Source organism: Mangifera indica, chromosome 14, assembly GCF_011075055.1.
Source record: "Mangifera indica cultivar Alphonso chromosome 14, CATAS_Mindica_2.1, whole genome shotgun sequence".
Classification (NCBI taxonomy): domain Eukaryota; kingdom Viridiplantae; phylum Streptophyta; class Magnoliopsida; order Sapindales; family Anacardiaceae; genus Mangifera; species Mangifera indica.
Window position 1 is genome coordinate 8,189,750 of NC_058150.1, and position 143,169 is coordinate 8,332,918.

At 31.8% G+C, this 143,169-nt stretch overlaps 15 protein-coding genes, 1 long non-coding RNA gene and 1 pseudogene across 23 annotated transcripts; 8 read left to right on the plus strand and 9 right to left on the minus strand.

Moving 5' to 3' along the window:
- Window positions 1-6,017: 6,017 nt before the first annotated feature.
- LOC123196227 (formin-like protein 1) lies at window positions 6,018-11,163 on the plus strand. Its single transcript, XM_044610163.1, has 4 exons — window positions 6,018-8,123; window positions 8,249-8,448; window positions 9,355-9,599; window positions 10,132-11,163. Exons 1-4 carry the CDS (start codon window positions 6,229-6,231, stop codon window positions 10,939-10,941), a joined length of 3,150 nt encoding a protein of 1,049 aa, XP_044466098.1. The 5' UTR covers window positions 6,018-6,228; the 3' UTR covers window positions 10,942-11,163.
- A 181-nt stretch (window positions 11,164-11,344) lies between these two features.
- Window positions 11,345-14,307, minus strand: LOC123196228 (acyl-coenzyme A thioesterase 2, chloroplastic). The gene is made up of 5 exons (XM_044610164.1): window positions 13,778-14,307; window positions 13,246-13,423; window positions 12,442-12,905; window positions 11,902-12,030; window positions 11,345-11,766 (listed from the first exon to the last, which is right to left on the minus strand). The coding sequence occupies exons 1-5, from the start codon at window positions 14,156-14,158 to the stop codon at window positions 11,587-11,589; spliced, it is 1,332 nt and encodes a 443-aa protein (XP_044466099.1). The 5' UTR covers window positions 14,159-14,307; the 3' UTR covers window positions 11,345-11,586.
- Window positions 14,308-20,286: 5,979 nt separating this feature from the next.
- On the minus strand, window positions 20,287-23,152 carry LOC123196467 (probably inactive leucine-rich repeat receptor-like protein kinase At5g48380). The gene is made up of 3 exons (XM_044610512.1): window positions 22,811-23,152; window positions 21,720-22,666; window positions 20,287-21,572 (listed from the first exon to the last, which is right to left on the minus strand). The coding sequence occupies exons 2-3, from the start codon at window positions 22,554-22,556 to the stop codon at window positions 20,559-20,561; spliced, it is 1,851 nt and encodes a 616-aa protein (XP_044466447.1). The 5' UTR covers window positions 22,557-22,666; window positions 22,811-23,152; the 3' UTR covers window positions 20,287-20,558.
- Window positions 23,153-42,063: 18,911 nt separating this feature from the next.
- LOC123196886 (probably inactive leucine-rich repeat receptor-like protein kinase At5g48380) lies at window positions 42,064-44,589 on the minus strand. Its single transcript, XM_044611036.1, has 2 exons — window positions 43,443-44,589; window positions 42,064-43,292 (listed from the first exon to the last, which is right to left on the minus strand). The coding sequence occupies exons 1-2, from the start codon at window positions 44,277-44,279 to the stop codon at window positions 42,285-42,287; spliced, it is 1,845 nt and encodes a 614-aa protein (XP_044466971.1). The 5' UTR covers window positions 44,280-44,589; the 3' UTR covers window positions 42,064-42,284.
- Window positions 44,590-45,265: 676 nt separating this feature from the next.
- On the plus strand, window positions 45,266-56,409 carry LOC123196612 (annotated as a pseudogene).
- LOC123196887 (probably inactive leucine-rich repeat receptor-like protein kinase At5g48380) lies at window positions 48,901-50,368 on the minus strand. Its single transcript, XM_044611037.1, has 2 exons — window positions 50,152-50,368; window positions 48,901-50,003 (listed from the first exon to the last, which is right to left on the minus strand). Exon 2 carries the CDS (start codon window positions 49,895-49,897, stop codon window positions 49,241-49,243), a length of 657 nt encoding a protein of 218 aa, XP_044466972.1. The 5' UTR covers window positions 49,898-50,003; window positions 50,152-50,368; the 3' UTR covers window positions 48,901-49,240.
- A 5,455-nt stretch (window positions 56,410-61,864) lies between the features above and the next one.
- Window positions 61,865-68,487, plus strand: LOC123196318 (FRIGIDA-like protein 3). Of its 2 annotated transcripts, XM_044610294.1 has the most exons (5): window positions 61,987-62,171; window positions 62,462-62,522; window positions 65,586-66,639; window positions 67,334-67,506; window positions 67,856-68,487. In XM_044610294.1, the coding sequence occupies exons 3-5, from the start codon at window positions 65,595-65,597 to the stop codon at window positions 68,273-68,275; spliced, it is 1,638 nt and encodes a 545-aa protein (XP_044466229.1). In that variant the 5' UTR covers window positions 61,987-62,171; window positions 62,462-62,522; window positions 65,586-65,594; the 3' UTR covers window positions 68,276-68,487. The 2 variants fall into 2 exon arrangements, with proteins under 2 accessions (XP_044466228.1, XP_044466229.1); XM_044610293.1 differs by lacking the exon at window positions 62,462-62,522 and having other exon boundaries at window positions 61,865-62,171.
- A 1,472-nt stretch (window positions 68,488-69,959) lies between these two features.
- LOC123195710 (rhodanese-like domain-containing protein 4A, chloroplastic) lies at window positions 69,960-72,716 on the plus strand. Its single transcript, XM_044609518.1, has 4 exons — window positions 69,960-70,683; window positions 70,814-70,916; window positions 71,784-71,918; window positions 72,371-72,716. The coding sequence occupies exons 1-4, from the start codon at window positions 70,043-70,045 to the stop codon at window positions 72,416-72,418; spliced, it is 927 nt and encodes a 308-aa protein (XP_044465453.1). The 5' UTR covers window positions 69,960-70,042; the 3' UTR covers window positions 72,419-72,716.
- Window positions 72,717-73,387: 671 nt separating this feature from the next.
- On the minus strand, window positions 73,388-77,655 carry LOC123195599 (hemolysin A). Of its 4 annotated transcripts, none has more exons than XM_044609398.1 (9): window positions 77,440-77,650; window positions 77,261-77,342; window positions 77,081-77,160; window positions 76,393-76,495; window positions 76,124-76,280; window positions 75,070-75,198; window positions 74,711-74,800; window positions 74,174-74,218; window positions 73,388-73,984 (listed from the first exon to the last, which is right to left on the minus strand). In XM_044609398.1, the coding sequence occupies exons 1-9, from the start codon at window positions 77,534-77,536 to the stop codon at window positions 73,841-73,843; spliced, it is 927 nt and encodes a 308-aa protein (XP_044465333.1). In that variant the 5' UTR covers window positions 77,537-77,650; the 3' UTR covers window positions 73,388-73,840. The 4 variants fall into 4 exon arrangements, with proteins under 4 accessions (XP_044465333.1, XP_044465334.1, XP_044465336.1 ...); XM_044609399.1 differs by having other exon boundaries at window positions 74,711-74,797; window positions 77,440-77,645; XM_044609401.1 differs by having other exon boundaries at window positions 77,261-77,338; window positions 77,440-77,577.
- Window positions 77,656-80,087: 2,432 nt separating this feature from the next.
- Window positions 80,088-81,056, plus strand: LOC123195612 (photosystem I reaction center subunit XI, chloroplastic). The gene is made up of 2 exons (XM_044609424.1): window positions 80,088-80,354; window positions 80,454-81,056. Exons 1-2 carry the CDS (start codon window positions 80,190-80,192, stop codon window positions 80,943-80,945), a joined length of 657 nt encoding a protein of 218 aa, XP_044465359.1. The 5' UTR covers window positions 80,088-80,189; the 3' UTR covers window positions 80,946-81,056.
- Window positions 81,057-88,338: 7,282 nt separating this feature from the next.
- LOC123196870 lies at window positions 88,339-90,383 on the plus strand. Of its 4 annotated transcripts, none has more exons than XR_006497753.1 (4): window positions 88,339-88,747; window positions 89,111-89,212; window positions 89,309-89,758; window positions 89,846-90,383. It is a non-coding gene; the product is annotated as an uncharacterized LOC123196870 (long non-coding RNA). The 4 variants fall into 4 exon arrangements; XR_006497751.1 differs by having other exon boundaries at window positions 88,359-88,747; window positions 89,309-89,432; window positions 89,531-90,383; XR_006497752.1 differs by having other exon boundaries at window positions 88,361-88,747; window positions 89,309-89,432.
- Window positions 90,384-95,000: 4,617 nt separating this feature from the next.
- Window positions 95,001-95,986, plus strand: LOC123196671. Its single transcript, XM_044610738.1, has 2 exons — window positions 95,001-95,200; window positions 95,301-95,986. The coding sequence occupies exons 1-2, from the start codon at window positions 95,193-95,195 to the stop codon at window positions 95,869-95,871; spliced, it is 579 nt and encodes a 192-aa protein (XP_044466673.1). The 5' UTR covers window positions 95,001-95,192; the 3' UTR covers window positions 95,872-95,986.
- Window positions 95,987-98,539: 2,553 nt separating this feature from the next.
- Window positions 98,540-101,450, minus strand: LOC123196670 (protein FAR1-RELATED SEQUENCE 5-like). Its single transcript, XM_044610737.1, has 3 exons — window positions 101,230-101,450; window positions 100,363-100,814; window positions 98,540-98,947 (listed from the first exon to the last, which is right to left on the minus strand). Coding segments are annotated over exons 1-3 (654 nt in total). The 5' UTR covers window positions 101,231-101,450; the 3' UTR covers window positions 98,540-98,746.
- A 1,390-nt stretch (window positions 101,451-102,840) lies between these two features.
- LOC123196613 (bidirectional sugar transporter SWEET5-like) lies at window positions 102,841-104,043 on the minus strand. The gene is made up of 6 exons (XM_044610665.1): window positions 103,998-104,043; window positions 103,859-103,895; window positions 103,550-103,766; window positions 103,289-103,450; window positions 103,069-103,188; window positions 102,841-102,972 (listed from the first exon to the last, which is right to left on the minus strand). The coding sequence occupies exons 1-6, from the start codon at window positions 104,041-104,043 to the stop codon at window positions 102,841-102,843; spliced, it is 714 nt and encodes a 237-aa protein (XP_044466600.1).
- Window positions 104,044-120,184: 16,141 nt separating this feature from the next.
- Window positions 120,185-121,440, minus strand: LOC123195408 (bidirectional sugar transporter SWEET5-like). The gene is made up of 6 exons (XM_044609088.1): window positions 121,395-121,440; window positions 121,255-121,291; window positions 120,948-121,164; window positions 120,688-120,849; window positions 120,469-120,588; window positions 120,185-120,373 (listed from the first exon to the last, which is right to left on the minus strand). The coding sequence occupies exons 1-6, from the start codon at window positions 121,438-121,440 to the stop codon at window positions 120,242-120,244; spliced, it is 714 nt and encodes a 237-aa protein (XP_044465023.1). The 3' UTR covers window positions 120,185-120,241.
- Window positions 121,441-129,002: 7,562 nt separating this feature from the next.
- On the minus strand, window positions 129,003-130,262 carry LOC123195740 (bidirectional sugar transporter SWEET5-like). Its single transcript, XM_044609561.1, has 6 exons — window positions 130,217-130,262; window positions 130,077-130,113; window positions 129,768-129,984; window positions 129,507-129,668; window positions 129,287-129,406; window positions 129,003-129,191 (listed from the first exon to the last, which is right to left on the minus strand). The coding sequence occupies exons 1-6, from the start codon at window positions 130,260-130,262 to the stop codon at window positions 129,060-129,062; spliced, it is 714 nt and encodes a 237-aa protein (XP_044465496.1). The 3' UTR covers window positions 129,003-129,059.
- Window positions 130,263-133,134: 2,872 nt separating this feature from the next.
- On the plus strand, window positions 133,135-136,410 carry LOC123195742 (protein FAR1-RELATED SEQUENCE 5). Its single transcript, XM_044609562.1, has 3 exons — window positions 133,135-133,302; window positions 134,818-135,239; window positions 135,991-136,410. Coding segments are annotated over exons 1-3 (627 nt in total). The 5' UTR covers window positions 133,135-133,301; the 3' UTR covers window positions 136,195-136,410.
- Window positions 136,411-143,169: the final 6,759 nt, after the last annotated feature.

Consider the following 143,169-nt stretch of genomic DNA (forward strand, 5'->3'; position numbering starts at 1 on the left):
GGATCCCCCTTATTCCCTTTTTACACAAATTTCATGATTAAATTTCAAGTTTTACTAGATTAATTAAATATAATATAGAAAAAAATAGATTGTATTTACTTGATTGGACTTTTTTCCCCTTTTTCTTTTTATGAGGGTCATGATGTAATGGTAAAAGGGGGTTGATTCATATCCTTTTCTTTTGCTTTCAATCTCTTTTTATTTGGTATCCTATAAAGCTTATTCCCAATCTAAGATGCTATTTTAGAGGGTTAAAAAAACACATCTAAAAAAGCCAAAGCAAACCCAAGAACAGATTCCAAGTGGGCATCTCAAATATTTGCATAAATTAATCCTTGCAATGTGGGATTTAATTTGGTTGAATATTTGACATCAATTTTTTTACTTAACAATAAGAGGGTATTTCAGAAGTCTAATAAAAGTACAAATAATGAAGGAAATATGTTGGCACATGTATTAGGCCTTCTGCTCAGTTTTCAAACTTTGTGACTACCAATTTAAAGAGGATTAATATTTCATAATAAAATTTTGACATTACTAAAAGTATCCCATTTAAAAATCTCTAAATTAACTCATAAGTCAAAACCCTTTTACAGATAACATATGAAGTTCTACTATTATAAGGAAAAAAAAATGTATTTAAATAAAGAGCAATATTATGTGTACTCACTTTGGGTACATAAATGTATACACATTCATATGTGTCATCACATGATTGATTATTATTTTATTCTTAATTCAAAATCATTTAATCACATGATGACACATATAAATGTATATACATTTGTGTACCCAAAGTGGGTACACATAGTTTTATTGTTAAATAAATTGTTAATCATCATTAGATTAATTTAAAATCTTGAATCTTGAACAGTATTAGCAATATGATAAAATATTAGGTAATTAGCATGTTTAAACCCATTTATTCCCTAATTTTTGGCTAGATAATCTGATTTGATCTAAGTATCTTTTTGCATTATCATTTAGAAAAAAATTGGTATAAAGTAGCACTAAAGATGAACAAGAAATATGTCTTTTTGCCCCATTTTTTTTGACATTTGTTTTGGGCATTGAAAATTTGCTTTTGGTGTTTTTCTAAAAAGCCTAAAGAATGAGCAAACAAAGTCATAAAGATTTGACAAGCTATGCATGAAAATCTGAAGTGGGACCCAAAGATTAATTTATATATATATATATATATATATATATATATATATATATATATATATATGAGGTTGATTTATATTTACATACTTATATTGGTTGATTTTATTTTGGCAATCTACATAATTTATAAAATAAAAATTAATTAATCTCAATTATTGGTGGTTGGTCGATGCCAAGTAGTGTAGGCACACAAAACTCAATTTTTATGTGGACCTATTATTAAAGAAGTTAATTACATAGTTTACAAATATTAATTTTACTTAGGACCTCTAATTTTACATAAATTAGGTGAATTAATTTTTAACTTATGATTTAGGCCAAATGACCATTTCCCACTTAAGATTTCAACTATAAAATCTCAACTCTAATTTATATTGAAAATAAAAGATTATTATAACATAAACCAAAAAATTACAATTAAAAAAAATTTTAAATGCATAATTTTCTTCTATTCATAGTATATAAACTATTGTCATTAGCCCTTTTTCTTTTCCATTAATGTCTCTACCTCTTTTCTCTCACTCATTTCTTTATAGTAATTTCTATTACCCTTTTTTTCCTCTCATTTTTCTACTCATTTTTTTATAATAATGTCAATATATTTATTCTCTTCTTTTTCTCACTCAATATAAATTTAAGGTTGGTGGAAGATTTTCCAAGGAAATTAAAAAATGGGGAAGTGGTGATGAAGATTATAATAGGAGAATAATGATCGGTGGTGAAGATAATTGGAAAAGAATAATAGCTAGTGATGTTGATAAGGAAGATGATAAAAAGAAAAAGATAATCGACCATATAGTTTTTGGTAGAAATGATAGAGGAGAAAGAGGACAATTGAGAGTGATATTATCGGTGAAGATGAAGAGACTAAAAAGAGAATGATTGACAATTGATGATAAAAATAATAAAATAATAGAAGAAGAATAAATAGAAAAGAAAAATAAGAAATTTTTTAGATTAAGAAAAATAATAAATTATAATTATAATTAATGAAGGATATATTATTCAATTAAAATTTTATTTTTAACATGGATATTATTGTAAATTTAATAAAATTAAAGAAATATTAATAATTGAAATTTGGATTTAATGACAAGGGCATTTTTGTCATTTTATTGACAAAGAAGGATAAAACACACTGAAACCAAATGAATTTTACTCACGGAAAGAGATAAAAAGTGAAAAATTGGACTCTGGGTGGGAAACACTTATGGCAAATTAGAATTCAACCAGCCTAGCTAGTAGTAGCTACATGTATCATGTAATTACAAACTTACCCTCAAAAAAGAGACGAGGTTGCTATGATCAATTACTTTTTTTTTTTTTCTTAAATTCAAGTGGGTCGGGTCAACAGAACCCACAAAATGATGCCTTATTTTAGGTTAATTTTAATCTAACTTCAATTATTTTTATAATTAATTATGTGATTGACAACTGTTCATTTAGGTGGATCTAAGAATATAAATAAGTAAAAATTGTGCCATGCACTTAGGCACACCTTCTATTTCTTATATTTGTTTTTCAATTTTTAAAAGTCTTTATTAATAGAATAATTAGGTTTGGTAAAATGGGTGAGCACCTAAAGATGAAAAATAACATTTGGATGTGTGTAAGTTAGAAAAATTAATTTATTAATTGGATTGGGTTCATGGTTAATAATTTTTAATTGTAATTTAATAATAAAAATAATTAATTATTAATAATCTATCATTTTTTGGTTGGGACCTTGGATATAAATAATTGGCCAAAAGACTTGTTCCCACTCAAGGTTAGGTTAAGTGTAATATCAAACTCACATTCTCAAACTTTAAAAAATTCAAAGTCTCAACTATAAATAAAATTATATTAAAAATCTTAGTTAAAAGTTAAGGGTAAACCCATCATTTAATAAAAAAATTTTAAAAACTAAAATTTTATTATATTTTTTCTCCTCAGTTTAAAAATCTAACAATTTTTCTTCACCTAAAATCTAAAAAGTGGTCATTTTCCCACTAGGGTTTTGAAATCCTCACATGAGAAGGCGAAATTCGTTGTCTCCAATCATGTTAACTCTCTTTCCTGGTTTATCTCTCCTTATTAATCAAATCCTATCATTTGACAAAGCCTATTTTTTCTGACGAAAACAAAATTGTCTTCATTAAAGTGTCCATCTTTGGTAGCAATTTTAAAACCCTATTAGAGAAATTGTTACTTTTTAAACTTTGAGTAAGGAGAAATTATTAGATTTTCAAACTAAAAAAAAAAATTATAAAAATTTTAGTTTTTAAAATTTTGTTCTTAAATAATGATTTTATCTTTAATTTTAACTGAAACTTTTAACAGAATTGTATTTATGATTAAAACTTTAAACTTTTAAAAATTAAAAAATATGAGTTTACGATTACATCTAACCTTGAGTGGGTACAAGTCTTTTGACCTAAATATGATTAAAAGAATCGGCTTAGAAGTTGAGACTTATTTAATAATAAATTGGTGATTCAAATACATACTAAATTGATTAATAAAAAGTCCAATGAAAGCAAATTTAAGAAAAAGGGAATCTTCCCAAGAAAAATTTATTGGAAGAAACGTTTAAACTTTGTTTATAGTCTTTACACAGGGAAGAATATATGAACATTGCATAAAAATATGATCCGCTAGTTTTACCATTTTGAATATTTTACTAAGCGTGGATCCCAAATTCCAAAGGAACAACAAAATGAATACATACATGCATGCATGCATGGTACACTTGTTCACGAAGTACAATTTTGGAAGTTGCATCGTCACTGCATACATGAATTAATCATTTTAAATTGTTTTCGTGTGTCGGTGCTACATCCTTGCTCAGTGGTCGACAGTCATTTACATATTATTATTTTATGTCAAAAGACTTACTCCCACCTAAGGTTGACTAAAAACCTAAATTTTTATTTGATAATTTTTAAAAATTTAAAATTTTATTTATTATTTAATTTATTTTAGATTTTTTTTTTAAGATTAAGGATGAAATTATTATTTTTTTAAAGATTTTAAAAAGTAATATTTTATTCTAACTTAAAATTTTTTTAGTTTTATAAGTTAGTTTTTCTCTCCCTAAATATTTAGTATTTATATCTTTCATCTTCGACCACCATATCTGATGATGGGGAACTGTCGAACAAGAGAGGAAGAGACGGCGACCATCTCTCGGTAGAGGAGTTTTACCATCGACAAAGATGTCTTTGTCTCTTTGTCTTTGTCGATAACAAATCTCCTCTATTAGGAGATGGTTGTGTTTTCTTTCTCTCTTGTTCGATAGTTCTCGTTGCCAGATATAGTTGTCAGAGATAAAAGATAGAAATCTTAGGGATTTAAAGGGGGAAAAACTATTTTTTAAAATCGAAAAAGTTTTAGGTTGGAGTGAAATATTATTTTTTAAAATTTAGGAGGGAAAATGAGATAAAGATATAATATTTTAAATATTTTTGATAAAACAATAGTTTTATCTTTGACTTTAACAGGAAATTGTAATAAAAATTAGGTAATGGATAAAACTTTGAATTTTTAAAAGTTGGCAGTAGAACTTAGGGTTTTCACTAAACCCTGGGTGGGACTAAGTTTATTGGCCTTATTTTATTAGTTTTGAAGGGCATTTATAAAATTGTAGTGTATAATCTAAGGTTGATTTATTTATTTATGTGAGGAAAGCAAGAAGAGCAGATTCACACTTTACATTGACTGCCCGTTCAAATTTTAGGGAGAAAAAGGAACCGTTTTTCTTGACTTGACTCCATATTCGGCGCAATTGTCGGTCGGTCACCCTTGTGTTTTTCTATTTGGTATTTGCTCTTGGCTATTGGCTATTGGCTATTGGCCATTGGCTATTGCTGCCCACATCACAACCCACCCATTTTTGCATTTATTTATTTTTAGCTATCTCATCTCATATCATCAGGTTGCTGCTGTTATTGTTGTTGTTGTTGTTTAGAGGTCAAATCAGCTGAAAGAAATCAATCATTAGAAGATGCTTGGCTTCAAATGTTTCTCTCTTATTACTATGCCAACTTTCCTATTATTATTATTATTCACATTCAACTTTGTAATTTTGAGAGAGAATCTCTCCCTATGAATTCTGAGTACCTATGATATATATATATATATATATATATATATATATATGAATTATAATTTAATAATTATATATCAATTTAATAATGTATCATAATAATATTATTATTATTATTATTATTATATTTGAATTATTATTTATTATAATTTTATTGATGGGCATTATTCCATTATTAAAATGGTCCATTGGCAATGATTACATTACAATAGTGCTGTTGATCTCCTATCAATTTGCCATCATTTGGTCTTTTCTCAAATGGGGTTTCTGCTTTTTCACCAGCTTTCAAACTACATGATAAATCACCTTGAGATGAGGAGATTGTTGGTGCAAATAATGAAGACAAGTGCTCTTTCTCAAGCTAATGCCATGATCTATTTGTGGGTAGTCATAAATAGGAGTATGCATACTTTGTTTCAAATTATAAAATCAAATCGAATCGTTTAAAAATAACAGTTTAATTTAATTTGTAAATTAGTTTAGTTTGGTTTGATTTGAGTTTATTTTATTATTTTCTTAATATATATATATATATATATATATATATATATATATATTTTGTATCTTTTATATTTATTTTATATATTTATATTTATTGTAAAAAATCACTAGTGAATCGTGGCGGTTCAACTTGAGTCAATCCGTTTCAAGTAGTTTAAACATGGGAACCGGCTGGTCGAACCTGTACATACACCAACGGAAAAAATGAACAGAAGTCAAGCCCAGCAGAATCTTAGCTGGATGCAGCACTCACTGTCACTTTCACTCACACATGCTTCCTCCCTCTTCTTTCGACCTTTTCCCTCTGATCCCAAAATCTTATTCATCTCTTTCTCTCTACCACCATTAACTAATTAACCACTCAGTCCCCACAAATCACCCACCATTGCCATTACTCTCTCACTGCAACGCCTCTTTCTTCCTTTCTTCTCTCTCTCTCTTTCTGCATACTCTTCTTCTTGTTCTTCAGCACAATGCTCAACTCTTTCTGCTTCTTCTTCTTGATCTCAATCTTGATTCCTATTTCCTGCTCCTCCATTTCCAACCGTAGGATTCTCCATCAACCATTCTTCCCTCTTGATTCACTCCCTCCTTCTGAACCTCCTTCTTCATCTCCTCCTCCTCCCCATTCACCTTCTCCTCCTACTCCCAAGTTCCCTTTTTCTACTTCCACTTCAACCCCCGATTCCCCTTTCTTCCCTTCTTACCCCTCCTCTCCTCCTCCTCCTGCTCCCGCCTCTTTTGCTTCTTTCCCTGCTAACATTTCTTCACTTATCCTCCCTCATTCCCCTAACCAATCCAAACCCGCTTCCCAAAAACTCCTTATTCTCGCCGTCGTTTCCGTCCTCTGCGCTTGTCTTGTCGCCGGCATTTTACTCTTCTTGTACTTCCGTCGCCGTCGTCTGAAGAATAACCGCCCAGAAAACGAAGTCAAAAGCAGTGGACACAGTAACAGTAACAGCAACAGTAACCGTTCCTTACCGCCAAATGTCGAACCCAACAACACCGCACGGAAGCACAGAACTACGCGGACTTCTAGTTCCGAGTTCCTTTATCTGGGCACTTTGGTAAATTCACGCGGCGGCATCGACGATACTGCAAGTGCTACTGGTTCACGCGTTAATAGTTGTCTTTCCCCTGAGCTTCGCCCGCTACCGCCGCTCCCTCAGCAGGCTAGTTTCAGAGAGAATCACAATGAAAATGCAGACGTTGCGTCGAGTATGGCAGAGGAAGAGGAGTTTTACTCGCCAAGGATTTCGTTGAGCAACCCCGGTACGGGATCCGGTTCGAGACGAGATTTTGCGACCATAGCTAGTGGAGAGAGTATCGGAGGAAGAAACAGTGAGTCCAGCAGCTGTTCGTGTTCGTCCTCTAGTTCTCGATCTTTGTCGGCGAGTATTTCTCCGCCGATAAGTTTAAGTCCGAAAAGATCCGAGTCGGAGCCCAAATCTGCCGAGATAACCCTTCCGATGCAATCTGTTTTTGCTATGGCATCTCCTTTGCAATCATCCCCGGATCGAAATGTACAGTCTCCTTTACTTTCTATTGCTTCTACTTCACCGGACACGAGATTATCACCATCAAGATACAATCTTTTGGATCGAAATGTAATGTCTTCTGCTTCTACTTCACCCGATAGAGAATATTTATCATCCGATATATCGTTGCAGAAGAACCAAGAATTATCTCTAAGGTTGAACAATGCTAGTCGACTCTCTGCAGCTTCTACTTCTCCACATAGAGTGTCAGAGAAGAACCCAGATGGAAGTGTGCGGTCTTCGTTTTCTTTCTCACCAGAAAAAATTTCTAAGAAAACCGGAAATAATTCACCGAGAATATCCGATATTTCGGGTCAAAGTAATCAGTCTTCTTTATCTTCTTCCCCCGAAAGAGTCTCAGATCAGTCACCGCACAGAAGTTCAAAGAAAACTGGTTCTCCTAGAAATTCCGATATTTCGGGTCAAAGTAGCCCAGGTGAGTCATCGAGAAGTTCAAGTGTCTCGGATCAGATTTCGTCCCCGGTAAAAATAAACATTATTGTTCCAATGCCCCCGCCACCTCCACCTCCGCCACCTCCACCACCGCCTTTGCAAAGACAATGGGGAAGTAAAGTGGCTTCAAGTTCAACGCCAATTCGTCTAGGTCAATCAATGTCTAAGCCACCTGTTTTGATACCGCCCTCAAGGCCTTTTGTGATCCAAAATCCAACAAAAGTTTCTCCGGCTGAGTTGCTGTCAAGTTCTAATTCGTTGGAGAATAATGTTGATGAGAGTTTGAAACCGAAGTTGAAACCTTTACATTGGGATAAAGTGAGAGCTAGCTCTGATCGTGAAATGGTTTGGGATCACCTTAGATCAAGTTCTTTTAAGTAAGTTAGTGAAATTTTTATGATTTTATCTTCACTTTTAATGGTTCAAAGTTGTGTTTTTAATATGATGGTTTAGTTGTTTTTATGTTCATTTTGATTAAGTTGTACAATTGGGTTGAATGCAGATTGAATGAGGAGATGATTGAAACATTGTTTGTAGTAAACACACCAAGTGCAAAACCAAATCAAACAACACCGCGTTCGGTTCTTCCTTCACCAAACCAAGAGAATAGAGTGCTTGATCCCAAAAAGTCACAAAACATTGCAATTCTTCTGAGGGCTTTGAATGTCACCGTTGATGAAGTTTGTGAAGCCCTATTAGAAGGTAGAGTGAAGTTGTTCTAATTCCTAAAATATGAATTTGGTGTGACTACTGTTAAAATTTTATTGATTTGATGGAAATTGACAAAGCATTAGATTGATACAACGTTAACAGAACAGGATTTTAATAACATTGAAAGACACATTTGTATGTTCCTTGTCAACATGATACAGTTGCATTTGGTTATCATCTGAGGGTAAATGCTGCTAGTGTGACTTTCACACATCACAGGTTTCATGTTCTGTGTTACCATCAAGGCATGGAAGCAGAAAAGTAGTTATATCTTGAAACAAATTGCTGTTGTTTTCAAAGGTGTCTCTCTTTAATTTCATGTGCTCAGAAATTGCCTTAACCAAGTTGTTCTCATAAATTGGAGAGAGGACATTTGACTGGATCGTTTGAATTTTGGCTTTAATAAATTTTCTATCAAATTATTTTTTCTCTGTTTAATACATGAATGACTCATATTTATACTTGGTTCTTTTTTCCCTTAACATATTTGGTTGTTTAATAGTTACTTCCTAATTTTATTATATTAAGGTTCATTCCTCACTCACTGTATAATTCAGTGTTCATTTTTGATTTAAAACTGTCCAGCATGCTAATTGTTCTTGTTCTGCATCCATATTGACTTTCCTTCATTTCTTGAAACATATGGTCATAAAATATTTCTTGAAAACTATCTTATTGCGTTTTTTCTAATACTGTTGCACTAGAAGGTAACTGAGTCAAACTGCTGCATGATTCCACATTCAAGAACTAATACATTCTTTTATCAAGTTCCGTCTTTTACTGAAACCAGATAGTGCCTTAAATTGTTTTCTCTTTAAAGGTTTCCTTTATCAGTGGGGTCAGTCCTAATTTTAACCTATTTAAAATGCAACTGAAGCAATATCTATTTTTGTACAGGTAATGCAGAGACACTTGGAACTGAACTTCTTGAAAGCTTATTGAGGATGGCTCCAACCAAAGAAGAAGAACGAAAGTTGAAAGAGTACAAAGATGATTCACCCAGCAAGTTTGGTTCTGCGGAGAAGTTTTTGAAGGCAGTGCTTGACATACCTTTGGCATTTAAAAGGGTTGATGCAATGCTTTATATAACCAACTTTGAGTCTGAGGTTGAATACCTCAAAATGTCATTTGAAACTCTGGAGGTGAGTCATGTTATTTCATCTCTCTCTGACCCTTATCTCCCTATTGAAATCCTGTGTCTCAGTCATTTCTGAGCATAATGCAGATACTATCCTAAGATGGCCTGGGTTCTCATGTTAGTTCTTAGATTACTGCCAGTTTCATTAGTTGGCATTCCAATATCACCATATAGGACCTTGTTTCTCTCTCTCTCTCTCTCTCTCTCTCTCTCTCTCTTCCTATCGATACGTATAGGTGCATGTGACATGTGCTGAGTGCTTAGGGAATTTTGTCATCCTCATGTAATTTGACAGTGCATATTGTTTGTATCAGTATTATCATTATTATTATTATTCTGTTGGGCCACTTTGTGACCTGGAAATCCTGAAAGGCATACATGGTGGCATTTAGAGAACTATCTGGCTTATGTCCTATGGTATTCGTGAAGGCTAGAGAGATGTGCTTCATATTTCTAGTGATTCTGGGGTGAGATGTATTATATTGTCGCTATTATAGTCGGTTAAGTCTCATGGCTTTCTTTTTTCTTCTGTTCAGGCTGCCTGTGACGAATTAAGAAATAGTAGAATGTTTCTGAAGCTTCTAGAAGCTGTGCTTAAGACTGGGAACCGCATGAACGTTGGGACAAACCGTGGTGATGCCCACGCCTTTAAACTCGATACACTTCTCAAGCTTGTAGATGTCAAGGGTGCAGATGGAAAAACTACACTGCTGCATTTTGTTGTGCAAGAAATTATAAGAACAGAAGGTGCTCGTCTTTCAGGTTCTAGCCAAAATCCTGATGATGCTAAGTGCAGGAAGCTAGGCTTGCAAGTTGTTTCTGGTCTAAGTTCAGAGCTTATCAGTGTGAAGAAATCTGCGGCCATGGATTCTGATGTGCTCAGCAGTGATGTGTCTAAGCTTTCTAGAGGCCTTGCGAACATCAGTGAGGTTGTGCAATTAATTGAAACACAGGGGTTGGATGAAAGCACCAAGAAATTTTCAGAGTCAATGAACAGGTTTGTTAGAATGGCCGAGGAGGAGATTATCAGGATTCAAGCCCAAGAGAGTGTTGCTATGTCTTTGGTGAAGGAGATTACAGAATACTTTCATGGAAACTCAGCAAAGGAAGAAGCTCATCCCTTCAGAATCTTCATGGTGGTGAGAGACTTTTTTACGATTCTTGATCGGGTTTGCAAAGAAGTTGGTATGATAAATGAGCGAACGATGGTTAGTTCTGCCCATAAATTTCCAGTTCCAATAAATCCAATGCTACCAGTTCCAGTAAATCCAATGGTAGCACGAAGTTTTACTGGATTTCCAGGGAGACAGCAGTATAGTTCCTCTGATGATGAGAGTACTTCTTAGTATTTTTGGCTTGTGTTAGGATATAACCTCTCTTCACTTCTCCAGAAACCCGCCAAGAATTAGGTGGTTGTACCAGTTGGTTGGAGCTTGTCCAGGCTTGCCACGTTTATGTAATTTATTTTCTATACCTTCTTTTTTTTTTTTTGTATTGTATAAATCCATGTAGAAGATTTTGGGAAAATTGTGTCCTATAGATATATATACAGATTTCTTTGGGAAGAATTCGATAGTCTCTTCAGTTAGTTGAATGTTTTATGAAATAGGTACAGATTTCAGGAAGCTACTAAATTTTCCTGTTATATAAACTTTAGAAGAGCCTACATCATATTTACGTATGGACATTTATCTAATGCTGGTTGACAGATAATACTCATCTTAAGACAAATAAGTAAACGCCAGAGTATTACAGCTAATATCTTTTTATAGCTGCTGATGCAATACTTGCTCATAATGCAAACCTTTGTCAGGAACTTGATAGACATTGAAGTGGCATCAAATCAGTACAAAGTTGGATTATCTAGTGTTTAACTTTTCCAGGTTTTCAAGTATACAAGAATTACTATCGCTTTAAGTACGAACTTTATTTTGATCAAACTTGCTTATGGATTAGAAGCCTCACTGCCCAGAATCTTGTCCAAGGAAATATCATGTCTCCTTGTTCATGCATTGAACTTTGCCAGATAGCAAGGCTTCAGCATCCATGCGCTCGAGTATATGACGTGCTTCTTCCTCAGTACCTGGAACCACGTTCCGAATCCTAAATCCATTTGTTCTGGCCTTTGCCTTTGGACAGACAGTGAATGTGAAATAGAATGTATTTGAAACCTATTTTAAGGAAAAAAAAATGTATAAATCATTAGAAATACAATACATATCAAAAGGATTAAAAACCAATTGCCCTCTGTAGAGTAAAAACAAATAGCCCTTTGTCTTTTCAAATGCAGTCAAACAGGAGCTTACCTCACTTGACCTGACCTCAGGCCTTGTAACATGAGCTACGACTTCAACGTTGATCAGAGGCTGATCAGCATTCTCAAGTTCTGTGTACAGAATGCAAGATTTGAAACGCAGAAAGTCTCCAACATCCACCTACTCATTGAAAATACAATCTTTATTATAAAATGTAACACAAATTGCACTACAAGAGATCAAGTAAACCTAAATTTTAGAAAGTTGATGCTTGCCAAACAGCTAAATTAATGTAAAATAATTTGAGGAAGGTAAACTTAATATCAACATGAAATAACAAACATTGGAGAAAGCAAAATCAAAGTGCTTGATTGTGACATGTTTGCAGCAAAGAAATTGCAGCATTATCCACTAACATTGAATCAGAATAATTGAAGAGTCAAAGATAAAGTCATGTTTTCAACATGCATATGTATAGTACCACAATCAGTACAAATATAAAGTAGGGGTTCCAAGTTCCAGGACTTCTTTTGAAGACTGTCATGGTCAAGTTAATACAGGAAGCTGAATCAAAGGAGTGCAGGTACTCACAGGTCTTAAAAAATCAACATGATCAACTTCCAGAAAGCGAGGCACCATTCCGGCAAAGGCATAAGCTGTTGAGAATGCTAATTCAAATGCTCGATGCATCAAAAACCCTCCAAAGATACGGCCATGGATGTTCCTTTGTTGTGGCTGGCAAACTAAAGAGTTCTCAAGTCGGGTATCTCTTAGAAGAATGCTGTTTCTGTCTGCCAAGGCTGGCATGTCACAAAAAATCCTTCCTTCAGCCAACAATGCTTCAAGTCTATTTGTCTCCCCATTCTCAAAATCTTTTCTATCTCTCTTTCTTTTCCTCAATTTGTTTCTAGCTTCAGCTTCTTCATACAGAAACTTCTCATGCTCAGTTTGTGGTGATAGACGGTTAACTGGAGCAGCTTTTCCAGTTTTTGAGTCACATGCAACAAATATGAAGTTGGCTGTCAGAACTACTGAGTCAGCAGCACCAGAGTCCTCTGCAAGAAAACAATCATATCAAGCCACTCATGGTCATCTTAAAGCGAATAAGTCATAACGAGAATAAAGGCCTAGAAAAAATGTAAACTATTAGCATCATAAAACTGCTCAATTTATCATCTTTACTGGCTTACAAAACTTTATAAAGGTGTCATCTCTTCATATAATAAGTAAAAGTTTACGCATGCCACTGCCGAGTTTTAGTTGGAAATGCCAGTATATCTCTACAGACTCAAAGGAGGCAAAGCCTGCTTCTGCATACCTATCTTATCTAAAGCTTAGAAAAGAATATCAAAGGATCCTTCATGTAGTTTGTTAAAATATTTCTGATTAAACTACCTTTTACAGGCTGAATGACATCAAGCTGAATTTCAATCGATGACCGACCAACCCATATGACAGAACCAACTATTCTCAGATCATAGTCAATGCTAATCGGCTTCTTCAGTACAATCTTGTCAACCGAAGCAGTTACCACCAAAAGCGGCCTTGTCATGCTATCCTCATCGGAGCAATGCTAATTCACCAGCAAAGAGCAAATCATTACAGGAAAACTTGAGTAATCATGTTCAGTTTGGAAAAAAGCAAGCACATGAGATGTCCACTTTGAATTAACTTTGTTCAAATTACATAAATCGGCAACTTATTGCCGAATTCACATGAAAAATCCTAACTTTAATTACTGTATAAACCATGTGACATCCAATTTCTCTATTGGAAGCGTACATATTCAAAATCATCTTAACATAAAACCATATAAAAATTACAAATTATTAACAGTAACCAAACAAAAGCAGAATCAATCACAAACCAGAGATAAAAAGTTGGAAAAAAAACAAGCCCACATATCAATCTTCCTAAATAATTATACCTTTACCGAAATGGTACCGGCCAAAGCATCAAGATCCTCTAGCAACATCCCAATCCTGACCTCATTCCAAGGATCTCTATATTGTTCTCTTAAAGTATAGTCAGTAGAGAAGTTATACAAAATACTGGTCCTGCTTTGTGAAGGAGTTTTGGTGAGCAATTCACTTTGTGGGGGAGCATCCTTTGGGGGGTCAAGGAGTGATTCAAAAATGTGAGACCTAGCTTCCCACAAAGCATTTGTGACAGGAGAATGGTACATTCCAGGCCATAAACTTATAGGCTTTTTGTTGGCTTTGGGGTCAGGCGAGGACTTGTCAAATGGTGAAGCAAATGTTGAGAAAACAGGGATGGTTTTTGGAGACGAGGAATTGTTGAACTCCATTATGGTGGGTTTGTAGAAATGGATTTGCCAGGCGTTGACTTCGAATGATGACCAAAGTTGCGTTCTTTCACGAAAATAGGGTAAACATCGCTGCTTGGTGTTGGGAATTTGGCAAGCGTTTTCCTGCTGGTTTAAGGATGCTTAAACATTAATTAGAGGAATTTAAAGGTTGAAAACGGCAATTAAATAGATGCTTTAATTTTTTTTAATGAAAAACTACAATTGGATAAGAAGCTCGGACTCTGGGTCGAGTGCCCAGGGCCCAGGGCCCAGACCCATGGAGCCCCAATGGTTAAATTAATTAAAAATAACTAAATAAAAAAAATTTGTTACTTACAATTTTCAATACAATCCATTAACACAATATAACACGATACCAAAAATATTAGGTTAGAATTAAGCTTTTTTGATATTAATTTATTTTGGGTCAGTCGACATTACTTGAAATTAAATCAGATAGTGTTAGAATTTACACAAAAATAATTTAATACGATCCGAATTGATTTAAATGTTTTAGAGAAATATTATTTTAATAGAGTTTATTAAAGATAAATTATAAAAATACTGAAAGATAATATCAATAATAATTGAAATCTATGAATTGAATGTTTTAGAAAAATGTTGTTTTAATAAAATTTATTAGAGATAAATTATAAAAATATTGAAAGACAATATCAATAATAATTGAAATCTTTATAGATTATATATAGTTATATAATTTATATAATTATATAATTACTCATATTATTATTTATTTTTTAAAATATTTTTATTTTATTATTAAATAGTAAGAATTTGATTTGATTAGTATGATTTTTGACGTATTTTAAAGTCTTAGTATGTAAATTTTAAACTATTTGTCAATAAGACAAAATATTATATCGTATATTTTATTAATAATAAATTGATATAATTTGATACAAAATTAAAACGATAAAAATATTTTAAAAAATAAAAATATTAGATAATTTTAAGTTAATTTAGAATAGGTCAGATCAATTCAAATATTTTTTTTACATAACTATAATTTTAATTAGATTAAAATTGAAAACCTTTAATATAAAAATTAAATTAATACTATATGAAAATCATGAAGTAAGAAATCTAGTGAGAATTTGGTTTTCCACCAAAAACAATAAATGATGGTGATGGTGGGCTATGGCATTAAAGTCTTGGAGGAGGCGCATTAATACTTAGGGCAGCGACCTTCCATCTCATATGATGCTCCTCCACCTCCACTACTTCCCAGAGAACCACGGAAGATTCACACCGACCGACATCTTTTAAGGTTTTGCCAATTATAAAAGTATTTAATTTATTATTAAATTATAATAAACAGATTTTATTTAAAAATTTATAAAAAAAATAAAATCAATTAAGATACTTATATTTATAGGGGTTATAATATTTTTTTTTTAAGAAATAAAAATTATTTATTTGATTTTAATAAAATAATTAAAATAAAAATCCATAAAACATATTTTAATGGATAAAAGATATTTTTTTCTTCTTTTTTATTTAACTTATTTTTTCTTGCAAACCTTTATAAATTCATCAAATCTAATAAAAAATAATTAAATTACTCAAAAATAATTAAAATTTCAAAAAATATACAAAATTTTGGTCAAACCTAGTTTCTGATCGGTTTAATAAAAAAATCATTTTTTAAAATTAACCAGATTGAACCTAAAACCAGTTCTCGATTCAATCAATTGTACCTATCGATTCGATCTGATTTTAAAACCACTGGTATAAGATATACCCACCATTTTCATTTTGAGCGTTTATATTCATGTCCTTCTCTTTACTTCCCAAGTTTCGAGTCATTTGCCTCAATTTTCTTTCTTGTTTGGTTTCTCTCATATTCTCTTTTATATATTCATCACACGTTATTAGCATGATTTATCCAGATATATTTTAACATAATTAATATTTAAATTATGATATCATCTCATTTGTATAATATAAATATGAGTATTTCAATTATAATATTATCTTATTTACAAAATATAAACTATAAATGTTTCAATTATTATTATTATTATTCTATTTAATTTTTCATATATTTTCCCATTTGTAAAAAGTATATTGTAGTTATTAATATTTATATTATTTTGATAATTGTTTTATATTTATAAATACAAATTATAATTACATTTTATTTGTAACCTAAAGATTGAAAAATCATAAAAAATATAAACCCAAAATCTTAAATATAATCAGAACTAAGATTTTAAATACTATAATTTAAAACTCAATAGTTCAATGTTAATTACAAACCTTGAAGTTGTACAAATATGAGATAAATATAAACTTGATATTTTAACACAACAATTTTTGTTTTAAAATTATACATTTTACATTATGAGATTGATTTTGTTATTTTCATCGGCATATAGCTTGTGGAAATGTTGAATCTCATAAAACTTCAATATGTTGCTTTAAGGTTGGACGAAGAAAATTATACTAACTCCGACTCTTGACACGGTTTTCTATCTAGAATCAATGAACCTTGGAGAAAGTAATTAAAGAATGAAATAAAATGTCTGAATAAGATAGATTCAAGACCACTATTTTCTTTCAGCATCACATCCGTAAAAGATTGTGAATCGAATCGAATATAGATATAATAGATCAATTACAATTATGGAAAAGTTTGAAAGGAAAATTTGAACATCAAATATAATTTATTTTAGAATTAGCACCAATAATAACATTTTGGATAAAAAATGAAAACACATTATCCTATGATTACATGAGCGGTAATAACTTTTTTCAGGTAGGTAAAAATCCAGCAATGCAGTAACTTTCAGAGTGATGAAATGAAATGATGCTCACAAATCACAGTAAGAATTGTCTGGCAAAGGCCAGGCTACTTAGTCATTTACACGTTTCTGTATTAATTTCCAACCATTGCTTGCTACCGGGATTGTCAGGCTTCTTGGTCTCCATAAAGTCCCCCAAGTGTTTGCGGCTATTTATAATGTCTGAAGCAACCTTCCTTGTATATAATTTGAGTTATGTCCAACACTAGATCACCACTTCTTCCTGTCAAAACTTCAACCACATCTATGCACAGAGGCAGAAACAAGAATTATGACAAGGCAGGAGGATTTGGCAACAAACAGAGTTTAAAATTCACAGAGACAGGGTGCATGGAAATGGGGGAGTTATTCAATCTCATTTTTCAAACCGGGCTAGCATCAATCATGTTAAAGTTTCAGTAAGCGTGGAGAAACAAAGTAAAACTGGGTGCTGCTGCTGCTGGCCCATCTGGGTTGAGCCTCGGTTTAATTCCAAATGCATCACGTTTTAATTGAACCGGAAACCGGTTTGAACGAGCCGGTCTAAAATTACGTACAATTAATTACATGCTAATAGTTGTAATTAATTCCTCAAAATTTTCATCTTTTGGTTTCTTTTTTATTTAACTAATATAGAAATCAACACCAAACTCTAAATTTCTGCTTAATGTTTTTAATACAATAGATCAATATAAGAGGATTCTTTGGCCAATCCGGTCTATCTGATGTTGATTTATCGATTAGAGGACAATAAATCCTCTTTATCCAATGAAACATCTACAATTGAAAGGAGAATATTGTTGTGGAAAGGTTCGCTGATAGTAAAATTTTTTTTTAACCATAAGAGAAAAAAGAAAAAATTTAAAAAGAAAAATAAAATTTTCATAATTTAATCTTAAAAAAAATTATTATTTTTTTAAATTAAAAAAATAATGTAAATTTTTATAATTTTAAGATTTAATAATAAAATAATAATTTTATTTTTATTTTAAAAAAATAACTTATAAATAAATATTTAAATTTGTAGTCTTCGTTAAAGTTTACTTGGAAGATAATCCTTTGGCCAATATAAAATATCTAAAGGAAAACAAAAGCAAGTCAAGCCAGCACTTAAAGTCTAGGCGCTATCGCAGTCTTAAGTCGTCGCAGGAGCTCCCCTTCAGTCATGTTTCTCGCAGGCATTTCCTCAATATATTAATTAATACTTGATAGCGTGCTTAGATTAAATTCAGTGTTGACATTTGTTTCTTCCTGAGTAAGCAATGACTTTCACCGCTCTGCCACTCTAAAGTCTTATTTGTGCACAAGGACGGTCCCAGGAGAGACTCTAATAGAGGTTTTTTGTTTGGCCCAAGGATAATTTTTTAATTAATTTTAGTCCAACATTAAAAGTAAATCTAAATAAAAAATTCAAATATTTATTTATAAAATTACTATTAAAATATTAAATGAGAGATATTCCATTCTTAAACTTCAAAAATTTATATTATTTCTCTCTTTAGTTTAAAAAATTAATAATTTTCTTACATAATTAAATTTAAGAAAATATACTTTTTTCCTTTTTAGGTTTTATCTTCGATAGTTTAAAGAATCTAGTCATCGATTAGAAAGAAATTATGATCCTCTTCAACAAAGAATGACTTTTCGTTATTTAGATCTAGACAATAAAATGTTATTCAAATTGAGAAGAAGTGACGAAAGACGATGAAACATCGTCTTTTTTGTTACATCTTTCGAATGATAAAAGATGATGTTTTATTGTCCTTTGCGGTGGTGGATGACCGTGCCTTGTGGTTGAATCTAGAAGATGAGTGAAAAATATTGGCCGTTGACTAAAATGGTGATGGGCAAAGAAGAGAAACAAACTCTAAAAATGAAATTTAAACTTTTTAAACTTTGAAAATTGATTAAAGTGTTAGTCTTTAAAATTTGGAAGGGGGTGGGACTAGAGAATAAATTTTTAAAGTTTTAAGATTTAAAGGTTATCCCTGACTTTAACTAAAAATTTTGATAACAGTTAATCCACATATGGGTGTTTTGTTTGTTCATTTGCTGTTGGTATGCTTTTGAAATTATGCTAAATGAGGGTGGGAAATAGTCCGTCGGCCATATTTTCTTTCTGCCTTGTACGCCAAGGGGTGGCAATCTTGTAACATAGCACAGCGAAAAGCAATCTGTTGTTGCCAGTTCACTTGCAGAGGCTCAGCGTCTGTGCTATGATTCAACTTGCTTCCTAAATGTTATGGGTTCACTCTCTTCTCTAGTAAGTCGCCTGCTACCATTTTCCCATTTCTCAATGAGTAGGCATTCTTAGGAAAGCATTTCATTCCATTCTCTTAACCTGTAAATAATGGAATCTCATTTTATCCCATCCTCTATCCCTTTTCCTTTTCCTATTCCCAATCCCATATGATACAAACTTTAGGAGAACCACACCTCAAAAACTAACTATTGAGATGGAAGAGCCCAAGACCATATAAACTCTACACTAGTTGTCCATACTTTTCAATGTGGGATTCAAGTCTCATACCTTGCACTTGAGATCCTAACATACCACCACGCTCCGCAGCCTCGACGCCCATGCGGGCTGACTGTGCGTTAGCTCCCTGCTAGCCCCGGGCCAACACTGCAATGCCAACGTCACCACCCGTGCCGCACGATTGCAATTGGAAGACATGGTAATGACTCTGATACCAAATGATACGAACCTTAAGAGAACCACATCTCAAAAGCTAGCTATTGAGATGGGAAAGCCCAAGACCATATAAACCCCATACTAGTTGCCCATACTTTCCAATGTAGGATCCAAGTCCCATACCTTGCACTTGGGATCCTAACACCATATCAACTCAATCTACATTATTTGGTGTTTTCGTGTAATTGTACTAATAAGGAACTTACAAAGGAATTTGTTACCGTATAGGAGTAGCATTACCAACACTGCAGCTCTTGCATAAAGCTCAAACTCTGAACTACCCGTAAGCTAGGATAACCGCTGTTAATTCAAGTTCAGGTTTTGCTACACAGTTTTTGTATCAATTCATCATCAAAAAATTTATAAACTCCAACCATAAAACTTGGAAACCAACATCTTAAAACTTAATATCTGTAAGCTAATTAATAATACTTTGTACATCAAAACCACAACATTTGTAACAAGCATTTGTCCAATACTGTAAATAGCCAAAGCTAATCAAGTTCAGTTTTTATCGAAATAATGGTACATATCTATACAACCCTTTATTTACTAGCATGTTTTGGAGGTAACTAGATCCTAAAGCTACAATATCTCTTAACAGCAATGCCAAATAAAGGATAAACAGATGCAGAATAGGTAAAATACCATTAAATAAATCCCCAGGGAATCAAAGGAAAGCTGTGATAAAGACTAGAGATACAGCCAATAAATGTTGGCGGTGGAGACTACATATTGATGCCATTTCAGCGATGTATCATATTATCAATACTGAAATGTCATACTAGCAACTAAACCATCAACACTATATGTAATATTAACATTTATTTAGATAGTGCACAATAGATAGTTACATATAAATTACAACAAACACCACTACGTGTGTCATACCTTTTGTCAATTATTGTGTATCCTCTCGTGCAACAATAAGTTCTTCGATGTGATCAGCACCATCGATGTCAGAGGGAATCAAAATCTGATCCTCAATGGTAAAATTGTAGGGCTCCCCTATAGCTCTTAGAAACTGGTATAGTTCAAACATGGTAGGCCTCTCCTTGGGAACCTCTGGAAGGACACAGTTACATGCAACTTTAAGAAACTGGAAAAGCTCGTTATCAACACCCTTCCCAAGCAATGACTTGTCAATAGCATCTCGGAGTTGACCACTCTTTGACAGCTGTGACATCCATTCCACCAGATTTCCCTTAAAGGTTTCAGGAGCTTTAGCCACATGGGTAGGTTTCTCGCCAGTCACCAACTCAAGAAGCACGGTTCCAAAGCTGTAAACATCACCCTTTGGTGTGGCTACGAGAGTTCGTGTATACTCTGGAGCAACATAACCCAAATCCCCAAACTCTCCATTCACAAAGGTACTCAAATGCGTATCGATTGGGTTCATGAGCCTAGCAAGGCCAAAATCAGATATTTTAGGCTCAAATTCTGCATCTAATAAAATGCATTTAGAGCTAATATTTCGGTGAATGATACGGGGATTGCAGTTATGATGTAGCCAAGCAAATCCTCTGGCTGCCCCTATAGCTATTTTGAGCCTCAGGGACCACTCCAGAGGCTTGCCTCCATCATCAGCAGGATGTAAATTATCATACAGGGTACCATTGGCCATGTGCTTATAAACCAAAAGCCTCTCCTGTTTAGCCATGCAAAAGCCCAAAAGAGGAACCAAATTATGATGTTTCACACTCCCCAAAGTAGCCATCTCAGATAGAAATTCTTTCTCAGAACGCTGAGAATCCTGCAACCTCTTGATCATAAGTGAAGAGCCATCTTCAAGCACTGCTTTGTACATTGTCCCAGTTCTTCCTGACCCAATAATATTACTTTTGCTGAAGTTGTTAGTAGCCTTCATGAGATCACTTAATCTCATTTTTGTAACTGACTTCTCAAACATGGAAACCTGGTAAACAAATATTTATTAGTATAATAAAGGTGTTAGATAGACTTTTAAGCAAATGATTATAATGATAATATAGAATTGCAAAATGAATTTGTATTCATGAAGGATTTTTTCATGCTTTCTAAGTTTAATATTAAATTAGCTTGCCTTAATGCCTTTTGCTCCTGTCAAGCTCTTTGCCCATTTATTTCCTTCAGGATCATCATCCTTCTTCTTCTTCACAGCATATCTACGGTAATAGAAGAAGAGACAAATAGCCACAACTATCGCAGCAAAAGTCACTCCACCAATTGCTGCCCCAGCAATAACTCCAGTGTGAATCTCCTTTGAAGCTGACGGGCAAGACGTCTTCAATGGGTACCCACAGAGTCCTAGATTACTTGCAAAATCTTCTGACTTAGCACCATACTTGGTAAACTGTGGAATCTGCCCGGTAAGCTGGTTATTAGCGACACTAAATGTTTTCAGCCGATCAAGCTGCCCTAATTGTGCAGGAATTTGACCTGTGAACTGGTTGTGGTCCAGTTTCAGGGTGTTCAAATAGGTACAGTTAGCAAGATTCACCGGAATATTCCCTGAGAACTTATTCGATGAGAGATCAAGAGAAGTCAAAAACCCAACAAAATGAGAAATATTTTCTGGAAGACTTCCAGAGAGATTGTTGCTTGAAAGATCTAACCCAGTCATACTCGAGCAATTCACAATGCCAGGAGGAAACTTGCCCTTGAGTCCCATATCCGAAAGGCGGAGATTCAAAACCTTATTCTCGTCAGGGTGCCAACACTCGACCCCAGCAAACTTACAAATGTATCCTTCCGTATTATTGTTAAAGTTCCAGGAAGCAGTCAAGTAATTATAAGGGTCCTCAAGTGAAGTTTGTATACTTTTCAAGCAAGCAATATCTTGCTCAGTAGCATAGCTCAAACTACAACTAAGTAATATCCATAGAGAAAACCCATTAAAAGAATAACTCTTTAACTCCATGTCTATTGAAAAGAACCCACCAAAATCTATAACTAACTAACAGCTAATTATTGTACAACAAACTTGCACTCACTGAACTCGCAAAAGCAAAGTCCTTACAACATCAAACCCTGAAACAAAATTCCAAAGTCAAAAGAAAAAAAACAACAAATCAAATTGAGCGGTCCAGATAGAATTTCGAAGCAGAAATTTAACATGAAGTCTACAATTGAGAACCCAGTTGACTTGATCAACTTAAAAATAAAGAGTTCTACCTGAGATCCCAGGAGGCCTGGAAGAACAACATCAAAGAACCAACAAAGGGAATTCAAAACAACGAGCAAGCATCGATCTTTCCAGGTGAAAATGAAGAATAAGTACCGCCATCATCATCATCAAGAGCATAACATAATTTCAACTACTAAAAGCCTCAGAAAAAAGAAGCTTAAGAAGAAGCGAGGAAAGAAGCCAAAGAAAAAAAGGAAGAAAAATAGGGTTTAATCAAGCGTAGAAAAAGAAGGCAAAAGGAGTTATCGGGTCAAACAAGGGGAGGCCATATTTTTCCAAGCTCCTGCGACGACTGGGACTGCGATAGCGCGTAGTCTTCGAGTGCTGGCTTGACTTGCTTTGTTTCTTTTAATTATTTTATTTTACAAAGATTATTTTATTTTGTTTTAATTCTAACCCTTTGTTTTTTCCTTTTATGGCTTTTGAGTTTTAACAAATAGCTAAGTAAAAAGCCCGCCCTAGGGCCCGGGCTAAGCTTGGACCAGTCCTTGCTGGGGGGGCAGGCTTAGGTTTAGGCATGAGAGGAGTTGAATAGGGACACGCCAAGTCACGGTCCCAGAACGGAACCTTAAAGACCGGTTCAACCCCTTCACACTAAAATTATTAAGAGAATGTTTGATTTGAATAAAATTTTATTATTAAAATTAAAAAATTATTTTAAAAATAAATTATATTAAAAGTTATTAGATATAAATTATTATTATATTTAATAAAATTTAATTAAAAAATATAAATAATTATTTAACTTTACTAATGATAATAAAAAATATTACTATATTATTTTACTTAAATACCTTAGATATAATTATTTTAAAATATTTTTTATATTATTATTTATATTAATTAAAAATGAGATTATTTTTATTCTTAAAAAATTAATAAATAAAAATATAATTATAACAAAATCAAGATTACTTTAGTAATATTTTAATATTTAAGGTAAATATGGTAATCAGGTTACTTGTCACATCTCTATTGATAATAGAAGATTACCAAAATTTTTTATTACTTATAAATTAAACAAAGTAATATAAGTAATAAAAGGTAAATTAACAAAGTAATTTTTAGAAACCTTTAACCAAATGCCCCTATAAAGCAAAATTTTTACTCTTTCAGTGGTAAATTTTTAAAAAATATTTATTTTATTAGTTTGACCATCGACACTAAGGTTGGTAAGTGCAAATTTTTAAACCAATGTTTTTTAAATCGGATTGGATCTATCGGTTTGGTCAATTAAATTGTGAGTCAATTTAAAATTTGATTTGGTTTTATAACATGGTTTGCTTTATACATAAATATTAACTTGTTTAAGATTTAATTAAACTCAATAAACCCATTAAACCGGGAAAATTATTAAAACTAATAAAACCAAGTTCACATAATACTACACAATTTTAATCTTACTAAAACTTAAAAGAGTTACAATTTGTAGAATCTTAATTGAATTAATCATAAAATTTGTAATTGATTTTTTTTATTTATCTATGTAATAGAGTGTCAATTATTAAATTAACATATTTGAAATTATATTTATATATTTTATGTTTAAAAAATATTATAAATATTTGATACTATTAAAAAATACATAATAATTTAGTAATAGGTTGAACTCATTAATTATCTAATTAAATCGATCAAACTGCAAAGTAGTGAAATAATCAGTTCAATCACCTATCCAATTTTAAAAACATTTCTGTACACCCCTCAACCCTTTTGTTACTCACAAAATACTCTAATTTTTTTGCTAATATATTCTTACTCTCTATTCACAAACTCTTTCCAATTTCATCAATTTTCTCATAATTTATATTTATTTATTTATTATTTTATCTATATTAGTATTTATTTAAATCTCTCAACTTTAAAGTATTTTATATTTTAATTCAAATTCATAGTGAAATCCTTAAATTTTGGAATCAAAGAATCATCTTCTTCACATTTTGATCATAACGAGTATCATGTTCCATTTTCTTCAATGACAGAAGAAATAAAAATGTTTGATCCATTTCTATTCTCTCACTCAGAAGATCTACACATCCCAAATTAAAGCACTATCAGAACTATATCTAGTTAAACACAAACAAATAACAATCCTATTTCAAAGGTATGACAATATTTCACTAAATGAAACAACCTTCGAAAAAACAAGTCTAATGAAGAGACATATGGGATATGCAAAATTTGTATAATCTTGATCGATTTCAAGAACAAGACTTTGATGATGAGGTGACACCTAAAGGAGAGACACACTAAATACAACCAAGGTTTAACCAGTTAGTAGACACAAACTCACTTGGTTATAATATGCATGTTGAACTCTCTAAACATGACATTACACTACATAATGTGCGCGAGAGAACGTAGTAAAATTTACAGCTGCTAGGAATTCTCTTATTTCTTTATAAAGATCCTTTTTGTGAAGGCAAAATTTTCCATTAGAAATGTATTTGTCACATCATCAATTTGATTGTTGAAGTAGGTTTAGAAGCTTCATAATGTTCGATGGAAGTCAACTACTTGGTGTTGTTAGCTATATCTAGAAATGTATTAGGTATTTGGTGGATTTACACGAGATTCATCACTTGGCCTAGCCTGCTTTGCTTCTCTGTGCCTGTTCCCGTGGATACTGCAGTTGAAATGCCCGATAACTTCCCTTATTTGCAAGTAGTTTCTACAATATTATTGTTTGCTGCATTTTCTGCTGCACCTTTTCTTCCATTGGTGGTTTCCGCACTGTTTAATTCTTCTCTAAGTTTCAAAAAATCCAGCTGCCCTTTATCTGGATCTGTCCTCCTAGTTAGCCAAGCCAGTTTCCTTCTGCTATTTGTCTGCAATTCCTCATCCAGACAGTTTTTTTTCCTGGGTGCCTTGGTTGGTTCTGTTGGCCAGCTCTTCTGTGCTTTCCAGTCCTGGGTGCTTCCAGGTTCCAGTCTTTCTTCCTCTGGTGCTTCATTCTCTCTCTTTTATAGGTTCATGCCTCCTACTGTTGCCTTGCTTCTGGTCTTGTTTGTATTGTTTGCCTTGATGGCCTTGGTTGTGTTGTTTTTGCTGCTGACTTGCTTGCTGGAGAATTTTCTTGGGTGTTGTCTTCTTTTTCCTGCGGTCCACTCTACTCTGTTCCTCAATTCGTCACACACAAAATTATGATAACTAATTTAGTAAAATTCTATATGAATAAAATATATGATAAGAAAAACAAACAAAATATTTAAGGACATCAAATTTGTAGAAGTATCTTAAATTTGTGAAAGTTTTTTTTTTTTTAATAACTGGGATTTTGCTTGTATTTGTTTTGTGGAAATCTTTTTCTTAAGCACAAATAATATATATTTTATAAAAAAACAATAAAACTATATAAATAAATAATATATATAATTTTATACACAAATAATTATAGTCATTATATAATTGGGTATTGATTTATCTTCAATTTAAAACTATCCAATCAAATTATAACATATAATTATTTGTGGTTAATTGTGTGTCCACATAGCAATACTCAAAGGAAAAATAGCAATTGAAATTTGACTCATTAGAATCTATGGGGATAAAAAATTAGTCTAGAAAGAAAGTTCTTAAAAGAAGATTTATTTTGAAATCGAACAGAATATGTTTATAAGATTAACCTCTAAAATGATTTTAATTATTAATCAACATAAAATAACACTACTCTTGCTTTTTATTAAGAGTATTATTATGTACATTTAATTTTAGGTATTTAATTAGATTCTTAAATGATATATCATCATATGATTGTGTTTTAATCACATAAAGACACGAGTGTAGGAATTTCTTATATGGGTATGCATTGATCATTTTTTTTTTCACTTGATTAAATTCAAACCAGGTGACAAGTGTAAAGATCCATTATGCTTCAAATCCGATCTTTAGGTGATAAGTGTGGATTGTCGTAGTTTATTGCATTTTTAATGTGAGGGTCCAAAGAACCTATTATAAAATAGTTAAAGTCTTATTCCCAAATCATATTGAAGCGATACATGTGCCATTCACTATCATCATGTTTTGATTCTGAGTGTTATTGCACAATAAGACCTGTTCATATATTGACAATCAAATCAAACTTAAATTGTTTTTGTGTTAATTATCAAGTTTGTTTGTATCTCTAAATATTTTAATTTCAAGTTCTATAACCTATATGCTTAAGAAATACGTAACTACATAGTGGTTCAATTGATTAATAACATTCAGTATTATGGATGAATTTGTGCAATTAATATGAGAATAAGTATCTAATCGAATAATCAAAACTAAATACATATAGTTTTATAATGCATTTGGACACAAAGGGATAACATCGTATGTATTACAAGTTAAAAGATTTCTCTAAGAGGGCGTTTGGTTTGGGTAATGTTTTATTACCAAAATAGAAAGATTTCCTTGAAGATAGATTACTTAGAAGATTACTGAGTATAAATGATTACTATATTTGATAAAATTTGGTAGGTATAAATAATTATTGTGTTTGGTTAAATGTAATAAAAGATTACTAGTAAATTATTTTACTTAAATACCCTTGAATATAATTATTTTTAAATATTTTTTATATTATTTATCATATTAATTAAAAATAAATTTATTTTTATCTAAAAAAATTAATAAATAATAATATAATTACAATAAACTCAAGATTACCTCAGTAATCTTTAAATACCTAAGGTGAAGGTGGTAATCAGATTACCACCAATATTACCTGTCACGTCAGTATTGGTAATAGAAGATTACTGTAATATTTTATTACTGACAAACCAAACAAGGGAATAAAAGATAGATTACTAAAGTAATCTTAAAAACCCCGAACCAAACGCCCCCTAAATTTTATCTTCTACCATTATGATGGGTTGAACTGTAACCACTTTCCCAATATGATAGGCTGATATCAAAATCTACAAATAAAAGCTACTTCCTCAACTACCACATCTAAGTTGTTTCAATTTTTGTGGCTACATTCACTTTGTCACTTCTGCTATTTGTAGCTTGATCACCCACTATAACAAACTACTTGCCTTTTTTATTTATTCTCAAGTGCCTCTCACTTTCTAAACACAACCCAACTTTCACTTTCTTCTCAACTCTTTCTGTCTCTCTCTCATCATCTACTAAGAAACACTTGAATTATGGTTGCTCAAGTTGCTAATAACTTTGCTATTGCTCTTTCCATTGTTTTATAAGTAATACTATATATATAATTTTATGTACAAATAACGATGTATCATCATGTGATTATATAGTTAAAAATTAAAAATAAAATAACATCCAATTATATAGTAATATATTATTGTTTATATATAAAATTATATATAAAAATTATGTGCATAATTTTATTGAAATTTTATTTAGCGGGGATGACTTTGCAAATGGAGCTTCTTTTAAAGCAACAGGCTCGGGAAGTGTTCAACCCTAATTACAATGATTAACAAAGATTTCCAATTGCAAAGGCAAAATCTGTGCAGACATTGACAAAATCCTCGGGTGTTTTAGTATGCTCTTTGTCATGTTAAGTTGATTTGTAGCAGATTCAAAGCAAACGTCGAGTTGATTTTATTTAATTTGCAGTAGTTATATGTTACATATCGAACTTAAGCTTTTAATTGAAAGTTCTAATACTTTATTAATTTTACTAACCCTTGGGTTTAGTCATACCATTAGACCAAATGGCCAGCTATAAGGGGCTCTTACATTTTTAATTTACCTAACAATGCATTACACAAGATGTAGACTTTCAACAAAAGCAAGAACAAACGCCTATAAATTGGAATGAGAAAGCTAATAACAAGTTTGTGTGAAAAGAACCCACTAAAACCTATAACTAATCAAATATTGAAACAAAATTTCCAAAAACTAAAACAGCATCAAGCTCAACAGTCAGAGAAAAAATTAAAAGTCAATAATTCAACCGAGAAAACTAGAATTCCAAACCCAATTGACTTGATCTATTTGAAAATTAAGAAGGCCAACTTAAGGTTCTAAGAAGCCAATGAGAATAGAGGATTTGGTAGTAAATTAATATGAAACAATTAGAATGGATGATTCTACAATAAAAATCCTCAACAACCAATGAAATGACTCAAGATGACATATAATTTCTATGTGTTGCTCTCTTTCTATACTTATTATAGAGTAATATTTTCTCTAAATCCAAGCACTTCTGAAATTTCAAGTTTCTTAATACTAAACAAGTTTTATACTTAAGCACAATTAAGATCAAAGGTTTAAAACTGAAGAGAAGGCCAGTATGATTAGTTTTCCACAAGATTGAACTATACCCATAATTCAATGACATAAAATCTTTGATATTGTAAATAAGTCATATGATGAAATTGAATCTATGTTTAATGGTTTTTTCAAAAATGTTTTTAGAGTAATACTACATGTGTTCACTTTAGGTAAACAAATATGTACACATTTATATATGTTATCACATGATTGCGTGTTATTTTATCTTTAATTGAAAATCATATAATCAGGTAATGATATATATAAGTGTGTATACATTTATGTATCTAAAATAACTTTCAAGATTGAAAAGGTTTAGATAGAGATGAAGTTGTTAATTTTCAAAATTCGGAGAGAGGAATGACATAAAATTATATATTTTTTAATATTACTGTTAAAATGACTGTTTTATCTATATATCTAATAGAGAATTTTAACATAAGTTGGATGATAGGTGAGTATTTGAATTTTTGAAACTTTGCATGTAAGAGGTTGATAATACACATAACCTTGGGTGGGAGTAAGTCTTTTGGCCTTTAATACTTTTCTTCTTTACATATTTCACATGCATTCCTAAAGCAACAAAGGCTTCATTTGAAAGCATTTAATGCAGATAGTGTATGGATAGCTGCTGCCACTTTTGCATGTTTTAAGTAAATTCAAAGACAAACATGTTCTTATTTAAAAGGAAACCACCCAATCCAACTATATTAATTTATACAAACATTTGTATTCCTCGTGACTTGCATCATCTACTTAGCCTATAAATTAAGTTGTTGATATGATTTTTCTTTTTTAAATAAAGTCTACTCAAGTTTATTTTCAAAGGAGACATATGCATTAAATATGTTTGATAACGTTGTAATTGTCATTATTTTGATTTCTAATTCCTTTATTTTGTGTGAAAATTTAATTCAAGTTAATAAAATTATTTATCTTTTTGCAATTAAGAAGCTTTAAGCATTTTCAAAGTAAGTTGGGCTAAAAAGTCTAAAACTGAAACAGATTTACAAATCAACAAAATATGTGATGCTGACTAGGCATGGGCACGTGAAATGATAAGTGCAGATTTCGAAATTTAAATCTGGACGTCCAGATCAGTTGAGATATTCTAAAAAAGTTAAAGATTTGTTTCATAGAAAAAAGATAATTATTAGCTGGAAAATGAGATTATTTTAGATAGATAAGAAAGAATATATATCAAGATATATATCTTTTTTTTTTTTTTGGGAAGATACATGTTACTTTTGCTTAGCTGAATTAGAAGATTATTATTGACTTTTATTTTCGGATCTGAGGGTGGGGTGGGGGGGGGGGGGGTGGGGGGAGTATATATATATATGTATTTTTATTTTGCTGGGGGATCATCATCATCATAATTGGAGGATTAGAGAGTTGAATATAGTTTATAGTGGCTGAATATTTTCTCTTGGTTGAAGGAATCTGAAACCATAGAACTACAAGAATTGTGAGATTAATTTGTGTTTTTTAATGCATGTTTTAATTATTCAAATATTGATTATTTTCCTGGATTATTTATTATAATTGTATTAGTTTATTACTAAAGTGTGCAATTAGTTTATTGATTAATACGATCTACTGTTAGTTTAGATGATGAATTCGTAATTGTTCAATCCATCTAATCGAAGTGGCAACAAAGATTTATTGTTTGTTGTGTCAAAAACTATAATTTCTAGGGAAAATATTCAACTAGACTAAATACAATGTCGTACGCTTGTGTTATCTTGTTTCGTTGATCTTTCTAATTCTTAATGTTATTGTTTAATTAAATTCGAGATCATATTCGAGTTGTTACTCAATAAGGGTTAATTGGAATACATGTTTTTGGTTAACTAATTATAAGGAAGGGTAGGTAATTATTATCACAACGAATATTTGAATAATTAACTTGATATTTTTGGGTGTCGATGATTAATCGTAGTTCAATGGTGGATGTGACCCTAGACCAAGGTTTGTTTAATTGATTAATTATTTTAGATTATTTCATCAATTTTTATTTATTACTTTTAATTATAATTCGTATTCAATTCTGAAATCCCCTAGTTTCCTTGCTTTGGCGTGATTAATAATGACTTACTAATTGAAACTCTTCGAGAGAACGATCCCTACTTTCCTTTACTACATTTTTGTTGCAAGAATTTAAGATTTTAATTTAGATGTCGACGACAGTACTTACCAATGTTTTCAAAGAGTTGTTTGAGTGACAATGTAGTGGTTTCATGCACAAGAGGATATGAGATTAAATCCCTTCCAATGATATTTCAAAATTAAATTCTTAACTTACTTGGTGCAGTATGTGGTTAATTTAGTTTCGAGAGGACAATCTGGCTTGAAAGAATTGGACCGAGTTCGCACTTGACCTTATATGGGAAGTCGAGGGCTCCCTGGTGGGACAAAGAGTTTAGTTGAATTTAACAAATCTTGGCAACAAATGAAGCACACGAGAACTTGGGTTCAAGTAGGTGAGACCAATGAATAAGGACGCTCACTCAAAGAAACCATTAGTGCAAGTATTTCAAGAAGGAAGTTAGTTTCAGACGCAACAAAAAAAAAAAAAAAATGCAAGTTCAACATCAATGGTGACCACTTTCTCCAAACCATGTTTCATTATGACAAAGAAGATTGATAACGCTTGTGAGTTATGGATCTTGGCTTCCGCCCTCTGTAATAAATATTTTTTGATGGAACGATTTATATAGACCTTTTCCCGGAGAACTTTTTACTTCTTGATAATTTTTTGGTTTTTTTTAAACATTTTTATAGGAAAGGTGGCTTTGTCTATGGCTCTTTAAGAGCCGCCCATCATAGCCATTCAAGAAAACTCGATCGTCAAAGCCTACTAAAACAAACAAATAAAAAGGAATTTCCAGGCTGACAAATATATTAATTGGCGAAAGGACTATGTCCCAAACCAAGGTTTGATGTAAAGACAAACACATATTAATGGGATCTTAAAAACTCAAATATCCACTCTAAGTTTACGCCATTTTCAACTACCTACGAATTTTCTATTAAAATTAAAGATAAAACTATTATTTTACTAATAATATTAAAAAAATATAATTTTATCATTCTCCCTAGGTTTTGAAAACTATCATTTCACTTAAGCTTCAACTTTGAAAAGTGACATGTTTCCCTCCACAAACCCTTAGGGTTTTCTTCTTTTTGGCGACAATGATTGCCACTGTCTCTACCATTTTTCTCTCTGCCACCGCTGATGACTTTCCAAGACAGAAGAAGAAGTACTATCATGACGGTGAATTGAAAATGAAGCCCTTGCCAACTTCTCTAGATCTGTCACATTTTCCATCAAATCGGCTTTAGATAAAGATTCCATCATGTGATTTGTCTTTGTTTGAAGTCAAATCAATGGAAAACAATGAATTGTTGCATTTTCTATCGAATCATCTTCAGTCATGTTTTTCATTGAATTATCATGTGGGTGCTCCTTTGTTTGTTTTGGGATGTCGTTGACGGTGGCAAAGAGAGAAAAGAGGAAAATAGTGGAGATGGTGGCAACCATTGTCACCAAAGAAAGAAAACTCTAAGGGTCTGTGGGGGGGGGGGGGGATGTTACTTTTCAAAGTTGAGGCTGGTGTGAAATATCAGTTTTCAAAACATGAGGGGAATGATAAAAATTATATATTTTTTAATATTACTAGTGAAATAACGGTTTTACTTTTAACCCCAACAAAAAATTCTTGGGTGATTAAAAATGGAGTAAACTTTGGATGGCTATTTGAGTTTTTGAAATCTCATAGGCGTATGTTTGTCTTTGCATCAAATCTTGGGTGGGAAATAGTCCTTTAGCCTATATTGAGACAATAAAACTATATGCACAAATAATGTGTACCAACAATGACATATCACCATGTAATTGAGTGTTGTTTCACCTATAATTTAAAATTACATAATCAAATAATGACATATTATTATCTGTACATAAAATTATGCATACACATAATACTACTCATAATGATAGAATTATACATTAGCTTTTTTTTTTTTTTGGTAACGTGAATTATAGGCCAAAAGACTTATTCCTACCGAGCTTTCACGTAATTCCAAACTCTCATCTATCAACTTTCAAAAACCCAAAGTCTCACTCATAAGCTGACTGCATATAATTATATTTTTGCATATTTAAAATTACTTATATAATTTTTTATTTAAATATTTTATTTTATTATTAAGTATTAAGAATTTGATTTGTTGTTCAGATTTTTGATGTATTTTAAAAGTTTTAGTATATAAATTTGATTTGTTGTTCAGATTCTTGATGTTACTTTTCAAAGTTGAGGCTGGTGTGAAATATCAGTTTTCAAAACATGAGGGGAATGATAAAAATTATATATTTTTTAATATTACTAGTGAAATAACGGTTTTACTTTTAACCCCAACAAAAAATTCTTGGGTGATTAAAAATGGAGTAAACTTTGGATGGCTATTTGAGTTTTTGAAATCTCATAGGCGTATGTTTGTCTTTGCATCAAATCTTGGGTGGGAAATAGTCCTTTAGCCTATATTGAGGCAATAAAACTATATGCACAAATAATGTGTACCAACAATGACATATCACCATGTAATTGAGTGTTGTTTCACCTATAATTTAAAATTACATAATCAAATAATGACATATTATTATCTGTACATAAAATTATGCATACACATAATACTACTCATAATGATAGAATTATACATTAGTTTTTTTTTTTTTTTTGGTAACGTGAATTATAGGCCAAAAGACTTATTCCTACCCGAGCTTTCACGTAATTCCAAACTCTCATCTATCAACTTTCAAAAACCCAAAGTCTCACTCATAAGCTGACTGCATATAATTATATTTTTGCATATTTAAAATTACTTATATCATTTTTTTATTTAAATATTTTATTTTATTATTAAGTATTAAGAATTTGATTTGTTGTTTAGATTCTTGATGTATTTTAAAAGTTTTAGTATATAAATTTTTAGATCATTTGTCAAGAAGACAAAATATTATATTGCATGTTTTATTAATAGTAGGTTAGAGTAATTCGGTGAAGAAATTAAAATGATAAAAACACTTTGAAAAACAAAAACACTAGATAATTTCAAGTTAATTTGGATCGGATCGGATCAACTCTAATATTAAAGGGTTGGGTTAAAATTAAAAATTTTTCCATATATTTTCTCGTTTGCAAAAAGTAAATTGTGGTTATTAATATTTATGTTATTTTTATAACTGTTTTATATTTGTAAATACAAATTATAATTGTATCTTATTTATAATCTAAAGTTTGAAAAATCATGAAAAATATAGACCCGAAGTCCTAAATATAATCAAAACTAAAATTTTAAATATTATAATTTAAAACTTAATGCTCTAGATATGAACTTGATATTCTAACACAACAATTTTTGTTTTAAAATTATGCACTTCTCATCATGGCATTGATTTTGTTATTTTCATCAACATATAGCTTGTGGAAATGTTAAATCTCGTAAAACTTCAATATGTCGCTCTAAGATTGGATGAAGAAAATTATACTAAATAGACTCTTGACACGGTTTTTTATTTAAAATCAATTAACCTTGGATAAGTAATTAAAGAAGGAAATGAAACGTCTCAATAGAATAGATTCAAGACCACTATTTTCTTTCGGCATCACATCCATGAAAGATTACAAGTTCAATATATAAATATAATGGATCCACTAGAATTATGGAAAAGTCTGGAAGAAAAAATTGAACATCAAATATCATTCATTCTAGAATTGGAACCAATAGCAACATTTTAGATAAAACTAAAAACACATTATCCTATGATTAGTAATAAATCCAGCAATGTAATTACTGTCAGAGTGATGAAATGATGCTCACAAATCACAGTAAGAATTGTTTGGCAAAGGCCGGGCTACTTAGTCATTTACATGTTTCTGTATTAATTTCCAACCACTGCTTGCTACCAAGATTGTCAGGCTTCTTGGTCTCCATAAAGTCCCCAAGTGTTTGTGGCTATTTATAATGTCTGAAGCAACCTCCCTTGTATATAATTTGAGTATGTCCAACACTAGAACACCTCTTCTTCCTGTCAAAACTTCAACCACATCTATGCACAAAAGCGGAAACAAGAATTATTACAAGGCAGAAGGATCGGCAACAAACAGAGTTTAGAATTTGAGTAAGGTCAAAGGACTTATTCCCATTCAAAGTATGTTGTTATCTCAAGTTTTTCTCCGTTAACTTTAAAATTTTCATTTATCTACTCATGGACAGTTAAGTCTGTTAGTTTTAAGGGTAAAATCATCATTTTATATTTAATATTAAAAATGAATTTAAATTTGATTTCATTTTCCTCCTTAAACCCTAAAAACTAATAATTTTCTCCCAACTCAAGTTTTCAAAAATAGCATTTTCCCTCCTAGGGTTTCCAATTTTTCAAATTTAATTTTTCGACGATGAAGAGAGTTCTCCGACTTTCTCAAGGCAACATCTCTTTCTCTCTGGTGCGTCATCCTTTTGCCCATCCTCCTCGACGTCATCATCGTTGATGAAAGACCAAGTCTTCATCTCTAAACGAAGACGTTGAGGAGGAGGGCCAAAAGGAGGACGTGTCGAAGAGGAAAAAACATTGCCTGGAGATCATTGGAGAACTTTCTTCATCACCAAAAAATTGAAAACCCTGGGGGGAAAATGCTATTTTTGATTACTTGAGTTGGGAGAAAATTATTAGTTTTTACGGTTTAGGGGGGAAATGATATAACTAATAGACTCAGTTAATTTTAATCGTCCATGGGTGGGTAAATGAGATTTTCAAAGTTAACAGGAGAAAACTTGGGAAAACAAGATACTTTGGGGGGGGGGGGGGGGGAATAAGTGTTAGAATATGCCCTAACATCTAATCGCTTTGTTGGTTTTAAGGGTTGTATATCTTGCATATACATTATTAATAAAAGAAGAGTTCTGTCATACTTCACATGTTTTCTACGTCAATTTTATCTCTATGTTGTAGTTGTATATTACATCCATATTAGCTACATGCATATGACATGTGAAAAGTCTCGATGAGTTTTAATAAACATCATCAAATCGTTCCCTGCATAGGTAATCAGTTTGGGCCATAGTATTGTAGAATGGGTGTGTGTTATATCACCACAGTATATTAGTGGATGATATTAGACATGGTGGATATACACATGGGTAGACAATAGAACCATTTGATGATTAAAGAATTGATCAAAGGTTATTATATTATATTGTTTATCGAACGTGACCACTAAACGATGATCACAGGGGCATTAATATGTAGTCAATGATACATCATAAATCATACTAGTGTATAGATCCTTTGACTTGAGATATCATAGTTGTGCTTTGTTCTGGAACGTATGATTCATATGGTGTAAACCATAAGGCTAATCATGTCTCATTCAGAAGTCGCTTTGATCATATGTTGCTTGAGCAAGAGGACAAGTGATGATCATACAGGGATCCGTCAGCTTGACTACTCCCTGAGTTCCTATACGAATATCGATAAACATGAAAATCTAAGACATTGGCCAGTGTAGATAATAGACCACATGAAGAGAGTTTTGATGTGGCACGTCATGATGTATTACTTGATATTTGAAAAGATTAAATATTGGATTTTGACATTCCATGAATCCAAGTTTAATCGAGATATAACGACAAAGGGATTGGACTACATGGTAAATGTGAGTAAGAAATGTTCATTTGGTATTATGTGAAGCTTGTACTTCATTGTGATGTAGGGGTCATGAGACATTGCTAGATGACACCACATGATCAGTGGGAGCTTTGTTTTGTAGCAAAAAACGAAGTATATCGATTAACGATAGTTTTGGGTTATACAATGATATAATAAAACGTATCATCTGATATGAGATCCACGACTACGTCACTGTAAATCTTGAAGGTCACACCCATATTTCAAGGAATAAAATGGTGTTATAAAGCTAAAAATATTTATCCATGGTTGGCTAGCACTTTTCGAGGATAAAAAATTGTGCTTTTTGAATAAGATTAAAAAAAGGGGTGAAATTGTCATTTTGCATCTTTTAAATTGTTTAGAAAGTTGCATGAATAATTTTAGGCACAAATTATTCAACATGCGTCAAATTATGATTTACTCTTAATTATCAACCAATGAAAATTAGACACATGATTTAACTTAATAAATATCAAGTTTTAGTTTAATAAATGGGAGAGAAATGTAGAAAAATAATACATTTTTTCTTCTTCTTATTCTTTTGTCAGGAAAGCTTCCATTTTCTTCCTTTAAGGGTGAAAGTCAAGAGATCACTTATTTTAGTGATTCAAGCTTCTTAACTTCAAATCAAATTACAAGATACAAGGTAGTTTACATATTTCTATGTTTTATTTCTTGAAACAACATGTAAATTTTATATTATCATTGTTACATATGATGTGAACATGATCTAAAAATTTTAATTTTCTTGCCGAAATCCTACAATAAGTCCTTTGGCCTTAGAGAAATTTAACCAAGATACTGAAGCCATTTTGTTCTTTGCTAATAAATTCACAGAGACAAGGTGCATGGAAATCTTGATCCTTCTAGAAATGAGGGAGTTATTCAATCTCATGTTTCAAACCGGGATAGCATAAATCATGTTAAAGTTTCAGTAAGCCTGGAGAAACAAAGTAAAACTGGCACAATTACAATTACAATTACAATTTTTGGGGGGTTTTTTGTCCTTTTCTAAAGTATGCTATAATATTTTATTTTTTCTTAAATAATGGGTGTTTAAATATAGCTAGATATTAATTAAAATAAACACTAATTTTTCTGTGTAAACCTTTTTAGATAAACTTACAAGAGTTTTACTTTTCTAAACAAATTTAATTTTGTTTTTAATAATACCCCTTTCAGCTAATTACGTCACCCTCTCAACTAATTACGTCAGATTTGATATGGATTTTTTTGACAATCTTTGAGCATACTATGTTTAGTAGGTTATGATTCGAAGATTGAAAAACTCATTCAAAATGACTTCTAACTTTTGTCTTAGCCGTAAAATTATGCGCATCGTTATAACACCTTTCGCCAAGCTGATCATTAACTGAAATTCCCTAAAAACAGAAAATTTGCAACTTTAAATCATTTAAACCCAAAACAAAATAATCCTTCCAAAAAATAATCTGTCATGTGAGTGTGAGCGTGAATAGGTGTGTGCAAGTGCGAAATAGTGCGACAAGTGCAACTAGAAACTTTTCTCCTCTGTCAATGACAACACAACACAATCAAATCCGATAAAATACACTACATTATAATTGAAACTTACAACTCTAAACCAAACGCAACAATATAATCAAAATATAAAATAATAAAGATTTCAAACATCCCTAAACCTAACTATTCAATCTTCACAATGCAAAGGAATTAGATGTACCTCATATGACATTGCCAAATAGTGTTTGCCAACATTCGTTATCTGAATGTGAATCGACAGAGTATTGCCTTGGTTATAACAGATTGGTGGTTTTTTGGTTTTTTGGGATACAGTGGGTCGAATGTCATTTTAACCTCTCACACCGAAATCACACCCTCACGCACCTTTATGCACCTGTGCACACCTTCACGCATCCTTACACACCCGCATGCGCCCACATCATTCTTCACACGTGTTAATCTTTTCATTCCAGTCTGTATTAGGATAAAAATTGATTATTTTAAATAAGTTTTTGAATTTTTGAATCATAACCTATCAAACATAGTATGCTCAACGGTTGTTGAAAAAACCTATACCAAATCTGACGTAATTAGTCGAGAAGGTTTTTATTGGAAATTAAATTAAATTTACTTAAAAAAGTAAAATCACTATAAATTTGCTTAAAAAGATTTATGTGAAAAAATTGGTGTTTATTTTAATTAATATCTCATATAGCTAAAAAATTAAAAATCGAAGAGGGCTGCTGCTGGCCCATCTGGGTTGAGCCTTGGTTTAATTCCAAATGCATCACGTTTAATTGAGCCGGAAACCGGTTTGACTGAGTCGGTCTACAATTACATACAATTAATTACATGCTAATAGTTGTAATTAATTCATCATTTTCATCTTTTGGTTTCCTTTTATTTAACTAATATAGAAATCAACACCAAACTCTAAATTTCTGCTTAATGCTTTTTATACAATAGATCAACATAAGAAGATTTTTTGGCCGATCCAATTTGTTTGATATCAATCTGTCGATTAGAGGATAACAAATCATATTCGTCTGATGAAACTTTTATAGTTAAAAGGCCGATGATGGGAGAATGTTGTGATAGGAAGATTGGCCGACGATAAGAACTTTTTTCAATCGCAAGAGAAAAAAAAACTTAAAAGAAAAAATAAAATTTTCAAAATTTAATCTTAAAAGAAAATTATTATTTTCTTAAATTGAAGAAGAAAATGATATAAGTTTTGAGGTTTTAAAGTTTACTAATAAAATAATAATTTTATTCTTATTCTTAATAGAAGATAACCCATAAATTGATATTTAAATTTTTAATCTTTTATATATATTTATTTATCAATATATAAAAATTGAGGTGGAAAATAATTTTTTGGCCAATATAAAATAACTAAAGGAAACAAAAGCAAGTCAAGCGAGCACTTAAAAGTCTACGCGCAATCGCAGTCTCAGTCGTCGCAGGAGCTTCTCTTAGTCATGTTTCTCGTAGGCATTTCCCTATTGAAAAATTGAAATTTTTATCCATTTTTTTATCGTATATGTATATATCATTTATTTTAAAATTTAAATAAAAATATTATTTTATTATTTTATTTTTCTAATATATTCTCATTTAAAATAACTTATATAAAAACAGAAAATATTATTTTTTTTTCTCAACCTTCTAGTGAGAAAAGAATTTCTATTGTATGAAAAAAAAAAATTAATAAAGAAAACATATGATTGAACAATATAACTTGTATGTTATATATTTTTTTATAAATAATTAAAAATCAAATAATGTATAATAGATTCATGTTCATAATTTCATGTGAAATTTAATTTTGTTATGATTATATATTATTAGATTATTTAATGTTGTTATTTCATATTATTTTTTTTATTTTGCTTTTTAGTTTCTTCCATATAGTCGCCAACTCCCCACTGAATTTATTTTGTTTTTTGTTTTCTTTTATGCATAATTTAAAAAAAAAAAGAGGTCATTTGCAATATTTTGTAGTATTTTATTTTATTTTATATTATTTTTTCTTTGTCTACAATTTAACACATGTTTTTTTAAATTCATTTCTCAATCAAACTTGTATGGGCCTCACTATATTAAACAATTTAACAACATGAAATTACAGCAAAATTAGATTTCATATAAACTCATAAACATGAATCTATCATATATTATTTAATTTTTAATTGTTTATAAAGAAAATATATAATATATTGACCTGAATATGAATGATTTTGTTATAAAATCTTTACAATAAATATTAATTCTCTAAATAAATTTAGCAATTTTCGTCTCTTCCTCACTAGAAATTTAAGGAAAAAGAGAGAGATAGTATTCTCTCTTTCTGCATAAGTTACATCAATAGAGATATTTTAAAAAAATAAAATAGTATTATGATATTTTTATTTAAATTTTAAGATAAAATATATATATATATATATATACACATGATTTAAAAAGGGTTAAAAATTTCAATTTCCCTATATTAATACTTGCTAACACTGTGATAGCGTCGCTAGATTAAATTCAATGTTGACATTTCTTTCTTGCTGAGTAAGCAATGACTTTCCTTCTCTGCCAATCTAAAGTCTTATTTGTGGACCAGGGCGGTCCTACAAGAGACTCTAATAGAATTATTTTTTGGCCAAAAGACAATTTCACTTTTAAATTTTAGTCTAATCTTAAAAATATATTCAAATAAAATTTTTTTCTAAACCCTAAAACCTTATAAATTTATATTATTTTTCTTTTTAATTTAAAAAACTAATAATCTTCTTTTATAATTAAACTTTAAAAAATTCACTTTCTCCCTTTTAAGTTTCATCTCTAATGATTGAAGGAATTCAATCGTTGATCGAAAAGAAACAATGATCCTCTCCGACAAAGAACAATCCTACATAATCCAAATTGAAAAGAAATGACGAAGGATAATAAAGTGTCATTCTTCATTGTTTTTGTTGTTGCGTCTTCCAAATGACAACGCTTCATCGTCCTTTGTGGTGGTGGATGAGTGTCATTCATGGTTGAATTTAGAAGATGGGCGGGAATCTAAAAGATAGGTGGAACGCATTAACTGTCGACTAGAATAGTGATAGAAAGAGAAATGAAACAAACCTTAAGGGTAAAATCTAAATTTTTCAAACTTTGAGAATGAAGTGAAGTGTTAGTTTTTAAAACTTCGGGGAGAGAGGGGTGGGGGTGGGGGGAGGGAATAAGTTTTTAAAGTTTTAGATGGGTGTTCTGTTTGTTGCCAGTTCACTTGCAGAGGCTCAGCATATGTGCTATGATTCAAATTGCTTCCTAAATGTTACGGGTTCACTCTCTTCTCCAGTAAGTCGCCTGCCACCATTTCCCATTTCTTAAACAATGAATAGGCATTCTTAGGAACGCATTTCATCCCATTCTCTTGACCTGTAAATAATGGAATCTCATTTTATTCCATCCTCTATTGCTTTTCCTTTTCCCTTTCCCAATCCCATATCAACTCAATCTACATTATTTGGTGTTTTTGTGTAATTGTACTAATAAGAAACTTACAGAGGAATTTGTTACCGTATAGGAGTAACTTTACCAACACTGCAGCTCTTGCATAAAGCCCACACTCTGAACTCCCTGTACGCTAGGATAACCGCTGTTAATTCAAGTTCGTGTTTTGCTACACAGTTTTTGTATCAATTCATCAACAAAAAAAATTTGTAAACTCCAACCATAAAACTTGGAAACCAACATCTTAGAACTTAATATCTGTCAGCTAATTAATAAAACTTGTAAATCAAAACCACAACATTTGTAACAAGCATTCGTCCAATACTGTAAATAGCCAAAGCTAATCAAGTTCAGTTTTTATCGAAATAATTGTACATATCTATACAACCCTATATTTACTAGCATGTTTTGGAGGTAACTAGATCCTAAAGCTACAATATCTCTTAACAGCAATGCCAAATAGATAGTTACATATAAATTACAACAACAAACACCACTACATGTGTCATACCTTTTGTCAATTATTGTGTATCCTCTCGAGCAACAATAAGTTCTTCGATGTGATCAGCATCATCGATGTCAGAGGGAATCAAAATCTGATCCACAATGTTAAAATTGTAGGGCTTCCCTATAGCTCTTAGAAACTGGTATAATTCAAACATGGTAGGCCTCTCCTTGGGAACCTCTGGAAGGACACAGTTACATGCAACTTTAAGAAACTGGAAAAGCTCGTTATCAACACCCTTCCCAAGCAATGACTTGTCAATAGCATCTCGGAGTTGACCACTCTTTGACAGCTGTGACATCCATTCCACCAGATTTCCCTTAAAGGTTTCAGGAGCTTTAGCCACAGGGGTAGGTTTCTCGCCAGTCACCAACTCAAGAAGCACAGTTCCAAAGCTGTAAACATCACCCTTTGGTGTGGCTACGAGAGTTCGTGCATGCTCTGGAGCATCATAACACAAATCCCCAGACTCTCCATTCACAAAGGTACGCAAATGCGTATTGATTGGGTTCATGAGCCTAGCAAGGCCAAATTCAGATATTTTAGGCTCAAATTCTGCATCCAAGAAAATGCATTTAGAGCTAATATTTCCGTGAATGATACGGGGATTGCAGTTATGATGTAGCCAGGCAAATCCTCTGGCTGCCCCTATAGCTATTTTGAGCCTCAAGGACCACGCCAGAGGCGTGCCTCCATCAGCAGCAGGATGTAAATTATCATACACGTTACCATTGGCCATGTGCTTATAAACCAAAAGCCTCTCTTGTTTAGCCATGCAAAAGCCCAAAAGAGGAACCAAATTACGATGTTTTACACTCCCCAAAGTAGCCATCTCAGACAGAAATTCTTTCTCAGAACGCTGAGAATGCTGCAACCTCTTGATCATAAGTGAAGAGCCGTCATCAAGCACCGCTTTGTACATTGTCCCAGTTTTTCCTGCCCCAATAATATTACTTTTGCTGAAGCTGTTAGTAGCCTTCATGAGATCACTTAATGTCATTTCTGACTTGTCAAACAGGGAATCCTGGTAAACAAATACTTATTATTAGTATAATAAGGGTGGTAGATAGACTTATAAGCAAATGATTATAATGATAATATAGAATTGCAAAATGAATTTGTATTCATGAAGGATTTTTTCATGCTTTCTAAGTTTAATATTAAATTAGCTTGCCTTAATGCCTTTTGCTCCTGTCAAGCTCTTTGCCCATTTATTTCCTTCAGGATCATCATCCTTCTTCTTCTTCACAGCATATCTACGGTAATAGAAGAAGAGACAAATAGCCACAACTATCGCAACAAAAGTCACCCCACCAATTGCTGCCCCAGCAATAACTCCAGTGTGAAGCTCCTTTGAAGCTGACTGGCAAGACGTCTTCAATGGGTACCCACAGAGTCCTAGATTACTTGCAAAATCTTCTGACTTAGCACCATACTTGGTAAACTGTGGAATCTGCCCGGTAAGCTGGTTATTAGCGACACTAAATGTTTTCAGCCGATCAAGCTGCCCTAATTGTGCAGGAATTTGACCTGTGAACTGGTTGTGGTCCAGTTTCAGGGTGTTCAAATAGCTACAGTTAGCAAGAGTCACCGGAATATTCCCTGAGAACTTATTCGATGAGAGATCAAGAGAAGTCAAAGACCCAAGAAAATGAGAAATATCTTCTGGAAGACTTCCATAGAGATTGTTGCTTGAAAGATTTAACCCAGTCATACTCGAGCAATTCGCAATGCCAGGAGGAAACTTGCCCTTGAGTCCCATATCCGAAAGGCTGAGATTCAAAACCTTATTCTCGTCAGGGTGCCAACACTCGACCCCAGCAAACTTACAAATGTATCCTTCCGTATTATTGTTAAAGTTCCAAGAAGCATTCAAGTAATTATCAGGGTCCTCAAGTGAAGCTTTTATACTTTTCAAGCAAGCAATATCTTGCTCAGTAGCATAGCTCAAACTACAACTAAGTAATATCCATAGAGAAAACCCCTTAAAAGAATAACTCTTTAACTCCATGTCTACTGAAGAGAACCCACCAAAAGCTATAACTAACCAACAGCTAATTATTGTACAACAAACTTGCACTTACTGAACTCGCAAAAGCAAAGTCCTTACAACATCAAACCCTGAAACAAAATTCCAAAGTCAAAAGAAAAAAAAAAACAACAAATCAAATTTAGCAGTGCAGATAGAATTTCGAAGCAAGGACTTATCGGGTCAAACAAGGTGAGGCCATATTTTTCCAAGCTCCTGCGACGACTGAGACTGCGATAGATCGCAGACTTCGAGTGCTGGCTTGACTTGCCCTTGTTTCTTTTAATTATTTTATTTTGTTTTAAATCTAAAACCACACCCCCCACCCCCACCCCCCACCCCCCGGCCTTTTTTATTTTTTTTGGTTTTTGAGTTTTAACAATAGCTATTGTTAAAAGACTGCAAAAGCTATCGTCCCAAACCGGAACCTTAAAAGACAGCTTTAACCCCTTAACACTAAAATTATTAAGGAGACGTTTGATTTGTAGAAAGTTTTGATATTAAAATTGAAAGGGTATTTTTAAAATAAATTATTTTAAAGATTAAAGGGTATAAATTATTATTATTATTATATTTGATAAAATTTATAAAAATAAATAGATATAAATAATTATTGTGTTTTATTAGTAATAATAAAAAAATATAGTATATTATTTTACTTAAATACCTTTAAATATAATTATTCTAAAATATTTTTTATGTTATTTATTATATTAATTAAAAATAGGTTTATTTTTTCTCTAAAAAATAATAAATAAGATATTGTTTTAATAAAATCAATATTATTTTAGTAATATTTTAATACTTAAAAGGTAAGTAATAATTAAATTACCTTTTATATTACTTATCATTTTACTCATAACTTGATTTATATTAAAATTCTTAGTTAAATATAAAGGTAAAACTATTATTTTAATAATAATATAAAAATATATATAATTTATTATATTCCCCCTAGGTTTTAATCCATGGTCAAGGGTGATGAATCTAGAGACAAGAATGGTATGACCATCTCTGTCTTTGGTGATCTCTTCTTTCCATCCTATACTTTGTCATCTCTCTTTCATTTGGACGATGAATCCAGACAATTTAATCCATGGTCAAGGGTGATGAATCTAGAGACAAGAATGGTATGACGAATTCATAAACGAATCTAGAGGAGAGAGAGAGAGAAATGAATCATTGCTTCATCAATTCAATCCATGGTCAAAGGCAACAAAGCTAGACAAATGAATCTAGACAACGAAAACATCGTCTACATGACAAACAGACTTTTTTAAACTAAAAAATTTTAGATAAAAATAAAATTATTAATTTTAAAAATTTAGAGGAAAAAATATAATAACTTATATATATTTTTTAATAATATTATTAAAATAACAATTTTACTTTTTTATCTAATAAAAAAACTTTGATAAAAATTTATTCATAGATTGGATTTTTAATTTTTAAAAATTAATAAGTTAAAATTTAGAATTTACATCAAACCTTATGTGGGGTTAAGTCTTTGGCCTCAATAATACGTCAGTTAATGGCAGAAGAAAACGTGTGCCTCTCAGTCTTCCAATCTCCTGACTTTTTTTCAACTGAATAAAAAATGATAATTTGACTTTAATTAGAACCAATTACCAACCACGTTAATTTGACTTTAATCAATTCAATTCCAGCTCACAATTTTTGCACAATCAATTTCCAATTTAAAATTTTTAACTTTAAAATCTTATATAAATTATTTTTATCACCCTAGAAAACATAATTAATGATATAGTTTTAAAAATCAGATTGAATCAACTAATTTAACCGGTTAAACCATCAACCATTAGTCAAAATGGTTTGACTCAATCATCATAAAACATTATTTTTTTTAAAAAAATTATTATAAAATCTTAAACATAAACCCTTAGTTATTACATTTGAATATATATACCATCAAATTAAACTTATTTTAATCTTAAATAAGTTAAATTATATAATTAATAATAAATTATACAAAAAAAATTTTACATATTATTTTTAAACAATTAACCGATCTAATTATCAGCTGACTAATTCAATTACCGGTTGGACTAGATCGCCCTCTCAATCAAATTAATATCTGATCTGATTATAAAAATATTAATTTGCAGTATAAAATATTGTAATAAATCTCAATATTATTTGGCATATTAATAGTTGTTATACAATAGTGCAATAAATCGTAGCATTTTGGTTCTGAGTCTTATCAGGGAAGACGATCAGTTCACTGATCGATAATCAATCAAATTTAAATTGGTTTTGCATCAATGATCATGTGTGTCTATATCCTTAAGGGGGCGTTTGGTTTGGATAATGTTTGATTACTAAAATAGAAATATTACCTTGAAGATATATTACTTAGAAGATTACTGAGTATAAATGATTACTATGTTTGATAAAATTTGATAGGTATAAATAATTATTGTATTTGGTTAAAGGTAATAAAAGATTACTAGTAAATTATTTTACTTAAATGCCCTTGAATATAATTATTTTTAAATATTTTTTATATTATTTATCATATTAATTAAAAATAAATTTATTTTTATTTTAAAAAATTAATAAATAATAATTTTTCTATAATAAACTCAATATTACCCCAGTAATCTTTAAATACCTAAGGTGAAGATGGTAATCAGATTACCACTTATATTACCTGCTACGTCAACATTGGTAATAGAAGATTACTGTAATCTTTTATTACTGACAAACCAAACAAGAGAATAAAAGATATATTACCAAGGTAATCAAACCTTTAAGCAAACGTACCCTAAATCTTTTAATTTCAAGATCTATAACTTATATACGCTTAAGAATTACATAACTATATTGTGGTTCAATGGGTTAATTTCATTCAATATTATGGATGAATTTGTGTAATTAATCTGACAATAAGTATCTAATCAAGTAGTTAAAACTAGGTACATATAGTTTTATAATGTATTCGGACACAAGGCGATGGCATCATATGTACCATTAATCTTTCACTATTATGATGGGTTGAACTGTAAATACTTTCCCAATATGATAGGCTGATACCCCATCTTATTTTGGTTATCAAAATCTACACATAAAAGCTACCTCCTCAACTCAACTACCACATCTAAAGTTGTTTCAATTTTTGTGGTTACATTCACTTAAACTCTATCACTTTTGCTATTTGTTGCTTCATAGCCTACTATGATAAACTACTTGCCTTTTTTCTATTCACATTGTTTCCTCACCTGTATTTATTCTCAAATGCCTCTGCACTTTCTACTCACAACACACAACTTTCACTTTCTTTGCAGCTCTTTCTGTCTCTCTCTCATCATCTAATAACAAACACTTGAATTATGGTTGCTCAAGTAGTTAATAACTTTGCTGTTGCTCTTTCCATTGTTTTTTTCACTCTTTCCTACAACTAGTCTAGCCTCAAAATTGAATGTAATTGCTAAATGTTGAAGGTGTAGCCCTAATTGGATGAACAACCACCGTCAACAACTTGTCACATGTTCTATAGGTTTTGCTAGAAAGATGATTAATAACATTGATAAAGATATAATCTATTACATTGTTCAAGTATTTATATATCAGGTTCCATATGTCTCTTGATTTATGAGGTAATAAATAACAATTTTCTTTCTTATTAAATTCTCTCTTATAGAGACATATTTAACCAATTGAATCTATTAATTAATGTCCAAGTGAAAACACGATCATAAAATGACTTTATTATTAATTTATACTTACCTGACGAGCAATGTGATCGGTTATACATCCACCATTGCTAGGGTATATGAGAGATATGCAAAAACATGAAGGTTATTATAGTACTCAACCATTTTGGATGTAAGTGTAACCAATGAATGCCAAGGTGATTGTTTATAATTTTTATGAAAGAATTCTTTCTCTAATTCTTGCCCTCAGATAAAACTTTGAAATTTCAAATAATATACGGTTCATTATGGATTTACTCATATAGCAAATAACTTGTACCAAGAACAAGCAACCTATGCTATTGGGGGAAGCATGGGCCCTCAAATCAGGAGCGAAGCCAACCTGTATATTGCACAAAAAAATAAGGGAAGAAGGAGGTAATTTTCATGGTTCACACTGTAGGTTGCTGAGACGATATTTTGTTACAAATTATGTTTCATCATGACACTAGCATGATAAAAACAGGTGCTTTCGCCTTAATGTTATAACGTGATTGGTGTTGACATTGGTGAGATGGCAGGTGGGAACGTCATCAAAATTTTATTCAGTGGGGGAGGACTTTGAAAATGGAGCTTCTTTTAAAGCGACAGGCTCTACAGGTGTACAACCCAACTACAATTCTCAACGAAGATTACCATTCGCAAAGGCAAAATCTGTGCAGGGATTGACGAATGTTCAGTTATATAACTGAACATGCAATATATCTCTTAACATTCAAAGACATATATGTCAAGCTTTTAAACACCAAGATAATATTCTACCTGCCTCTTTTTTTTCTTTTGAAATGGATTGAGCTAACTAGACAATCTAATTGGCTATGATATATTTGCAATCTAGATATAATGGATGTCACATTTTTAATTTACCTAACATTACACAAGATGTAAACTTTCAACAAAAGCAGGAACAGACGTTTATAAATTGGAATGAGAAAGGTAATAACAAGTTTGTGTGAAAAGAACCCATAAAACCTATAACTAATCAAACATTGAGACAAAATTTCCAAAAACTAAAACAACATCAGGCTCAACAGTGAAAGAAAAAATTGGAAGTCCATAATTCAACAGAGAAAACTAGAATTCAAAGCAGATAGTGGAAGGATAGCTGGTGCCACTCTTGCTTGTTTTAAGTAAATTCAAAGACAAACATGTTCTTATTTAAAAGGAAACCACCCAGTGCAACTATATTAATTCATACGAACCATTTATGTTCCTTGTGACTTGCATCATCTACTTAGCTTTCTGGCAAGACTTCAATGGGTACCCACAGAGTCCTAGATTACCTGCAAAATCTTCTGGCTTAACAGAATAACCGGAAAAGTGTGGAATCTCCCCAGACAGCTGGTTATTAGCAACACTAAACGTTTTCAGCCGATCAAGCTGCCCTAGTTGTGCAGGAATTTGACCCGTGAACTGGTTGTGGTCAAGTTTCAGGGTGTTCAAATAGCTACAGTTAGCAAGATTCGCCGGAATATTCCCTGAGAAGTTATTCGATGAGAGATCAAGAGAAGTCAAAAACCGGGCCAAATGAGAAATATTTTCTGGAAGACTTCCAGAGAGATTGTTGCTTGAAAGATCTAACCCAGTCATACTCGAGCAATTACTAATGCCACGAGGAAATTCGCCCTTGAGTCCCATATCCGAAAGGCGGAGATTCAAAACCCTATTCTCCTCAGAGTTCCAACACTCGACCCCAGCAAACTTACAAATGTATCCTTCGGTATTATTGTTGAAGTTCCAAGAAGCACTCAAGTAATTATAAGGGTCCTCAAGTGAAGCTTTTATACTTTTCAAGCAAGCAATATCTTGCTCAGTAGCATAGCTCAAACTACAACTAAGTAGTATCCATAGAGAAAACCCATTAAAAGAATAACTCTTGAACTCCATGTCTATTGAAAAGAACCCACCAAAATTTATAACCAACAGCTAATTATTGTCCAACAAACTTACACTTACTGAACTCACAAAAGCAAAGTCCTTAAAACATCAAAACCTGAAACAAAATTCCAAAGTCCAAAAAAAAAAAAAAAACAACAAACCAAATTCAGCAATGCAAATAGAATTTCGAAGCAGAAATTTAACATGAAGTCTACAATTGAAAACCCAGTTGACTTGATCAACTTAAAAATAAAGTGTTCTACCTGAGGTTCCAGGGGGCCTAGCTGAACAACTTCAAAGAACCAACAAAGGGAATTCAAAACAACGAGCAAGCATCGATCTTTCCAGGTGAAAATGCAGAATAAGTACTGCCATCATCATCATCAAGAGCATAACATAATTTCAACTACTAAAAGCGTCAGAAAAAGCAGCTTAAGAAGAAGCGAGGAAAGAAGCTAAAGAAAGAAAACAAGAAAATAAGGTTTAATCAAGCGTTGAAAAAGAAGGCAAAGGAGTTATCGGGTCAAACAAGGGGAGGCCAAACTTTTCCAAGCTCCTGCGACGACTGAGACTGCAATAGCGCGTAGACTTTGAGTGCTGGCTTGACTTGCTTTTGTTTCTTTTAATTATTTTATTTTGTTTTAGGTCTAACCCTTTTTTTTTTTCGGATGGTTTTTGAGTTTTAACAGACAGCTAAGTTAAAAGATTGGCCCTAAGGCCGGGGCTAATCTGGAATCATCCCTTGCTGGGGGCAGGCTTAGGCGGGTTTAGGCGTCAGAGGGGTTAAATAAGCACAAGCAAAGTCATTGTCCTAAACCCAATCCTTAAGACTGGTTCGACCCCTTGACACTAATTTACTAGGCAGTAAACTTTTACTCTCAATAGTAAATTTTTTAAAAATATATATTCTATTAGTTTGACCATTGACACTGAGGTTGGTAAGTGCAAATTTTTACATTAATGTTTTAAAACCGGATTAGATTGATAGATTAAATTGTGAATTAATTTAAAATCTAGTTTGGTTTTATAATTTGGTTCAGTCTATATATAATATTGATTTGTTTAAAATTTAGTTAAACTTGATAAACCTGTAAAATTAGAAAAACTATATAAAACTAATAAAATTAGGTTTACATAATACTTCACAATTTTTATCTTGCTAAAACTTTAAAAAGTTATAATTTTTAGAATTTTAATTGAATTGATCATAAAATTTATAATTGATTTTTTCTTTATTTATATAATAGAGTATCAATTGTTTAATTAATATATTTGAAATTATGTTTTATACGTTTTATATTTAAAAAATATTATAAATGTTTGATACTATTAAAAAATACTTAATAATTTAGTAATAAATTGAATCAATTAATTGTTTAGTTGAATCAATCAAACTGTAAATTAGTAAAATAATCAGTTCGACTACCAATTCAGTTTTAAAAACATTTTTATACACCCCTTGACCCCATTTTAACTAACAAAACAATTTAATTTTTTTTTCTAATATATGCTTACTCTCTGTTTGCAAACTCTTTTCAATTTCATCAATTTTCTAGCAATTTATATTTATTTATTATTTTATATATATTAGTATTCATTTAAAATTTCTCAACTTTAAAGTATTTTATTTTTTAATTCAAATTCATAATGGAATCCTTAGATTTTAGAATCAAAGGATCATCTTTTTCACATTTTGATCATAATGAGTATTATGTTCTTTTTTTTTTCAATGACCGGAAAGATAAAAATGTTTGATCCATTTATATTCACTCACTCAAAAGATTTAGACATTCCAAATTAAAACATGATTAGAACTACATCTGGTTAAACACAAACAAGTAGCAACCCTACAAGATCGATAAATAATATGCAAATTTAAGAGGTATGACAATATTTCACTAGATGAAACAATCTTTGAAAATTAGGTCCAATGAAGAGACATGTGGGATATGGAAAATTTGTAATATCTTGATCGATTTCAAGAATAAGACTTCGATAAAGAGGTGACACCTAAAGAAGAAACACACTAAATACGACTAAGGTTTAACCAGTTAATAAACACAAACTCACTTGATTATAATATGCATGTTCAACTCTCTAAACGTGACATTACACTACACAAAATGCACAAGAGGAAGTAGTAAAATTCATAGTTGCTATGAATTCTCTTATTTTTTTTATGAAGATGCTTTTCTTTTTGTTTAAATAATTAGGAACGTTTTTGTTCATAATATAGGTTTGTAAGTAGAAACACAATTGAAAGAGATATTTTGAAACTTTATAATAATTTAAGCTTGAAACTTAAAAAAGAATTTAAAAAATTTTAAAATATATCGCTCACACTTACTTCATATATCTAGGTTGCTAGATCAAAAATAAATTTTTTGAGTGTTATAATACATTATATTAGGGTTAGATTCGAATCGAGCTGAGATAGTAGGGCTCGAGTTTCTCGTTGAGTTCATGAAAACTAAACTTGAACTCTACTCGAATTTGGTTTGGATCATTTCAAGCTTGAGTTTTTAATTATTTCGTTATTAAAACGAGTTGTTTTAATACATATTTATCGAAAATGACGTTATTTTGTTTCAAAATTTTTAATTAGTAAATTTGGTGAGTAGCTCAAGCTCAAGCGAGCTTGTACAGGGCTAGTTTATTTCGAACTTGTTCGAATTGAGCTCAAACTCGAACTCGAACAGATTCGCAACCATACATTACATAGATAATAGTTGGTAATTGTGACAAAAGTTGATATGTTTTAAACCATTATATTTTAAACTTAGTGCTTAAACTATTGTTTAGGTTTTACAACATTATTTAATAACTAAGACAGTTGTTATCATAATATTACACCATGTAACTGCTAACACGATAACAATTTTTTAAAAAGAAATTGGATCCTTTTTGGTGAAGGCAAAATTTTCCATTAGAGATGTGTTTGCCACATCATCAATTTGATTGTTAAAGCAAGTTTAGAAGCTATATAAGAGCGGATAGAGAGGGTGTACATAACTATCAGATTTATTATTAGCACAATAAAAGATTTTAGGAGCGTGTCAGATATTACAAACAAGAGGATCCACTTATCAAACCATTGAAGTTGTTTTTGTGACATGATTGTTTGATGGAAGCCAATTACTTGATGTTGTTGGCTATATCTAGAAATGTATTAGGTATTTAGTGGATTGACACGAGATTCATCACTTTAGGTGCCTAGCCTGGTTTGCTTGTCTATGCCTGTTCTTGTGGATACTGCAATTGAAATGCCCTGCAAATATCCTTGTTTGCAAGCAATTTCTATAATATTATTTTTTGCTGCACTTTTTCTTCCACTAGTGGTTTCTGCACGGTTTATTCTTTTGCAAGTTTCAAAAAATCTATCTGCCTTCTATCTGGATCTGTCCTCCAATTCAGCTAAGCCAGGTTTTTTCTGTTGTTTGTATGCATTTCCTTATCCAGATGTCCCTTTTCCTAGTTGCCTTGGTTGGTTTTACTGGCCAGCTTTTCTATGCTTTCCAGTCTTAGGTGCTTCTTGGTTCTAGTTTTTCCACCTCTGGTGCTTTATTCTCCCACTTCCAGGTTCGTGCCTCCTACTACTGCCTTGCTTCTAGTCTTGTTTGTATTGTTTGCTATGATGGCCTTGATTGTGTTGTTTTTGCTACTGACTTGCTTACTTACTGGAGAATTTTCTTATGTGTTGTCTTCTTCCTGCAGTCCACTCTCCTCTGTTTTCGTTGGAAAATCCTAGTTGCCTCATCTGGTTTCTCGTTCTACTTGGGTTCCTGGCTGTTGCTACGAGGCCTTTTGCTTTTACATCTCTACCCTTATTTTATGGGGATTATTGATCTAACTATCTTTATTAATTACTTAAATTCATTTGTAAACTAATATTAGACTATTTAATTATCCAATTTAAAATCATAATTAATGTTAGCGCATATAAAAAATTTTCAAACATTCTCCTACTTGGAAAACATTAATTTTTTTTATTTTATCTTATTTTAAGGAAAAAAAACAATTTTCCACTCTCACGTAATCAACATTTTAACTTTAAGTGACTACTATTTTAGAAAATAAAATATTCCAAAGATATATTATACTTTGATAAACAATCATACTAATATGATCATTAATGATAAACCAAGACATTACTTATGTTTTCTATCAACATAAAATTATTTTTTATCACAATTACTAATACTCAAACTAACACAAACTAAATATGGGAGGGTGGCAAAAATAACACCCAATAAAGTAATTGTAAACATGTGTTATATCTCTGTCAGTCTTCTTTGTGATTTCTTTTTAATCTTTATATTTTAAAAGAAACAACAAAAATCTCTTTGCTTCGAAAAAAGTCTGTATATTTCAACTTTATTGAAGACTAATGAAATATACATATGCAACTGTTATACTTAAGAGAAATCTTATCTTGAGATATATCTTATACCTTAACCATATATATGCACATCTATCCATAGATAAATAAATATGTCAATATGATCATAATCAAAATAAATATATCAACAAACAATAAAAACAATAATAATAATAATAACAACTTCTACTAACCTTAAATAACAAAAGATCTTAAACACCCTCATGTGTTCAACATGACTTTATAAGCTACGTGTCTTATTCCTTTAGTTAAGGGTTTAACTTTTATCAACTCTATATTTTTGTATTTTACTTTAATGTCTCTTTTCTTTAATGTCCATTTTTTGTATGTATTAATCTACCGGTGATCTTTTACCTAATTGCACTGTTATTATAACAAATTAAGTTGACATCAAATAGTTCAACCGGGTAGTCCTTCAACCACACAATTTGAGAAGTTGATCCATAGCAAGCTACGAATTTAATATTCATGGTTAAGACTACTACTAACAACTACTTAATGTTTTTCCAAATTATGGCTCATTTAGCAAGTATATTAATGTATTTGAAAATAGACTTTAGACCATCTTTACAACCCCCAAAATCTTGATCTATTGCAAATAACTCATTACCTTTTAACCACAACCAAATAATTAAAACTTGGATTTGAGAAATAAAGATTAAAAACCTTAAATGCAAAAGTTATATCAGGCTTATGCATACTTATGCATGCATCAAGCTTCAAATAGCACTATCATAAAGGACATTTAACATGAATTTCCCTTCACCTTATTCTTTAGTCAATGTTTTATGTTAACTTTATCTCCTCTTACAACAAACACATCGTCTGTTCTACTATCCTGCATGTTGAGCCTTTTAAGCACACATTCCATGTATGCATTTTGAGATAGTCAAAAGTCCATGAGTACTATTCTAGTGGATTTCAATGCCAACAACAAATGATGTATCTTTATTATTATTCTAGTGGCTTCAAACGTAAGTGGCACAAGTCCAAGAAAAAGAAGGAGATCATATAAGACTCAAAGAACAAGAACAAGAAATTAAGACTAATCTAGCCTCAAAATTGAGTGTCATTGATAAATATTAGAGGTAAAACCCTAACTAGAGGAACAATTATCAACAGCTTGCCACATGTTTAGTAGGTTTTGTTGGAAAGATGATTAATAACATCGCTAAAGATACAATCTATTACATTGTCATAGATTTTAGTAATGACACACTAAACCCCAAACTTGGAACTTCGAGATATGGAACCATTGTAATATCTCAAAAGGTGTGGATCACTTTTCAAAGGCACATGAATATCAAACTTAAAAAACCACTTTTCATAAGTAGTTTTACCACCATTGATGCTTATGGTTCACATATTCATATATCAGGTTATGGGTGTCTCTTGGTTTATAACGTAATTAATCACGTTTTTCTTTGCTCTTAAATTGGCTTTTGAAAGAGATATTTAATCAATTAAACCATTAATCAGAGTCCGAGTGAATCCACTATCGTACAATGACTTCATTATTGATTTATCTTTTCTAGGGAAGCAATGTGATCATTCATGGGTTGCATATCCACCATAGCCAAAATGGAGGGTTTGGCTTAGTGATGGGGTCCAAACTTAAAGATATTGAACTTACAAGAAATAGACGAAGATAGAATTAGGATAGCTAAAATGTCACAGGTTTGGATAGATCATAATACATTGTTTGTATGTCAAGAAGGTGTAATTAATGTCACTGAAGGCTCTATTGATATTACAATCTCCAACAACTGGTTTAAAGACCAAGACAAAGTAATGCTTCTTGGGCATAGTGATGGTTACTTGGGTGACAAAAACATGAATGTTACTACAGTACTCAATCATTTTGAACCTAATTGTAATTTACACATGACAGGTGATTGCTTATTAATTTTTATGAAATAATTATTTCTCTAAATTTTAGCCTGAGATAAAACTTTGAAATCTCAAATAATGTAGGGTTCGTTATGGATTTGTTCATATGGCAAATAACTTGTACCAGGAATGGACAACCTATGCCATCGGGGGAAGCATGAACCCTCAAATCAAAAGCGAAGCCAACTTGTAAATTGCACGAAAAACATCAGGGGAGAAAGAGGTAATATGACCCAAGGTTACTAAGCCAATGTTTTGTTACAAATTATGTTTCATGACATTGGTAGGAGAATTATTTAAGTAATGTTATATATACAAACAAATAATGCAAACTTATATGTATAAACTGAAGTAATAACATTTGATTAAATGATTTTAAAGTAAGAAAAAAATCAAACAATCATATCACTTAATAACAAATTATTATATCAATTTGTATAAATAAATTAATGTAATTTATTTGTATATATAGTTTTATTCTAATTATTCTATAAACGTTATTGGTGTTGACATAGGTGACATGAAAGGTGGGAAGGCCATCAAAATATTATTAAGTGGGGGATGACTTTCAAAATGGAGCTTCTTTTAAAGCAACAAGTTCTGAAAGTGTACAATCCAATTACAATGATAAGCAAAGATTTCCAATCGCAAAGGCAAATTTGTGTGGGCATTGACAAAATCCTCAGGTGTTTTAGTATGCTCTACGTCACGTTGAGTTTTTTTATCAGTTTTGTTAACTCTTGAATTTATTCATACTACTAGACCAAATGCCCAGTCATAAGGGGATTTTACATTTTTAATTTACCTAACAATGCATTACACAAGATGTAGACTTTCAACAACAGCAAGGACAAACGTTTATAAATTGGAATGAGAAAGGTAATAACAAGTTTGTGTGAAAAGAACCCACTAAAACCTATAACTAATCCAACATTGAAACAAAATTTCCAAAAACTAAAACAACATCAAGCTCAACAATCAAACAAAAAAATTGGAAGTCAATAATTCAACAGAGAAAACTAGAATGCAAAGCAGATAGTGGATGGATAGCTGGTGCCACTCTTGCTTGTTTTAAGTAAATTCCAAGACAAACATGTTCTTATTTAAAAGGAATCCACCCCATCCAACTACTTTAATTCATACAAAACATTTATGTTCCTCGTGACTTGCATCATCTACTTAGCCTATAAATTAAGTTGTTGATATGATTTTATGAATTTTTTTTTTTAATAAAGTTTGCTCAAGTTTTTTTTCAAGGGAGACATGTACATTAAATATGCTTTCAAGGAGTTGATTGAGTGACCATGCAGGGGTTTTATGCATAAAAAGATATAAGTTTAAATCCATTTCAATTATATTTCAAGATTAAATTTTTGATTTATCTAATGTAATGTATGATTGATTTAGTTTCAAAAGGGCGATCTAACTTAAAAGAATTTGACGGAGTTCTGAAATTTGCTCAAGTTTATTTTCAGGGGAGACGTATACATTCAAACTGTTTTTAAGGAGTTGTTTGACTGACAATGTAGAGGTTTTATATATAAGAAGGTATGACTTCAAAACCCTTCTAGTAGTATTTCAAAATTAAATTATTGACTTACTTGATACAGTAATTATTAGGTCGATCACTATATCAGGATTGACTTCTGAAGAGGTGATCCAACTCAAAAGAATTGGAATGAGTTTGCATTTGACCTTATATGAGAAGTCAAGGGCTCCCCGGTGGGACAAAGAGTTTAGTTGATTTTAACAAATCTTGGTAACAAATGAAGCACTCGAGAACTTTGGTTCAAGTAGCTTAGAGCTAGGAGTAAGGACTCTCACTCAAAGAAACCATTAGTGCAAGTATTTCAAGAGGGAAGTTGGTTTCAGGCGCAACAAAAAAACAAAGGATGCAAGTTCAACATCAATGGTGCCCACTTTCTCCAATCCGTTCGTCATTATGATAAAGAGGACTGAGGGCGCATGTGAGATATGGAACTTGGTTAACGCCCTCTATAATAAAATATATTTTCAAGGAACGATCAACGATTTATTCTGACTTTTTCCTGAGAACTTTTTGGATGATTTTTTTCTTTTAATATATTTATAGGAAAGGCACCTTTGTGTATGGCTCTTGAAGAGCCGCCCATCACATCCATTTAAAAAACCTCGATCGTCAAAGCCTACTAAAACAAATAAAAAGGAACTTCCAGGCTGACAAATATATCGAGGGGTCAGTCAATTGCATAAGGAAACCACAAATGATAAAATTTGGCACGATTTATTAATTTGATATAATATGATATAAAAAAAACTAGAGTTATGATATTTTATACAAAAAGTTATTTGGGTTGGATTTGGATTAGCCCTAAAGAAATCAGATTAACTTCAGATTGATACGAAACTAACTTGAACTGATTTGAAAATTTAAACAAAATATTATATAATATCATAATAGTAAAAAAATCTTCAATATCCTTCATTTTTTTCATTTGACGGAAAAAGTTTTAATCCAAAAATTCCCTATTCCCTAATCTGAATCAACAAAAAAAAAAAACATTGTATCACCAAACACCAAATTTGCATACCTTAAAACATTCATTTTAATTTAATAATTATTTTTGATAGACTGGTAAAAAAATATTTTTAGTTTATTATTATTAGTATTTTTTGTTAATGTGTTATAAGCACTATTAATTTGAGCTTATTAAGTTTTATGTGTTATATTTATATACTTGTTAATGATTTTAATATTTATTATAATCACATTCATAATATGAATTAGAGATTAAATTTATTAAATATCTGACAAATAGTTGTTAATATCATTAATTATCAATTGTATTATTATAAAGTTGAAGTTGTTGACTTATTTAGGTTCTTGATTATGATATTTTTGCTTTTTTATCCTTATAATCGATCATATAAAGACACAATAAACAAACTATTAGTATTAACTTGAAATAGAATATTTTTGTTTTGACAAAATCTTGTTTCATATTAAAAAATCTTTTTGTATATTATTTTATAATAAATCGTGTTATTCTTTGACATTTGACAAAGTGTATTGTTTTAAAACAAATCATATCGTTACATATTTTGTTTTGAAATGACTTTCCCTATTACATAGTTAAGTTAAATCAGGTCGGGTCAAATCAATCTAAAATATTTGGTTTGATTTAAGATTGAGAAATTTTTATATGATTATGTTTTCAGTTGAGTTAGAGTTTAGGGTCTTCGATACAAAACCTGAATTGACACTACATGAACATGATTCAATTATCAAATTGTTAGGTCTAAAGAAAACATGTGCCTCTTAGGCTTTGAATCTCTGAACTTTTTATTAGAGCCAATAATTTTTAATATGAGTTGTTAACCTGATACGATATGATACAAAAATTATCAGGGGTAGGGTTGAGTTTTTTTACATGACATTTATTTTTGGTCAACCTAATAAAATTCTAAATTAAATTGGGTAGTATTAAGATTTATACAAAAGTAGTTTGACACGACTCAAATCAATTTGAATGTTTTGAATAAATATTATTTTAATAAAAATTGTTAAAGATAAATTATAAAAATATTAAAAAACAATATCAACAGAAGTTGAAATTTTTATAGATTGTATATAATTATATCTTTATATATTATAATTATTCATATTATTGTTTATTTTTATTTCAATATTTTATTTTACTATTAAACGGTAAGAATTTGCTTTGGTTTGTTAGATTATAGACATATTTTAAATGTTTTACTTGTATTATAATTATATATTGTATCTTTATAATAAAAATTTAAAATCTTTATAAATTATATATAGTTATGTCTTTATATAATTATAACTATTCAAATTATTTTTTATTTTTATTTAAATATTTTATTTAATTATTTAATAGTAATGATTTGATTTATTAATCAAATTATTGATGTGTTTTAAAACTCTTAGTAAGTAAAATTTTAAACCATTTGTCAATAAGAAAATATTATATTATGTGTTTTGTTAATAGTAGGTCGAGATAATTTGGTAAAGAAATTAAAAAGATAAAAATAATTCAGAGAGTAAAAATAATAGATAATATCGAGTCAGTTTACGTAAGATTAGGTGAACTTGAATATTAAAAAATTGAGTTATGAATAAAAAAATTTGATACAATTTTAATTTAAATTAAGTTAAAATTGAAAATTTCTAATATAAAATTTAAACCGATATAATACAAATATAATCTCATAATACAAACTATCGAAGCAACTTTTTATCAATTAAACAAAAAATTGAAATTAAAACCCATTACCAACCACGTTGATTTGACTTTAATAATTTCAAATCCAGCTCACAATTTTTGCGCAATCAATTTTAAATTTTAAATTTTAAATTTTTACGTGCAAAATCATATATAAAATATTTTATTATTTTTAAAAATTCAGTATTTTAATCTCAAATTATTTATATGATAATCAAATATTATTTTATCGCTGTTTAAAATAAAATTTCTAAAATTTTAAAAGGGTGTTTTTGGCATTTTCTTTTTATTATTATTATTATTTTCTGGATATAACAATACCATTAATATCTATGATTTAAAAAACACCTTTTTTAGAAGTAAAATCTATTTTAAAAATAATTTACGGAAAACGTTTTAATAAATTATCAGATGCCATTGAGTTTTGCAGGCAGGTGACTTCTGTCCAAACATTGGCAACGTGGAATTCATTAGAGCACTCCACAAATGTCTAATTCCCGAAAGTTACAGTGAGAGCAGCCAGCTCAGCTCAGACCTGTCAGTAGCAAAACATTATCCTCGATTAAAAAAATCTCAGTTACTGACGTTGTCATCCCTCAATATGGAGTAATGATCATATTCGTCTCGACAAAATTTTAAAATATTATTATAGTCCCTATCAAACTACTTACGAATGTTGAACTGAAATGTTTATTATTCCCTTTTGTTTTTTTTTTTTTGTTGGGAAGAAAATATAAAATAAAAATTAAGAATTTAGAAATTAATGTGATAAAATTACAATGAAATGGAAAACTAAACTAAAATAAAATATAATTTTAAAAAAAATTATAAAAATATTCACAATTAAAATTAAAATTAAAAATAAAATCCTTAACTTCAAAGACAAAATTGAGAAAAAAATTCTCATTTTAAATTTTATTATATAATTCTATCATCTTTTATTGTTTTTTAAGTAATTTTTTATTTATATATTCAAATGTTTTTTTAATTTTATCTATTATTCTTAAAAATAATAAAATGACAATCATACCTTTAAATATTAATTTTCAATAACTGAAGTTAGGGGCAAACAAAAAGAACTGTGAAAGCATATAGTGTAAAACTATTCAATATGAATTTTTTGAAAAATTATTCATATTTTTCTAAATGGTATGAATTTTTATTCTAAACTTATTCAAATCGAACCATATTGTTTCTATTTTTTAATTTTTGTTTATGATTTTATTTAAAGCACCGTTAAATTTACAAATTTCTTAAAGTTGATTAAATTGAATTATATCATTTTTTTAATAAAAAATTTTATTTGTATTAGATTATATCAAATTTCAAATCTCGTAATTGATCATTATTAAATTAGGTAAATTAAAAGTCTTATTTTAATATGTTGTTTAAGATTTGACCTTGAACTCTTTATTTTGAAAATCCACTTTCCACCACCTAACCATTGGGTAACTACACTGGCAGCGTAGGGATTATAATGACTTGTTCAGATTTTATTGGACTAAACAGACTTTCTTCAAACCTGAGGGATGATAATTTAACTCTGAAAAAGCAGTGGAAAAGAGGGTGGGGAGGTGGCTGCAGTGACTGGGAGTCGCGTGATTCGGCAGTGACAATATATAAAAATCTCCTTGTCTCCCTTCACAAAACTTTACTCTCTCTTAGGGATTCAGATTTCAGGCTTAGTCTTTGCAGCCACAGAAAACAAAATGGATTGATAATTTCTATTTCCGCTGATATTTTTACTATCGCCACTTCTTCTCCGTCGGTAAACTTTATCTCTGTGATTTCAATTTTCTGCCTGTTTAAAGATCTCTTTATTAATTTTTAAAATTCTTCTATGCTTGTTTTCTTCAGATCGGGTGTGTTTGTTTCCTTGGAAACATCATTTTCATTTTCCTAGAATTTTGTGGCTTCTTACTCTTAGTGCTGACGTGTGCTTCTTTGGTTGTTAATTTGGGAAATGTGTTGATTAGCATTTCTTTTTGGTGTGTTTTGTTTCTATTTCTGCTTTTATGATGATATAATTTTTGTGGTTTTGTGGCTTTGTTTGGTTAGGGTTTCTGTGTTGTTTCTTGAATTTAGCGATCTCTTGGTCTTTGAACGTGTTGAGTCGCAGGTAAGGTGAATTCCTTTTTATATTTTGATTTTATTTGGGTGGATATTTTGCCAGCTGATTGTTTGCTAAACATTGTGCTGTTTTCATATGGTTATGTTTACTGTATTTAATAAATGATTGGGTGTTCATGGGTTTTGATGTTTTTGGGGTTTTAGAATTTCCTTTTTTGTCTTGATTGCACTTTTGATTTTATTTAATATCTTTATTCTATTGTGTTTGAAACCCTACACGAGGCTAGATATTATATTTGGATAGAAGTACATGAAATTTGTTCTGGAGAGGTAGGTCTTGATTTGTAGTGTTCTTTCTGAGTGGGTGGTGTTTTGTTGTAATTGGAGTTGGAGCATTTTTAGAGGTGTTTACATGCATTTACAAAGGATGGGATTACATGGAGTTGTTGTTGAAAGATATTGAAAAGTTGTGGATTATTCATATCATATTTAGGACAATGTCTGATCTTGTGGTTGCTCTTATGGATGGCTTTTAATTGCTCTTATGGGTGGCTTTTAAAAAATTTTTATTGTGTCTTGAATTACTTTGGCTGATATTTGAAGTAGTATCTTTGTTTGAATATTTGAGTAGTAATGTTTCTATTGGAGTAGCTTTTCCAAATGTGTGTTGTAATGCTACGTATAGTGAAGATGAAAATGGCTGTTGCACATGGATTTGTTTGCTATACTTTCTTCTGTAATATTTGCGAGGTTGGGAAATGGATAAGCAGGAGAAAAATTGACTTATTTTTGTGACACTATTATGCCTCTTTTCTTTGGATGACTAGTGCAAATGTTGGATATATATACTCTATGATTCTATAGATATTTAATGGTATAGTCAATTTGTTCTCTGAGGTGTAAAAGTGTGAAATTTTTTCTATAAGTATAAAGAAGTGTTGGGTATGCGATTAAGATGCCTTGTTGGCTAATTTGGGATATCTTGATCCTTATATGTTTGGATATATTTACTAGCAAGTATACTAGATTGTATCAGGTAATAAAGTGGACATAAGACCATATATTGATCCCACAGATACTAATCGATCTTAGCATTGGAACCATGTAATCACCTATATTAACTTGAACCTATAAAAAAAGGCGAATTGAATCTATCAACTACAAAATCAAATTAAATGAACTAAACTAATTGAGATCACTCTGTTTCAAATGTAAAAAGATGGGTTTGAATCACTAAGGCGCATGTATTAACTTAAATATGTAGTGCAAATTATGAATCTCATGTAATAAAGTGAATAACTTTGAATTTGTAATGGTAAGATTTTCTAATGCATTTATTATCCTATCTAAACACTATTACGAGTCTATTCTATTTAACAATCCCGCTATCTCTATAAGATTGTATTAAATTAGAACACTTTAGATTTGTGAAGTTCCCAACTTACAATGAGACTTGTGGCTCATCTTATTGTTAAAAGTCACACAAAGAAATCAAATTCTATCTCTAGTCGATTTTATTTTATGGTTCATGATAAAAAGTGATGTTAAATCTAATCTATCTCTTTTTGGTCTCAAATTAAACATCAAATTATGTAAGTGATGACCAAACATTCACACAAGCATTAAAATCATTATCATACAACTAACAAAATTTAAATCATCCAATCAAATTGAAATACAACACACCTTAGTCAAGAAACTAACTATCTATTGAATAAAACATCAAATCCATCATAAACACAAGAAATAATGAAAACTAAGAACAAAAAGAAGTAAATGAAGCTTCTCCAATTGAGTCGAAGGCATGAATCCGGTAGATTTAGTCTCCTTTGATCTTCCCAATCTCTTAATCTTTGAAATTGAGCCAAAATTTGAGAGAAAAATTTGTAAACCACAGATTTTACAGCCACACTAAAAAATGCATGAACTGATTAATTTATAGGCATGATGGAATGAACACTCGAAACAAACATAAGTAACGACCATTCTGCTTTGAATCTGCTTGGTTGTTCTAGAAGCTGTTTTGGTAAGTCAGTGAAGTCTAGAACGCTCTTTCCATTCATATGAATACTCATTTTGGGAGCTTCAAGCTCATTCCTCTCTAGAACAGTCCTGTTTTGCCTTGCATTGGTCTTCATGCATGGAACGACCATTCCTTACTAGGAACACCCGTTTCTTCTGAACATTTCTTCCTCAGCCAACTTTTTCCATGTTGATCCAGTCCAAGAACCAAAACTCTCATTTTCCACTTCAATCTTACCCGTTTTCCTACAAAAGTGCATATAACCAAAATTAGGGTAGCATTGAGGTTGTGATGGACCAAAATCCAATAAACCTAAGCAATTGGGAATATAAAATATAATATAAACATGAGCTTATCAATCTGTCTTTTCCGGTATGCAGAATGTTTTTGTTCTAGTTACTGCCTTGGAGTTTTAGGAAGTTATGATGGTTGCAAGTGAGTCACTAATGGGCCTGGATATTTTTCAAGGCTGAGATGCATTGGATAATGCTCATCTATATGTCTGTCTTGATTGTTAGGTCTATAAAGTGTGCTGACAAAAAGGTTATCTTACATACAATGATCTTGTATTGTTGTGAGTTGTTCTTTTTGATAAACATTTTCTGATGATTTCATCTGATGCAATCTGAGAGGTTGCTCATAAGTTGTTGATAATGTAATTATGTTCTACTGTAGTCTTTTGATATTGCATCTTAATATTATAATAGGAACGTTTGCAAGTTCTTAGGTACATCAGTTTGACCTAGACTTTGGCTTGGTGGACACGTAGTTGGAAATGGCACTCTTTGTTAAATAATGATGAAATTGGGGATCTGATGCCTTCATCATATCTGAAATTATTGATATCTGTAATGTTTTATTTTTATGTATTTGTTATTGTGGCACATGAAGCTTCGGGAGTAAAAATTTTCCCATTTAGTTGTTACTTTTAATTATTGTCATTTTGTCTGTTGATTTCAATTTTTCTAATATTAAAGGTTTTATTTGGTGCTCTTATCATTTATTCTTTTGGCAATGATATATTTTTATTTTTGTGTATTTATATGATGCTCATTATGTATTTTAAAATTTTCCATGTTTTCCTTTTAGATTTCTGCAATGGAAGACAGCCATTCAGTTGCTATGCTCATGGACTCTACAACCTCTAAGATACAACAACTTCAGAAAGCATTTGCTGAACTGGAAAGTCACCGGGCCATAACCCTTAATTTGAAATGGAAAGAACTTGAAGAACATTTCCATGGGCTTGAGAAGTCCTTAAAAAGACGCTTTCATGAGCTGGAAGACCAGGAAAAGGAATTTGAAACTAAAACTAGGAAAGCTCGAGAAATGTTGCAGAAGCGGGAAGCTGCAGTTGTGGCCAAGGAGCATACTTCTTTGGAGAAGCTCCAAAAGAAGAGAGATGCTGCTGTCTTTGCTATCACTACTGCTCTGGAGAAGCAGAGGAAACTATCATCTACAGAGCCTGTTGTTAGTAATGGTGAAATCAGGGCAGCAACTGCAGAAGACAAATTACTGGATTCTGTGTCTATTGAAAGTAACTTGGAAAGTATCAAAACCTCTTCTGAGAGTGAAAACATGGAGCTGAAGGCTTATCCACAGTTATTCAAATTGTGTGTAGAGATGGACTCAGAAGGCTTGCACAAATTTGTGTCAGACAACCGTAAAAACCTTGCTGCCTTGAAGGAAGAAATTCCACTTGCATTAAAGGCAGCAGCAGATCCAGCCCGCTTGGTGTTGGACTCTTTGGAAGGTTTTTATCATGTGGAAGTGCCAAATGGGGATGGAAAGAAAGATTCAAGCTTGTTGGGTCTCCGCAGAACCTGCATTTTGTTGATGGAATGCCTTAGCATTTTGCTAGCAAATCTGGATATGGTTTCTCTTTCAGCTGTAATCTCAGAAAATGTGAAGGAGCAGGCAAAGGCAATCGCTGAAGAGTGGAAACCAAAGTTGGATGTTCTTGATGTTGATGCCAGCAATGGAAACTCCTTGGAGGCTCATGCATTCCTGCAACTTCTGGCCACTTTTGGTATTGCCTCCGATTTTAATGAGGAAGAATTATCAAGGCTCATACCAATGGTCTCTCGTCGCCGCCAGACAGCTGATTTATGTCGCACTCTTGGGTTATCAGAAAAGATGCCAGGTTTGTTCTTTGGCCTGTATGAAGTTCGAAGACGTGAATGAAATCTCAATGCAAGCCATTTTTGCTGACAACTTACCAACCATCAGACATATAGTTTTACCTAAACATTGTGTGATTCATAATATTCTGAACAAACCAAAATACTATGGCATTTGTCCGGGGTTTTGAATGGATGGTAGTTGGTAATCAATTAGCATGAAGCTGAATTTGAACTCGGGCCTTTGTTGTTGACAACAAGAAGGTTATACATATTATGCATACTGTCATCTTCATAGAGTCCCCAAATAATATTAACGCTGGACTTAATATTCCGTCTTTGCTGAAATTATATTTTATTTTATTTTTTATAATTTTCCTGTTAAGGTAACTGCCACTTGTGATTCTTTTGTTTTGATTAATATCATCATCCAGGCTCGGTGTTACTCATCTGTTGAAAAACTCTTTTTTTGGTAAGAATAAAAGACCAGTTGAACATCTTGTATCTCGAATTTTGCTTGTGCATCTTATGGAGTAAGTTAACAAAGAAATATTCTTTGTTGAAGTATATATGCTACTGAGATTCTTAACCCTGACTAACCGATTCAACACATGATATGATGGTTGATAAAATTGAATACTTACGATTACATCTGCCATTTTTTTTATCTTCACTGCTCTCCATTGATTTTCTTTGTTGGTTTGATTATTTATACAGGCGTTATTGAAGTTCTGGTTAATAGTGGAAGGCAAATTGATGCGGTTAACCTGGCTTTTGCATTTGAGCTTACTGAGCAGTTCTCACCTGTGCCTTTACTAAAATCCTACTTGAAGGAGGCTAGAAAGGCTTCTTCACCAGGCAAAGTTGGAAATGTCTCTCCCACTGTGGAGGTGTGTTTCTTCTTAAATAATGTATATATAAATGCAATGATGTTTCTCCATACCTGCTTTTATAGTTCAAGTGCATTTGGGTCTCACTCATGCACCAAATCTATATGGATTGTAATGTGACAACTTATAAATGTACATCGAGTTATTAACATCAATCTCAGATGAGGCTGCAGATCAATACTAACAATTACTCATAAATTTACAAGGTGCTAAGTTGATTTGGGTACTTTAATTACAATCATCTGGATTTATGACATTAGCATAGGGGCAGATGCTGTTACTTGTATAACATTTGTGTTACATTTGTAGATATGCTTGTAGACATTTGACCTTTTTTCTTGTGCTTCAGACTGAGGTCAGTGAACGAGAGCTAACTGCTCTTAAAGCTGTGATCAAATGCATTGAAGAGCATAACCTTGAGGAGCATTACCCTGTGGACCCACTTCAGAAACGTGTTGTCCAGCTAGAGAAGGCAAAGGCAGATAAGAAAAGGGAAACTGAAGCTGCAAAGCCTCAACCAAAGAGACCCCGTGCCAACGGTGCAGGATATGGGCCTCGAGTAACTAACGTTGCTGCTGACAAGTCATTCTATCCAACTAGAGTCGCAGATAGGTATCCACAGTATGTGTATGAGAGACCATATGTTTACACTGGACCTGCTGACAACCATGGCCCTTCTCTTCTGGGTTCTGCTACTTACAGCTTCTCTCCCAGTCACGGAAACTACTTTGGAAATGGCTACCAGTACCAGACCTCTTATCTTCACTAATTTGGTAAAGGTGGCAGAAAGCAAAAAGGTGACTATGATCCTCTTTTAACTGTTAGCCTTTAACCAGTGAGTTCCCTGAACCCTTGCAGTGTATGAATGAGTTTAGTATTTGATTTTAAAAAAAAAAAAAAAACCCACTATGTTAATTTAGTCTACTGTTGTACTAGAAGATACTTTGATCCTCTAATATATGCACTTTGTTTCTGTATGTATATTTTATTGTCTTGTTTTCAATAGTTGAGTTTGATTTGATATGGAAAGGTTGAGAAAAATCCTCTGATCTTGAGAGCTGGAGTTGAAGATTCAGGTATAAGTATTGGGAAGATGAGCATATGAATGTTTGTAAAGCATCTAATGGCCATCTTTTATATCATCAAATAAAGTGATAGCATGTTGAATAGGAACATACCTAGAAAATTTCCCTAACATTGTCAAAGGCAATCAAGGGATAATTTGGCTCAGCTTTAATGGTTGTTTTACACCCTCTTTTGTCTGAATAACTTAAAAGTAACATTTTCCAACATTTTGTTGCCTATGTTAATAAATATTGATAAATTAAAAACATAAAAACAAGAAAAGATGAAGATGATACCATTTCTTATTATCACTAATTGATGTATATAATTTAAATTTTTGTGCAGGATAAATAATAGTAGCAATGATTAAAACATAAGAAGATTCGAATGAGTTTGTCTCAGATGTGAGAGCATAAATTAAGATAAGTGAGATAATAGATAAGATAAGATTTTTTTTGTTTACGATCTAGTTTATCGTTTGAAGAGTCTAGTCTTCTTTCAAGGAGGTGTGTCTTGAAACCCACCCGGGTGTGAGTTTATGATTCTAAACTTAGGTTGGAGGATGCTAGTGTGAATTTGTTACAACATCCTTCTAAATGATCATAGGAAGAGCATCCAACCAATTTTTGCTGGCAAGAGTAGCCATATAAGGGCTGCTCCAGGAGATAGGTTAGGCAATCTTGGTAGTCCTTGTCGATCTCCCTCCAATTGGGCTTTCGAGGATGGAAAGTTAGTCTCGAGCATTGACCCCACTGTAGAGATGATGCAATGCAAGAGTGCATCCCTCAGGATAAGGGAAGAAAGTAAATTATGATTCGCCTGTGACTTCATATTTGTACACATATCTTAGATAAATTGTCGTTTCTTTTCAATAAGAAACGACTAATACTATTGTGTAAATAAGCTTTTTTTTTTAATCATATAACAACTTATTTTATATTTTTTATTAAAAAATATAATTTTTTAAATTTATTAATTAACAAGTTTAAAATTCTAAGTTACAGTAAGGAGTTAAATCAAATCGATTCAAACTTAATTCTATTAAAACTCATTAAACTCGAACCCTTTTACCAAAGTCAAACTAAATTGAGCTTACACAAGCTTAATATCAAATTTATGTTAGTTTGAATCCAATCATAATTATAACAATTAGAGTTTAAAAAAATTCGGATAAGTTAACTATGGGTGCTTAAGGATTTATATAGAAATAAGTAAATAAAGTTTGAGTAAAAATAAATATATGATATCAAAATTTTTATGTGATTTAATTTGATAATTAAAATATCTACCTGTATGGTGTTAAATTCTTTAAAAAAAAAAAATCAAATGGTTTTTATTTAAAAAAAAATCTATACCTTAGCATACCGGATGAGTCAGTCCTGCTGCTAGGTATGATTGTTGCGCTTGTCCAGGTCCAACAATTTTTTCTTCTTATCCTCTCCCTCACCCTCTCACTCCATGCTAAGTTGCTATGGAGTCTCTTTCCATGCTCCTCTCATCCTCTCCACCTCTTCAAAACCACCCTAAAACCCTCAAATCAACCTCCTTTAAATCCACTTACATTCTCCCCAACTCTCTCTCTCTTTTTTCTTCGTCTTCAACCCATTCTTCAACTACCCAATTTAACCATCTTTGTCTTGTTAAAACTTTCACCAGAACCCATCTCTCTTTCACCATTTTTGACCTCTTTACGTCTCTCCCCTCCCTTGCAGCTGACACTGTTGTCTCTTCAACTGAGCCGGTGTCAGGCAAAATAAACTTGGAGGCAATCTTAGTCTCCATTGATGACTTTTTCAACAGATACCCTTTTTTTGTTGCTACCTGTACATTCATTTGGCTTGTTGTTATACCCTTAACCCAACAGTACTTGAGCAAATATAAGTTCATCTCTGCCATTGATGCTTTTAAGAGACTCCGTGATGACCCTAATGCTCAGCTTTTGGATATCAGGAACACCAAGACTTTGGTGTCTCTGGGTTCTCCTAATTTGAAGTTTTTAAGCAAGACTGTGGTTCAGGTTCAATTCACTGAAGGAGATGAAGATGGGTTTGTTAAGAATGTGTTGGATAATTTTGCTGACCCTGCAAATACTGTTCTCTGTATTTTGGACAAGTAAGTTTTTTAGTAGCAGAAACTTATATTTGTTGCTTGGATTTAAGAAGAAATATGCAAATTGGAGATTGAATTGATGGTTTATGATTGGAATTTGTTTCGTTAGTAATAATGTTTTTGTGTAAGGTAGTTTTGATGGTAATTCCTTAACTGCGGCGGAGTTATTGTTCAAGAATGGGTTCAAAGAGGCTTATGCAATCAAGGGCGGGGTTAGAGGCAAAAAAGGGTGGTTGGTATGCTACTGCTTTCACTAGTACTGAAATCTTCCATTACTTAATTGTTAGATGCTTTGGCCTTCGATTCTGTGCGCTGAAATGCTTTGTGATATGCATTTGATACAATTTTGCAGATGTTCAATTGTATGATGTTCTTGATCCATTATATGTTAGGCCTCCTGAAGGATGTCACTTAGGCCAGATGGTTCGCATTTACTGGTTGCTTGGCTTGATTAACTTTTGCATTTGCTGTACATTTGCGATTTATCCACTTTTGTTGTTTATCATTTACTGTAAACCTTACACAATCTCTCACCCTAGAGTCAAGATATAATTTAAACCATAGAAGAAACTGGTAAAATGAAATGATTCTGAGATGAATTTGACTTTAGAAGTAATTACTAAATACTAGCAGGCAAAGTATGTAACTTAGACTGACATATTAATACTTACGGCTAACTGAGAGTTTATCATGGATAGATCTTCAGCTGATTACATACCATATAAAATAGGCTTTGCTTTGTTGATGGAGGCAATTGAGTCAGCCTTCTTTCCCACTACCCAAATTCTCTACCTTCTGCTTTTATATACTTCTATATGTGCAACAACTTTAATTAATTTTTAAGGTCAATGTATTATATATATGTTCATCCAGAGTCTGTGTTTGTTAATAATTAGTAGTAGAAGCTTTATTCATTAGATGATGCAATCTGAGTAGGGCATCTTACAACCATGTTATGGCAACATTTTTATTGTTGCTATAGAAAAATGGTGTAGCACCAAGTACTTGTATCTTTGATTTGATATCCTTTTGTTCTTTCCATGGTTCACTCTGGTAGTTGACCCTGCTCTGATTATGTTTCATGGTTTTTTTTTTTTTTTCAGGAAATACAGGATACTCTACTGCCACCTTCTGTACACATCATTCCCAAGAAGAAGAAAAAGAAGGCTAAAGTTTCACAAAAACTTGGGATAAATGGAATTAACCAACAAACTGGAGATAAAGAAGACTTCTCATCTGTAAGTGTCCCTATTTTAGAAATTCAAATGCAGAACCATGCACAATTAAACAACTTTAAAGCCATAACAATTAGCTCAAGATCTTTCTCTCCCTGCCTGAATGTATGATCATTCTTTCTTGCCTCTAATGTGCATTAGTAAATATGAGATGTGATAATATTCTAAATTTAACGTTTTCTGGGGCTTGTGGATTTTACATATAGACTGGAGTTCTGTTCTGGCTCTTATTTGTGATCTCAAACTCATATTGAAGGATTTTTGTGCATGAATCAAATTGGTCAATGAATATGAATTGCTTTAGGAGCATCATACAACTGAGAACTTCTTCCATACAGTTGATGTTGAACTGCAGGAATTACTCTTATGAAACATGCATAGTGCCATAATCAAGGCACAAAAGCTGTACCAACAAATAAGTTTAGTACTAACTTCATTTCTGTGCTTTTGTAAAGTACCCTGATCCACAACCACCATCCTCTTCAACGCCATCAAAGCCATGAAACTGATGTTTCAGGATCTTGCTGAAACTCAATTATCTTTTGAGAGGCATCTTCAATTAATCATAGAAGCTGGTAAGCCATGAAAGTGCTGCTACAAGGATCTTGCTGAAACTCAACCATCATTGAGATGCATCTTCAGTTAATTATACAAGCTGGTTACCAATTTTGTCGAAGTACTAGTGTTGTATTAGTGCTGTATTATGCTGATAATATTCGTAGTTAATTCTCAACTTTGTAGAAAATGTGAAGAGCTATAAAACTAATTTATAAATTATAATGTAGAAAGTAATTACATTAATTATCTTGGTATATAAATTCATCCACAATTTTTTCTAAATCCAAACTTAATTTAGTTATTGCAACATTGACTTTGATAACCAATTTACTTAACTTTAATTAAATTAAATTTCTATGTAAGTGATTATTATATTACATGGGATATATGCAAATATGATGTATAAATGTATCATCGGCTATATTTGTTCTGTAAGTAATTTTTTATTGCTGCTCACAACTTCATTGAGAAGTGGAAATATATTCAACCTCACTTATCCTTGACTGTCCTGGTTACAAGTAAAAATCAATCATGGATTTGTTTTACATGAGGTTCAATTTAATTGATTATTTGGTCACCCCTTTTACATAGCTGTTACTCTCGTATTATATTACTACTTTTGGATTCTTGTTTCCATTGGGGTATGTTGATCATATTTTCTTTTTCTAATTTGAAGGTCAAGAGTTGTGATCTTCAAGTACATTTTCATATAGTTCACAGCAAATAATTGTGAAGTGTGAAAGGGTGAGGGCTTGCTTACTGTGCATATGAAGTTGATAATATATTATTTTTTCATTTATTATTTAGTGTGCTAAACAATAGAATACCTAAATCTGTCCTAGTTTAACTTTCTGAACTTTTAAATTTTGATTCCACATTTAAAAAAAAAAAAAAAATTGTGACCCTTATGTTGGTTATACTTGAAGCAAAAATTTCTGTTTCATTCAGTGATTTTAGGTTCTGTCACAAGAAATATACAATAAAATTGTTACTTGCAGAGTTGCTAGCGATGCTGCTCTAGATAAACATGGAGTAGCGGTTGAATAACATCTGGTCCAGTGGTTCTCAGTTGTTGGCCAGGTACAATGAAAATGCTTAAAAGAATACTTCAGATTAGAAATGCTGGCAATGTAAAAACATGGAGATAAACAAAACAAACACAACGTTAGTGGCTATTTATTTTCTGATGAACTTTGGGAGAGAAAATTAGGATGGCTCGCTTATAAATAGGATCAATATATGGAATCAGATGTAACAAAACTTTCTCTGGCTTGAATGCAACCACACTGCATGTAGAATCTTGTGTATTCGTATTTCTCAAATCAAAGGGTTCATAGCTGGGCATCTGATTTTGTTTCTTAAGGGGTTTATTCTTCTGCTTGTTTCTCAGCTATCCGGCTAAAGCAAACTAGAAATTCTGCATTACCCTCTGCACCTTTTAGAGGAGACTCAATCCACCCTTTATTTTGGAATCCGAAATTCTCCACCCCTTTTATGATTTTTTCAAGAACCTACAAATTCACCATATCAGAAGATCATTACTCGTGGTTTTAGGTCATTCTGTGACCATGCTCTGGTTCATAAAGGCTGGAAAATGAAACCAGCTAAACTAGGGAAAGATAGGTAAACAGGAAAGGTCTTCTAAAAATGCAGCTAAAACAGAATAACATCAGTCCCCAAATATCACAGAAAACTCATACCTCCTGATGGACTAGAGGATCTCTCACAATCCCACCACCTCCTACCTGCAACACAAACAAATGCTGAACTCAAACACAAAAATGACAATTGTAATTTCTTAACGACTATCGAATAAAAAGTGCATAAAATGGAAAGTCTACAGGACCAAATATTGTTAGTTTGGTTAAACATGTTGAGAATTGAATAAATTTATACCCAAAAGCCCCAAAATAATCAATAGATTTTCAAGGTCCTTTCTACATTTTCAAGGTCTGGTGTAAAGAGAAAGGGATGCACTGTCAGACCTCATCTAGTTTTCAACAAGCTAATGGTGCACTAACGCAGATAATTCCAATGTTCTAGGAATTACGCATATACAAAATCACCCTTTTAAAAATAAAGTTCCAGGATTTTTTGGAGAAAAGTTAGGGAAATACTAGTACAGTCAAGACCACTTTTAAAAGGCAGTCATTAAAAATCCAACCAAAGCAAATGCTAAAACATATCAAGATGAGAGTGAAAAGAAAAAAAAAAGGACAAGAAGTGAGGGCTTTTACTTGTGATCTGTGAGCTTCAAATTGAGGTTTGACCAGGGTAACTAAAGTTGCCTCTTCTGTCATCAAATTTACCACCGCTGGCATGACCTGCTTTAAAAAATAAAGATCATTCCATCTATAGTCATACTGGTCAACAAGCATAAGATTAATAACAATTTACTTGGAGTAAATATTAATCAATGCATTATTTCAGTTAAATCTCTGCCCTTTTATCAGTGACTGATGATCATCATGAAGAATGAGCCCCAAGCAATGGGTATTATGAATAAGCAACAATCAAAAAATTGCTGAGAAATACAAAATCAATAAAAGTGTGGTAAACTTAGTGACACAGCTACTTTCCAGCATTGGAACCTTACCGTGAGAATAGAAATGAATGAAAGGTCCAAAGTCACCAAATTAACTTTTTGCGGGAGTATAGAGAGGTATCTTAAGTTTGTTCGTTCTATCACACAAACGCGTTCATCTCGGCGAATTTTGTCTGCTACCTATTGAAAATACTAATACCCACAATCAGTTAAGACTAAAAGAGATCCTCAAGAGAACAGCAGTAGATGGTAAATGAGGTGTAGGCAGAAAAAAGAAAAACTACTCAAGTCCAGAAAAATAATCTTTTTCCAGAAGCCAGTTTTCCAAATTACACAGGAAATGTTAGGTTGTACTTTCTTTCCATCTTTAATAGAGTAAGAAAATGTCATAAGCAAATTATGTTGGTCACTGGGTATGCTGTATATTCACAGTTCAAAAACTTGGAAAGTAACAAACTAGAAACTCATGTATCTTATTCTTTTACTCTACATGAATGTTAAATGTAACCAGAAAGATAATCCGCCTACAACCTATTTCACGCATATGATAACTTATTTAAAAGAACTACAACTAGTGATGATCGGTTAGAATTTCACTATAATGATTCACATCAATAGCAACCACGTCCATGGTCCGGGCTGAAAGATGCTTGTAGAAACCCTCTTACATTGTTGATTAATTATATCTTTTAACATACAAATTTTCTGTCTTCCTTGCTCTGTTTTACATAAGAAAAAAAAACTATAATTTAACATAAATACTTCCAAGCAGCAATTCCAAAACAAGAGAACTCATCAACACTAATCACTGAGTTGTACAGTTAAATGAACACCCATCCATCCACCCTCCCAAGGTCAAATCTTCAGTACATAGTTTGAAAACCATATCATTTGACACTATTCCTACCCACATTACTTTTGGGTTATTCTTTCATTTTCTCATCTTCACAATTTGAATTGAGTTATAACAATACATCTATAGGTCAACGCTTGGCATGCCAACACTTTTCTATTGAGCTTCCCTTAACATAACATGAGGTAGGTGACAGTCTTGATGTTTAAAAAAGTAAGCCAAACATAAATGTAAGCACAAAGTCAATTTTACCTGTCCATAACCTACATCAACTCCATAAACAATCAATGCACCATACTGAAGTAGGCAGTCAGTAAATCCTCCAGTGGATAGTCCTGAATCAAGTGCTACTTTACCCACAACATCAACATTCAGCTGTTCAATAGCAGCTTCCAACTTATGTCCAGCTCTGGACCAGTTAACAAAAGAATAAAAATCAATCACATGACACACCAATGGCACTCAAAAAAAATATTTTAATCTCTAAAATTAAAAGAAAGGTTGTCTCAGGGAATAATCACCTACATACATATTTTGGTACTTCAGCATTTATTTCTACAATTGCCTTATCAGAGATTGGCGTTCCAGCTTTGTTCACCATCTTTCCATCAACAAAAACTTTACCTACACTAGCAACATGTAAGAAAACAGACAGCGAAAAAAAGAGCTTAATCAAGTAATTAAACAACATAAGTCAATCAACGATTCTTTATGATTCCTATCAACAAAGGAAATAAAAAGGAGTTTGCAAAACAAGTCCTTTTTCATAGCTGAAACAGTTTAAAAATTGTGTATCTAAACACTCAGTAACGAGCAAGAGTCAATAATGGGTCATATTATGGTACTGTCCAGTAGCGTTACAGGGCTACTTTTTGGTTACAAAAGACAACGTTTTTTATTCCAAGTAAAAAACATTTTAGTAACCGTAGTATGCAAAGTACATAATCCAATGACTGAAAAAAATTTTGCTGTAACTATAGAACACACCCAGCTTGTTAAAGTTACCAGGGCCAGTACCATAGCAAGCCTCATCAGTGATGCTTGCATTAGATTTAAACATTACCCAAATTTTATCCAAGAAAAAAGTGAAGAGCAAAACCAAGTTTTAAATATGTCTTTGTACACTCTGTGTACTCATATGATGACATCAACTATAAAGCCAAATGAAATACTAAATTACATTAGATGCAATTCAAGAATTGAGTTTACCTTGTAAAATCCAAGACTGTATATAAGTTCGACTATATTGCTGAAACCTTTCAAGACAAACCTCATCCAGCCTCCTTTTCCTAAAAAATATCAATAAAAAGTGTAAATAATTTTAAAAAAATAATAATAATCTGCAACACATATGTGAAATTTAAAACATTTACATAACATGAAGCATACTTTTTGGGTATTTGAATCTTTTGTGATTTAGAAACAGCAAACATTCTGATGGGGTTTTGTCTTTGGCCTTTCAGCCATCTTCCTGAATGATAACAGAATCAACAAGAAGAACAGCTTTTAGATAGCGTCTACTTTTATAAATGTATAAATAAAAAAGAGAAGAAGAAAGTAGAGGGTACCAAGAAGAGTATGAGAGGTGGAATTGGAGAATAAAAACAAGCTTGAAGTGTTGCAACAGCTAGAGATCGTAAGGAGCTTCAGAGTTTGCAGTGCCATTAATTTGATGAAGTCTTCCTCGCGAGTGCAGTGAAACGTTGATGAAAGGGTTTGTTTTGTTAGCCGCTCTTCTCTTCACCGTTTTGATGATAAGCAAAACGACATGTCGTCAACGATTTAATCCTTGATTTTTGTTATGATACGTGGAAAAAAAAAAAATCAATTACTGTCAAAATCCATCATGATTTCAAGCGTCTCAAACGGGCCTAATGAGCCGGGCCGAAATGTTCAAGTTCAAGCCCACAAGTTTTTTTTCTTTTGGGGCTTGCCCATTTAAACTCTAATTGTAAAATGAAAAGTAATATATATATTCAATAAAAAGTTTTACTGCTCAAGGTTTTTTAAAATGAGATGAAAAGAGGCCAATCTTATAAGGTGTGTGTCAAACAATGGTGTCTATAAATTTGGCTTTTTTTTTTAATTGTAATTCTTTCCCCTTTTTGGAGCAAATATATAAAGTACAATTACATCTTAAAGTAGGAAACAATCCTATTCTAAGGAAACTATATATTCCTATATTAATATACAAAATTCTTGTAATTATGAAATCAATTCCTATAATTACAGCATACAGACACCTCATGTAAATAACAACCCATGTACAACACAAAGACAACTCACGTCAACACTCTCTTAAAGTTTGAGTAAAAAATGACGGTACCCGTCCCAACTAGTTAATTCAACAATATCTTAACACTTTTATGAAACTTAGGAGGCCAAGACGCATTATGTAAAATTGTTTTAAAAAACATCCTACGACACGTAGTATATAACACTTAATTATAACATCAAAACTAGGCCTTCGGCCTTTCCATAATCACACACAAAAACATCTTGATTTCATTTCAAAATCATGAGGATAAATTTTGATTAAGCCTATAGCCTTTCAACATTTACATAAAGTTTCTCAAAAAACTACATAAGCATATGCAAAATGAGACACCTATTGAAGATGCTATGTTATGGCACAACCTTGGGCTTGACATAGTCCTGAAAGGGAAAATTCTATGAAGGTGTGCTAAAAACTCAGTGAATGGGCGATTATAAAATAATTCTAAAATAATTGAATACATATCTAAAGGAAATATATAACAATTTATAATATATTAACAAACCTAAGATGTTAAATTTATAAAAATGGATTGAAAACCGTCACCACCGAATAAAATCATTCACTACTAATGATTAAAATTTATTGGAAAACATCATACTTGAACAAATTATTAAAATTTCTTACTAAATGGATATAACAATCACCCAAAAAAAATTTAAAGATTGCAATTATCATTGAACCAAATTATAAGATTTTTTTTTTTAAATTTGGTAACATACTCACAACAACGAGGTTGTTAACGTTTCTATGCATAATCAATATCTTGAAGTGAAATTTAAAGGAAACAAGCGTTGCACGAGTGTTAAAATATGCTTGGGAAGATCATATTTAAATAGAAGATCCAATTATCAACAACTCATACATTGATTTTCTTTATTCATTTTTGAACCTCTCACCAAAATAATAACTTAAGTTGTATACCATTACTAATATTCTCAAAGAGAAATTTGTCATACCCGGTGAGTGTCCCCCTACACAGACAGAGAGAGGAAGAACTGTCATACCCAATATGTTGTTATCTCGCTCAGACAGAGCATCTGAAATCTATCATATCTGATGTGAAATACTACACAGGCAGAACAACCTGTTTGTTATACCTAATACAAAATACTACATAGGTAGAGCAATTAGAATCTGTCATACTTGGTACAAAATATGCACAACAAAACAACCAGAATCTATCATACCTGACATAAAATAATATACAGACAGAACAACTGTAATATGTCATACCTAACATAAAATATTGCATAGACAGAACAATTGTTACATGATATGCATTGACAAAAAATATCTCAATGATGTTATCTCTTAATACCATATTCATAATATAATAACTCAATTATAGAATTTAGAATAATCATCATCGAGCAAACACCACATCCATACCACACTAAATTAACAATATTCAACAATATAATTATTCTCATTACTGAATTAAACTTCTTTCAGTTTTACAGTTACATATAACATCAATAAAAAAATTATTCAACAATTTAAGTCATCTATAAAGACTAAATGTGAATCACCTTCAACGTTATGGGTTCACGAAACATTAATTTAAATAAAATAATTAAAATAATTTATATAAAAAAGATTACAGAAATATAAGATAAATTAAATAAAAATAGTCAATAGATATGATTTTAGTACACACCAAGAGTTCCACCCAATATAAACCAAGACCAAGTCAAAGAATTAGTTTTACTGAATTATTTTTACGGATTTTTCCACTTCTGTTTTTGTAATTAGAATACTGTGGCAAGTTGTGAAAGACTTATTATTGCATTTGTGATGAGTGGAGGAATTGGGTGGCAATGGCGAATATTTGGGTATTGTGGATAAGGGATAAGGGTACTAGCACTTCCCTTCCAATCAAAGTTGTGCAAGTGTGACACCTCTTTCCTCGCCACCACAAATTTCGGGCTGAAAGATACTCTCAAAATCTGCTCACCATATGCTATCTACATTTGTCTTTGCTTACATATCTCTACGCACATTGCTTTTGGCTCCAAAGTCTTAACAAAAACAATCCCAAAAATGGCTGCTGTTGCCTCTCCAATGGCTAGCCAACTAAAGAGTAGCTTCACTTCTTCAGTCACAAGAGGACTTGCCACACCAAAGGGTATTTCTGGAGCTTCATTTAGACTTGCTCCCTCCAAGAGAACCCCTCGTTTCACTGTAAAAGCTGTTCAGGCAGACAAGGTAAGTAACCATTGATGTTAAATAAGGATTCAGGAATTTCATTTTATGGTAAACTTGAATTCAGTTTGATCTTCATTCTGATTTTCTCTTTTTGTTCAGCCAACTTTCCAAGTTATTGAGCCAATTAATGGTGACCCTTTTATTGGAAGTCTTGAGACTCCGGTGACCTCAAGCCCTTTGATTGCGTGGTACCTCTCCAACCTCCCGGCTTACCGGACGGCAGTGAGCCCACTTCTGAGGGGAATTGAGGTGGGATTGGCTCATGGGTTCCTTCTTGTCGGACCATTTGTTAAGACTGGTCCATTGAGAAATACAGAATATGCAGCAGCAGCAGGGTCTTTGGCAGCAGGTGGACTAGTTGTGATCTTAAGTATTTGCTTGACAATGTATGGAATCGCATCATTTGATGAAGGAGAGCCCTCAGTTGCCCCAAGTCTAACGCTGACAGGAAGGAAGAAGGAGCCGGATCAGTTGCAAACTGCTGATGGTTGGTCCAAGTTCGCTGGTGGATTCTTCTTTGGTGGAATCTCTGGTGTCATCTGGGCATACTTTCTTCTTTATGTTCTCAACCTTCCTTACTTTGTGAAGTAGAGAAACGAAGATGCAATCATCTAGTTTTTAAATTATTTCCCTGTTATTCATTGTACATCTATCAGTTTGGAATGCTTTATGCTAGATGAAAGGCATATATTTGTATCTTAATGAACATGCTTGAACTATTGATTGTGTGCGAGATCTTGCATCAAGGATAATTGAATTCTTAGGAATCAGAAAAATCAAACAACTAAATATGAGTGTCAAGTTGCAACATTACATCTCTTTTTTAGTTGTTCACAGAGAGTAATCCTTTTTGTAAGTCAGAAAACTATAAAACGAAGCTAGAGCTAAATCATAAACCATCGGTTTTATGGTTTTCTCTTCGTCTGGCAATTGCCCTAGACGTGTAAGAACCGGTGGTGAACCTTTCGGATAAACGTGAAGGAGCGATTGTCCATTTTCGTCCAACCAAATAGAAGATTTGTCAGCTTTGAGCCTAAAAGCAGGGAATGGATTTGTTTAAGAAAAGCCAAATCTATTTGTTTAAGAAATGGATTCAATAATGACACAATCTGCAGAATACTTTGTTAAGGAAGATTTGAAGTATGGTAAATCTTCAATGATAGAAGAGACTTCCTCTCGATTGATGGTTGAAGATAAGAATTCTTGATATGAACTACCCACATTGAAAAAGTACATATCTAATCACTCATTTCACTCAAGATAAATACTCAATCAATTCATTTTATATATTCTTGTCTTGCATAAGTAACAGTTGATATGAATTGTTGGAAGCTATGGTGAGTTACAAATATAGATTCTTAAGACATATAAGGAAGAAGAAAAAAATTAACTTCAAAGCTTTTATTTCTATATTTTTTCTTCGTATATACTCACACATAACAACTGATTACAAGTCTTTTTATATACCTAAACATCAGCTATTAACCATTAAAAAAAGATGCAGAATGAAAATAGAATTCTAAATAGCAGGCATTATTTCTACACAACCTTTAATAAAATAGCTATAACATTCTTTAGAAAACTTCAATGAACCTGAAACTTGCGCCATTTAAAACTAGACTTAATAAGCTTTAAATCCATATTTGGTTCACCAAAAATGACATTCGTTTGCCTTCCCAAAACGTCCCTTATATTTACTACAAGTTTCTGCCCACTGCTAAAGACGAGAAGTCAAGTTTAATTTTTGAAAAAATTCTCAATACCCCTTTGTAAACTTGACTTCTTCACAACTCCAATCATCTCTTCAAGCTGCTGAAATCTATCTTTCTTGAGGGGTTTTGTAAAAATATCGGCTATTTGATCAAGAGTTTTGATATACTTTACCTCAACCTCCTTGTTGGTAATGCAATCCCGAATAAAATGAAACCTTGCATCTATATGCTTGCTTCGATCATGAATCATTGGATTTTTCACAAGAGCAATGGCCAATTTGTTGTCCACCATAATTTTAGTCACTTCTTTTGAGCAAAATGAAGTTCATCCAACAATCTTCTTAGCCATATTGCATGACATGCACCAGCAGTTGTAGCAACATACTCCGATTCACATGTTGAGAGTGTTACAATTGATTGTTTCTTTGAACACCATGAAATTGCATTTTCTCCAGAGAAAAATATAAACCCAATAGTACTCTTCCAGTCATCAATGTCACCGGTATAATCACTATCACAATATCCTTTTAAGTGAGTCTCATTCGAGGAAGTATAAAAAATATTATAATCAAGAGTACCTTTTAAATATCGAAAATTCTCTTTGCAGCTCGCATGTGTTCTTCACTTGGATTCTCTATAAATCGACTCACTAATCCCACGACAAATAATAGATCGGGTCTAGTACATGTCAAGTACCTTAGGTTTCCCACAAGGCTTTGAAATGTGGTTGAATCAATTTTCCTTACTCCATCCTTCTTGGAGAGTTTTACTCCACACTCCTTTGGGGTATTCATGGGATTGCAATCTATCATCTTAAACTTTTTTATAATATCTCTTGCATACACTTCTTGAGAGATATATCTCTTGCATACACTTCTTGAGAGATACATATCTCGTCACTCCATTGTTTTACTTTTATCCCCAAATAATATGACATAAGCCACATATCACTCATCTCAAATTCTCGTGTCATCGCCTTCTTAAGATCATCATACACTTGTGGATTATTTCTTGTAAAAATAAGGTCATCCACATAAATACACACAAACAAAATATCATCTTTCTCTTTTTAACATAAAGTGCATATTCATGAACACATCTTGAGAAACCATTTTCATGAAGATATTTGTGGCGATTATACCAAGCCCGTGGTGCTTGTTTAAGGTTGTACAACTTCTTCTTCAATCTTAACACCTTATCTTGATGACCTTCAACCGTAAATCCTTTCTGCTGTTCCACATATACTTCTTCTTCAAGAGCACCATTTAGAAAGGTTGACTTCACATTCATTTGATGAATTGTCCACCGGTTTTGGGTTATAAGAGCGACCAATAATCGTATTGTCTCTAAGCGAGCAACGAGAGCAAATACTTCTTCATAATCCACGCCATGCTTTTGTTTATACCCCTTTGCAACTAGTCTCGCCTTGTACCTCTCAATTTCTCCTTTTGCATTTTTCTTTAGCTTATAAACCCATTTAACCCTAATTGCTTGATGACCACTTGGTAGTGTGATAAACTCCCAAATGTCATTTTTCTCAATGGAATGAATTTCTTCCTCAATAGCTTGTACCAATTTCTTGTCTTTAACAGCCTCTTCAAAACTCAAAGGTTCATCATTTGCAAATAGACAAGAAAGATTCTCACCGTTTATTCTAGCATCATAAAGATCCCGTATGCTTCTAAATCTTTGAGGTTGTTCGCTTGAGCTTGTTGAGGAAGAAGTGGGTGTGGAAGAAGTGGGTGTGGAAGAAGTTGAACTTTTGCCTTTAGTCTCTTGGTCCTCATTCTCGTCTTCTCCCAAATATGGAAGAAAAGTATATGTCTCTTCTTCTTAAATACTCCAATCTCATGAGGCATCTTCCTCAAATTCCACATCTTTACTAATCACAACTTACTTGGAAACGGGTTCGAAACATTTATACCCTCTAGAGTTCTCGACATAGCCAATAAGCGTCATCTTCTTGCTCTTATCATCAAGTTTTGTCCTTTCTTATTCGGATACATGAATATAGGCAATAAATCTGAAAACTCTTAAGTGCCTCACACTTGGCTTTCATTTACTCTATGCTTCTTGAGGGGTTATTTTCTCCAAACTCCTCGTAGGTGAACGGTTTGAGAGATAAATTGCACATGCAACCGCTTTGGCCCAAAACTCCTTAGGCATATTCTTACTTTTTAACATCTTCCTTTCCATGTTAAGAATTATCCTATTCTTTCTCTTTGCAACCCTATTTTGTTGTGGTGCTCTTGGGACTATCATAGGACGTCGAATACCATTTTCCTTACAAAAGACCTTGAATTCATTAGAAGTGAACTCTCCACCTCTATCAGTTCTTAAAACTTTAATTTTGTATCCGCTTTCCTTTTCAACAAGAAGTTTGAATTTTTTAAATATCTCAAAAACTTCACTCTTGTTCGTCAAAAAATAAACCCATGTCTTCCTTGTGTAATCATCCATGAAGAGCATCAAATATGAGCTCTTACCGAAAGGCTGTGGCTTGATAGGACCACACATATCTGCATGCACAAGTTGTAGAGGCTCAGTTGCTTACGAAAGTGACACTTTTGAAAAACTCTTTTTTGCATGTTTTTCGAGTAGACACGCTTCCCACAATTGATTTGGATGATTGATTTTGGGAACTCTTTTTGCCATATTCTTTTCTCCAAGCATTTTAAACCCTTTAAAGTTGAGATGCCCGAATCTCATGTCCCAAATCCATGAAGGATCCTTGACACAAGCTTGTAAATACTTCGCTTCCGCCATTTTCACATTTAACATGAACATTCAGTTCTTTGTCATGGCAACTTTAGCAACAAGTCTATCATCTTGATTTTGAAGCCACAAATAATTGTTCTTCATCTTCACTTTGTGCCTGCTCTCTAAAAGTTGGCCAATGCTTAAAATATTGCTCTTCATTTTTTGGATGTAATAGACATTGTGGAGAATTTTATGGTCTTCATCCTTTGTATCCAAAATCACCGAGCCTTTTCCTTTAATCTCTACCTTTGTATCATTTCCAAAACGAATATTCCCAGTCACTTTTGTATTCAACTCTACAAATTTGCTTCTATCACCTGTCATGTGGTTGTTTGAGCCATTGTCAAGATACCACATGACATTTTATTCTACAGAGCCTTCTTTTTGAGAAAGTAAAGGAGTATAACCTTCCACCTCCTTATGCTCGATAAAGTTTGCCTCCTCATCACAACTCTTAGTTTGACATTCCCAATAATAGTGACCTTTCATCCCACATGCATAACACTCTACTCGGCTTTTATCCTTTCTCTAATTATTATTTCTCCCTTATCCACAACCTCTTTGAGAACTCTTATTTTCACCTTCTTGAAAATGAATTTTGCTCACCTTTTCTTTGACAGAGCCCACGACCTCGTCTACAACCTCGACTTCTACCACGACCTTGACTTCTTCCTCCTCTGTCATTTCCCTTAGGATTAAAGGAAAATTTGCTTGCAAAACTTACTCTATCGGTTCTTGTTGGGTCCTTTTTATTCTTTCTTCATGAGCTAACAATGATCCATGTAACTCGTCGATGGTCATGGACTCTATGTCCTTCAATTCTTCAATTGCCACCACCATATAAGTGAATTTCACGTTGAGAGAATGCAAAATCTTCTTTACTACTTTTACATCTTCCATCTTTTCATTAAGCCGCTTCATTTGATTCACCGCCGCTAATACTCAAGTAAAATAATATGTTATGGACTTATTCTCCTTTATCAAAATCGACTCAAACTCAACCCTTAGAGTTTGAAGCTGCACCTTCTTCACTTTATCAACTCCGACAACATAATTCTTTAGAATTTCCTATGCATCTTTGGCTCTTATCACATTGGCTATCTTCTCGAACATGTCATCATCTAACCCTTGATGAATAATTAAGAGTACACTTTGATCTTTCTTCTTTGTTTGATGCCAAGCTTCTAGTTCAACCATGGTTGTAGTATTCTTGTCTGCAGGATCTTCATATCCTTTCTCGACAATGTCCCATAAGCCATGAGATCCAATTATGGCCTTCATGCATAACACCCATCGATCATAGTTTGTTTTGGTTAGTTGTGGGTATTGGAAAGTTATACTAGTTTTGGTCGTTATTTTAACAAAGCTCTGATACCACTTTATTGGAAGCTATGGTGAGTTACAAGTATGAATTCTTAAGACAGATGAGGAAGAAGGAAAATATTAACTTCAAAGCTTTTATTTCTATATTTTTTCTTCGTATATACTCACACATAACAATTGATTACAAGTCTTTTTATATACCTAAACATCAACTATTAACCATTAAAAAAACGTGCAGAATAAAAATAGAATTCTAAACAGCAGACATTATTTCTACACAACCTTTAATAAAATAGTTATAACATTCTTTAGAAAACTTCAATGAACGTGAAACTTACGCTATTTAAAACTAGACTTAATAAGCTTTAAATCCATATTTGTTTCACCAAAAATGACATCCGTTTGCCTCCCTAAAACATCCTTTACATTCACCACAAGTTTCTGCCCACTTCTGAAGATGAGAAGTCAAGTTTAATTATTGAAAAAATTCTCAACATGAACTACACATCTTATCTATTATAAAAATCATTCCTCATTTTATTTCTCATCACATTTAAACTCTTTTTCATGTATTTTTTTTAATTAGAAAACATAAACAAGTTTAAATTTAATTTTGCTATAGTAGCAAGTTGAATTCGAGTTGAGCTTGAGTTTGACTCTTTATATCAAGCTTGATCTTGGATCTATAAAAACTTGTTAAGCTCGAGCTTAGACTTGAGCTCGACCCTTTGAGTTGAGTCGAATTTAAGTAAGCCCAAACACACGTTTAACTCAACTTGAATCCTTTAGTACTAGTGTTTATAAAATATATCCTCTAGCAAATAATGATACATGTGATCTTTCGATTTGAGATCATTAGATCGTCTTATATTAGGATTAATATGGTTTGACACCAGTCTAATAAAAAATCTGATTAGCCATGTTAAGAAATGTATAAAAATTATGATAGATTAATAGATGATTCATCACTCTTGGGTATGAGAGTAGATGTCTTACTAAGAACATCAACAACTAGTAAAATTTGTGGCCATTATAGGATTAAGTTGTTGCTTAGTCCAATACACTCTAGTCATTGGTATAGAATAGAGTCAACTAATGCATGTAAAAAATTTCTTGTGGTAGAAACTAATTCTATGTCTTAGCCTCAAAGAGATATCGATTGATGAAAATATGAAATTGCATGATAATCGTATTGTTGACAAATAAGTGTCTAACACAGACACTTGGATTTGTTGGAGAGAGATACTGAAAAGTTGACTTCATCCAATTTAGATAAAGGAATTTCAGATAATGTCAGGTCACATGAATAGTCATGCATCATGGTTGAACAGACGTTCATTATCTTAGGTTGACTTTATTCAATAATGTTATCGCATATAAGAAGTGTCCAAGGAATCTCCCATATCTAGTGATATTGTGATATGCTACGATTCGTATGAATGGTCGTATATAACCAGTGAATGGTCATTCATCATGTTTTATATAAGTGAATCAAAATTAGCCTTTTAAGTTTTTGACAATTTTATACACACTCTAATATATTTCATTCTGAAAGATGATTCAAGATATGTCCTTTGCAACACACATTATCTTCTTCTCTCTTTTTATATACAACCTTTATTTTATTAGAGTTTTCCAACCTTTGTTGAGGTAATGGAGGTTGTTTGAGGACAGAAAACACCACAATTCGATTAGAAGAAACTTCATTTTATCCATCTAGTGCATAAAATTGAAACCATTAAATTGCTCCAACTTGTAGATGTCTTGATTGATCAACTTTGAATCCATAGTAATAAATTATCACTTTAAGATTGTTGAAATTTTGATAGGGAGTAGATGGAAAAACTTTAAGAAAGTAATTGAATTTTGAGACATGAAGCACTTTCCTTAAATTGATATTTGCTCTTTATTTGCAGTTTTGGTATAATGTAACAAAGCTGAAACAGAGTGTTTTAGGTGGGTGATACCAAGTATGTCAAGTGTACCAAAAAAGTGTATAATTATTCAGTCGACCATGACTTATAAAAGAAATGAAAAGACACCTCTTGGTTTGTGATTAGACACCAAAAACAATTGTATTGGTTAAGAATAGATACTTGAACTATTGCATTGGTTTGAATCATCACTAACATGTGTATGAACACATTCTTTTGCTTAAAACAGACACCATTTGGCTTTCAAATAGACACAACCTTTGCCCTTTTAAACAATTATTTGAAATTCAAATGACTGATTAAGAATATGACACTGATCATGTTGTCTTGAACATTGATAAAATTCAGCTAACTTCATGGAAAGCTCGTTCTAACGCGATGATCGCAGGTTGTTCAAGGTGGAACAAGATGGTTCCCTTGGTTGTTCACTGTTCTACACCAAAAACTTGGACATGGAAAACCTGTTACATATGATTGAAGTCAAGAACGAACTCGTTCCACTAACCCATTCCTATTTTAAAGAAGGATTAAATCCTACACAATTCTCAGTTTCAGCACTTGGCTTCATCCTTTTGATAACTTGCATATAATTTAACTAATTTAAACTGCTTAAATTTGTTAGATGCTCCTGTTTCTGTTGGTGATGGCTCTCCTTCTAGTGGAGGTACCCATCAAAATAATTATTTCATTTTGAACTCATTATTTCAAAGGATTTTGTCATAAAGGAATATTGTTGTTATTTGTTCAGGAAAATATTGAGATGGGTCATCAGCATCTGATGAATAGTTTGAGGAAGGAAAAATAGTTAGAGAACAAGGAAAATTTCTGTATAGTAATTTGGTTGAATTAAGGCTCATTGTGTCCCCTGAATAAATTATAATAAATTTCCTTGTAGCGTGGAGGATTACTGAAAAGAATTGTCAAGCATCAAACATGCCTATTCATGAATATTGAAATGTTTCTCGGTTGCTTAATAACGTTGCTCAATTATGAGAATTTATGCATCTTTTTTTTTTTTTTTATTTAGATGAAAGCACATCCTGTTTCTGGTTCTGGTGGGAGGGCAAAATATCCTTTTTCGGACTTAGTATGGGGGTGCTGCTTCTCAGGCCTCAGTTGATCTTTTCAGGTAATATATATGAAATTAAAGTCAAATTTTCTGTAGACTATTACTTCATAAGTAGTTTCAATAATGCCTTTTTTATTAAGATTTGATTATTTGCAGGGTTTAGCTATTGAGATATGCTCTCTCTGTATACATATGATTTTGTGCCTTAGATGGTTCTGCGGCCAAAGTGGAAGTGCAGATAATCATTCAGTTTTTTTTTATTGGCGGTTTCCCTTCACAAGTGAGTATTATTCCCTCCATCAATTATAAACATTATGCATAACATCGTGCTTGTTTTTCATGATTTATTTTGTTGACATGTCTATTCTTATGTTAAAGTCCTTCCTCCGATGCCAACAACGAAAATGCTATTGCTTTTGACTGGCTAAGTCAATATCATGCTTTTAGTTTATGGTGAATTGCAGCGGAAGGGGGTTCACTGTGTCTTTTTTACAGGCTTTGGATTTTAAGATAAGCTTCAACCCATTTATAAATTTGACTATACTTTGGGTGGTAATTCTTTGCAAGCCTTCATGGACTTGATTTGCAAATGGGAGTTACAGAACAGTTTAGTTGCTAAAGCTGCAGGTTTCATTTTTCAAATTTTGACAGGGGAAACATGCTGTTTGCTTATTTTAAGTTTGTGGATTGCAGAATTTGCGGCATCCTTGGGGTCTGTTATAAATGAAATTGGCGACGACAAGGTCTTGAATGTTGTCCAGGCATATTTTGCTTCTTCACTTAGAAGTTTGGATGTAATATGTGCTCATTTCGACATTTAAGCTGTGAACCATCTCAGTTTTATTTGTCCTCGAAGATGTAGTAGGATCCTCTAATGGCCAGTGATAAAGCCTCGATGACCTCTGGTCCTTAATTAATGAAGGTGATGCAATGGTTTATGGAAGGCCTTATCCCACGTCTGATTCTGCAGGTAAATGCCATTGGTATAGAGAAAGTTTTAAACTGTTAGGACTGTATCAGAGACTTCGCATTCTTGTTGGATATCACAAGTTATCGCTACATGGAAGTTCAATGAAGATTAAGTATTTCTATTCATAACAGAATAAATTGTGTAGCCTTTGCAAAATGAATCGTGTATTCTAATAGGGATATTAGACAACAATAGCTTTGTCAGTAATTGCTGCCATTTCTCCTCTCTAATGAAACGCCTTGTGAGTGTTTTTCCTGCTTTTGTGATTCTTGAAGCGAATAAACCCAGAATAAGCTCAAGTAAAGTGGGAATACATTGCTGCGAAATTTTGATAGAAGATGCATTTAACTGTGTTGTGCTAAATTAGTACCAGCAGAAGTAGGATCTATACAATGCTTACCTCATTTCTACCTGTGTTAGAGGATGTAACCTTTGAATTCAATGGCCATTACATTCCATATTGGAAATGAAAAATTTTTATAAACACATTGATATCTTAGTTTTCCCTGCATGTATGCCTGTTGTTTTGAACCAGGCAAGTTGTTATTCTGAGCTACTAACTCAGGGGCTTCAGGATTTGTCTGTATTGAGGATTGGCATTGTCAGTTTGTAACTAATACAAATGAGAAAGCAACACTTCATTGCATTCAAGGGAAAGTGTTGGAAGACCATAGCGAACTATGTACTCGGAATCAACAATCCCTATGATCTTGGTAGGATCGCCCTATTAAACGATATGACACAATTAAGATATTAGTTTTGGAGATTGAGCTGAAGAATAGAAGGGATTGTTTTTTTTTTTTTTTTAATGTTATTATTAGGATATATATTTATATCTTGTTTTAATTGTTGGGTGTAACGTGTTTCGTGCAACCATTGATTTAAATATTACAGTAAATATTGTTGCAGTTGGAGCATTCACGAGATTTCTTGGGACACTCCTGCTTTTCTGATTAGTCAAATGAAGCATTCATTCGTATTTACTTTTTGAAGTCATCTTTCAAACCTGTTCACATCCACGCGTAAAATCTGCACCAACAAAAACCGTGTTTATAAAAGGGGAAAAGACAATTTCCCACCCAATTTTAAGCCTACCGTGAATATACCCACGTCTGATTAAAAAAATTTAAACACCTATCTAAAGTTTAATTTATTAAGACACACTTACATATGTTCTGTTAGGGTTAAGGGTTAATTTCATTATTTTATTAAAAATATTAAATAATTAAAATTTTATTTCATTTTTCTTTTTTAATTTGAAAAATTAATATTTTTCCCCTTAATTAAGTTTTAAAAAATTCACTTTTTCTCTTTAAAATTCAACCACTTTCTTCGGTGATGGCCAACCGATGACGGAGGGGTTTTCGTCCAAAGGTCTACCTTTAGACAATGATCATCGTCCAGATTTAGATAATGAGCGTCATCAAGATCTCTAGATGACGAAGAGTCATTCATTCTGAATGATGCTTCGTCCCTGAGGGAAAGCGAAAAAAAATAAGGGATTGGAGGGGTGAAGTTCACTTTTCAAAGTTCAGGTATAGGGGTAAAAGTTAATTAGGCGTGGATATGCTTTTGAGATTGAGCTAAAACTTGGGTGAAAAATCGTCCTATTTCTTTTATAATATTTCAACATAGGAAAGAGAGACCAAGTCGCTCATACAATATTCCAAACCGTAAACTATTTTTTTTTTAATTTATAAACTTAAACAAAACCATTTCATAAATCAAATTGACTGTAATTTTTGAGGTGCTTTTCTTTCCCATTGGTTTGGAAGAATATATTCACAGGTACTTAAAAAAGTTAAATGTGAGATTCATTTGTTTAGGGTTTCGTAAAAATTACTTTAGTTATCTATTATAAGTAATAAAAGATTCTGATAATTTTCTATTATCAGTGATGATCTTGATTTTATTCTAACCACTTATGAAACGATTACTATAGTAATCTTGATTTTATTATAACTATATAATTATTTATTAATTTTTTAAAAAATAATCTTATTTTCAATTAATATAACAAATAACTTAAAAATATTTTAGAATAATTATAATCAAAGGTATTTAAATAAAATAATATATTAGTATTCTTTTATTATCTCTAATCAAACACAATAATTATTTATACAAATCAAATTTTATTAAATATAATAATAATTTATATCCAATAATCTTTAAAATAATTTATTTTTAAAATATTTTTTTAATTTTAATAATAAAATATTACTTGAATTAAACTCACCAAATAAATTAATGGCTACTAGAACAATAGCTCTATAGTCATTATCATCATAACAACAAATTTGACTATTTTAAAGATGAAAAAAAAAAGAAGAAAAAAAAAATATATGTAATGATGAAGTTAAACGGCTCCCTTTGAAAATGGTAAATTGTATATGAATCAACACGTTTCATTAGAAGCAAAAAGATTTAATCAATCTACTCGTTTTAGTCGTTTATGCTTTACTCCAACCAACCATCTTGCACCTTTGGTCTTCTTTCTGAGTTGTAGCTATGGCAAATTTGGCTATACTTTTGAAACCTTTTCCCATCAAAATCACCTTTTTTTTTATGAAATGGTGCCTCCCATCTGTTTTATAAAGAACAACAAAGACACATGTCATTAGGTTACTTGTCCAGTTATCCAAGGAAGGGTAATTTCGTAATTATGGGATAAACTGCAATGTCCTTCCTACCCAAGGTTTGGTGAAATCACATTCACACCCACTGAATTTCTAACACAAACACCTACCGAAACCCTAATTCTATTAGAAAAAACTAGCAATTGAAGGGCATGATCACTATTTCACTTCCAAAATTTTGAAATAAAATTAGGGTTGGGATAGATCACTAAAACACACTAGGAAATGTGTGATTTGACCTGAATTACACAAAACAAAATATGATATGACAGTATTAAACCTTTTCAAGTGTAATTTTACCTAAATTGTGTCTAAAGAAATATTATCTTGTCAAATTAAATACATTTAGTGTGATTTCAATGATTTTGACAACTAAATTACACTTTCATTGTGATTTTGAACCTCAGATCACATCGTGGTTGTGATTCCAACCGTTTGTTGACATTTTCCCAAATATTATTTGATTAGATTTGATAAAACTAAACTCTTTTTGGTCCAATTCTATGATACCTCACCTTTATGGTGTAATTCTAATAATTGAATATGACTATATTAGTGTGTGTCATAGTCAAGAGCAACATGGTAATTTAAAAAAAAAAAATAAAATACTTAGGGATAATATGGTTATTTACTTTTTTTAGTCCTTCTAAATTATTTGAGTTAAGTTTTGGGTGAGAATAGTAGTTGAGAATTAAAAGGGTGGGAGCTTGTGATTTCTCCAAACCTTATGTGGGAAGGAAAATTATTGTCCTTTTGTTTAGTCCACTAAATTTAAAAGTAACTTTGGTCCCGCTTGCTATTTATGAAACTACCAAAGAGTATATTAAAAAATTAAAAACATCTCAGACTTTTTTCAAGTTCCCAAAACGCAAGAAACTTTTATTTACATCCTAACATTTTTCAAAATTACAATTAATTTCAAACATATGATAATACATCATTAACACCTATGAAGATTTAAGCTAGTAATTCTTTTTTTAATTGAAATTAATATAAAATAGAGGTAAAAAAATTTATTTAAATTAATTTTTTATGGCAAAGAATTTTCTCACCTTAGAGTTTTTTTGTCTTTTCAATAATTTTATAAAAAAAATATTAACTAATTTTTTTACATATTTAATAGACAGATTGGCAAATGGTTTTCCTAAACTTAAAGGTGTGAATACATCATTTTATCAAACCTTGGGGGGGATAGTCATGTGACCTTTTTCAAGCCAGTAAAGTTATCTTATATAAATTCTATACATTGTTGTTCATATAAAATGATGTGACACAACTCTCATATTTATATTTTTCAGTGATAACAACGTTAAGATTATCAAATTATCGCATTTTTTCTATTAAAAAGGTTTAAAGTTTGTTTTTGTTTGATTAAAGAAACTAACTTTTAATTTTTTTTATTATTAGAGAAACTAAAATTTAGCTATTATCTATCGAAGATACTAATCAATAATCTGACTCTTAATGACGTTTAAATAAGAATGATTTGACAAATTTTTTCATTTGAAAATGTTAAAATGGTCATTTTGGAGATAATGCGAACATTTTATATGATGACCTAAAAATTTTTTGTTCAATTTTGTATGCAATGTTCACTTATGTGAATTTGATGATTTAAATGTAAATCGGTTTTAATTCTAGGTTTTGTTATATGTTGGGTGGTTCTTTGGTTTTTTGTGGGAAATAAATTTTAAAAAAGACTTTAATTTGGAATTTTTATGGACATCGATTATGCATATCAACCTTGAAATTGTCCACATTAGTCCTTAAATTGTATGATTATTTTTAAATTAAAACAAACTTCATGTCATTAATTTTTAATAGTGTTATAGGTTAAACCAGTTTTTATATAAGATAATACAAATTCGACCTTTTTAATAGTAAAATTGAAGATTTTATTCTGTTTAATAGAAAAAAATAAAGTATGATTTTTCTAATTGAAAAAAAAATAGTTCGATATTTACGAGGGCTGTTATCTCTATTATTCACTATCATCAAATGAGAATTTTAAAAAAATTGGTTAGTATATTATTGTTCTTAATTTATTCATTTTACACTACATCACTTTTATGTGAAAGATTTTGTGTGGGCAGGGTTAATATAATATGGGCTGAAATGTTAGTTTTAGATATTTATGGACCAAATGGATTTTTGCCCAAATCAAAACTGATGAAGACGATGGTCCTTTCCAGACAAAGACGAATGAAAAGCTGAATCTTACCTGCCACGCATTGGTCTGTTTTTTGAGGCTTGTCCACATCGAATCCTCTTGCTTTCACGTTCTTTAACCAAATCCTAACCTTAAAGCAAATTAATCTATAAACAAACAAGGAATCTCTCTCTCTCTCTTTTTCAAGCCAAATAAAGAACGAAACTTCTTTCATCAAGGTCTCTCCGTTTTTTCCCTCAACTCAATTCCAGTGTAGAGCTCATGGACGAGTACTCATCTTTCTTCATTCTCATATCAAATATGTGTTAAACTGTTTTTATCTTACTTTTCTCACTTGGGTTTTCATTGTTTTTGATTTCTTTCACTTAGATCCCCAAAAGATCACCCCGGAAGCGCAGTCAGAGTCGGAACTGCCAGTTTCGACTATTCATCATCAACCACAAGCGTCCACGTCACCGCTTTGGATGGTATTGTCAACGTCAACTCTCTCTTCACCATCGCTGTGTTTGTGGGGCTTTCATTGACTACGCCTGGACAACAGAGCCTGGAGCCCACCTCAGCTTGCAATGCTAGCATTGACATTGCTAGAAATCTTCTGGTGTTCGAGGTTGTGTCCTTCAGCTTCTTTCTCTTCTCGTCTTTAGTTGCTCAAGGTTTGAAACTGGCTCTTAACTTGATCAATAGTAAGAACGTGGATGAAGCTTTTAAAGCCCACATTAATATAAATGTTTTGAGGTTTGGGATGTTGGCTTCAGCGACTGGGTCGGTGATGGGTTGCTTGTTTTTGATGCTTTCAATTATTAATGTTATTCAGATCCGGTTGGGGACATTGGGTTGTGGGAGTAAATCTACCATTCATGCTGTTTCTACATTGCTTGTTTTGGTTACTTCTGCTCTCATTGTTTATATTTCCACTGTTGTTTTTGCTTTCTTGCATTAGAAAGTTTTTTTTAATGTATGTTCTGTAAGTTTATCCATGGGGATTTATGTAATTTAAATGTAAAAAGATTGTTAGCTACTCTAGCTGCCTCAATACAGTTGAAATTTTGATGGTCTTTTTCATTTTTAATGATATATTGCTGATTGTACCCAAATGCTATATGATTTGTTTTCGTAGTTGCATATTTGATTTGGCTGGCCTTTGCCTTCATAACGTGGAGGGATTCGCTTAAACAATATGGGTTGTGGTTACTTGCAGTGTTGTTCTTCTGGTGTAAGAGAAAAGCATAAGCCTGATTATTATCTTAACTCGTATTTTGCCGATTTTACTTGGATGCTATATCCCATGTTTTTATACTTATTAATTTTTGTTTTAAAATTACGAACTCTCTTTGCTTGGTTATCTTTTTTCTGAATTGCAATCTCTAAATTGGGTTGGTGTTTGCCTTCATAAACCAGAGAGGTTTGCTTAAACTACATCGGTTGTGGTCACTTGCAATACTGGTCTTCTGGTCATACTTGGTTATTCTTTTTGTTTTTTAATTATGAACTCTCTTAGCTCAGTTACTGTCATCTCTAATTTTGGTTGGCGTTTTCTTTCATAAAGAGTAGAGATTTGCTTAAAATCTATATGGGTTTAGTCTTTCTGGTTTGAGGGAAAAGCATAAGCCTTCGGATATGAATCATTAGCTTTTCTAATAAGGTTCAATGTGTCTGGTCTTGGGTTGGAAATTCATTTTAGTTTTGTATTTTGTTCCTTCCTTATCAGATTCTTTAAAACTGCCTTATTGAATACTTAGCTGAATCTGATATATACATTGATGACAGAGGATTTTTTAAACTTATGCAACTCTTTTAGTGCCCAATACTAAACGTGATTCCAGCCTTGTTAAGTATATACCAAATTTTATGTTAGATTCATAATTTGCTTATTCATATTGATTGAATTAGCTTATTTGATGCTAAATACAGAAACTTGATTACCTTATTATATTTCTCATCTTAATTTCTCAAGGTTTTCATTTTGATTGAAGAGATAACATTACAGTTTTTGAGCCAGAGTTGTAACTTATGTTATTTCAAACAGCTAAAATTAGCTTAGAAGTGCCTCAAATGCTACAGTGTAGCACATAATAAACAAGTTTCATCGTGTTGAATTCTGAAGAGACTCAATCTAAGTTTGCAGTTCTGAAACTAAGCGTTGGTGAGAATGATTTTGCCAACCCAGGAAGTTGATGTCTTATAATACAATCAACTGGTTGATTTAGTTAAAGGGTTCCTTGCAAGAATGATTTTTCTTCCTCATCTTTCGCCTTCCGCCTATACAAGTTGCTGCCCACCACAAAATTTTGTTCTGCTTACGGGTCAAGACAGAAATATTATGCCCTTGCTTTCATCCAGAATCTTCTCTAACAACTTAATTGTGGAAATGATACTTGTAAAATAAGAAATTCCCTTTTGGATTGTTATCCTGAGCTTCTTAAACTTGGTCACCAAGGCCAACTAAAATTTGACAAATCATTTAAATTAGGCAAAATGATTTGTTCCGCTTGAATAAGAATTACCATGTGATATTGGAAGACATTCCAATCTTTTTTACTGGGTATTCCATTGCACGATATTTTAGCTCTATTGCGTTCATGGTAGGCTAACAGCTAGCCCCATCACCGTTCTTATTCTTTCTCTTTTGTTATGCTCAATCCAAAGAAAATCTTCCGAATCTCTGGTAGCGAAAAACAATACTCAAGAGGTAGTTTGAATGATAAATTATATGAAATCCTCAAGCAATGAGACATAAGTTTAAGACTCAATGACACCATATTAACATTAAACTCTTGAATTATTTAGTGTAATGATTGTTGGGTCAATCACTGGACCTAGAATTTTACCTGTTCGGTTAGGATAGTTCAACCTTGAAGAGGCAGTTCAGCTTGAGTAGAATTCCTCATATTAAAAAAAAAAAAAGCAAGCACATCTACACTAACTATTTTGACAATACGTGTAGAAGTATAAATGTTTGCTTTCTATATATTGCCTAACCATTTCAATAATATTGTACTTTACCATTTACACTGCTTCTATTTATCAAGATATACTATCAAAAGCAAAGAATACTCAACCATGGCGCAGTGGCATAGTCTTTGAAATTGTTTCATTTGCTTGCTGTCTGCTAATTAGCCTAGCCATGACCCTCAAGGTAAGTACCTTGGAAGAAGAAAATGCTAATCAAGTATTGATAACTCCATACATCTTTCCATTGTTTAGTGATAATTTATTTAGTTATTTGTCTATGGTTTCAGTCAGGAACTTGCAGCTACAAGAAATCAACACAAGCTAAAAATCCCACCCAGAACTGTAAATGCCCTATGCTAACTTGCTTTCACTCTTGAAAGATGTTGAAGATGACACCATGACGATAAATGTCATACAAAAAGCACTAGGTGAGAGTTTATTTGGAAAAGAGATTGTGATCAATGCGATCTAATCTATATGTACTTTACTGTTTACATCCACTAGTTCATAGTAAGGAGATTCCTTTTTCGCCCATCCATTTAAATGACACTTTATAGCATACAAAAGTTATGTATCTTCTCATCTTGCAACAAAGCCATGATTGCAACTGCCCTATTGTTCTAAGTCTTGATTCAGTATTATGCAGAGGGAAGTCATAACACAATCTAGGTTAGGATTTTTCTTTATTTTCCATAAGTATATATATAAGTTAGCTTGACCTACAAGCTCAGGCAACCCCTAAAGTTACATTAAAAAAAAAAAAGAAAAAAGAAAGAAAAGGCCACCGGCACACTTATCTCTTTTGAGATTAAACAGGCGCATATGAAAGAAATTGCACATAGAAATTTACAATCTCCGGAGCCTTAGCAGTGAGAAACTGCTGCCCGCTTCGTCTCGATTTCCTTCACACTCTGAACTATGTCATCAATGTTCCTTGAAAGGTGATGGGAATGATCCTCCATATCTCTCAAAACCATTTCAAGCTGTTCTTGATAAGCAGCAGACCGCTTCCGTTCCCGCTGTAACTCAGCAGTCAACTCTCGTATCTTTATGTCTTTCTCGTCCTGGAAAATAAAAATCCCAAAGAGAAAAGTAAAACAAGCATGGTCAATTTTTATGGATAACTTTAGAAGATATAAAGTTCCCACATTAATAACAAACATTCCATGTCAACTAGATGGTTCCAACGACAATTTAGAACAGTTTATAATATATATTTGACAACAATAAAATATAAAAACAATCTACACTTAGATGTGATTTATCTTTTAGCCTAAGGAAGACCTAACTGACATACGAAAATCCAAACTCATCAACAAAAATGCAGTACATAGTTGCAAAATATAAAATTCCCAAAGAAACATGAACATAAAGTCTGCAAGTTACATGCCTCTGCAATTTGAGATCATTTACTGAGGATACAGAAACAATCTCTACCATTTCAAGCTATACTCGTACATGACTAATCTAAACAGCACCATCTAATCTCAAGGGTAATAGTCAACAGTAAAATCTTTTTCAAAAGTGCACATATAATTAAAAAAAAGATCGGCTAGTTAAGATTACAGATTTTCAACATTAGCATTAATGTAAAATGCCTCTTTCAACTATGATAGGTTTTGCTTATACATGAGAAATCTGTTATCCTCATCCAGTCTCAGATGAAGTATTTCTATGAAATCATCTCCAAAGCTCAATTTTTGATGAAATATGATAGATAGAATGGAATATCAGAATTTCAGAATTATTTTCAACATGAAAGATCACGTTTCATGCTGAAGAGGTTTTAACAGGACAGCAATTTAGGCTTTTTCAGTTCTAACACACAAAGGAAACTCAAGGAAATATTATAAACACCAGTTTTAATTATTTGGGATGTAAAGGAAAAAATATAACTAGCAAGACGTTTTTCCGAAGGAAAATTTTGAAATTTAGCACATTAGATTCAGTTACCTAGCTAGGGAAGATTTTCGTGCAAATTTGTTAAGGGATTTTTATTTCTAGCATTGAAGATTTCGGAATACGAGATATGTTTTTCATTTTTATAGTTATAGTACCTTTGGGTTTTCAGGGCAGCTATTCCCTTTGTGCATATTTTTTTAATTTTAAAAGAGAATCATTGATTTGTAACCCCAAAAAAAGATGATCTTTAGCAAGTGAGCAAAATAGCAACAACCAAACAGATGGTGGCCTTTTTCAGCACAGGCAGATCCAGCAACAACTACTTTCTATCACTAAAGCATCTTATAAGAACTAACTTTCCAACAAGTATAAACTTCAAATTGCCAAAAATTAGTTATCACATCCATACTCCAGGAAAAAATTGCATAATGGAAATAATAAAAGTATAATATCCATGAAATTAGAAGCATAATACACCAAGATGTTTGCTAAGAAACCTGAATTTCAGAACAGTCTTATTTAAAAAAAATCAATTGCGAAATAGTCATGTAAAGTTTAGACTTGCATGAACACTCACCGGAGTTTGAGATAGTAGCACACTCCGACGACCATTGACAGGTATAGAAACCAATGGGTGGTTATGCTCCTTTACAAATCTTGTGACCACCCATTTCCCTGATTTTTCTTTCTTCACTACTATCATTGCCTTACAGCCTTCCCTTGTAATTGCTCGAGGCTTCCTATTTTCACTTCTTCTAGGCCTTAACTTTCGAAAACCCTCCTTATTACACACAAGTCGGCGCCAAACCACCTTTCCATCACGCATCGACCGGCGAAAAGCATCAACACGCATAATAAACCCCAAACGTGTGGCATACGCATCATAAAACACCTTTGCAGATTCCTCAGATTCAAACTCCATACCCACATACGGTTCCACATCCGAACTTCCTTCTGCAGTAACTGTCTCTTTCCCATCAGAATTCTCTATCATGTCCCCATTCTCTCCAGCAGAAGGGTTTTCATCCACTGGCAGAAAACAAAGCTAACCTTTAACAATATTCTACTCACATGTATACAAAAGATAAGCAAACACCTCCCCAAGGCCCTCCATAAGTTAAAAAAAAAAAAAACAAAAAAACAAACCCATTTTCAAGGGAAAATCTATTTGCCCTAAAAACTTATTTAAAGACCAAAAACAACCCAAAACCCCATCTAACAATAGAAGAATGAAAATAATAACAATTTAAAAAGAAGAAAACGCTCCATAATTTTTTGTCCTCAACATATTCTAGATTGGTGTCCTAAAATTTTCATATATTCTCTTAGAGGTTCATTTTGGAGCCTAGCACCTTCCATGAGAATAAAGTAAACAAAGATATAAAATTTATATTGACAAAAATGGGGATCAGTTAACAAAATTGAAAAATAGAAAATGGCTCACTTATTGGGTAAAGCGCAGATCCAACTCCAAATCCAGCGTTGAGACAGAAACTAAGTAATCGGGTTCAGAACAAGTCTTCAGTTTGAGTTCGAGAGACAGAGAGTTGGCAACCGGAAAAAGTACAACTATTTGGGTCTGGATGAGAAATAATTTGCTACACTCCACACCTGTGGTCTCTGCCCTGTCAACAATAATATCTTGCCATCTAAGCGTTTGAAGGAATATCAGGAAAATAATATTATCATGATAAATATATTTTTATTTTATTCAATAAAATCTTTAAAAGTGTATATATATATATATATATATATATATATATATATATATATATCAAAAGTAAATGGTTGACTTTACAAAATAAAGGAAAGTTAAATTAAATATCTGACATTAAGGAGGGTTAGGCGAGATTACCTAAAATAATTAGGATTAAGTGAAGATGTCCTATTTTTGTGAAATGAGTGAATTGCCATTATATATAAACCAAATTTTTTTCATATTTCCCTATAAAGATTCATTGTTGAAATCAAAGAAAAAATCGTCTCCCATACGTCTCCCACGGGGCTTTCATAGGTGAAGAATTTTCGTTAACTTTTCATGTTTTTCGATGATCGAAAATGATAAAAAAAGTTAGTATATCATTCTCACTCTTGTTTAAATCAATTTATTGTTAAAATTATTACGATTTGAGGAAGATTTTGATGTTTGAACTTTTAGGATAAATGTTTTAATTCTTGATAGTTTTGATTGAAATTTTTTAGGTGTTTTGTGTTATAGGATATGTATATTTAATTTGTATTAAAATTGAAGGCTGAAATGACAATTTTTGATTGAAAAATTAGGTTAGAACTACCGACGATGGGTCTTTGGGAATAGTGGATCCCCTGATTGAATGAAATCTCCCACTGATGGGTCTTTGGGAATAGTGGGAATAGTGGATCCCACTGGTAAGGGGGGTAAGTATAGTGTTGTTTGTTACCCTTGCCATCTTTGTCAAATACTTTAATCAAATATTTATTATTAATCTTATTACAAGATATTGAGGGTGATAAAAGAATATCGCAAGAGAGTTCTCCATTTATACCTCCTTTGATAGTCAAGATAAATACAATATTATTTGTAATTATGTAGTTTTTGGGGGTAAGTCTAATAGGTGAAATCATTATTTATTTGTTGTTTTTGCAAAATGTCAGACTATATTACACAACAGACATCCCCCAAGTGACATTAAAGGGGTAATTAACATTCCCTTTTGGGAGAATGAGGTGGTTGATATCCTATCATAGTGAAAGGTAATCAAGGCATGTAGTCATGAATAATGGGTTCGTTTGGTTAATGTAATTTTAAGAAAGTTATTTATATGTTTATATGTCATTACACCAGCCAATCATGAGGGCTGATGTGGTCAACCTCATGTCCATGGAGGATTTTCCAGCCATTTGACCTGTTATCAATAAGGTAATTGTAACAGAATTGGAAATACCTACTTAACTTTTTTTGGTCTTTGGATAATGCATTGTATTTTCCATTGATATATTTGTTTTTGTACAGTTTTTTAAGCACATTTCACGGTCGAATTGTCAACAAGGGCCAATTTGTCTTTACATTGATATATCAAGCGCTGGAGAGTTGAACCTCCGGTGGTCTATCTTCTTCATTGTCCTCGTCCCAATTTGTCGTTTGATAGTACATTGCATATAATACGAGCTGCACTATGCCAGATATTGTTCCTAAAAGATTGGGTATCTACAAAAAAAAAATGTTACATAAAAATATTTAGATTAAACAAAGCATGATATCTTATACAAACTTAATATTTCTTCTTGATGAATGCTATCTTACCAAGACGTATGGATCTGCTTTAAGAATGGCATAAAGAACCCAGACGCAACCATTCAAGAAGTTGGCTAATGAGAGAGTAAACGGCATGTACTTGACGCTCTTGGTGTTGATCACCATTTTCTGCAAGAAAAGAAAACTCAATTAGTACATATAATACAAGGATATTAAATATTAATTAACACTGTAATCCGATTAAGCAATGAAAGATGGATTAACTTACCATGACTGTCAAAGGAGAAGTGTACATAATTACATTGAAGACGATACACACAATGCCCACGATCATAGCTCTATCTTTAAGGGTATGGAAGGAAAACAAGGTAATGAAAATCACAACAGCTGCGAATACTACTTCAACTAGAAGAACCAGCATAATCTTCTTCTGAAATTACACAGCAACAATCTTATTAATATATGAAAACAAATAGTGAATTATATCATTACTTAATGCTTTTATATGAATGAATATATAATTCCATACGCGCTTTGCCCAGGGAGAATAGATTAAGAAGACGGTAACATAGCCGATCTCCATGATGAAACCTGCAACGTTGATAGTAATAACCAATAGATTGTCTTGTGTGACAGCGGGGGAACCGTAGAACATCCACATAATGCAGTTCAGAATAGTGGCTAAGTATGGATCAGGCCTGAACGCTTGTACTGATTTTTGCGTGTGTATTTTCATCATTGTTGGACTGCATTAATTCATCCACATGCTTTAATTAACTGACTTTAATGAACAATAATCACATTTAATACTAATCTAAAAGTGGAGATAGAAGTTTACAATGGGGAAAGAAACAGGCCGAAAGAGATTACATTTCCTGCCAAAATTATAAGAAAACAAATTCATTAGATCAAAGACCATTGACGTCCCTTTATTCACATGCATGCATGCAAAGTTTACGAGAGTTTTGGAGACTAACCAGCAATGCCAACAGCGGTTCTAAAGGCGGTGTTATCGACCGTCATACTTTCGGGTAGAAAAGAAAAAGAAAGAAGAAGGTAAGACAATTACTGTGTAGTGAGGTAATCTACAATGACTGTAAATGAAAGTCTCTGTCTTTTGACAATGTTCAAGCTCTTGCTTCTTTGTTATATATATATATATATACACATGCATGCAAACTGGATTGTCTAAGCATATGGCTGTCATTAATTTTGATCACAAAGGACTGCGAAAAATTAGAAGACCAGTTGCTGAATGATATAGGTAAAACAACCTGGCTACACGCAAATTGGCGATTTTGTCTGTTTCAGTTTATCCGTTAGGTAATATTAGGCTATCAAGTTTCTAGGCTTCAACAATAATTTTTCAGAAATATGGTTAAATTCATGTATCTGGCTAAAACTAGAATTCAATGGTTCCATGTATATTTTTTAAAATAAATATAGGGCTTGTCCTGTACATGGGTTAAGGTTTGCTATTATTCACATTAATTTCTCTGTTTATATAGAGCAAGAGCATTTATATATAAGAAATATATGACAAAACCCCATCTGAGGCACTAATAAGGTAATTGCTGAAAAGTAATGTAAATATTGAACATAATCCTTGTCATTTTCCATTAGCCGGCTAAATTTTTTCCATTTAATTCTTTAAGTATAATTATAAGAACAATATCTTGAAGCAACAACATGCATAGAATAACGATTAATGACTTTGTACTAAGTATGGGCATTAAATTAGGTATTGGAATGTCATCTATAGTTAATTTAAAATCATCAAATCGTTTAATAATAAATGATATCTAATTTGATATTCATTTTAATTGCACAATTTTTTTTTGCATTTATGGTCTTTGGTGTCAATACCTAATTTGAAAAGATTAATTTCTATAAATATCTCAAATAGTCGCCCGGTCTAAATGATGTGGAGAAGGACAAGACCTCATACAGCACAAGTAAATAAGATTCTTTCCTCTAAAATTTATTCTGTTTCACCCCTTCACTGACACCTGAAGCCCCAATTCAAATTCTGAGTTTTTCTTTCATGGCCTTCGCGAGTTTAAATTCAGCTTGTGCATCTATTTATTTATGCACTGAAATGATGACATTCTGAAAAGTGTCACATGGCGTCCCATGATGAAATTCTAGTGAAACCAGAATTGTTATGAGGGCATTCAGTGATTTGTGCTGTACCTACCTGAATCCGCTTAGTAAGCTTCTCTTTTTTGCTTTCCTCAAAGAAGAAATTATCCTCACAGCATTGTACGGCCTCACTATGTTCAAGGATGAATGATTGTGCTGTTCTTTTAGAATCCCAGAGGCTCTGAATAATGCTACATTATTTCATACAACAATAATGAATAACTCTCATAAAGATCATAACATTTCTCTCAATTGAAACCTTGCTGTTAACAGTACATGAAAAGAACTGAATTATGACAAAGAATGCATTCCAATAGCTATGGAACCTTTTCTATACAAACAAGGTTTTTAGGCTGACTATTCATGGCAGTACTCAGTTTTTCACAGGCTCAAGCAGACTATCCTATCGTAGTTTCAAATAAGAAGCATGTGGTGAAATCTACAAGTTAGTGTGAACTGGGAACAAAATTATATATTGTACAAATAATCTACACGCAATTACCTATGATCAAGTAAAGTACAAGAATGCAAGTGCAATGTCTAGCCTTTCTCTCATATTCTAATTACTAAAAATGAAATCTAGCTGACACCAATACAGAAAATGGCCATGGGGTTAAAAGGATTTAAAGGGAAAAAAAAATCAGTTTCTAAACCTTATTGAAGAAAATAAGTAGCACTAAGCCACAACTCTTATTGCCTTAGATATAAACTGAAATATTTGACAAACTAGACTGAGTTTGGTTCGAATTCACCTCTAATTGATAAACAAATTCCTAAGTTTTATTAGATATAGTAAGTATAAATATACTTTAAAAAATTTTGATACCAAATTTAGAAAATATCAATTTATTCACACATACACAAGCACCTAAAAACAATACAAAATTTGTTAACTATCAATTTACCCCATATCTATAGGATAAGATATCAATTTAGCCCCTAGATGGTTAAATGGAAAATAACTAGACATGATATAATATCTATTTAACTCTTGCATGCTCAAATATTTGATAACCCCACATTGTAAATATTGTTTCACCCTATGCATGGCAAATATCTAATAGCACTCCTATGTTAACAAATATGATTGTGATACTTTTTGATCAAGGCATTAGTGAGGTTTATACCAGTGTTATTAAAACCAAACCAGACTAATCGATTCAATCGTAAACCGATCTATAGTCTACTTTGGTTTACATATAAAATTAGTTGGATTGTCTTGTATATATACATTTACAAATAGACAAAAGCCAAAGTTGTAGTGATGAAAAAGATTATGAATGACTAGTTAATTGAGATTAGATAATTGTTATTTCAGTTAATCAAATATTAATTCAAAAAAGAAGAGTTGTCATTGAAAGTAAACAAATACTAATTATAAAGAGAATAGCTAAATTGGATTGATTTTCGTGGACTAAAATAAGACAAGTGTTTCTAATTGGAGAAAGTTAGATGGATGATATCAAATATATTTTTTTAAAATACATATAATTTATATTTAAAAAATATGTTAAATTTTTTATAATATTTAAAAAACACATAATAATTTGAAAACAAATTAAATCAATCGAATCATAAACTAGTGAGGTAATCGGTTTGGTTATTAATCTTACTTTAAAAACATTAATTTATATAAAATAGATAAAAGATAATTTGATATTAAATTAAAAATATGATCATATCTCTTTAAAAACAAATATAATCAATTTTGTTTTGGTTCATAACACGAGATTAACCTAATTAATTTCACAATTATATATATATATTTTAGTTACTGAAGATTTTCTTAATATTGTTATAAATATAATGGAATTAATTGAATAATAGAAACTATAACTAATTATTAAAGGAATAGAAGGAAGGCTTCCAAAATGAGATAAGAAGCAAAAGGAAGAAGCAAGAAAGCTTGATTGGATGAAGTGTGTATTATATGAAGAGAGGAGAGGGTATTTATAGGAAATTTTGCCGCCCCTCTAGTCAACAAAAATGACAATTTTCCAAGCCAATTTTCCAAGGCATTTAATGCCTTCCCATTATCTTTTGGGCGAAGTCAAATACATGTGGTGGAAAATCCACCTTCTGTAACACTCTTCTTTGAATTTTCACTACTTACAGATAATTATATTAACATTGCTAAGGAAAAACTTAGTAGGATAAAAACCAAAGTAAAGAAACATAATTATTAAATGTTCTGTAAGTTGGCGTTAGACATACTTAAACTACCTAATTAAAAACCTTACTAGGAAAACCCAGTGGGACAAAACCTAGTGAACAAAAAAATAGTACAGTGTACCTTTTGTCCAATATGTGATAAACTTTAAAAAACTTGCTTGACAAATGCTCCCCTTGATGGATGCTCCCCATCTTTGTAGTAGGATTAATTTGGTTGCTTATTGAGCCACCGCATACCAATATTATACACTAACTTCTCAAATGTTGATGTCAATAGTGTCTTAGTGAACAAATCTGCAAGATTCTCACTGGATCTTATTTGCTTGACATTAATTTTTTTGCTCTGTTGGAGCTCATGAGTATAAAAGAACTTTAATGAGATATGTTTGGTTTTGTCTCCTTTAATATATCCACCTCCAATTTGGGTAATACATGTTGTATTATCTTCATATAATATGGAAGGAGTGTCTATTGTAAAAAGAAGACTGCATGCATTCTAGATATGATGGATAACAGACCGTAACTATATGCATTCTCGACTGGCTTCATGGAGAGCTAAAATTTTTGAATGATTTAAAGAAGTTGCAACCAAGGTCTGTTTGGTAGAGCGTCATGATATTGTTATGTCATTATAAGTGAAAACATATCCTATATGTGAACGGGCCTTATGGGGGTAAAAAAATCTCTAGTTCCATATAGGTAACGAAGTATATGTTTGATTCTGTTTCAGTGGGATGGGTTTGTGCAGAGCTAAATCGGGCCAATAAATTAACTGTGAAGGATATATCCAATCTCGTGCATTGGGCCAAATACAATAAAGCTCCAATGACATTAAGATATGGTACTTCAAGACCAAGTATTTTTTCATCTTTTTTTTTTTAAGACGAAATGGGTCATTTTTTGGATCAAGAGATCGAACAACCATTGGGGTACTCAAAGGATAAGTCTTATCCATATTAAAGTGTTTTAATAATATTTCAATATACGCTAATTGATAGATAAGTATTCCATTTGAATTGTGCTTGATCTACAGGTCGAGACAATATTTTGTTTTCCCTAAATCCTTCATTTCAAGTTCTTTTTTTAGATATTCAGCAGTTTTTTAGAACTCTTTAAAAGTCCCAATTAAATTCATATCATCAACAAAAACTGCTACAATAGCAAATCATAATTCTAACCTTTTGATAAAGACACATGGGCATATAGAATCATTTACATAACTCTTTTTTTTCAAATATTCACTGAAGTGATTGTACCACATACATCTGGATTGTTTTATTCCGTACAATGATCATTGTAATTTAATTGAGTGCATGCCTCTTGAATTAACCCTTTTTGCTTCAGACAATTTGTATCCTTCAAGAAGTTTCATATAAATTTCAGTATCCAAATTTTCATACAAATAAGCAATAACTATATCCATTAGACGCATATTCAATCCTTTAGAGACTGTTAAACTGATTAAATATCTGAATATGATTATATCTATCACAAATACATATGTTTTATCAAAGTCTATACTGGGTCTTTGGGAAAAGCCTTGGGCTACAAGTTTGACTTTATATCTAGCAATTTCATTTTTCTCATTACTTTTTCTCACAAATATTCATTTATATCCAACGGGTTATACGTCTTGAGGTGTTGGAATTACAGGCCTAAACACTTGACGTTTTGCTAAAGAAGCTAATTCTTCTTGAATTGCTTCTTCCTATTTAGGCTAATCATGTCTTTGTTTGTACTTAGCCATAGTACGTGGTTCAAAATCATCATCATTCAGAATTTCAGTAGCTACTGTAAATAAAAATATATCATCAATTATAATTGTTTCACAATTCCACATTTCTCGTATATGAACATAATTTAAAGATATTTCAATATTCTTATTTTCCTGTTCTTCAGGGGTTTGTGCCACTTCAGGGGCTTTAGTCTCTTCAGGAACTATAACCTATTCTGGAGGAGTATTAGAGAGTGTGGATTTTTCATTTATCTTAGGATCATCATGATTGATATTTGTTTGTTTATTTGCCTTTCATTTTTGAGGAACACTATCTTTCAATCCAATAGGTCTACCACACTTCTAGTGTGAGGTAGATTGATCAGTTACGACTTGAATAGACTATTCAGTAGTCACATTGATTCTTATTAGTGCATTAGCAGCTAAAACATGTAATTTTGTCACTTTTGCAGTATCTACAAATGCATCAGACATTTGGTTGACAATAATTTATAAACGCACTATCATCTGTACTTCAGTTTCATTTTGGGATATGCGAGGATCTAAATGAGACATGGTAGGTACATACCAAGTAAGTTCGTGCCTAACTTCAGGAGGCATTTTGTTTCCCTAAAGATGGAAAAATTGTCTCATCAAAGTGACAATTTGTAAATCATGTAGTAAAAAGATTACATGTTAATGGTTCTAGGTATCTGATAATAGATGGTGAATTATATCTAACATATATTCTCAAACGATATTGGGGTCCCATTTTTGTGCATTGAGGGAACACAATGGGGATATATACAGTACAACCAAATATTCTCAAATGAGATATATCAGGTTGGTGACCAAAGACCAATTGTAGGGGAGAATATTGATGATAAGAAGAAGGTCGTAAGTGAATTAAAGCTGTAACATGTAATATAACATGTGCCTACATACAAGTAAGTAATTGACTTTTTAGTAATAAAGTACATGTAATTACCTAGAGTCGTTTGGTAAGAGACTCAGTTAATCCATTCTGTGTGTGGACATGCGAGACTAGATATTCAGCCTTAATCCTCCTAGACATGCAATAATCATAAAATATTTTGGATGTAAATTCACAAGCATTATCTAGCCGTATTGACTTGATCAAATAATTTGCGAATTGTGCCTTTAATTTAATAATTTGTGCTAACAGTTTAGCAAATACAACATTTCGAGTAGACAATAAACAAACATGAGACCATCGTGCAAATATATTAATTAAGACCATAAAATAACGAAACGACTCACTTGGTGGATGAATGGGTTCACATATATCCTCTTGAATCCTTTGTAGAAATAATGGAAATTCACCTCCAATTTTGGAAGGGGATGGTCTTATTACTAATTTGCCTTAAGAACAGACGGTGCAAAATTGTTCACTAGATAATAAAATTTTATGATTCTGTAATGTATGTCCATGTGAATTTTCAATAATTCTATGAATCATTATAGATCTTGGGTGGTCTAAGCGGTTATGCCAAGGTATAAATGCTTTTGGATTAACGAACTTCTGGTTCGATACTACGTAGGTTTCAATTGTCTTTATGATTGTATTATACAATCCAGATGATAAAGCATATAATTTTTCTAGTATAAGCCTTCTTCTGGAGGCATTACTAGTTATATAGATGAATTTTGTACCATTTTCACTCATGGTTTCAAGATGATAACCATTTTTTTCTTATATCTTTAAAACTTAGTAGATTTTTTCTGGATCTACTTGAATATAATACATCATTGATGCTTAATTTGACCCCATTATTTAAAATAATTGTGGCTCTTCTAGAGCCTTCTATCAGATTAATTGATCCTGATATGGTATTTACTTTAGCTTCAATTAATGCTAAAGTTAAGAAAAATTTCTTTTCCTTGAGAATTGTGTGCGTTGTTGCACTATCCAACAAACACATGTCTCCCACATCAGCTTTTGAAGTCAATGCTTCAATTTTGGAGTTCATTTCCTTTTATTTAAAAATTATGTTAGTTATAACATACACAAAACATTGAAAGGAAAAGAACATGATACTGGAAGATAAAATAATATTTACGACTCAAAAATAAATATATATGATGAACTTATATAAATCTTAGGCATCCTTGTCACTATTCAAGTGCCCATATTGTTATTCTTTAAAAGAAGATTTGAAACATCAAGAATCATTAAATCGATAGGATCTAACTTATCAAAAATTTAATTCTTGTGGATGTTTAATATAGATCCACCCAATGTTTGTATATATTACAGGTACACCACCAATGACATTTATAATCATAGTTATTGTTTTGTGGTTTACTCTGCATTATAATTTACTTTATTTCTATCTTAGTCCACTTCTGGTGGGGTGACTAAAATTTTCTATTATTTCTCACATTCATGATAATTACTTCTAGTAGTTGCATTCACTTCAGGGAATGATGTAATACTTATGGGATGAGTTACTCATACTCATAATAACTACTTCTAGTAGTTGCGTTTACTTCAGAGAACGATGTATAATGAAAAAATATTAATTCAGAATTTTCTTTTCTGATATTGTTACTACAGGAGCATAAAATAAAATTTGGATAATATTTTATCTTCCACATTCAAGAAAAGATTCTGAACATTACAGAGTTATACTAAATTATAGAGCTAGTGGGAATATTGTTGAATATGATGTTTAAATCTATCTTTTCCACAAATTTAATGGATTTATCATTATATCCATATTTCGGCTTGTAATCCTTCAAAGATATGATGCCGAAAGATAATAGCCTTGCATTTTTCCTTCTAGGACATTTTATTTAGTTAGTTTTTCAAGGCTTATAAATTCTAGGTGGAGACTCATGTAAAAAGTCTATTTAATATTATCCACCTAATTTTAGGAACTTCAGGTTTAATTATTGTCATATTTATAAAACTTTTGGTTTTACAGACAATATATATGAGTTAATCTTTGAAACTTCAAGTTCAAATATTATCTCATATTTACAAAATAGATGATTTTATAGGAGAAATATTGGGATTAATTTTTGGAAGCTTCAGGTCTATATATTATCCCATATCTACAAAACTTCTGGTTTTGTAATTAATATTCAGAATATTATAATAGTATTCTGATTATATTTTAGACTTCAAGTCTATATTTTTCATACTTTATGCAAACTTCAAGTTGCAAAAGTGATATTATTATTCTAAAATAAAGACTTTGATGAAACTTGGGATTTTCGGCCCATATATATGTATTTTCACGATTTTACAAACTTCAAGTTGTAAATCCTAAAACTTGGAACTTTGGGCCCATATATATATATATATTCTCACGATTTTACAAACTTCAGGTTGTAAATCGAATATAATTATCATAATAAAAATAAAGATTCATATATATAAAGATTCAAATAACTAAAGATGCAAATAAATAAATATTCAAATAAATTGAATACAATTACTATAATAAAAATAAATATTCAAATAATATCAAGACTTCTGGTCCAGATTCTTGGTTTTGTAAACTTCAGGTTACAAATGATATTTATAACTTCAGGTCTAAATTTATGATTTCGAAAACTTCGGATTACTAATGATGTTTAGGATTTCAGATCCAGATTCATGATATTTAGGACTACAGGTCCAGATTCATAATTTTGTAAACTTCAAGTTACAAATAATATTTAGAACTTCAGGTCTAGATTTATGGTATTCTAAACTTCAGGTCTAGATTCAAAGGTTTTAAGACTTCAGGTCCAGATTTATAATTTTGTAAACTTTGAGTTGCAAATATGATACAATTATAAAGAAAAATTAAATAGAAACATAACAAAAATTAAAAAATAACTAGGATATCACAACTGAGATATTTGTATTTATAATATATAAGCAGTATAACGATATAATAGAAAAATATAATATACTTAAGCTGATTGTGTTGATAATGTATTATAAATATAATGAAATTAATTAAATGATAGAAACTATAACCAAAATTTTATTAAAGGAATAGAAGCAAGGCTTCCGAAATGAGATAAGAAGCAAAAGGAAGAAGCAAGAAAGCTTAATTGGATGAAGTGTGTATTACATGAAGAGAGGAGGGGGGTATAAATTCAAATTCTGAGTTTTTCTTTCATGGCCTTCACAAGTGTAAATTCAGCTTTTGCATCTATTTACTTATGTACTGAAATGATGACATTCTGAGAAGTGTCACATTGGCGTCCCATGAGGAAATTCTAGTGAAACCAGAATTGTTATGAGGGCATTCAGTGATTTGTGCTGTACCTACCTGAATCCGCTTAGAAAGCTTCTCTTTTTTTGCTTTCCTCAAAGAAGAAATTATCCTCACAGCATTGTACGGCCTCACTATGTTCAAGGATGAATGATTGTGCTGTTCTTTTAGAATCCCAGAGGCTCTGAATAAGGATTGATCACTTCAATGATAATGCTACATTATTTCATACAACAATAATGAATAACTCTCATAAAGATCATAACATTTCTCTTAATTGAAACCTTGATGTTAACAGTACATGAAAAGAACTTAATTATGACAAAGAACGCATTCCAATAGCTATGGAACCTTTTCTATACAAACAAGGTTTTTAGGCTGACTATTCATGGCAGTACTCAGTTTTTCACAGGCACAAGCAGACAATCCTATCGTAGTTTCAAATAAGAAGCATTAGGTGACATCTACAAGTTAGTGTGAATTGGGAACAAAATTATATATTGTACAAATAATCTACACGCAATTACCTATGATCAAGTAAAGTACAAGAATGCAAAAGCAATGTCCAGCCGAGATGAAAATCCTGGCCATAACTCAGCCTTTCTCTCATATTCTAATTACTAAAAATGAAATCTAGCTGACACCAATGCAGAAAATGACCATGGGGTTAAAAGGATTTAAAGGGAAAAAAAAATTCAGTTTCTAAACCTTATTGAAGAAAATAAGTAGCACTCAGCCACAACTCTTATATATAAATTGAAATATTTGACAAACAAAACTGAGTTTGGTTCGGATTCACCTCTAATTGATAAACAAATTCCTAAGTTTTGTTAGATATAGTAAGTACAAATATACTTTAAAAATTTTGATACCAAATTTAGAAAATATCAATTTATTCGCATACACACAAGTAACTAAAAACAATACAAAATTTGTTAAATATCAATTTACTCCATATCTATAGGATAAGATATCAATTTAGCCCCTGGATGGTTGAATGGCAAATAACTAGACATGATATAATATCTATTTAACTCTTGCATGCTCAAATATCTGATAACCCCACATTGTAAAATATGTTTCACCCTATGCATGGCAAATATCTAATAGTACTCCTATGTTAACACATATGATTGTGATACTTTTTGATTAAGGTATTATTGAGGTTTATACTAGTGTTGTTAAAACCAAACCAGACTGATAAATTCAATCGTAAACCAATCTATGGTCTACTTCGGTTTACATATAAAATTAGTTGGTTTGTCTTGTATATATACATTTACAAATAGACGAAAGCCAAAGTTGTAGTGGTGAAAAAGATTATGAATGACTAGTTAATTGAGATTAGATAATTGTTATTTCAGTTAATCAAATATTAATTCAAAAAAGAAGAGTTGTTATTGAAAGTAAACAAATATAATTATAAAGAGAATAGCTAAATTGGATTGATTTTCGTGGACTAAAATAAGACAAGTGTTTCTAATTGGAGAAAGTTAGATGGATGATATCAAATATATATTTTTAAAATACATAATTTATGTTTAAAAAATATGGTAAAGTTTTTATAATATTTAAAAAACACATAATAATTTGAAAACAAATTAAATCAATCGAATCATAAATTAGTGAGGTAACCGGTTTGACTATTAATCTTACTTTAAAAATATTAATTTATATAAAATAGATAAAAGATAATTTGATATTAAATTAAAAATATGATCGTATCTCTTTAAAAACAAATATGATCAATTTTGTTTTGGTTCATAACACGAAATTAACCTAATTAATTTCACAATTATATATATATATTTTAGTTACTGAAGATTTTCTTAAATAAGAAACTAATAAAACAAAAAAATTAATATAACATATAATCATTTGTGATGTGTAGTATAAGTGAGAAAACACGGAAAAGTAAGCTGAGTTTGTGTTTCGACTGGGCGGCGAAACCCGTCATTTCACTTAGATCCTTCAAACTTCTTGTCTTGTATTCGCATGAAACCTGCAGATTTTGGTGGGTTTTCGGTTCTCAGTCTCACTGATTCTGATTCAATAAGTCTTTAGATCCTCCTTTCTTATTTCTTTTTTGCTTTGAATTATCAAATGTTAGCTTCAAAATACTCTTTTAACTTTTTATTTAGTTTTCAATGGGGTTGAATTTGATACTAATTCGACGAACAATTTTGTCTAGCATTTCTTAAATGAAATATCTATGGATTTATTGTACTTAAATTATGCACAAAGTCTGTGTTTTTGGCATTAAAGTTAGAAACTTCAATAGTGACTATAAGATTGTTGATGTGGAATTGTCTTTGAAAAGTAGGTTTGGTTTTGCTAGGAGTTTCAAGCTTCGTGCATGTGATCTTCTGTTGATGTGGACTGAATTTTGTTATGGATGGGTTTTGTTTGCTAGGTCTTGATCTTAGTCTATATTGATATGAAATTCATACTGGACTTCTGTATGAAATACAAAAGGGAAAAGGGAAAAGCTAAAGCCGTAGTATTGTAAACAACGAAAAACAAAAGGGAAAAAGAGGGACTTCTGTTTATTGCTTAGTATCAATATTTGATTTAGGGCTTTGCTTATTAGTGCAAACTATGCATTTGTTTGGTTGACCTAGTGTTTCCTCTTAGCAGTCTATGCTTTCAAGTGCCAAATGTTGGTTTGATATGTTTTGGTTTCTACTTGAATCTTTTGTTTCTCATTAGGGTTGTTTCTTGGAATTGCAAATGCATCTCCTATTAATTCATCAATTTTTTTCTACTTTTAGGTAATTTGCTTCTATTTGACAATGGGTGTTTGGTCTGTATTATAAATTCAAGATTATGGCTCTAAAGTATTGGTATGGCGTATTTTATGTTGTGCCATGTGCATCGGAAAGCTTGCTTATGTGCTATAACAGCTTAACTGAAAAAAAAAAGAAAGACAAAACCAGATAAACTCTATAATTGGGGAAACTCTATAATTCGGTAGTTGGTATTAAAGGACATTTGAGAGTTGGGATAACTTGCATACTAAGACAATAAATATGCATGGTGAACCTTTTAATCCAGTAACGGGGGAACTTTATTGCTGTCCCTTAAAGCTAAATATTAATATTTAGTAGCCCAGAAATGATGTAAAAGAAGATGTGTTCGATATTCAGTTATTGTCAACCATAAATGATTAGGTATATTGACAACAAGAAAGTATTATGATTTAAGGTTTAGCCATGGTGATGAAATGGACAATATTTTGGTTGAGAAACCTGTGTTTGAGGAGACGATGAATTTTAATCGTAATACCAAAGGTATGAAAGGAACTCAATATCTAAGTCCGCTTAACTTTCACATATCACTCGAGATGATCTAACACCAAATGTTGCTATTGAGAAACAAACAATTTGTGATTCAATTCATTGGCTATCTCATTTCTCTAAGCATCTATCAACATCTAATATTGATGGAATAGTGAGTGGCATATGAGGTTTTTCGAGTGATGAATATTTTCATGAACAAAGATGTATTACAAGATACATTCATAAAGGTATTCAAAATTAGTTAATCGAACCGGTTTATCAGTTTTTTGAACCAAACCAAAGTTTTGGTTTGAAGAAAATCATAAATTGAAATCAAGTCAATTCAAAGATTAATTGGGGTTAAATCGAATTAAAAATACTAATTAATTGAATCGAATTTTTAGTTAACCAGTTTTTAACATAACTTAAAAAATTATCCTATTTTATTATTTTTTAAAAATATTTAATATTTTATTAATTTCTTATTCAATTTCTAAAAAAATAGATTCGATTCAATTAAGTGGATTTGAAAAATAGACAACCTAGTAATCAAACTAAAAATATTCTTGATATGATACCCTTAGACAAATCTTACATCAACAAAACATGAAAAGGATGTTGGGTCTATTTGTGCTCTGTCTGTGTATCCTACATCAGTCAGAGACAGGAGGATTTGACTAGTTAAATAGCTTATGAGCTCCTTAAACTATTAAAATGTGTTTTAGATTGTAAAACCTAGAAGTAAAACTATAATAGACTGTATCTTTAGAGTAGACAATGTCTTGACTGTAGGTCTAACTATTAACCAGAGATATTACAAATGGTATCAAAGCGGTTCTGTATGTCTTTTTAAGCGATAGTAGGACAAACCTCAGTGAAAATACTCAGTCCCATGAGAAAGGGGGTGTATGTGATACCCTTAGGCAAATTCCATATGAGCAAAGTGCGAGAGAAATGCTGAGTTTATCTGTACTCTGTCTATGTATCCCATATTGGTTAAGGATGAGAGAATTTGACTAGTTAAATAACTGTGAGTTCCTTAAATTGTTAAGACGTGTTTTTTATTACAAAACTCAAAAGCAAAACTATGATAGATTATATGTTCAAAGTGGACAATATTTTGACAGTGGATTGGGCTATTTGACCAAAGATGTTACACTTGAACTGGTATCTAAATTGATTTTTCAAATAACCTATTTTTCGGTTAAACAATTGATTAAGTTCAATTATCAGATAATTTTGAACACTTCTATGCATTCATGAGGCATGTTTTGGAAAATAGGTTTTAATAGTGGTGTCTCTATTCTTATTCCTCCATTGTTGCATCATGGGAATTGAAAAAAACATTGTTTAAATCCTTTTGCACATGAGCGAGGAGGCAATCTTTAGTTGTTTGGTCACTGTGTCCTATGTTTACCTATTCAACTACTATGAGCGTGGTCCTCGATTACCCAAAAATATAAAACCTTAAGTTCTAAATTTTCTTTATTGATATTCTACTTGTCAAATTGAAATTTTTCCTGCTTATAATCTTGAAGTCAATATTATTAATTTTTTAATACATTTTCATTTTAATTCTATTTCTTATATATGATTTTTTCTTATATAAGGTTACTAACATAAAATCTTATTAACAATCTTAAAACATATTCAATTTTATTAGTTACCATATTTATATAATTATGAGTAATTAAGATTTTCCTAGTCAAGGTTTGATATAAAAACACTTTTTTTACTTGTAATTAGCATTAATAACATTTTTCTACCCAAATTATAACTCTACTAACAAAAAATTTAGAATAATGGACAAAAAGGTAATTTTGTGTTAATAAAAATGATTATCTCAAACGTTAGACTAAATGTTTATCTTTTTATTTATTCAATGCAGAATTAATTAGCTTCCAAAATCTTTTTCTCTTCCTCTTGGGTTTCTCCTGCTCTATTTCCTTGCCTTTGCAGAAAACTAGATCCACCTACCAACCTCATCGTCAAATTTTGGTCACTATTTCTGACAACTACTATTACATCTACTATTGTCGACCTTAAATCCATCTTTTTCAACCATTATCATCTTCCTTTTGTCATTGGGGAAACCAATTAGGTTATTTGATTCTATACATATTGGGTGTTCGATAATAAAAATTTTATCGGAGAAGCTTATTGGGTTCTCTTGATTCTATGCACATTGAGTGTTTGATAATAAGCATGTGAGAAGCATTTTGTTCCTTACACTTAAGATGTTTGTTTTATTGCTAGAATGAGTTTTTCCTTTTGTAGAAACCATAGTTAATAAGGGATTGATTTATAAAGCTGAAATCATTGTTGCATAGACTTATGAGAATTGTTGTATAGCTAAAACTATTACTTAATAGATTTCACCATATTTTTGTTGATAATTGTTGGGTCTAGGTTTACCCATGACGGGTCATTGGTTTGAGAAGGACGGTCGACCAAAGGTTGCAAAAGCCCTAGGTTCCATTGTCAGAAAATGGCTAGAAGACAACCAATTAAATAGCTCAAAATTTAGGATTTATTGCACAATCCAGGTCGTAATCAGGTTGGAAAACCCCGATTGCCTAACTTGTTGGTTAAAACCAGTCAGTTACTAAGTGAACCTACCTGATCAACTGGGTAACCCGACCTGAACTCAACCTACGAGTAGGACAATTGTCATGGTCAACATTTGATTGGGCAATGGTCAACATTGACCAATCATGGTTAAACCACAAGTTCTCGATGCATGCAAACATATGGAGGAGTATGGGAATCTACTTCTAGTGCGTGTGGCTCACTCTCGATGTGTGTAGGCACTATTTTGGTGAGTGGAAGCACATGCAATGTTGACTCTGCGTGTGAAGACGCGTAAGCCCTTATTTTGACTTGAGTTAGTATAGATTTGTGTTATGTTAGTCAATAACTTTGATCAATTGTTTATTTGTGCTTGTTGATATTGTCAACATCCCGAGAATATAGAAATACCATTGCGGGGAGATCCCACATTGATATTTGCCCTGACAAGGGGGGTAAGTATGGTGTTGTTTGTTAACCTTGTCATCTTTGTCAAATACTTTGATCAAATATTTATTGTTAATCTTGTTACAAAATATCGAGGGTGATAAGAGAATATTGCAAGAAAGTTCTTTATTTATGCCTCCTTTGATAGTAAGGATAAGTACAATATTATTCGTAATTATGTAGTTTTCGGAGGTGAGTCTAATACGTTGAATCGTTATTTATTTGTTGTTGCAAAATATCAAACTATATTACACAACAGACATCCCCCAAGTGACATTAAAGAGGTAATTGGCATTCCCTTTTGGGAGAATGAGGTGGTTGATATCCTATCATAGTGAATGATAATCAAGGTATATAGTCGTGAATAATGGGTTTCGTTTAATTAATGTAATTTTAAGAAAGTTATTTATATGTTTATATGTCATTACACCAGCTAATCATGAGGGCTGATGTGGTAAACCCCACCTTCATGGAGGATTTTCCAGCCATTTGACATGTTATTAAGAAGGTAATTGTAAATAGAATTGGAAATACCTGCCTAACTTTTTTTGGTCTTTGGATAATGAATTGTATTTTCCATTGATATATTTATTTTTGTACAGTTTTTTCAGCACATTTCACGGTCGAATTGTCAAGAAGGGCCAATTTGTCTTTACATTGATATATCAAGCGCTGGAGAGTTGAACCTCTGGTGGTCTATCTTCTTCATCGTCCTGGTCCCAACTTGTCGTTTGATAGTACGTTGCATATAATACGAGCTGCACTATGCCAGATATTGTTCCTAAAAGATTGGGTATCTACAAAAAAAAATGTTACATAAAAATATTTAGATTAAACAAATCATGATATCTTATACAAACTTAATATTTCTTCTTGATGAATGCTATCTTACCAAGACGTATGGATCTGCTTTAAGAATGGCATAAAGAACCCAGACGCAACCATTCAAGAAGTTGGTTAATGAGAGAGTAAACGGCATGTACTTGACGCTCTTGGTGTTGATCACCATTTTCTTCAAGAAAAGAGAACTCAATTAGTACATATAATACAAGGATATTAAACATTAATTAACACTGTAATCCGATTAAGCAAGAAAGATGGATTAACTTACCATGACTGTTAAAGGAGAAGTGTACATAATTACATTGAAGACGATACACACAATGCCCACGATCATAGCTCTATCTTTAAGGGTATGGAAGAAAAACAAGGTAATGAAAATCACAACAGCTGCGAATACTACTTCAACTAGAAGAACCAGCATAATCTTCTTCTGAAATTACACAGCAACAATCTTATTAATATATGAAAACAAATAGTGAATTATATCATTACTTATGCTTTTATATGAATGAATATATAATTCCATACGCGCTTTGCCCAGGGAGAATAGATTAAGAAGACGGTAACATAGCCGATCTCCATGATGAAACCTGCGACGTTGATAGTAATAACCAATAGATTGTCTTGTGTGACAGCGGGGGAACCGTAGAACATCCACATAATGCAGTTCAGAACAGTGGCTAAGTATGGATCAGGCCTGAACGCTTGTACTGATTTTTGCTTGTGTATTTTCATCATTGTTGGGCTGCATTAATTCATCCACATGATTTAATTAAATGGCCTTAATTAACAATAATCACATTATGCTAATCTAAAAGTGGACATAGAAGTTTACAATGGGGAAAGAAACAGGCCGAAAGAGATTACATTTCCTGCCAAAATCATAAGAAAACAAATTCATTAGATCAAAGGCCATTGACGTCCCTTTATTCACATGCATGCATACAAAGTTTACGAGAGTTTTGGAAGACTAACCAGCAATGCCGACAGCGGTTCTAAAGGCGGTGTTATCGACCGTCATACTTTCGGGTAGGAAAGAAAAAGAAAGAAGGTGAGACGATTACTGTGTAGTGAGGTAATCTACAATGACTGTAAATGAAAGTCTCTGTCTTTTGACAATGTTCAAGCTCTTGCTTCTTTGTTATATATATATATACACATGCATGCAAACTGGATTGTCTAAGCATATGGCTGTCATTAATTTTGATCACAAAGGACTGCGAAAAATTAGAAGACCAGTTGCTGAATGATATAGGTAAAACAACCTGGCTACACGCAAATTGGCGATTTCGTCTGTTTCAGTTTATCCGTTAGGTAATATTAGGCTATCAAGTTTCTAGGCTTCAACAATAATTTTTCAGAAATATGGTTAAATTCATATATCTGACCAAAACTAGAATGCAATGGTTCCATGTACATTTTTTTAAATAAATATAGGGCTTGTCATGTATAGCATAATGTACATGGGTTAAGGTTTGCTATTATTCACATTAATTTCTCTCTTTATATAAAGCAAGAGCATTTATATATAAGAAATGTATGACAAAACCCCATCTGAGGCACTAATAAGGTAATTGCTGAAAAGTAATGTTGGAGCAATCTTTCTTTCACTTGTAAATATTGAACATAAACCTTGTCATTTTCCATTAGCCAGCTAAATTTTTTCCATTTAATTCTTTGAGTAAAATTATAAGAACAATGTCTTGAAGCAACAACATGCATAGAATAACAATTAATAACTATGTGTAATTAAAATGGGTTTTAAATTAGGTGATGGAATGTTGTTTATGGTTAAGTCAAAATCATCAAATTGTATAATAGTAAATGATACCTAATTTGGTATTCACTTTAATTGCACAAATTTATATTGTATTTATAGTCTTTCGAATCAATAGCTAATTTGGAAAGATTAATTTCTATAAATATCTCAAATAGCAGGATTGGTGTGTTTACCGACAGTGGGAATCAATGAACTAGTCATTCGGGGTGGAAAAATAGTCATTCGGACTAAATGATGTAAAGAAGGACAAGACCTCATACAGCACAAGTAAATAAGATTCTGTCCTCTAAAATTTATTCTGTTTCACGCCTTCACTGACACCTGAAATCCCAATTCAAGTTCTGAGTTTTTCTTTCATGGCCTTCACGAGTGTAAATTCAGCTTTTGCATCTATTTACTTATGTACTGAAATGATGACATTCTGAGAAGTGTCACATTGGCGTCCCATGAGGAAATTCTAGTGAAACCAGAATTGTTATGAGGGCATTCGGTGATTTGTGCTGTACCTACCTGAATCCGCTTAGTACGCTTCTCTTTTTCGCTTTCCTCAAAGAAGAAATTATCCTCACTGCATTGTACGGCCTCACTATGTTCAAGGATGGATGATTGTGCTGTTCTTTTAGAATCCCAGAAGCTCTGAATAAGGATTGGCCACTTCAATGATAATGCTACATTATTTCATACAACAATAATGAATAACTCTCATAAAGATCAGAACATTTCTCTCAATTGAAACCTTGATGTTAACAGTACATGAAAAGAACTTAATTATGACAAAGAACGCATTCCAATAGCTATGGAACCTTTTCTATACAAACAAGGTCTTTAGGCTGACTATTCATGGCAGTACTCAGTTTTTCACAGGCTCAAGCAGACTATCCTATCGTAGTTTCAAATAAGAAGCATTAGGTGAAATCTACAAGTTAGTGTGAGTTGGGAACAAAATTACATATTGTACAAATAATCTACGCGCAATTACCTATGATCAAGTAAAGTACAAGAATGCAAGTGCAATGTCTAGCCGAGATGAAAATCCTGGCCATAACTTAGCCTTTCTCTCATATTCTAATTACTAAAAATGAAATCTAGCTGACACCAATGCAGAAAATGGCCATGGGGTTAAAAAGATTTAAAGGGAAAAATAATTCAGTTTCTAAACCTTATTGAAGAAAATAAGTAGCACTCAACCACAACTCTTATTGGCTTAGATACAAACTGAAATCTTTGACAAACAAGATTGAGTTGCCTTGATTCAAATTTAACACTAATTGACAAACAAATTCCAAAATTTTATTAGATATTAAAGTAAAAACATACTCTTACTGTCTCAGATATAAACTGGAATATTTAAAAAATAAGACAGAACTTGGTTCGAATTCACCTCTAATTAATAAACAAATTTCAAAGTTTTATTAGATAGAGTAACTATAAATATGCTTTAAAAATTTTAATACCAAATTTAGAAAAAATCAATTTATTCACACATACATAAGTAACTAAAAATAATACAAAATTTGTTAAACATCAATTTACCCCATATCTATAGGATAAGCTATCAATTTAGCCCCTAGATGGTTAAATGGCAAATAACTAGACATGATATAGTATCTATTTAACTCTTGCATGCTCAAATATCTAATAACCCCACATTGTAAATATTGCTTCACCCTATGCATGGCAAATATTTAATAGCACTCCTGTGTTAACAAATATGACTGTGATACTTTTTTATTACAGTATTATTGAGGTTTATACTAGTGTTATCAAAACCAAACCCAACTGACCAATTCAATCGTGAACCGATCCATGGTCTACTTTGGTTTACATATAAAATTGGTTGGTTTGTCTTGTGTATATACATTTACAAATTGGTTGGTTTGTCTCATATATATGCATTTAAATATAAGATTGTTGATGTGGAATTGTCTTTGAAAAATGGGTTTGGTTTTGCTAGGAGTTTCAAGCATTGTGCATGTGATCTTCTGTTGATGTGGACTGAGTTTTGTTATGGATGGGTTTTGTTTGCCCGGTCTTGATCTTAGTCTATATTGATATGAAATTCATACTGGACTTCTGTATGAAAAACAAAAGGGAAAAGGGAAAAGCTAAAGTCATAGTATTGTAAACACGAAAAACAAAAGGGAAAAGAGGGACTTCTGTTTATTGCTTAGTATCAATATTTGATTTAGGGCTTTGCTTATTAGTACAAACTATGCATTTGTTTGGTTGACCTAGTGTTTCCTCTTAGCAGTCTATGCTTTCAAGTGCCAAATGTTGGTTTGATATGTTTTGGTTTCTACTTGAATCTTTTGTTTCTCATTAGGGTTGTTTCTTGGAATTGCAAATGCATCTCCTATTAATTCATCAATTTTTTTTCTACTTTTAGGTAATTTGCTTCTATTTGACAATGGGTGTTTGGTCTGTATTATAAATTTAAGATTATGGCTCTAAAGTATTGGTATGGCGTATTTTATGTTGTGCCATGTGCATCGTAAAGCTTGCTTATGTGCTATAACGGCTCAACTGAAAAAAGAAGAAGACAAAACTAGATAAACTCTATAATTGGGGAAACTCTATAATTCGGTAGTTGGTATTAAAGGACATATATTTGAGAGTTGGGATTAACTTGCATGCTAAGACAATAAATATGCATGGCGAACCTTTTAATCCATTAACGGGGGAACATTATTGGTCTCCCTTCAAGCTAAATATTAATATTTAGTAGCCTAGAAATGATGTAAAAGAAGATGTGTTCGATATTGAGTTATTGTCAACTATAGATAATTAGGTATATTGACAACAAGAAAGCATTATGATTTAAGGTTCAACCATGGTGATGAAATGGACAATATTTTGGTTGAGAAACCTGTGTTTGAGGAGATGATGAATGTTAATCATAATACCAAAGGTATGGAAGGAACTCAACATCTAAGTCCGCTTAACTTTCACATATCAGTCGAGATTGTGACTGATCTAACACCATTTTTTGCTATTGAGAAACAAACAATTTGCTATTCAATTCATTGGCTATCTCATTTCTCTAAACATTTATCAACATCTAATATTGATGGAGTAGTGAGTGGCATCTGAGGTTTTTCGAGTGATGAATATTTTCCTGAACAAAGATGCATTACAAGATGCATTTATAAAGGTATTCAAAATTGGTTAATCGAACCGATTTATCAGTTTTTTGAACCAAACCAAATTTTTGATTTGAAGAAAATCATAAATTGAAATCGAGTCAATTTAAAGATTAATTGATTTTAAATCGAACTGAAAATACCGATTAATTGAACCGAATATTTAGTTAATCAATTTTTAACAAAACTTAAAAAATTATCTTATTTTATTATATTTTTTCATTTTTTAAAATGTTTAATATTTTATTAATTTCTTATTCAATTTTTTAAAAATAGATTCGATTCAATTAACTAGATTTGAAAAATAGACAACTTGGTAATCAAACTAAAAATATTCTTGATGTGATACCCTTAGACAAATTTTACATCAACAAAACATGAAAGGGATATTGGGTCTATTTGTACTCTGTCTGTGTATCCTACATCAGTTAAGGATAGGAGAATTTGACTAGTTAAATAACTTGTGAGCTCCTTAAACTATTAAAATATGTTTTCAATTATAAAATCTAGAAGCAAAACTATAATGTATTGTGTCTTTAGAGTAGACAATGTCTTGACTGTGGGTCTAACTATTAAACCAGAGATATTACAAATGGTATTAAAGTGGTTTTGCATGTCCTCTTAAATGATGGTAGGACAAACCTCAACAAGAATACTCGGTCCCATGAGAAAAGGGGTGTATGTGATATCCTTAGGCAAATTCCACATCAGCAAAGTACGAGAGAGATGTTGAGTCTATCTGTACTCTGTCTATGTATCCCACATTGGTTAGAGATGAGAGAATTTAACTAGTTAAATAACTATGAGTTCTTTAAATTGTTTAGACGTGTTTTTTATTGCAAAACTCAAAAGCAAAACCATGATAGATTATATATCCAAAGTGGACAATATTTTGACAGTGAATTGAGTTATTTGACCAAAAATGTTACACTTGAATTGGTATCTAAATCGATTTTTCAAATAACCTATTTTTTTATTAAACAATCGATTAAATTCAATTATTAGATAATTTTGAACACCCCTATGCATTTATGAGGGATGTTTTGGAAAATAGGTTTTAATAATGGTATCTCTATTCTTATTCCTCCGTTATTGCATCATGGGAATTGAAAAAAACATTGTTTAAATCCTTTTGCACATGAGCGATGAGGTAATCTTAAGTTGTTTTGTCACTGTGTCCAAAGTTTACCTATTCAACTAGTATAAGCATGGTCCTCGGTTGCCCAAAAATAAAAAACCCTAAGTTGTTCTAAATTTTCTTTTTTGATATTCTACTTGTTAAATTGAAATTTTTCCTACTTATAATCCTGAAGTCAATATTATTAATTTTTTAATACATTTTCATTTTAATTCTATTTTTTATATATGATTTTTTCTTATATATGGTTACTAACATAAAATCTTATTAACAATCTTAAAACATATTCAATTTTATTAGTTACCATATTTATATAATTATGAGTAATTAAGATTTTCTTAGTCAAGGTTTGATATAAAAACACTTTTTTTTACTTGTAATTAGCATTAATAGCATTTTTCTACCTAAATTATAACTCTACTAAACAAAAAAATTTAGAATAAATGGACAAAAACGCAATTTTGTGTTAATAAAAATGATTAGCTCAAAAGTGACACTAAATATTTATCTTTTTATTTATTCAATGCAAAATTAATTAGCTTCCAAAATCTTTTTCTCTTCTTCTTGGGTTTCTCCTACTCTCTTTCCTCACCTTTGCAGAAAACTAGATCCACCTACCAGCCTCATCGTCAAATTTTGGTCACCATTTTTGACAACTACTTTTACATCTAGTATTGCCGACCTTAAATCCATCTTTTTCAACCATTTTCATCTTCTTTTTGTTATTGGGGAAGCCAATTGGGTTATCTTAATTCTATGCATGATGGGTGTTTGATAATAAAAATTTTATCGGAGAAGCTTATTGGGTTCTCTTGATTCTATGCACATTGGGTATTTGATAATAAGCATTTGAGAAGCATTTTGTTCCTTGCACTTAAGATGTTTGTTTTATTTCCCGAATGAGTTTTTCCTTTTGCATAAACCATTGTTAATAAGGGATTGATTTGTAAAGCTGAAATCATTGTTGCATAGACTTATGAAAACTGTTGTATAGCTAAAATTATTACTTGATCGATTTCATCATATTTTTGTTGACAATTGTTAGATCTAAGTCTACCCATGACGGGTCGTTGGTCTAAAAAGGATGATTGGCCAATGGGTTGCAAACGTCCCATGGTTCCATTGTCAGAAAATGGCTGCAAGAGGACCAATTAAACAACCCAAAATTTAGGATTTATTGCATAATCCAAGTCATAATCAAGTTGGAAAAACCTGATTGGTCAACCTGTTGATCAAAACCCCGTCAGTCAACAAGTGAACCTACCTGATCAACTGGATGACCTAACTCGAACTCAACGCACGAGTAAGATGACTGTCACGATCAATGTTTGATTGGTCAACGGTCAACATTGCCCAATCACGATCAAACCACTAGGTCTCGACGCATGTGAGCATATGGAGGCACATGAGAATCTACTTCTAGCGCGTGTGGCTCACTCTCGACGTGTGCAGGCACTATTTTGATGCGTGGAAGCATGTAAAATGTTGACTCGCTGCGTGAAGATGCGAAGGACCTTATTTTGACTTGTGTTATGTCAGTCAATAACTTTGATGAATTGTTTATTTGTGATTACTGATATTGTCAACATCCTGAGAGTATTGGTAAGTATAGTGTTGTTTGTTAAGCTTGTCATCTTTGTCAAATACTTTTATCAACTATTTATTATTAATCTTGTTACAAGATATCGATGGTGATATGAGAATATCACAAGAGAGTTCTCCATTTATAGCTCCTTTGATAGTCAAGATAACTATAATGTTGTTCGTAATTATGTAGTTTTCGGGTGAGTCTAATACATTGAATCATTATTTATTTGTTGTTGTTGCAAGATAAAGACTATATTACACAACATACATCCCCCGAGTGACATTAAAGAGGTAATTGACATTCCTTTTTGGGAGAATGAGGTGGTTGATATCTTGTCATAGTAAAAGGTAATTGAGGTATGTAGTCGTGAATAATGGGTTTCATTTGGTTAATGTAATTCTAAGAAAGTTATTTATATGTAGGGCTGGATTCAAGCTGAACCGAGCTCGAGCTCGGCTCGGTTCACATATAACTGAACTATAGTTCAAGCTTAAGCTCATCCAGCCCATGAAAACCAAGCTTGAACTTGGCTCGAATTTGGTTCGGCTCGTTTTTTGTTATTAAAACAACGTCATTTTAATACATATTAATCAAAACAATGTCGTTTTGTATTAAAATTTTTAATTAAAAAATCTAGTGAGTAGCTTGAGCTCGAGCTCAACTAGGGTTGGCTCGTTTCGAGCTTGTTCAAGGTGAGCTCAAGCTCGAGCTGGCTCGGTTCGAGTCTAACCCTATTTATATGTTTATATGTCATTACACCAGCCAATCATGAGGGCTGATGTGGTCAACCTCACGTCCATGGAGGATTTTCCAGCCATTTGACCTGTTATCAAGAAGGTAATTGTAAACAGAATTGGAAATACCTACTTAACTTTTTTTGGTCTTTGGATAATGAATTGTATTTTCCATTGATAAATTTGTTTTTGTACAGTTTTTTCAGTACATTTCACGGTCGAATTGTCAAGAAGGGCCAATTTGTCTTTACATTGATATATCAAACGCTGGAGAGTTGAACCTCTGGTGGTCTATCTTCTTCATCGTCCTGGTCCCAACTTGTCGTTTGATAGTACGTTGCATATAATACGAGCTGCACTATGCCAGATATTGTTCCTAAAAGATTGGGTATCTACAAAAAAAAATGTTACATAAAAATATTTAGATTAAACAAAGCATGATATCTTATACAAACTTAATATTTCTTCTTGATGAATGCTATCTTACCAAGACGTATGGATCTGCTTTAAGAATGGCATAAAGAACCCAGACGCAACCATTCAAGAAGTTGGTTAATGAGAGAGTAAACGGCATGTACTTGACGCTCTTGGTCTTGATCACCATTTTCTGCAAGAAAAGAGAACTCAATTAGTACATATAATACAAGGATATTAAACATTAATTAACACTGTAATCCGATTAAGCAATGAAAGATGGATTAACTTACCATGACTGTTAAAGGAGAAGTGTACATAATTACATTGAAGACGATACACACAATGCCCACGATCATAGCCCTATCTTTAAGGGTATGGAAGAAAAACAAGGTAATGAAAATCACAACAGCTGCGAATACTACTTCAACTAGAAGAACCAGCATAATCTTCTTCTGAAATTACACAGCAACAATCTTATTAATATATGAAAACAAATAGTGAATTATATCATTACTTAATGCTTTTATATGAATGAATATATAATTCCATACGCGCTTTGCCCAGGGAGAATAGATTAAGAAGACGGTAACATAGCCGATCTCCATGATGAAACCTGCAACGTTGATAGTAATAACCAATAGATTGTCTTGTGTGACAGCGGGGGAACCGTAGAACATCCACATAATGCAGTTCAGAATAGTGGCTAAGTATGGATCAGGCCTGAACGCTTGTACTGATTTTTGCGTGTGTATTTTCATCATTGTTGGACTGCATTAATTCATCCACATGCTTTAATTAACTGACTTTAATGAACAATAATCACATTTAATACTAATCTAAAAGTGGAGATAGAAGTTTACAATGGGGAAAGAAACAGGCCGAAAGAGATTACATTTCCTGCCAAAATTATAAGAAAACAAATTCATTAGATCAAAGACCATTGACGTCCCTTTATTCACATGCATGCATGCAAAGTTTACGAGAGTTTTGGAGGACTAACCAGCAATGCCAACAGCGGTTCTAAAGGCGGTGTTATCGACCGTCATACTTTCGGGTAGAAAAGAAAAAGAAAGAAGAAGGTAAGACAATTACTGTGTAGTGAGGTAATCTACAATGACTGTAAATGAAAGTCTCTGTCTTTTGACAATGTTCAAGCTCTTGCTTCTTTGTTATATATATATATATATATATACACATGCATGCAAACTGGATTGTCTAAGCATATGGCTGTCATTAATTTTGATCACAAAGGACTGCGAAAAATTAGAAGACCAGTTGCTGAATGATATAGGTAAAACAACCTGGCTACACGCAAATTGGCGATTTTGTCTGTTTCAGTTTATCCGTTAGGTAATATTAGGCTATCAAGTTTCTAGGCTTCAACAATAATTTTTCAGAAATATGGTTAAATTCATGTATCTGGCTAAAACTAGAATTCAATGGTTCCATGTATATTTTTTAAAATAAATATAGGGCTTGTCATGTATAGCATAATGTACATGGGTTAAGGTTTGCTATTATTCACATTAATTTCTCTCTTTATATAAAGCAAGAGCATTTATATATAAGAAATATATGTTGGAGCAATCTTTCTTTCACTTGTAAATATTGAACATAATCCTTGTCATTTTCCATTAGCCAGCTAAATTTTTTCCATTTAATTCTTTGAGTATAATTATAAGAACAGTATCTTGAAGCAACAACATGCATAGAATAACTATTAATGACTATGTGTACTAAATATGGGTATTAAATTAGGTAATAGAATGTCAATTCAAATTCAAATTCTGAGTTTTTCTTTCATGGCCTTCACAAGTGTAAATTCAGCTTTTGCATCTATTTACTTATGTACTGAAATGATGACATTCTGAGAAGTGTCACATTGGCGTCCCATGAGGAAATTCTAGTGAAACCAGAATTGTTATGAGGGCATTCAGTGATTTGTGCTGTACCTACCTGAATCCGCTTAGTAAGCTTCTCTTTTTTGCTTTCCTCAAAGAAGAAATTATCCTCACTGCATTGTACGGCCTCACTATGTTCAAGGATGAATGATTGTGCTGTTCTTTTAGAATCCCAGAAGCTCTTAATAAGGATGGGTCACTTCAATGATAATGCTACATTATTTCACACAACAATAATGAATAACTCTCATAAAGATCATAACATTTCTCTCAATTGAAACCTTGATGTTAACAGTACATGAAAAGAACTGAATTATGACAAAGAACGCATTCCAATAGCTATGGAACCTTTTCTATACAAACAAGGTTTTTAGGCTGACTATTCATGGCAGTACTCAGTTTTTCACAGGCTCAAGCAGTATCCTATCGTAGTTTCAAATAAGAAGCATGAGGTGAAATCTACAAGTTAGTGTGAATTGGGAACAAAATTATATATTGTACAAATAATCTACACGCAATTACTTATGATCAAGTAAAGTACAAGAATGCAAGTGCAATGTCTAGCCGAGATGAAAATCCTGGCTATAACTCAGCCTTTCTCTCATATTCTAATTACTAAAAATGAAAATGGCCATGGGGTTAAAAGGATTTAAAGGGAAAAAAAATCAGTTTCTAAACCTTATTGAAGAAAATAAGTAGCACTCAGCCACAACTCTTATTGGCTTAGATACAAACCGAAATCTTTGACAAATAAGATTGAGTTGCCTTGATTCAAATTTAACATTAATTGACAAACAAATTCCAAAATTTTATTAGATATTATACTTAAAAATATACTCTTATTGCCTTAGATATAAACTGAAATGTTTGACAAATAAGATTGAACTTGGTTCGGATTCACCTCTAAGTGGTAAACAAATTTCGAAGTTTTATTAGATATAGTAAGCATAAATATACTTTAAAAATTTTGATACCAAATTTAGAAAATATCAATTTATTCGCACATATACAAGTAACTTAAAACAATACAAAATTGGTTAAATATTAATTTACCCCATATCTATAGGATAAGTTATCAATTTAGCCCCTAGATGGTTAAATGGCAAATAACTCGACATGATATAATATCTATTTAACTCTTGCATGCTCAAATGTCTAAGAACCCCACATTGTAAAATATTGCTTCAACCTATGCATGGCAAATATCTAATAGCACTCCTATGTTAACAAATATGATTTTAATACTTTTTTATTTAGGTATTATTGAGGTTTATACAATAGTTATTAAAATCAAACCGGACTGATTAGTTCAATCGTAAACTGATTTATAGTCTACTTGGATTTATATATAAAATTGGTTGATTTGTCTTGTGTATATACATTTACAAATAGACGAAAGCCAAAGTTGTGGTGGTAAAAAAGATTATAATTGACTAGTTAATTGAGATTAGATAATTATTATTTCAGTTAATCAAATATTAATTAAAAAGAAAAGAATTGTCATCGAAAGTAAATAAATACTAATTATAAAGAAAAAAGTTAAATTGAATTAATTTTTGTGCACTAAAAGAAAACAAGTGTTTCTAATTGAGGAAAGTTAGACGGATGATATCAAATATATTTTTTTTAAATACATATAATTTATGTTTAAAAAATCTGATAAATTTTTTATAATATTTAAAAAACATATAATAATTTGGAAACAAGTTGAACTAATCGAATCATAAACTAATAAGAAAATCGGTTTGATTATTAATCATGTTTTACAAATATTAATTTATATAGAATAGATGAAAGATAATTTGATATTAAATTAAAAATATGATCGTATCTCTTTAAAAACAAGTATGATCAATTTTGTTTTGGTTACATGACACGAAATTAACCTAATTAATTTCACAATTATATATATATATATATATATATATATATATATATATATATATATTGGTTATTGAAGATTTTCTTAAATAAGAAACTAATAAAACAAAAAAATTAATATAGCATATAATCATTTGTGATGTGTAGTGTAAGTGAGAAAACACGGAAAAGCAGAGTTTGTGTTTCGACTGGGCGGCGAAACCCGTCATTTCACTTAGATCCTTCAAATTTCTTGTCTTGTATTCGCATGAAACCTGCAGATTTTGGTGGGTTTTGGGTTCTCAGTCTCCCTGATTCTGATTCAGTAAGTCTTTAGATCCTCCTTTCTTATTTCTTTTTTGCTTTGAATTATCAAATGTTAGCTTCAAAATACTCTTTTAACTTTTTATTTAGTTTTCAATGGGGTTGAATTTGATACTAATTCGACGAACAGTTTTGTCTAGCATTTCTTAAATGAAATATCTATGGATGTATTGTACTTAAATTATGCACAAAGGCTGTGTTTTTGGCATTAAAGTTAGAAACTTCAATAGTGATTATAAGATTGTTGATGTGGAATTGTCTTTGAAAAGTGGGTTTGGTTTTGCTATGAGTTTCAAGCTTTGTGCATGTGATCTTCTGTTGAATATATGTGCCTGAGATATTTTGTTTCAGTGACTTATTTCTGGACTGAGTTTTGTTATGGATGGGTTTTGTTTGCCAGGTTTTGATCTTAGTCTATATTGATATGAAATTCATACTGGTCTTTATTAAGTTTCATTGTTGTAATCAACCTTCGTGTTGTTAATCAGGCATCCGCAGGTGGAACACCCTGGAATTAGTGCTTTCCATTTAGTTTCTTTCTGTTTTTGGATATCTTAAGGCTATTAGCATTGCAATTTATAATGGATCCTACGATCCCAGTTTAGTTCACACATGAGATTATAACTGTGAGCTTCTACCTTTGGCTTGATTTTTGTCAATTCTAAATTTGTTGGTCTTGTTTCATTAGTAGAAGGGCACTTCTACGACTTAGCTGAAATTTAGAAAACATTCATATTTTTCAGGTCTCAACTTTCAAACAAAAACTTTGGACTGGTTCAAGCTAAAGCCATAGTATTGTAAACAACAAAAACAAAAGGGAAAAAGAGGGACTTCTGTTTATTGCTTAGTATCAATATTTGATTTAGGGCTTTGCTTATTAGTGCAAACTATGCATTTGTTTGGTTGACCTAGTGTTTCCTCTTAGCAGTCTATGCTTTCAAGTGCCAAATGTTGGTTTGATATGTTTTGGTTTCTACTTGAGTCTTTTGTTTCTCATTAGGGTTGTTTCTTGGAATTGCAAATGCATCTCCTATTAATTCATCATTTTTTTTTCTACTTTTAGGTAATTTGCTTCTATTTGATAATGGGTGTTTGGTCTGTATTTTAAATTTAAGATTATGGCTCTTAAGTATTGGGATGGCATATTTTATGTTGTGCCATGTGCATTGTAAAGCTTGCTTCTGTGCTTTAATGGCTCAACTGAAAAAAAAAACAAAACCAGATAAACTCTATAATTGGGGAAAAGTTCTGCCTAACAGTGGTGCCACTTAACAAATTATAACATATGTTGCCTTCTGCTTGAGAATCAAAGATCTTAGCTTACATTTCAAGCTATTTTTCCCCAAAGAAAATGAATCAATTTCATGCTATATGATAAAACAAATTGTTTTAGTTAGTACAACGTAATAAATTTGATATCTTGGATGCTACATTGATTTTCTGAATGTGTGCGTTGTATTGAGATATATTTTTATGGGTGTTGAAGTCTATTCTATGTAAAATTTTTGTATGACAGTGGAATTGGACAAGGAAGTTGCAGTGGAAGACAGCTCCTTTATAGAAAAATCTTGTGAACTCGAAGGTGGTGAAATTCTAGAACCATATGTTGGTATGGAATTTGAATCAGAAGATGATGCCAGGAAATTTTATATAGGGTATGCCAGACGGGTTGGATTTGTAGTGCGTATTATGCAACGTCGTCGTTCCGGGATTGATGGGAGAACACTTGCTCGTAGACTTGGGTGTAACAAGCAGGGTTTCTCTCCTAACCATAAGGGTGCATTTGGACCTGAAAAGAAGCCAAGATCAAGTTCACGAGAAGGTTGCAAAGCAACAATATTGGTTAAGATGGAAAAGTCTGGAAAATGGGTTGTTACAAGATTTGTAAAGGATCATAATCATCCTCTGGTTGTCACTGCCCATGGATATACTACAGTGGTAAGTTTCTATATTTTTTCGCTCCTATCTTCAAAGTTGGAGCATCTTTGAATCTTATTAAGTTATCATAGTTCAAATTTTAAGATATTGAGTTTCATAAATAGTTGTATTCCATCCACATGTTATCCATATTTAAATGTATGGTTCATTGGTGAAACTGACTCAATTTATAATCTACTGACCCCCTTCGAAAATACTTTGCCTAATATTTGGTGAATGTGACGGTGGTTTCACCTGTCATTTATTCGCACATCTTTAGCATGTTAACAATGCTGGGACTTCTCTTTATGAATTATTTGCACACTCAACATATAAATTGAACCTAAATTAAGTTCTTAGAACAGATTTCAGTTTCTCAACATGTGAGAGATGGCAGTAAATTAAAGAAGGTGAAGGAAATAACGGAAAAGAGTAAGCAACATTTGTGAAGCAAATCATTTAGACATGATTTAGCTTGATGAAATGATGCCAACTGTAGCACAATGGTATCAGTTGGAGACACCAAATCCTGGTAGATTCGCGCATGTCATCATTGGTGAAACTCGTTAGATCGAGAACTTCAAACTTAAAATTGGGAATGTTATCTTTTCTGTAAGCCAAACTATTGATTTTGACTTGCCAGGGATTCAAAATTAGTGTGGGCAGTATACAACAACATTTGTGTATGCATTTAATTGGCCAAATACTTTTGCATATGTTCTGTATTTTGACTCAGTTGTCTCTAAAACATATTGATTGTTCATTTTTACAGGGTGACAAGGACAAGAAAATCGAAGAACTTACTCAGGAATTGGAGCATCAAGACCAATTATGTGCAGCATACCGAGAAAAGTTACTCTCTTTTATAAATAATGTTGAGGAGCAAACAGAAGAGCTGTCCTCAAACATCCAAGTTATTGTCGACAATATCAGGAAAGTTGAATCTGAAGGGCTGAAACTTTCCCACCATAGATAACATTGGCATTCATTGAATCTGTGGTTTTACTCAGGAGAAAGATTTGTGAGTAAGTTACATCAAGTTTATGTGACCTATATTATGTACATAACTTGTTATAATCAGTTTCTTTAACTCCAGATGGTTGATTACTTGTTATTTGATATTGTGTAACCTGTTTAATATTGGTTTATTAGATTAAATGGAAGCTTATGTAAAAGCTAAAGCTTTTTTTTATTGCTTGAAATTTTTTGGAGGCCAACATTTTTCCAGGTAAAAATATCTACATTTGGTTTTCTTTTTTTGGTTAATTCTTTCAACAGCTAACAAATATTTTGGTTTTTGATTTCTGAAAACTTAGTCAAATTTTTCAGCTAATATATTAATGGTCCGCAGAGAATTTGCTTATGCAAAATAACCTATGTATAGTATATAAAGCAAAATTGTCTGCTACAAAAGAATAATTTGGGTTCTCTTTTGCATTTCGAACCATTAACTCTCACAATGATTTGTATCACTGAAACAAGCAATGAAAGAGAAAAACATTTCTGCCAAGAAGAATTGAAACCTACCATTATGCACCATGAATTCTACTAGTTGGACGTTCACTTTGATTTATCACTTTTGAGGACTCTTGGCTCTCGCTTGCTCTAAAAGCTAGTTTAAGATACGAGACTTTCTCTAGCAAACACAACCAACACATAGTAAGTTCCTGAATCCTCCTATCTTTAATATCCTATAAGAAGTTTAAACGCAGAAACATATTAATTTATCAAAGAAAAAGGTATACACAAATCCTTACACATATGGCACAAGTAAAGCATATCTTCTTCTAGTCAGTTAAATCATAAACGTATTATGGTGAGTCTGATTCCACAAACATATGTATCTAAATAGAAAAGTTAAAAATTCACAGCTTGAATATTATTGCAACATAATGCTGATTCCATTTGTATATTTTTAGCTCTTTCATATGCTAATTCTCTTCCTTGGCAGATATATAATCATCCTTTCATGATTTCTTTGTCAGATAAAAAATGGGAATTATCTTCAGAGTCAAAAAACTATAAAAAGGAAAAAAATCGAGTGATTTTACACCAGTTTTTAAGATTTTATTCAAAAACATTTCATCTATATTCAACCAAACTCCATTTCTGCAATCCCTTCTAAAAATGAAAATCTGTACTTGAATTTTACATCAAACAAGATTTCTCATTACCAAGGTACATCAAATAACATTGTATTGTTCAATAACTAGAAAATCTTGTTTCTCCATCAGAAACAGAAGAACTAAACTTCTAATGAATGAACAAACAAAGTTTTAGCAATTTTTAAAATTAAAAAAATTACATCAAACATGACTTTCTAATGTTTCAAAGGGTTTTCACGATCAAACTACTTGTTCATTCTCTCGTCACGGTTATATCAATCTAAAAACATTTATCCTGACAGACATTCGTGTTGACATATGTATTTTAGATGAATAGTATCAATTGAATGTTCAAATATGACTTTTCATGGATTTATACTATCGAGAAGATTGATTCTAGTGTTAAGTAGACAAATCAAATAGCATGCCTCATCATAACTAATTAAGTAGTGAGCAACCATTCCAATAAAGCAAATGTCTGTTTTAATGGTTATCTAATTCAAATTCTCAATGGAATGTTTGTGCTAAAGAATGGTACAACTGTTCACATAAAAATGGCCAAAATACCCCTAGGTAAATGAGCAATTGTGAAATAACAATCTAGTGCATGTTCAAGACAACATATTAAATGCATGTTCTTAAGGTATGAACAGTAGTTATCTAATGTAAGAATATAAATAGGCATTTCATAGAGGGAAAGCCTGTTCAAGAAGCTATTCATAAGAATTTTAAGAGACGTGAAAGCTATCTGAAAGTACCAAGACATGTCCAAGAGAGAAAACGAGATAGGGAATGAGTCATGAGCATATACATAAGAGGTGAAAATAATTACGAGTTGAGATGAGTTTTATATAAGGCTCGAGTATAAGAACATAAGGTTTTAAAAATGAGTAATGCTAAGTGTACACACTTTTGAGTATATAATTGGATACACAGATAATGTGTTATCATGTAATTGAGTATTATTTTTTCATTAATTTGAAATTACTTAATTATATGATGACACATTATATATGTATCTAATTATGTACTCAAAAGCATATGCACATAGTTTTATTGTTTTTTTTTTAACATGTCTTTGATTTTATGCATGAGTTGAGGAACCAATTTTCATGTTTTCCTAGTTTCTTAAGGTGTTTTGTGATTGGAACACATAGATCCTATGGAACACATATGAGACTAAAGATCCCCTAAAATATATGTGAGACAATGAAATTCAATAGATTAGGAGACTTGCGTTACCCACGAAATATGTTTTCTCATGATGATGGTTTGAAAAGATACTAACACAACACTCCTAAAAGACTCCCTCGAAATAAAGTGCTAATAGAATCTATTATGCATGAATGATAATCTCAATTTAAATCATACAACCTATGGGTGAATCTGTGACTTAAAAAACTAATGGCATTCTTGTAATTAGAAGAAACATTTTAAGCAAAGTTTGGGTTGTAGTTATTGTTTAGGGGCAATTTAGTGTTTGCTTGGTTAAGCCTTTTAACTAATGGATATAAACCACTAGTTGGTTTACTAAGAAATAGAGAGAAAGAAAGGCATTTCGTTAGCTGTTTTAGAAGAAAAAAAACAGGGTGCTTTTGCACGTGTATATTTCTCTCTAGTTCCTCATATTTTCTCTACTAAGGTGTTAGGAAATGCATAAATCCACTAGTTTTCTTTCAATTTAGCTGCCTAAACTCTTGAGTCAATGTATATGGTCGTTGTGGTGCTCGGGTTTAGGAAGGATTTGAGTCGGCAAAGTTGGATTTGGTTATGTTTGCATATGTAATGCTACATTGGCTTCTAAATTTGTAAGCTATATAATATTCTTACTGATTAGTGGATTTGCTAGAGAATTCCTTTACCTTGGATGTAGGGTTTTAATTTTTTAAACCTAAATCAAGTAAATTTAGTGTGTTGATTTGTGTATGATTTATTATACTGATCTTATGCAATTCTTAGCTGATTTATAATCCGAATCTCTGATTAATATTGGAACTCAGCAATAATAAAACATTAACAAGTGGTATTAGAGTCCTCTTGAGTCAGATATTACTATTCTTGTTTGAGGAAAAATTGTTTGGAGTGTTTTTTAAGTAAAGATTTGTTTATCTAGTTGTTCTTTACATTTTGTTATTACTTCTTGAAAGAGTTGAAAAATTATTTGGCTTACTATTTGTTCTCTGTTTATCAATTGTGGCTATACTGTTCATGTGTTTGATATTTTGTCACTATGGCTTAAAGAAATAAAAATTAGCTTGCTTTATTCTCTTTTTGTTATTGTGGCTTGTAAAGAATTGGATTAGTAAACACTTGAATAACAATGGCTCAAACAAAAATAGATGTTGAGAGATTTGATGGGAAGGGTGATTTTAATATATGGAGAATGAAAATGTATGCCATTCTTGTTCATAAAAAATGTGATAAGGCACTGGCTGGTGAATCTGCTCTCCATGAAAATATGGACCTTGATATGAAATTTGAAATTTAAGAAACTACATATAGCCTTTTTATCTTGCATTTATCTAATAATGTCTTAAGACAGATTGATAATGAAAACACTACTGCAAATATTTGTTTGAAATTAAAGTCATTGTATATGACTAAGTCCCTAGCTAATAAAATCTACCTGACTAAGTCATTGTATATGAGTCCATCTCTTGCATGTCACTTTATCACTGATCCGTTACTTCATCATCGTCATCTATAATTTTGTCACCTACAAAATGCAAAGGAAAAAAATGAGTTCAAAATACTCAATAAATAGAAATGATCTATCTTATGATTTTTCAGTTGAAATCTATCTTTTATCCGTTATTAACTCAGGTTATCTGAATCTTAGGCTATCTGATCTCAATCAAATATAAGGGAAACAATGCATCCATTTTAGTGACCACTCTCTAAACTCTCTAGTCCTCGTTGTCCTATTTCATTGCTAATCTGCAGGCTCATAGTCTTGGTTTATGAATCTATGAAACCCAATCATCAAACTCTTTATGTCCTGATAAGTTATAGTCAATTGATAGACATGTAGTCTTAACAAATTCTCTCTCTGTCTAACGACACCAATAAATGAACTTTTTCCTATCTATGGGTATGCCTAAGTTTCAACCATACATAATGTCCTATAATAGAATTATGGTCAAATTTCACCTTGGTTTTCAAATCCTTATCTATCATAACATCATATAACATTGATATAACGTAACATCATCAAACATCTATCATAACATCATATAATGTTCATACAAATGCAATAGGATCTCATATAATCACAAATCATGGCATTAACATGTTCCACATAATTCAATATCAAGATCAACTAATTTCAAAAACAAGTTTAATCCATTCATCAAGATTTCAAGTCAAAATATAATGGAATCCAATAGAAGATCAACTCCTACTTACCTAGATTCTAAGTCGTCAATGGTTCTTTATTGGTTCTTGGCAGCTAAGAGTCTTTCTCCTTCTTTTCCCCTATTTGCTCATCAAAAGTGCACTCTCTTGGTTGTCGATTGTTACTTGTCTTTATTCTCTCAAGCAAACTCTCTTAATTTGGGTGGAAGACAGTGGTGAATTAGGTTTTAAATTGAAGGAGAAGGGTTTATATATTCAACCTTTTATAATCCTACTTCTATTAGGATTTCAATTTTTAACTACATACGATCATATGTTTCAAGCTACAATAAAATATGGTAAGGAGTCTCTGTCTTTAGATGATGTATTGGGTGCCTTAAAATCAAAAGATTTAGAAATTAAATTCGAAAGGAAGGTAATCAATGAAGTTCTTCAAGTTAGAGGTAAGACTAAAAGAGGAATAATAAAAAAAAAAAGGAAAATCTCTAGATCCAAATTTAAGAGTAAGAAAACTTGTTGACAGTGTCATAAAGAGGATCATTTTAAGAAGAATTTCTCAGAGAAAAAGAAACTTTACAATAAATTTTCTAGAAGGGTATGAGAGTGTTGAGGTTCTTACATTAATAGAGAGAATGTTTAGGGAGGAATGGATTATAGATTCAAGCTGCACTTTTCACATGACACCTAGGAAAGATTGGCTAATTGACATTAAATACTTGAATGGAGGTAAAGTATTAATGGGAAATGATGAGTCATGTGATGTTATTGTTGTTGATAGTGTCAAGTTCAAAATGCATGATAGTTCTATTAAAATTCCTGAAAATGTGAGGTTGGTGCCTAAATTAAGGAGGAATTTAATCTCTTTAGGTTCGTTAGACTCAAATGGATATGCTTTTAAATTTGAAAATGGTGTTTTTAAGGTAATAAAAGAATCCTTAGTGGTTATGAAAGGGAAACTGAATCAGGGGTTGTATATCTTGGAAGATTCTGTTGTGTCAAATTCTATAAATTTTAATCCTAAATTTGATGAAACTGTTTTGTGGCATAAAAGACTTGGGCATATAAGTGTTGTTGGATTGCATGAACTTTGTAAACAGAAATTGATTAATCTTGACAAGATTGGTAATTTAGATTTTTGTAAAAATTGTGTCCTGGGTAAGTTGCATCAACTTAGATTTGTCTTAACTACTCAAAGAACTAAAAATGTTTTAGAGTATATACATTCTGATTTGTAGGGATCTCCACAAATTCCAAATTCTTTGTCTAATTCTCATTACTTTATAACATTTATTAATGATTACTCTAAGAGAGTATGGGTGTATTTTTTAAAACATAAGGATCAAGCCTTTGATTGTTTTAAAAAATGGAAAACACTTGTTAAGAATCAAACTAACAAAAAAATAAAGGTTTTAAGAACAAATAATAGGTTGGAATTTTGTAATAAACTTTTTTCAGATTTTTATAAGAAATAAGGAATACTTAGGCATAGAATATGTACTAAAACACCTCAACATGGGTTAGTTGCAAGAATGAATAAAACTATTATGGATAAAGTTAGGTGTATAATGATAAATTTAGGTTTAAGCAAAAGATTTTGGGCAGAGGCAGTTACCCCTGTATGTTGCCCGATTAATAGATCACTTTTATCTGTATTGAATTTAAAACACTTATGGAACTTTGAAATAAAAAACCACCATCATTAAGCCATTTGAGACCCTTTGGATGTTTTGCATATATTCATGTGAATAAAGGGAAATTAAATCCTAAGGTTTTAAGAGCTGTTTTTTTGAGGTATCCTACTGGTACAAAAAGGATATAAATTATGGTTGATTGATGATCAGAAATGTATGATAAGTAGGGATGCAGTCTTTAATGAATCAAAATTTTATAAAGACTTGTTTGTTAGTAATCAGTCAGAACAAGATCAAATTGAGGTAGAGACACCATAGTTAGTTTTCATAGGCAGTCTTAAGAGTCAAGTGGTGGACCTGAATTGGGTTTGGATTCAATTCGTGCTTCAAAGTACGAAATCTCATACTTGAATCAGCAACCACCATTACTAAGTCGAAAAGAAAGTCCTTAATCTGATAGTAGTCTGATTTTGTCCAATTATCAACTTGTTAGAGATAAGGTTAGAAGGAAAATTAGATTATCTTCTAGGTATGCACATGCAGATCTTATTTCATATGCATTACAAATAGGTGATGCATTAGAAATAGATGAACCTATTAATTTCAAGCAAGTGTGTAAAAGTAAATACAAGGATGATTGGATGAAAGCTATGGAGACTGAGATAACTTCTCTATAGAAAAATCACACATGGTCACTTGTAGATAGACCCAAAATTCAAAAGGTAATTATATGTAAATGGGTTTTCAAAAGAAAACCTAGTATACCTAGTGTTGAACAAGCAAGATTTAAAGCAAGAGTTGTTGCTAAAGGCTTCTCACAAAGAGAAGACATTGATTATAATGAAGTATTCTCTCTTGTGG

What these genes read in the sequence shown, in the direction of transcription:
- LOC123196227 (XM_044610163.1), top strand. Translation starts at nt 6,229, where the DNA reads ATGCTCAACTCTTTCTGCTTCTTCTTCTTGATCTCAATCTTGATTCCT. An exon ending in TTGTGAAGCCCTATTAGAAG is followed by an intron (nt 8,449 to 9,354) that starts GTAGAGTGAAGT and finishes ATTTTTGTACAG; the next exon opens with GTAATGCAGAGACACTTGGA. An exon ending in TGTCATTTGAAACTCTGGAG is followed by an intron (nt 9,600 to 10,131) that starts GTGAGTCATGTT and finishes TCTTCTGTTCAG; the next exon opens with GCTGCCTGTGACGAATTAAG.
- LOC123196228 (XM_044610164.1), bottom strand. Translation starts at nt 14,158, where the DNA reads ATGGAGTTCAACAATTCCTCGTCTCCAAAAACCATCCCTGTTTTCTCA. An exon ending in CCGGTACCATTTCGGTAAAG is followed by an intron (nt 13,424 to 13,777) that starts GTATAATTATTT and finishes CTGGTGAATTAG; the next exon opens with CATTGCTCCGATGAGGATAG. An exon ending in TGTCATTCAGCCTGTAAAAG is followed by an intron (nt 12,906 to 13,245) that starts GTAGTTTAATCA and finishes GTTTTCTTGCAG; the next exon opens with AGGACTCTGGTGCTGCTGAC.
- LOC123196467 (XM_044610512.1), bottom strand. Translation starts at nt 22,556, where the DNA reads ATGGAGTTAAAGAGTTATTCTTTTAATGGGTTTTCTCTATGGATATTA. An exon ending in CAGGAGCAAAAGGCATTAAG is followed by an intron (nt 21,573 to 21,719) that starts GCAAGCTAATTT and finishes TTTGTTTACCAG; the next exon opens with GTTTCCATGTTTGAGAAGTC.
- LOC123196886 (XM_044611036.1), bottom strand. Translation starts at nt 44,279, where the DNA reads ATGGAGTTAAAGAGTTATTCTTTTAAGGGGTTTTCTCTATGGATATTA. An exon ending in CAGGAGCAAAAGGCATTAAG is followed by an intron (nt 43,293 to 43,442) that starts GCAAGCTAATTT and finishes TTTGTTTACCAG; the next exon opens with GATTCCCTGTTTGACAAGTC.
- LOC123196887 (XM_044611037.1), bottom strand. Translation starts at nt 49,897, where the DNA reads ATGGAGTTCAAGAGTTATTCTTTTAATGGGTTTTCTCTATGGATACTA.
- LOC123196318 (XM_044610293.1), top strand. Translation starts at nt 61,881, where the DNA reads ATGACTTGTTCAGATTTTATTGGACTAAACAGACTTTCTTCAAACCTG. An exon ending in TCGCCACTTCTTCTCCGTCG is followed by an intron (nt 62,172 to 65,585) that starts GTAAACTTTATC and finishes TTTTCCTTTTAG; the next exon opens with ATTTCTGCAATGGAAGACAG. An exon ending in GTTATCAGAAAAGATGCCAG is followed by an intron (nt 66,640 to 67,333) that starts GTTTGTTCTTTG and finishes TTATTTATACAG; the next exon opens with GCGTTATTGAAGTTCTGGTT.
- LOC123195710 (XM_044609518.1), top strand. Translation starts at nt 70,043, where the DNA reads ATGGAGTCTCTTTCCATGCTCCTCTCATCCTCTCCACCTCTTCAAAAC. An exon ending in GTTCTCTGTATTTTGGACAA is followed by an intron (nt 70,684 to 70,813) that starts GTAAGTTTTTTA and finishes TGTGTAAGGTAG; the next exon opens with TTTTGATGGTAATTCCTTAA. An exon ending in ATAAAGAAGACTTCTCATCT is followed by an intron (nt 71,919 to 72,370) that starts GTAAGTGTCCCT and finishes GCTTTTGTAAAG; the next exon opens with TACCCTGATCCACAACCACC.
- LOC123195599 (XM_044609398.1), bottom strand. Translation starts at nt 77,536, where the DNA reads ATGGCACTGCAAACTCTGAAGCTCCTTACGATCTCTAGCTGTTGCAAC. An exon ending in AAGATTCAAATACCCAAAAA is followed by an intron (nt 77,161 to 77,260) that starts GTATGCTTCATG and finishes GATATTTTTTAG; the next exon opens with GAAAAGGAGGCTGGATGAGG. An exon ending in TTGAAGCTCACAGATCACAA is followed by an intron (nt 74,219 to 74,710) that starts GTAAAAGCCCTC and finishes TTTGTGTTGCAG; the next exon opens with GTAGGAGGTGGTGGGATTGT.
- LOC123195612 (XM_044609424.1), top strand. Translation starts at nt 80,190, where the DNA reads ATGGCTGCTGTTGCCTCTCCAATGGCTAGCCAACTAAAGAGTAGCTTC. An exon ending in AAGCTGTTCAGGCAGACAAG is followed by an intron (nt 80,355 to 80,453) that starts GTAAGTAACCAT and finishes CTTTTTGTTCAG; the next exon opens with CCAACTTTCCAAGTTATTGA.
- LOC123196670 (XM_044610737.1), bottom strand. An exon ending in TGCTACTATCTCAAACTCCG is followed by an intron (nt 98,948 to 100,362) that starts GTGAGTGTTCAT and finishes TTTATTTTCCAG; the next exon opens with GACGAGAAAGACATAAAGAT.
- LOC123196613 (XM_044610665.1), bottom strand. Translation starts at nt 104,043, where the DNA reads ATGACGGTCGATAACACCGCCTTTAGAACCGCTGTTGGCATTGCTG. An exon ending in AACCGCTGTTGGCATTGCTG is followed by an intron (nt 103,896 to 103,997) that starts GTTAGTCTCCAA and finishes TAATTTTGGCAG; the next exon opens with GAAATGTAATCTCTTTCGGC. An exon ending in ATTCTCCCTGGGCAAAGCGC is followed by an intron (nt 103,451 to 103,549) that starts GTATGGAATTAT and finishes GTGTAATTTCAG; the next exon opens with AAGAAGATTATGCTGGTTCT.
- LOC123195408 (XM_044609088.1), bottom strand. Translation starts at nt 121,440, where the DNA reads ATGACGGTCGATAACACCGCCTTTAGAACCGCTGTCGGCATTGCTG. An exon ending in GGCCTGTTTCTTTCCCCATT is followed by an intron (nt 121,165 to 121,254) that starts GTAAACTTCTAT and finishes GAATTAATGCAG; the next exon opens with CCCAACAATGATGAAAATAC. An exon ending in ATTCTCCCTGGGCAAAGCGC is followed by an intron (nt 120,850 to 120,947) that starts GTATGGAATTAT and finishes GTGTAATTTCAG; the next exon opens with AAGAAGATTATGCTGGTTCT.
- LOC123195740 (XM_044609561.1), bottom strand. Translation starts at nt 130,262, where the DNA reads ATGACGGTCGATAACACCGCCTTTAGAACCGCTGTTGGCATTGCTG. An exon ending in ATTCTCCCTGGGCAAAGCGC is followed by an intron (nt 129,669 to 129,767) that starts GTATGGAATTAT and finishes GTGTAATTTCAG; the next exon opens with AAGAAGATTATGCTGGTTCT. An exon ending in CTTCTCCTTTAACAGTCATG is followed by an intron (nt 129,407 to 129,506) that starts GTAAGTTAATCC and finishes CTTTTCTTGCAG; the next exon opens with AAAATGGTGATCAAGACCAA.
- LOC123195742 (XM_044609562.1), top strand. An exon ending in CCCATGGATATACTACAGTG is followed by an intron (nt 135,240 to 135,990) that starts GTAAGTTTCTAT and finishes TCATTTTTACAG; the next exon opens with GGTGACAAGGACAAGAAAAT.